Source organism: Anolis carolinensis, chromosome 2 (genome assembly GCF_035594765.1).
Source record: "Anolis carolinensis isolate JA03-04 chromosome 2, rAnoCar3.1.pri, whole genome shotgun sequence".
Taxonomy (NCBI): domain Eukaryota; kingdom Metazoa; phylum Chordata; class Lepidosauria; order Squamata; family Dactyloidae; genus Anolis; species Anolis carolinensis.
The window spans coordinates 5,081,051-5,225,229 of NC_085842.1; the positions used below are offsets into that span (position 1 = coordinate 5,081,051).

The 144,179-nt window shown below is 42.9% G+C and overlaps 4 protein-coding genes and 1 long non-coding RNA gene across 10 annotated transcripts; 4 read left to right on the forward strand and 1 right to left on the reverse strand.

The window, feature by feature from the left end:
* Positions 1 to 12,598: 12,598 nt before the first annotated feature.
* LOC100554194 (uncharacterized) lies at positions 12,599 to 34,263 on the forward strand. Its single transcript, XM_062972886.1, has 9 exons — positions 12,599 to 12,772; positions 16,661 to 16,757; positions 18,827 to 18,971; positions 21,457 to 21,779; positions 23,441 to 23,507; positions 25,299 to 25,532; positions 28,142 to 28,452; positions 30,441 to 31,960; positions 33,712 to 34,263. Exons 2-9 carry the CDS (start codon positions 16,737 to 16,739, stop codon positions 34,100 to 34,102), a joined length of 3,012 nt encoding a protein of 1,003 aa, XP_062828956.1. The 5' UTR covers positions 12,599 to 12,772; positions 16,661 to 16,736; the 3' UTR covers positions 34,103 to 34,263.
* A 6,574-nt stretch (positions 34,264 to 40,837) lies between these two features.
* Positions 40,838 to 63,350, forward strand: LOC107983624 (zinc finger protein ZFP2). 2 transcript variants are annotated; one of them, XM_062972891.1, is made up of 6 exons: positions 40,838 to 40,980; positions 46,296 to 46,893; positions 48,789 to 48,906; positions 50,222 to 50,316; positions 51,069 to 51,213; positions 59,272 to 63,350. In XM_062972891.1, exons 2-6 carry the CDS (start codon positions 46,501 to 46,503, stop codon positions 60,606 to 60,608), a joined length of 2,088 nt encoding a protein of 695 aa, XP_062828961.1. In that variant the 5' UTR covers positions 40,838 to 40,980; positions 46,296 to 46,500; the 3' UTR covers positions 60,609 to 63,350. The 2 variants fall into 2 exon arrangements, with proteins under 2 accessions (XP_062828961.1, XP_062828962.1); XM_062972892.1 differs by having other exon boundaries at positions 40,848 to 40,975.
* Positions 63,351 to 64,599: 1,249 nt separating this feature from the next.
* LOC134296886 (uncharacterized) lies at positions 64,600 to 70,619 on the reverse strand. Its single transcript, XR_010003707.1, has 2 exons — positions 70,425 to 70,619; positions 64,600 to 67,700 (listed from the first exon to the last, which is right to left on the reverse strand). It is a non-coding gene; the product is annotated as an uncharacterized LOC134296886 (long non-coding RNA).
* Positions 67,673 to 84,914, forward strand: LOC100554588 (zinc finger and SCAN domain-containing protein 21). Of its 5 annotated transcripts, none has more exons than XM_016997896.2 (6): positions 67,673 to 67,811; positions 71,099 to 71,708; positions 72,125 to 72,239; positions 74,315 to 74,409; positions 74,630 to 74,813; positions 78,017 to 84,914. In XM_016997896.2, exons 2-6 carry the CDS (start codon positions 71,295 to 71,297, stop codon positions 78,724 to 78,726), a joined length of 1,518 nt encoding a protein of 505 aa, XP_016853385.2. In that variant the 5' UTR covers positions 67,673 to 67,811; positions 71,099 to 71,294; the 3' UTR covers positions 78,727 to 84,914. The 5 variants fall into 5 exon arrangements, with proteins under 5 accessions (XP_016853385.2, XP_016853389.2, XP_016853386.2 ...); XM_016997897.2 differs by having other exon boundaries at positions 67,683 to 67,825; XM_016997899.2 differs by lacking the exon at positions 67,673 to 67,811 and adding an exon at positions 70,713 to 70,782.
* Positions 84,915 to 98,357: 13,443 nt separating this feature from the next.
* Positions 98,358 to 125,246, forward strand: LOC100554781 (class I histocompatibility antigen, F10 alpha chain). The gene is made up of 7 exons (XM_062972910.1): positions 98,358 to 98,497; positions 107,081 to 107,353; positions 111,415 to 111,552; positions 112,151 to 112,360; positions 118,580 to 118,864; positions 121,166 to 121,249; positions 124,695 to 125,246. Exons 1-7 carry the CDS (start codon positions 98,431 to 98,433, stop codon positions 124,748 to 124,750), a joined length of 1,113 nt encoding a protein of 370 aa, XP_062828980.1. The 5' UTR covers positions 98,358 to 98,430; the 3' UTR covers positions 124,751 to 125,246.
* Positions 125,247 to 144,179: the final 18,933 nt, after the last annotated feature.

Sequence of the window (144,179 nt, forward strand, 5' to 3'; positions counted from 1 at the left end):
CTTTTGGGAGGCAATTTACTGGCCTCTTTCTGATTGAAAACATCCACAAAGTCCCTGTATTCAGGTGGTAATAGCTGTGGGTCTATTTCCCCTGCTTCATCTTCCTCGTCCTCCTCTTCTGCAATTTTGCTTATCTCCCATTGCATCTGCTGTTCTTTGAATGCTAGGCTTTTTCCTCTCCAATCTACTTCAGGATTTGCCTGTTCGAGCCATGGTATCCCCCGCTCCTCTCCGCCTTCGTCTGCTAATCCACTGGACCCGATCCCTGGCCCCAGTGGCCTTTCCACCCCGACGCCCATTCGGGGGGTTGGGAGCTCTGTTGGAGATGGCGGCCTCAGAGTTCCCAGGGCTCGCTGACGCTCCACTTCTCGCGCCATTCTGTCCCGGAACTCCAGCTCCCGCCAGTATTCCTCATCTCCCTCGTCCCTTGCCGCCACGGGACTCTGCGTTGACGCTCGCTGGCCCCTCTGGCTCCAATCTCCTTCTTTACTTGGTTCTCTCTCGGCGCCATATCGGCTGGGCTCCTTTTGGAGATTCTCTTCCAATAATGGCACCAATCTCCCCACGGTTTACGACAGCCTGGATAAATTAGTTTCCAGGATGGATAACCGCAGGGCCACGGTCTCCGGCATACTTCCTCCAGATCCCCAACTGGTTTCTGCAGCCGCAGAGACGCCTCTTCCTCCCCTGGGAATTCTCTGGGTCACGCCGTTCGGCCTGGGGTACCCCGTAGAGGAAGCTATGGCTTGCAGCGTTTCTTCTCTCTTCGGCCGGGCCCCTTGCAAAGGCCTCTCTGCCCCATTTGGGCTTTGATCTCCTTCTTCACTCATTATCACTTCACTGCGAATTCCGCAGGAGGGTGAGAAATGGATTCTCGACTTTAATGTCAGGCTCACTTCAAAGGACCAGTCTGAACGCAGATCAAAGATAGCTGCTCTCAAATTCAATCTTTATTGAAGAATACATGACTTTGGAAAAGTCGAGAATGACCTAATGTTTACATACATCTAATTTTATCACTTCTGATGCAACGTAATATCACACGCAAATATCATCATCAAACCCCACCTTCGGAATCACATTTCTACCATGATTTCTATTCCCACACACTACAGCAATTATAATTGTTTATACTTTCAACTCTGAGTTCCCAGGCTCATTTTATCTCCTCCCGCCAGGTGCTTGCAGGGTTGTTTTATGTTATGAAGTCAGATTCAGGGCTTGGAAATTCAGCCCTGGGATCTGGCTCCATGACATCCAACACAGGGTTTCAAAATCATTCTTGGTGGTTGAGATCATAAGTAATTTGAGGCAAATCTCAATTACTTTTTCTGCTTCGTGATTCTTTTACAAGAAATTATTTCCACATTTTCAGAGGGTTTTCACAGGGTAGATTCTGTGAAAGTAATATTGAGTTTTGTATCAACGGGACTCTGGGGCGGCATTCAATTGTAAAAAGTTATGCAAGATGTTTAAGAAAAAAAGGATAACATCCCTAATCCAAATGGTTAGAATTATCATCATACTCACTGTGTCATTTATTGTTAGTATTCTAAGGATAGTCATCTTCAGGGCTTCAGTTCTGGCTGGTCAGAAAGCACCATTTTAGACCCCATCTATACTGTCATATAATCCAGTTTCTGAATCCCGATTATCTGTTTTGAGATGGATTATATGGCAGTGTAGGTTCATATAATCCAGTAAAAAGCAGATTTGGATTCAGAAACTGTATTATATGGCAGTTTAGATCCAGCCTTAGAAAGAGGAAGAAGATTAAGAAAAATAGGAGATTCAGTTAGTCCAATTAGAATGTTCCTGAGAATGTGAGGGGGGAAATACTTGTCTCCTCCCTCCAATCTATCATTACACAACCACTCCATTTCAACCTGTGCTACTCACCAAGGAAGGTGATGCTGAGAGAGAGCCACATGCTGAAAGACCATTCAGCTCTTTGCTCAGGAGTCCAAGTTGCTCCACAAATGGAGCTCTCAGTTGAGGCTGTAGCTTCAGAAATGCAGTGATGCACTCTACTATCCTTTATCAGTTCTCTTTGATCTGACAAAGAACACATCACGGGCTGTCCTATAGACCACATCCTTTTTTAAATCTGGAGCCAAAAAGCAAACTGGATGTCAAAGTCTTCGTCCACTGCATTATATTGATTCAATCTGGAGGACCTCTTCAGTGCTGGATGGAGGATTCATCCTTTATTGTAGTCGGGGAAGGGGTGCACCTACAAAGGGAGGAGAGGGATTTCCAAGACCAAGAAGGGGCCATCAAAGTGTTCCAAGGCAGGAGGAGATGCAGGAAGAGGAGACAGTACTGTTACCATCAAAGGACCCATTTTACAGATTTCTTTTTGCTTCCAGACTTTCTCCTCTGGTAGGTAACTTAGATGTCCATGGTGGCATTCCCCCCCCCCCCCCGTCCCCCAGAATGAAACTGCTGCTGCTAAATGACAGGTCAGTCAATCGTATAATATCTATCATTCAGGAATTGATCCTTGATGAACAAGTTAACCTGGTGTGCATTACCAAGACCTGGCTGGGTGAAGCCAAGGGAGAGTAATTTCCCTCAGTTTTGCCCATCAGGTTTCTCAGTACAGCAGCAGGCTAGGCCTGGGGGCGGGGAGGGGGAGTCACAGTAGTCTATCAGAATTTATCTCCCTGACCAGATGCCTTGTTCCACAGTCAGTTGAGTTTGAGTGTGTCTATTTAAAGGTGGGCAGCTAGGACATAATAGGGATTCTGTTGGTGTACTGCCCACTTCATGGCTCAACAGTCCCTACCTGTGCTAGTTGGGCTGTCCTCTGCTTTGGTGTTGGAGTCCCATTGGCTTATAGTGCTGAGGGACTATAGTGCTGCTGAGACTAGCTTGTCGGGAGTGGCTCAGGACTTCATGGCCACCATGACAACCATGGGGCTGCCCCACCCATGTGGCTGGACACACACTGAACTTGGTTTTCTGTACGGGATGGGATGATGATGGCTGTGGAGTGGAGGAACTATCTATGGTTCCATTGTCATGGACCGACCATTATCTGATCAGGTTTAGACTAACTGCAGCTCTGAACTTCCGCAATGCTGGAGAACCTATTAAAATTGTCCACGCCAGGAGGTTTATGGAGGCTTATCCAGACAGATTCCTGATGGCTCTTGGGGATTTTCCTGCCACCATGGAAGGTGATTCTGTCAAAGTTCTGCCTGACCTCTGCAGTACGGAGGTAGCCAGGGCAGTAGACACTATCTCTCCTTATACAGAGCAGAGCCAAATCAGCTCCATGGTATAACATGGACCTGGAAGCAATGAAGCAAATGTGTAGGAGACAAGAGCAACGTTGGCACCGAACTTGTACTGAATCTGACTCAAAACTGAGTATAGCATATTGAAAGTCCTACTCCACAGCAGTGAAGGCAGTTGAGGAATTAAATAAGTCAGGCCAGAAGACACAACCTAGCTTGGTAAATAAGGTGGCTCTGTTGCTAAGTAGGTGATAAGGAATCACACCTGGTACTGAAATGTGACCAGTTTCAGCTTGTAAGACACTCGGTGTATTGCTCCCTTTAATGGGGCTCAGAGGTTGGCTCCACTTGCAAACCCCAGTTTATAGGCAGACTTACATAGCGAGAGGGTGCTTATATACCACAGTCTCACTGAGGGCTAGAAACATCAATCCAAGCACTTAAAAGTTGTAAACAGTCTTATAAGTGCAACAGGGCTTAGCAATGAAGAGTCACACAATGCCTTAGAGTGGACAATAGTAATATAGGGCTAGGTAGCTTGAGTGATCCAGAGTGTCCTCTTATCAGACCTATCTGTGATGTAATCTGACCCTCTTGGGGATAATTTTCTACCTCTTCTCTTCCTGCCAGTCCTCTCTCAGATTAGGTTAGTTCCCTGAGTAAAATAGAATGCAGTTCCTATAATAAGCCTTTTGTTTGGCTTTTGAGGATTAATCATTGCAGGTTTGATCTATCTGCCCACCCAATAATAGGATGCCTGACCATTATTACGTTGCATTTTATTGACTTTTTAGCTGTGAAACTACCTCTCCCATGTTAAGTTTTCTGCACTTTGGCCAGATCTGTGTTTTAGCCTCCTGTTTTTAACATTTTATGTTGTGTGCTGATTTTTATGATTGTTTTACTGATGTTGATGTTTTATTGTTTTATTGCTGTTATTGTATTGTTGTGTCGGGCATGGCCCCATGTAAGCCACTCCGAGTCCCTCCAGGGAGATGGGGCAGGGTATAAAAATAAAGTTATTATTATTATTGTTGTTGTTGTTGTTGTTGTTGTTGTTTCTCCGAATCATTGGGTTTTTTGCTCCTTAATCTAATAGCTGCACACACTCTCTGTTAGATAGTAATTTCCCCAAGGCAACCAGGGGTCTTAGAAAACAAAAACTGTTCCCAGAACCTGTGCTTGGTTTCATCCAATGCAAAAACCCATGGTGTCACCCTCCATGAACCTGCTAACACACCAGACTATACAAGGATACTGTATTAAAATACATGAGAATTTGACAGAATCAGCAACTAATTAAAAAAAGCCTAGCAGCAATGTAAGCTTGTTCTGCATGCAGACAAAACCACATGATTCTAAACATGACTGTAGTAGGGTGATAAGGACAGCTCTGATAGAAGCACATAGAAATTAGAAGGTGCAAAACAACAGAGTTATAGCCTTGTGGATCTATTGATACAGTACATATAATCCAGGATTATGAAAGATTATTTGTGGTTATGTCTAACTGCAGAGATACAACCCAGAAAAAATAATATATTTTGTTGTGACTGCGCCTTCGGGGACTGTGGATGATGGTGGTGGGATCAGGAGAGGAAGGAAAAACCCTTGTGAGGAGGGCTCGTTGGAGGATTTGTACAGAAAGAGGATTAGGGACCTCAATGGGGAGTCTTCTGAGGAAGATTCAGATGGGGAGTTTGTGGAAGAAATGGATGCTGGTGAACAGGTGGTGGCTGAGGAAGTGGGCACTGACTGGGCACGGGCACCGGAGATGTCTGGGGAATTGGGGCCAATAAATACTGCTGAACCTTGGGTATCTTCAGAAGCAGATCCCACTTGGTCTACTTGGAGGAGGGAGGATGGATCCTCAGGTGTGCATGGTGTTGGGTGTGGGCAGGATGATTGGGATTCTGATGAACTATTAGGCACGCCCGATCCACGAGCTCTAGCTGTGTGAAGCTCTGATTCTGATTAAGGATTTGGGACACCTGCTCTTTGGGAGTTGGTGTTTGGATACCCAGGGGGAATTGGGATAAATTGAGAATGTTTGGTCACTTCACTTTGCGTGTGGTAAGGTGTTTGCTGGGCGCCATTGGGATTCCTGTAAGTGTTTAAGAAGACTGGACTGGGACTATGCTTCAGATCTGCTGTTGCCTCCGTTGTTTTGGCTCTTTGGGCCATTTCGTGGACCTTGAACTGATGACTACAACCTCTGGAACCTGGACTGGAATTTGACCCTGTTTCTGCCTACGCTCTCTGATTAGTCTACCCACAGCTCTTGACTTCTGGCTTGCCTCCGGACCCTGCTGCTGTCTCCTGTCCTGACCCTGGATCAACCTGACGACGTCTCTTCGCTTTGTCCCTGGAGCTTCTGGCATTACCTGCACTCTTGAAGCAGTTTGCTGCTGTTCATGCTAATTGACGTCTTTTTGCACTGCCCCTTTAAATCCCCAAAGCCTGTTGCTGGCAACAGTAAAGGCTTGGAGCCATTCCTTCCCTTTTTGCATCGGCTCCAAGTTTGTTTACAGGCTCTTTTGCCCAGTTTCCGTTTCTGTTTAGAGCTTTGTGTTAAAACTGCTAGTTTGTGACTCTTGGGAGTTTTTTGGAAGTTTCCAAGTCTTTGTTTTGTTTTGGCTACTTTTCCAAGCCAACTTAGTTTGTTTAGAGCTGAATTGAAGCACCTTTTGTTTTATCTGGATTATATGCTTAGATAACCCGGTTTGATTGCTAAAGCATTCTTTTGATATATTTTTGTTTGGACTGCTTTTAAACACTGAAAGTTAAGTGTTTAAAGCCATCTTTTGTGTTTATGTCTATTTTTTGGGCTATCTCTTGAGTAAACTCTCTTTTGCTCTCAAATTGGCGTCTGACTCTTGACACATTTTTGCTAGTCATTTCGGTATCACCACCTCTAATGGCATCACCCGATGTTGTTCACAACCCCTGCACCTCGGTAGCGATACTACTGATTGTTCCAGAAAAATGGGGTGTTAAGGACAAGACAACATTTCTTAAAAGAAGACCAGACAAGGCAACTTACTGAAGGATCCAAGATGAGAGGAATGAGGAGAAGACAGGTGGGTTCAAATGGAAAGGATTCCTGGTAGCTAAGATGCCATTGACAAGGTAGTCTCCTGGCCTGTAATAATTCCAAGCTTTGGCTGAACCCCGTATCATATTTAAGAGGCATTTTTGTCTCCTGCTTCTCATGGGCTACAAGAGGTAGCAGGAGCAGCAGAATGAGCAGAAATATTATTATCGACTACCTGCTTCTTATCCCTCCCTTCTGGCTGCTTCTCTCAGCTCCAAGACCAGCCAAAGAGAGAAGAAGCCAAAACCTCTTGCTGAATGAGGTCTGTGGTGACTTCCAAGGAGATGTGGATAATAAATACAATTTTTATTATTTTCAAAATTTCACCTAGACATAATCATCCCCAACCTCTCTCCAAATTCTAAGATCTCCAAGACATGAGAACTTTTATATGCAGTTTTTCTTAGACATACTGCAAGAAGTTGCGTCAAGTTGCCCTTGATACTCTTCTTGACATTGGTGTTTTCAAAGATTACTCCCAATGTGTAAAACTAAATTTCTCAAGCTTTGTCAAGAAAAAAGATCACTATCATCTTGATAATTCTAACAGGAAGGAACATTACATCTGCAGTGTCTGAGTGTTTTGAAAAACAGCGACAAAGATAAGAGAAAAACATGTTTGTGTTGAAGGGACCATAAGCCAGAAAATAGTAAACTTTTGTCTATGTGGCTTTGCCTCTGCATATGTCCCTCCTTTCTTGTGAGCTGGTGCTTTTCTCCAGAAACTTCCAAGAGCAAAGGTTAGCTTGAAATCAACAAGTGAGGTCACAGGTATCACTTATGCCAAGTGGGTGTGGAAGGTGAGGAAGACCCTCAGCCATTGGTCAACTTTAGATAAACTAAGATATATATTCTTTGTTAACTGCAACACACGGGGCAGCAGCCATTTGCATGGTACGGACCCATTGAAGTGGATGTGTACAGCTGTTCTGCCTTCTCATAGCTATGGTGAAAATAAACTTTGCTTTTTGCATTTCTCACAAGACTGGATTTTCTGCCTGATTTCCCCTCCTGAGCCAGGACCCATTGAAGGTAATTGTCTTACAGAGTGAAAAGCTGAGCCCAACTCTTAATTTAAATTATGGAGAGGAAAGGTTGGGCTCAGCCTTTATTGACAAAATACTTTAATAAGAATTGGGTTCAAAACAGTGTCCCATATATGGAATTCCAATATCCAAAATCTATATATATAAAAGAGTGATGGCATCACGGCGACCCACAAAACAACAAAACTACAAGCCCCCCAACCTCGAAATTTGACAACACAACCCATCATCCACGCCTCTAGGTTGATACAACAAAAAGCAAAGAAAAATAAAGTCCTAATTAGAGGGAGAGAAATAATTGTTTTTATCCAATTGCTGCCACTTAGAAGGCTAAGCTCCGCCCACTTGGTCTCCTAGCAACCCACTCAGCCCAGTGTTAATAAAAGAATTAAAAATAAAATAAATACAAATAATACAATAAAAAATAATAAAAAAACACTAAAAATTAATACAATAAAATACTATTACAAAATAACTAAAATAATACAACAGAATAATAAAATATAATAAGAAAGATAAGTTACAATAAAATTAATTTAAAAAATACAAATAACGTCAAATAAAAATTCCACAACAACTTTTAACCAATACCACCACCACTTTGCCACAGCAACGTGTGGCCGGGCACAGCTAGTACTCCATAAATGTCTACTTGGGTTACTAAGGCAGTGATACCTTTGCTTTCTGGTGGTTCAATATACACAATTTTGTTTCATTCACAAAAATAATTGAAATGTCATATAAAATTACCAGCGGGCAGTGAGTATAAGAGATATGTGAAACATAAATGAATTTTCTGTTTAGATTTCAGTTCCATCTCCCAAATATCTCATCATACCTATATATGCAAATACAAGCATTCCAAAATTGTAAAAATCCAAAACCCCAAACATTTCTAGTCCCAAGTATATTGGATAAGGGATGCTCAATCTGTATTGAATGAGCTCAAACTGCAGCAAAATAGAATCCTAGAGTTGGAAGAGACCTCATGGGCCATCCAGTCCAACCCCCTTCCACAAAGCAGGAAAATATGGTTGCATAGTTCACAAATGTGTGTGTGTGTGTCTTCAATTAGCCCCTGTCTTATGGCAACCTTATGAATTCCATAGTAGCCAAGACAGGATTAGCCTCCTCCTGCTATAAGATACCTCCAAACCAACTGAGCTACAACAGGTACAACATCTGAAATAAGATTTCGGCCTGTGACGCTGACACCATCACTTTTGTTCTCATCTATGCTTTTTAAATATCTTTTGTCTGACGAATAAGCCAGTAGAGCTTCATAAACTTGTCCAATGTATTTTGTACATTTCAGTTGGTCAATAAAAGTATCGCTGTTTTGCAGATTTCGGATGTTTAGAAAGTTTGTGAAATGTTATTGTTGGGTTTTTATCCTGATTTTACTTGTTGTAGCCCAGCCTGCACCTGGCCTGTCAGGTGAGCCTTGTGAGCCTTGGGTTGGGCCTTTTCAGCCTGTGATTGTACCTGCGCCTGACTTGCCAGTAGACTCTGGGTTGAAGGCTAGAATTCCCATGCAGCCAGATGGGTCTGCTGGTTCTGGACAGTTAGAGTTAGAGGAGGTTGCTGCCCCTGAGGATTCTGGGAACAGGCACTCAATGGTTTCAAGCAGGTAGCTTGAACCGCATTCCTTGGGAGAGTCAAGGTCGAACTTTCTTCGGCCAGATTGGCATCTCAGTGGTGATAAGGCTAACAAGGTTGACATGATAAAAGCAACAGAGACAAGAAAGCGAGTTTTTGAGGTGCAACAAAAGGCTATTAATGAGAAAAGATTTTGAACAAACTTCCCACGGAAAAAGGTCTTGATTTCAGCTTTAAGAAGAGCTATCAGAGGTTTTCAGAGGTAGTAACTTTGCTCATTGAGCATGGTTCCTGTTTATGGACTCAAAGAATCCTGCTTCCATGTTCCTGTGGATTTTCATGCCAAGTTCATGTAGCCTTGTATCTTGAGACTAATTTTGATACCTTGTGGAATTTTATTCTTGTGTTTGATTCTCTTGGACCCTTTGCTTCAAGACTCTCAAGTATCTTGTACCTGGTGAACTACAATTTTGTTTCATTGAACTTGAACTTTGATTTGCTATTGTTTACATATATTCTAGAGGAGTCCCAGTGGCGAAGTGTGTTAAAGCACTGAGCTGCTGAACTTGCAGACCGAAAGGTCCCAGGTTCAAATCCCGGGAGCGGAGTGAGCACCCGCTGTTGCTCCAGCTTCTGCCAACCTAGCAGTTTGAAAACATGCCAATGTGAGTAGATCAATAGGTTCCGCTCCGGCGGGAAGGTAATGGCACTCCATGCAGTCATGCCGGCCACATGACCTTGGTGTCTACGGACAACGCTGGCTCTTTGGCTTAGAAATGGAGATGAGCACCAACCCTCAGAGTCGGACATGACTGGGCTTAACATCAGGGAAAACCTTTACCTTTACCTTACATATATCCTTCAATAAACAACTTGCTTTGCTTATAGTCTGGGGCTCCAACATGGGTTTGAGGTGTCTTCCCTCGATCTAGACCAGTGGTTCTCAACCTGGGGTTCCCAGATCTTTTTGGTCTTCAGCTCCAAGAAATCCTAACAGCTGGTAAACTGGATTTCTGGGAGTTGTAGGCCTAAAACATTTGGGGACCCCAGGTTGAGAACCACTGATCTAGACACTAGACTCCTTTAGATGCTGCCCAGAATCCCATTGGCTTTTTGAGCTGCTGCATCACACTCTTGGCTCATGTTCACCTTCCTATCCATGAAGACTTCAAACTCTTTCTCACATGGATTGTTGTCAAGCTAGGCATCATCTATCCTGTATTTAACATTTGTGTCTAACATTTGTCCTTGTTGAAATTTATTTTATTAGTTTTGGCCAAGAAGCTCTCTAATCTGTTAAACTCATTTTGAATTTTGATTCTGAAGATCAAACCCATCCATACTCCAGGAAATAAAGCCCAACTGCTCACTGGAGGGAAGGATATTAGAGGCAAAGATGAAGGACTTTGGCCACATCATGAGAAGACAGGAAAGCTTGGAGAAGATCATGATGCTGGGGAAAATGGAAGGAAAAAGGAAGAGGAGTCGACCAAGGACAAGATGAATGTATGACATCCTTGAAGTGACTGGCTTAGCCTTGAAGGAACTGGGGGTGTGGGGACCATAAGCCAGAAAATAGTAAACTTTTGCCTAACATAGCTTTGCCTCTGCATATATCATATAGCCTTTATATAGACAATATAAGCACTTTGTATGAACCAAAGTAGTATCTGCAACACAGGGCCTGTGCCCCCCCCCCCTTCCTGTGAGCTGGTGCCTTTCTTCAGGAAGATCCAGAGAGAGAAGAAAGCTCAGAGTAAACAAGTTATCAGTAGGTCATTGGTATCACTTGCACCAAAGTAGGTGCGAAAGGTGGGGAAGATCCTCAGCCATTGGTCAATTCTAGATAAGCCAAGAGGTATAAATTCTTTGTTTACTACGTACATGTTGCGACGGCCATTTGCATGGTATGGATCCACAAAATGTGGGTACCTACGGCTGTTTTGCCTTATCATCAGCTGTGATAATAATAAAAGGCTTGTTTTATTGCTCTCCTGGAATTCTCTCCTTTACTTCCCCTCCGGGCTAGTCTCCAACAGGGGTGGACACGGCGAATGGGGAGCTCTGGCCAGGGATGGTCCATGGGGTCACCAAGAGTCGGAAGCAACCGAACAAATAAACAACAAGCTCCATTCTCATTTTGTGTCCTCTGCAAACTTGATCAGCACGCCCTTTAAACCTTCATCCAAGTCATTAATAAGGATATTGAACAGAACTGGACCCAGGACCAAGCCTTCTTTATGGAACCCAAGTAGTCACTTCTTTCCAAGATGAAGAAGAGGAGCCATTGGAGAGAAGGACCCTTTGGGTTCAGTTGTTTGTTTGTTTTTTAAATAGTTTTTATTGAATTTAAATTTTTTCATACATAATTACTTTTTTTACATAGCTGATATTTAATGTATCATACAATACTTGCATCATCCTTTTATATCTACTGTTGATTTATATCTACTACATTGTTAACATTTGTCTATCTATATTTCTTCACCCCTCCCACCCCGAGCCACTTCTTATGCATTGTCTAACCAAAATCTCATTTCTTCCTGAGGCGGAAGCCCTCCATCCCTTTTTTGGAGTCCTTTCTCAATAAATTTCCCCCATACATCCTCAAAATCATTTTTTTTCCCATATCCCTCTTTTAACTTTTAATTTGCATGTTAGCTTATCATTTATTGCCAATTTCCATACTTCCTTATACCATTCTTCAATCTGTACATCTATTACTTTTCTCCAATTTCTTGCTATAAGCAGTCTTGCTATTGTCAATAAATTTGTTATTGCTTCTTTTTCTTTTGTATCCATCTTATTATTATTATATATTGATAATAATGCAATACCAGGGTTTCTTTCCAATTTGATGTTCATTATATCCTCTATCTCTTTAAATATTTTGTGCCAAAATTTCCTTACATATTTACAATGCCGCCACATATGTATATATGTTCCCACTTCCTGACAGCCCCTCCAGCAATTTTTGGGTGGTTTTTATTAATATTTGACATTTTTAATGGCGTTAAATACCATTTCCAAATTATCTTATAATACTTTTCTTTAACTCTTATTGATAATTTTTCAAGTGCCTTTGTTTCCACAATCGCGACCATTCCATTTCATTTATTTTCATCTCTAACTCCTCCTCCCATATTTCCTTAAGAGTGGTATTTTTTCTTTCTCCTTCTTTTATTCCACCCTTTGGGTTCGGTTGTTAACCAGTCACAGATGCACCTAATAGTAGCCTTGCCTAGACCACATTGGACTAGTTTGCTTGCAAGAAGGTCAGGAAGACTTTGTCGAAGTCTTTGCTGAAATCCAGATATGCTCCATCCACAGCATTCCCTGCATCCACCAAGCTTCTTTGGTGGCTGGAGGGCCATCTGTTGGGGGTGCTTTGATTGTGCTTTTCCAGCATGGAAGAAGAAGGGGGTTGTGCTGGATGGCCTTTGGGGGTATCTTCCAACACTGACAGTCTCTCTCAGCTGCTGCCCTTCTTCATTAACCCCTTTTTGCCATCTTGGCCACACTCACACTGAAGCCCAGAAGAAAGAAAAAAGGGAAAAGCCAACCCTGGAGGACCAACAAAAGTTTGGGATACATTGAAGGGTTAAAACCAGCGAGGCCGGTGAGCTAGAACGACGTGGGAAAGCAAGGAAAGAGTTCCCCGGGGCTAGAGAGGCGGCACTTCCGGTCCCCACCTCTACCAAGAGGCCTGGAGGGTTTTCCCCGCCGCCTGGGAGTAGGCGCTGCCTATTTCACACCTTCCCCCCCTCCGCCTTTGCACTTGGACTCGCCTGGTGAGTGTAAGGGCATGGAGGCTTGGAATGGACCAAGTTCTTTGCGGGGGGGAGGGTGAGGGAATTGTTATTAAGAAGCAATAGAAAGGAATGGGGAGCTGGTGGTGGGCCCCAAAATGGCCTACGGATTCCTCTCTCCACCCAAAAGGGAGTGGGGCTCCATTGCTATCACAGCTGCAATGAATTCTTAAAGGGTGTGTGTATGTATACACACACACACACATGCTATGAGTTGTTGGGTGTAAGCTGTCAATTGTATGCATACATATTTCTGAGATTTTCTCTCTACATATACACACGTTTGCTATCAGCTGTTTGAATAGCTAGCACGATAGCTACTATGAGCTGTTAAAAGGTGTGTATGTATATTGTAATATACACACACACACACACACACACACACATATATATATATATATTCTTGGGATTCTCTATGTGTGTGTGTGTGTATATATATATATATATATACACACACACACATATGCACACATAGATATCTGCTATCAGCAGTAAGAAAAGCTAATATGAAAGCTACTGTGAGCTGTTAAAAGGTGTGTGTATATTGTGAGATATATATATATATATATATATATATATATATATATATATACACACACACACATACATACTTGGGAATCTCTATATGTGTGCGTGTGTGTGTGTGTGTGTGTATATATATAGACACACACACAGATATCTGCTATCAGCAGTAAGAATAGCTAATATGAAAGCTACTATGAGCTGTTAAAAGGTGTGTATGTGCATATACCGTAGATAGATTTTGATACATTCACATACATATATATCTGCTATTAGTGTTAGAGTAGATATCATAGCTATTATGAAGAGTGTGTTCAAGAGTGTGTGTGTATGTATACACATATATACCTACTATGAGCTACTATGAGCTCTAAAGGGTGTGAATGTGTGTGTGTGTGTATAGAGAGATGCGCGCACACATTCATTCACATACATATATATCTGCTATTAGTGTTAGAGTAGCTGTCATAACTACTATGAGCTGTTAAAGTGTGTATATATATTTCTGGGACAATCTATCATTACACATACAAGTTATGAGTTGTCAAAGGGTATATCCATATAGTGGGACTATATATGTGTGTGTGTGTGTGTATACACACATACATACATATATACACACACATGCATATGTATTTGGCATGAGCCTTTGGAGTAGCTGATATAACTATTACTACTCAATAGTGTATATACATATTTTGGGGCTATATACACATACAGTTATATATGCTGTTAGCTGTTAGCATAGCTAATATCATGGCTATTATGAGCTATTATAAGGTGTATCTATATAGATCCAACATAGCTATTATGATGTACAGACATACAGTATATGTTTCTGGGACTATACACACACACATACATATATAAACATCTCTAAAATGGTGTGCCTTAGAATCACAGGATATATATGTCAATATATATATATATATATATACACACACACACACACAGTCTTCCACCATATTTACTCAAATATATACTTACCTTTTTGGCTAAATTACTTTTTCAAAATTAAGGTGCACATTAGATTTGCGTAATATGGTAACCTTTGTGCTCATCAAAAGCAAAAGGGAAAACTGCTTCAGGAGATGCACCTAGAGCTCCTATTTGTGGGATATCACCTCTAATTTAATAGCCATGGCTCAATGCTATGCAATCCAGAGATTTGTGGTTTGGTGAGTCATCAGCCTTCTTTGGCAGAGAAGGCTCAAGGCTTTGTAAAACTACAGCCCCCATGATTCCATAGCATTGAACCAGGGCAGTTAAAAGTGCATTCATTCAACAGTACAGATGCACCCCAAGGGTTTTTTTCCCCCACTGTTGAAAGCTTTAGCGTTCTAAAACTTTCGTTTTCAAAGAAGGATTTCACTTCACTTTCTGTCCCTGTGATCATTGGATTTTGGAATAGAGGGCTAACTGTAAGTATATTGATACTGAAGAATAAATATTTGAATCATGATTTAATCAGAGTTACGAATTCTGTCGTAAATATATATGTGCAAAAATTAAAATTGATAACATCAATTGGATAGCTAGAGTTAAAATGTTTTTAAAAAAAGAATAAGAAAACTTTTCTGTAGTAGGTTTCTCCATGGCCAGGATGTTGGACTTAATGACCTTTTGAGATCCCTCCCAAAAGTTGAGGATCTGTTTATTTATTCCATGTTTATCCCACTGTTCTCCCAGGGCTGGAACTAAGGCTGACTCTACACTCTAGAATTAATGCAGTTTGACACCACTTTGTCTGCCATGGACCAATGCTATGGAATCATGGGAGATGTAGTTTGGTGAGGCACCAGCACTCTTTGGCAGAGAAGGCAACACATTTTTTTTTAAAACACACACAGAGGAGCAGGTAAGAACAAAAAGTAACTTAAAGCACCATAGAACAAGTTGTATTGGAATGGCAGGCTACCCTGTATACTCAAGTGTGTGTATGTGTTGTATCAAAATCCGTAATTTTGGCCTCAAGTTATGCCCCTGACTTAGCCATGAGTTCAGCTTATACCTGAGTATATACAGTAATTAAAACCCTCTGAAGAAAATATTAGGAGGAACAATGCACTTTTGACCTGATCGCCCCCATTTTATCTATTGATGGTGATGTTTTTTTATTACCTTCCCTATTTGGTTACAACGGTGTTTTGTATTTTGTGCTTTTAATTTGCTTATTATATCTGAGTGTTAATGTTTTATACTGGTTTTATCTGTCATATTTTGTTTCTGTTTGGGCTTGGCCCATGTTAGCTGCCCTGAGTCCCTTCGGGGAGATGGTGGCGGGATAGTAAATTTAATAATAATAATAATAATAATAATAATAATAATAATAATAATAATAATAATGATAACAATTATTATTATTATTATTATTATTTCCTGTAAGAGACATTTATCAGTGCAACAGACCCTCTCAGCAGTTGGTGGACTGTCCATCTTTGAAGTTCTTTAAGCAGAAATTGGATGGAGTGCTTTAGCTGCATATTCCTGCATGGCAGAGGAATAGACTAGATGGTCCATTTGGTCCTGCCCAGCTATCATGTAACGAATGGTTCAAGGATTTTATACTGTATGGTTTTAAATGTATTTATTGCATTTTGTTAAATTATTCAATTGTTTTAATTGCTTATGTTTTATCTTCTTGTATTGTATATTGGCATTGAATTTTTGCCAGATTGTGAGCCGCCCTGAGTCCCTTCGGGTGAGAAGGGTATTATAGAAATGAGGGAAATAAATAAATAAAAATATCATATTATATGAGTGTGGTTTCAGAAATAAAAGAAGTCAAATCAAAATTTTCTAATTTTTTTGGGAGGGGGGAGATGAACAATAGATATGGAATTCCTTTACTAGGCTCTTTGGATGGACTACAACTCCCATCATCCTCTGTCAACTCTCCACCAAACCACGCCAGTATTTTTAAGTTGGTCATGACGGGTCTCTAAATCTCTAGATGTGGGTTGACTGCAACCCTCATCATCCTCTGTCATCAACTCCCTCAATTATTTTAAGTTGGGTCGTGATGGATATGTGTACTAAGTTTAGTCCAGATCCCTCAAACCATGTTAGGAGCCTTTGTAGCCCAAACATATAAATAAACTTTGGTTTTTATATATAGAGATGAAAGAATGATATTACCCTACTGTATGCATACATTTGTTTTGGAACTCAGCAAAACAGGATTAGCTTTTGCCGGCATTCAAATTCTGGGCTGGAGGAGGAAGCCGTCACAGACTCAGGAATATCTAGGAAAAAGGATTTTGAGAAAAGCTATACATTGTCTTTACTTGTCCCGTTTCTTCTCTGTTCTTTATCCCTCTTTTGCCTTTACTTGCCTGAGCTCCTCAGCCCTATTTCAAGTGCAGTTGCTGTAAAAACTGACTGGATTTCTTCCCTGCATCTGGAAAGGCTCGGTCATAGAGCGATGGAGGCACCACCACACTGGGTAAGGACCAGAGAGGACATGGGGCCTTCCTCTTTCATGTTTCCTTGAAATCCACACAAACTTATTGTATATAGAAGGATACAATGAGGATGCAATACAGCTTGAGGAACAAGTTGGCCACTGCAAAAGGTTTCTGAACCACACGCATTGGCCCAAATCTGTGAGCAACAATGTACAGCATTAGCAGTGGACTCTGCAGGAAGTGCTTCAGCTCTACTCTACAAATAGGAAAATCATTTTGTTTAGTAAGCCTTGCAATTGCTGATTTATTATCTGTAGATGCCTGGTTTTGATACCTATTTTGTATACCTATATATCTGGTGTTGCTTCAAAATTTCTCGGGTGGAAAGGGGTCATGATTGGAAAAAGTTAAAGACTTGCTCTAGAAAAATCCTAGAAAAGATAGATGCTTTGTCATTTCTGAGGTCCTCCAGCATGGCACTATGGTAATTTTTAGGTGAAATTGTTCATTTCAGTATTACCATATGGAAATGTTTCTAATTCTACAGTTACAGTAGAGTCTCACTTATCCAAGACTCGCTTATGCAATGTTCTGGATGATCCAACGCATTTTTGTAGTCAATGTTTTCAATATATCGTGATATTTTGGTGCTAAATTCGTAAATACAGTAATTACTACATAGCATTACTGCGTATTGAACTACTTTTTCTGTCAAATTTGTTGTATAACATGATATTTTGGTGCTTAATTTGTAAAATCATAACCTTATTTGATGTTTAATAGGTATTTCCTTAATCTCTCCTTATTATTCAACATATTCGCTTATCCAACGTTCTGCCAGCCCGTTTACGTTGGATAAGTGAGACTCTACTGTACCTATATATCTGCCGTTGCTTCAAAATTTCTTGGGTGGAAAAGGAGTCATGATTGGAAAATGTTAAAGACTTGCTCTAGAAAAATCCTAGAAAAGATAGATGCTTTGTCATTTCTGAGGTCCTCCAGCATGACACTATGGTGATTTTTAGGCGAAATTGTTCATTTCTGTATTACCATATGGAAACTTTTCTGATTCTAGAAATGTCTGCCCTGAGGAGATAGGAGTCATACTGTATTCTGAATAATGTGATTTATGTCCACTTAATCCACTTTTAAGGCTCTCAGTACATGGCAAGGAGTTTTATTTCTATAGATTCACACTTTGTGTAAGAACTAAACCTGAATCCTGAGAAAGGAAAATAGAAAATACAACTTTATCTCAAGGAATGCTTAGGCCAGGGGTCCTCAAACTTTTTAAGCCGAGGGCCGGTCCACAATCCTTCAGACTGTTGAGGGGCCGGATTATCACTTGAAAAAAATACAAACAAATTCCAATGCACACTGCATATGTCTTATTTGTGGTGCAAAAACAACAACAACAACAACAACGAAAGAACAATACAATATTTAAAAATAAAAACAATTTTAACCAACATACATTTATCAGGATTTCAATGGGAAGTGTGGTCCTGCTTCTGGCCAATGAGATAGTCAAGTTAATTAGGGTTGTTGTTGTTGTTGTTGTTGTTCTTGTGTGCCTTCAAGTCATTTCAGACTTTGGGTGAGCCTAAGTCTAAAATTTATTTATTATTTATTTACTGCATTTATTTACTACATTTGTATCACACCCTTCTCACCCCAAAGGGGACTCAGAGTGGTTTACAAATTATATGTACATACAATATATTATATTATTAGCATAGCACAATATTAGCATTATATATTACTATATTGAACTATACCACTATACTGTAATATTATTAGTAATATTATATGTAATAAAGAATATATAATTAATATTATTATATGGTATTATTATTAGTGTTATATTGTATTACATTATAATATTATTATCAATATTATATGTATATACAATATATTATATTATAAAACTGAGGGTGGGGGCCAGGTAACAGACCTCGGAGGGCCGCATCCGGCCCCCGGGCCTTAGTTTGGGGACCCCTGGCTTAGGCAAACCTCTTTCCTTGAAAGCTGCTCACTGAGAGGAATTTGCACCAAGTCCTGATTGCTGTGTTGTCTGCTACTCTAAAGCATTGACCATTTCCTTCAGGGTATCGAGTCCTTTGAGGAAATGGCCGTACATTTCACCGCGTTCCATGGAGCAGGCCTGGGGGCCATTCGGTCCAGGGCAGAGGGCTCTGCGACAAGGGATTACAGAGGGGAATTGTGGAGCTGTGGGAGCCTCGCTTCTCTGGGTAAGAGACCTGCTGTGCAATATAGAAGAAAGTGTGGCCCATGGGCGGCATGGGGATCCTAGTGCTCTGCAGACTACTGCAATTTTAAAAACATTTTTAATGCTTATTTTGGGATGATCCTGTACCCAAAAAAAATAAGGAAAGATCTCAACAGTTGCTTTAATTATGTCAAGATTGTAGATCTTAAGAGGTGAGCATGACTCTTGTTAGTCCCATATAGACAAGTCCCTAGGCAGGAATTTTTTCATCTATATATATATAAATGAGTGATGGCATCACGGCGACCAACAAAACAACAAAACTACAGGCCCCCCAACCTCGAAATTTGACAACACAACCCATCATCCACGCCTCTAGGTTGATACAACAAAAGGAAAAGAAAAATGAAGTCCTAATTAGAGGGAGAGGAATAATTGTTTTTATCCAATTTCTGCCAGTTAGAAGGCTAAGCTCTGCCCACTTGGTCTCCTAGCAACCCACTCAGCCCAGAGGACAGGCAAAGTTAGGCCTCACTTAGGCCTCTTCCCCACTGCCTATATTAATACAGATTATCTGATTTTAACTGGATTATATGGCAGTGTAGACTCAAGGCCCTTCCACACAGCTATATAACCCATTTATAATCGTATATTATCTGCTTTGAACTGGATTATCTTGACTCCACACTACCATATAATCCACTTCAGTGTGCATTTTATACAGCTGTGTAGAAGGGGCCTCATACTTCGCCACAGCAACGCGTGGCCGGGCACAGCTAGTATTATATAAAAAGGTAAAGGTTTTCCCCTGACGTTAAGTCCAGTCGTGTCTGACTCTGTGGGTTGGTGCTCATCTCCATTTCTAAGCCAAAGAGCCGGCGTTGTCCATAGACACCTCCAAGGTCTTGTGGCCACTGGCATGACTGCATGGAGCGCCGTTACCTTCCCGCCGGAGCGGTACCTATTGATCTACTCACATTTGCATGTTTTTGAACTACTAGGTTGGCAGAAGCTGGGGCTAACAGCGGGAGCTCACCCCGCTCCCCGGTTTCTAAGCGCTGACCTTTTGGTCAGCGAGTTCAGCCACTCAGCAGTTTAACCCACTGCGCCACCAGGGCTCATATTCTATGGTGACACTAAATTAGAAGAGATAGGTACAGTAGAGCCCCGCTTATCCGATACTCCGTATTATCTGACGCCCGGGGCGCCCTCCTTCCCTCGGTCACCCCCTCCCCCCCAGGCCAGCGCAGCAAGGGTGGCAGCAGCCATTTTCCCCTGCTCTCTTGCTCATTCACCAAACCGGGTCCTGAGGCAGAGATGAAGACACAGAGGCAATTTAACATTTTCCAGCTTCTAGGCTTCATGGGGATATGCTCGATTCCGGCCACAGGGGGAGCTGCTGCTTCATCATCCACTGTGACACCAAGTCCTTGATGGATTACTTCCTCATTCCTTTCTGCACACCGCTGGAAGATTTTATGGTGTTGTAAATTGGTTAAATTAGCATCCCCGCATAAGCAGTACCTAAATTTTCCTACTTGACAGATGCAACTATGTTTCAGGCTGCATAAGTTAACAGCAAGCCGGGCTATTTAATGGTCGAGGGCTTAACCCGACCTGGGCTTCGAACTCATGACCTCTCGGTCAGTAGTGATTTATTGCAGCTAGCTACTAACCAGCTATGCCAGAGCCAAGTCTTAAGTGATTTGTTGGTGCTGCCAGTGGTGCAATGGGTTAAACCCTTGTGCCGGCAGGACTCCTGACCAAAAGGTCGGCCATTCGAATACGGAGAGTGGGGTTTTTTTTTTTCTGTGTCAGGAGCAACCGGAGTTGCTTCTGGAGTGAAAGAATTGGCCGTCTGCAAGGATATTGCCCAGGGGACGCCCGGATGTTTTGATGTTTTACCATCCTTGTGGGAGGCTTCTCTCATGTCCCCACATGGAGCTGGAGCTGATAGAGGGAACTCATCCGCACTCTCCCTGGGTGGGATTCGAACCTGCAGCCTTCAGGTCAGCAACCCAACCTTCAAGTCACAAGGCTTTTATCCCCTAGGCCACTGGAGGCTCCATGGAGAGTGGGGTGAGCTCCCGTCAGTCAGCTCCAGCTTCCCTTGTGGGGACATGGGAAGCCACCCACAGGATGGTAACACAACCGGGCGTCCCCTGGGCAATGTCCTTGCAGACGGACAATTCTCTCACACCAGAAGTGATTTGCAGTTTCGCAAGTTGCTCCTGACACAAAAAAGTGATTTGTCGCACTGTTGTTCTGGTATGGTAACATGCTGTACCCTATCAGCAAGTTAGCTTTATGGAACTGTCTTTCAGTTTCCTTCTGGTCCAGGCATGGGCAAACTTTGGTCCTCTCTCCAGGTGTTTTGGACTTCAACTCCCGGTAGGCTGCTAGGAATTGCGGGAGTTGAAGTCCAAAATTTTGGAACTGAAAGACAGTTCCATAAAGCTAACTTGCTGATAGGGTAAATTCTCCTATGGTCCTTTCTCCTATTGTAGACAGTACTACTTCCGCTGCTGCAGCCGAAGCCAGTGCCAGCCACTTGGAGACCAGGACCCCAGCAGTCACCCCCAGCACTGCCTCCCCGGTGGTCCCTGAAGCCCAAGCCCATGAAGACTCCACAGATGAGGAGGACATGGAGCAGGAGTCGGCTGCCCTGGCCGGGCGGCAGCAAGTCCCCTGGGCCGGCTTCGAGAAGGTCTTCACCTTTGTGCGGCAGAAGGGGAAAAACCTGGTGGTGCAATGCAATTGCTGCCTTCCGGCCATCAAGCACTTGAGCTCGGCCATCAACTCTTCGTCCAACCTGAGGAAGCATTTGGAGGTGAGCGCCAGTTGTCATGCTGGTCCTTGGAAAGTTATTTTTAATATTTGCAGCTTTTCCATTTTCATGGTGGCCCTGCCAATAGTGTGAAAGCTGACTATAATACATGTTTCAATAAGCTGTCAGAATGAACTGTTGTGAATAATAATAATAATAATAATAATACCTGCAAAAGTATTGGAAAATGAGCACACAAAGATACTGTGGGACTTCCGAATCCAGACTGACAAAGTTCTGGAACACAACACACCAGACATCACAGTTGTGGAAAAGAAAAAGGTTTGGATCATTGATGTCGCCATCCCAGGTGACAGTCGCATTGATGAAAAACAACAGGAAAAACTCAGCCGCTATCAGGACCTCAAGATTGAACTTCAAAGACTCTGGCAGAAACCAGTGCAGGTGGTCCCGGTGGTGATCGGGGCATTGGGTGCCGTGCCAAAAGATCTCAGCCGGCATTTGGAAACAATAGGCATTGACAAAATTACGATCTGCCAACTGCAAAAGGCCACCCTACTGGGATCTGCACACATCATCCGAAAATACATCACACAGTCCTAGACACTTGGGAAGTGTTCGACTTGTGATTTTGTGATACGAAATCCAGCATATCTATCTTGTTTGCTGTGTCATAATAAAATAATAATAATAATACACTATATTTATATTCTGCCCTTGTCCCCTACGGGACTCAGAGCAGATTACAGCATTTACATACATAGGCAAACATTCAATACCTTTACAGTCATATACAATGAGACACAAACACAAACAAAAGTAGAGGCTTCTTTCATTTCCGGCTTCTCTCTAGCTCTGGGAGATGTTTTTTCTCTCCATTTTCAAGCCGAGGAGCCCGCGTTGTTGCCTGCTGGTTGTGTAGCCGGCAAGATTGCTCGGATTGTCTCTTGCCTTTTCCTGTTGAAGCAATACCTATTTATCTACTCACATTTGCGTGTTTTCGAACTTCTAGGCTGGCAGGAGCTAGGGCTGACAGACGGGAGCTCATCCCCATCTCATGGGTTCGAACTGCCAACCTTCGGGTCAACAGTTCAGCAGCACAAGGGTTTAACTCATTGTGCCATCGTTCGCTGTGGTTTTTTTTATTCTTATGTCTCTCTCACTCCGAGTTTTAACTTAATGTTCATGTGGTCTGCCCTTGTTTTTCATTGTTTCCTTGATTTATTTTGTAATGGATATTATTATTTATTGTATTGCTTATTGTGTTGTGATGTGTTGTTCTTTTATATGCTTTTTATATTGTATTGTTTAGGGCATGGCCCCATGTAAGCCGCCCCGAGTCCCCGTTGGAGAGATGGTGGCGGGGTATAAATAAAGTTTTATTATTATTATTATTATTATTATTATTATTATTATTATTATCGTGGCTCCTAATGGAAACGTTTCAGTCATTTGACACACAAGAAGCTCCTTTTATAAGTCCTTTGAGAATGGGATCTGCCAGGACAATCCCACATAAGATCCCAACCATAGTCTGCCATCATGTGTTTATCCCATCTTCTCTGGAAAGTGATCTAAGTGGCTGCAGATAATGGACTTCTAACACTCATATTACAGCTAAGCATATTGAAATGAATATATAAAAGCAAGATTCCCCTTCTCCCCTTTGCATTAATGGGTTTCTTTTTTTTCCTCTTCCTCAGAGGGCACATCCTGGGATGCTGAGAGTAATCAGAAGTCTAAAAAAGGCGAAGAAACGTGGACTCACAGGTTAAAAATCTGTGCTGTTTGGAGGGATTGGGGGGGGGGGGTAAATAAATAATACCTACATAACTTATTTAAACTGAGTACAGCAGGCATGGGCCAACTTCAGCCCTCCAGGTGTTTTGGACTTCAACTCCCACAATTCCTAACAGCCTACCGGCTGTTAGGAATTGTGGGAGTTGAAGTCCAAAACACCTGGAGGGCTGAAGTTGGCCCATGCCCGCTGTACAGCTACTCATAGAAGCATACAGAAGGAGCGTTTACCCTTCTCTTATTTTCAGCCAGAAAAAAGGTCTGTCAATGAAACCTGGTCATAGAAGTAACATTGGGAACCTCACGCTGGTCTAGGCATGGCCCTTTGTCCATGCTTGGTTGTGTTGGAAATCGCAACCTTCTCAAGCCTCCACTAGTTATTTGTTATGTATATAATTCAGATTGTTTACTGTATTGTATGTCTGTGTATTGGTTTGCAGTTTTCCAACCCTTTTGTTGTTGGAGGGGCAGCAGATGATGTGATCAGGGCTGGGCTTGATCAGGGCTCAGACTCCATTTTCAAAACAGTATGCTTCAGACTTCAATGTAGGAACAGATGTATGGACTGTACAGGCTCCATTGGACTTTCAGACTAGACAGAGACTCTTTTAGACTCTCAGAACAGAGCGATGCTTTAGATTAGTGTGGTCCAACCCGCAGCCCGCGGGCAACATGCGGACCACCAATTCATTTTGTAGGCCCTTGCCCTTCTTACTGGAAAAATACTTTAATTTAACATTTGGAAAAAAATTGTTTACCCTTCTCACTGCTTTAAGTTTTTAAGAAACATTTTCTTTCTGGAATGTCTCTGGACCTCACATTCCTATACTAAAGTTTGATTGCCCCTCAGGTAATTAAAGGTTGGATCACGCTGCTTTAGACTATGGACTGTTGAGTCTAAGAAAGATGTCCTGTGTTATCCACACAGAGAAACTACTTCAAATCCTATTTGTAACTGCATTGATAAGCGAAGTACCTGTATGCTAAATACATGAAGTTTGTGAGTAAACCAACTATGTTACTTTAAAAGAAGTTACTTATTTTTGTCTCTTGAGAGTATGATTTAAAGTTAAATTTATTTTAAGGGAGAGTTTTTGGGCAACTAAAATAACACTTTTGAAACTCTGCTATATACAGTGTTCCCTCACTTATCATAGGGGTTAGGTTCCAGGACCACCTGCAATAAGTGAAGCAAAGTAGGGACACAATATGTACTTTAATATCTATACATTATTTTAGTAGTTATACACTATTTTAAGTCTTTATCAACCAATCGTGTGTTGATAAACCGCCTCCTTCTCCTCCCGTTGCCGCTTGGGCTCCTTTTCTCTCCCTTTGGCTTTTCCTTCCTCCTTTCCTTAGGCTGTAAATTGTAATTTTTTATGATTTATAATATTCTTTTTTAGGGTTTATTGAAAAACCGCAAAACAGTGAATACGTGAAAAGTGAACCACGAAGTAGTGAGGGAACACTGTATGTGTCTTTTGTGCATTGGCAGATCTTTGTCCCTAACCATTCAAAGACATATCTAGATACATTAGTTTAACAGCTGAGAAACCTGATTGCCTTGCAGGAATGCCATTTTCCCAAAAGCTTATGGCATCATTTTGCAAAAGAGTATGACTTCTAACAAGGTCATGCCTTTCCAAAGATCATAAAATCTCCAAAAGGTTATGGAGATTTCCATTTTCCAAAAGTTTGGTATTTTAGGAGATTCCAATGGAAGCAGTGCCAGCAATGTAATTCTGTCTCTTCTTCCCATAGGCCTTGCGGCAGCCGCTGCAGTTGCCGCCGATGTTGCTGCAGAAGGGCTTACCGGTCACACGAAGAGAAGCAGCACTGCAGGAGCCCGGAGCACAGAGTCGCCTAATATGGCCGAAGCCCAGTCCCAGGAGGATTCGACGAACGAGGAGGAGGCGGAACAGCCGCCCACCACCACACCTGCACAGTCGCAAGAAGCATTGCCAGGCGCAGAGACTGAGACAACGCTTTCCTCAGGTTAGAACCTGTGCCCTCTCAAGGCAAGGGCAGGGGAGGTGCTGGGCCTCAGGCAGCAAAGTATCTTGGGCAGAGGTTTAAGAATGGAAGGAAGAGGGTTGGGAGCTGGAGCAATATACTGTCGTGTAGGTTAAAAAAAAAAAAGAACCCTATTGATAGCAAGTATTATTTAGGAGAGCATGAAACAGGAATGTGATGACATGGATATGCAGATGATTCCTTGTTTGACTTAATGTCCAGTTGAAGAGAGGGTGCCTTAGAGTCGTTTTATTCATAGGGCCAACATCAGTTGACATTGGCTTGATGGGACCTTATTATTATTATTATTATTATTATTATTATTATTATTATTATTATTACCCCACCTTTCTCTTTATGGGGACTCAAGGCAGCTAACAATCCCACACTTTAGTCAACTTTAAAGAAGTGCAATACAAAGTTTTTTTTTAAAAAAAAATCATATAGTAAACAGTCTGGTAAAAACAAATTAAAATACTATAAATACACTTAAAAATGGCCTTTAGAACTCACAGGTCCCAGTTATTTCCAGAGACAGTAGTAGTAGTAGTAGTAGTAGTAGTAGTAGTAGTAGTAGTAGTGTCATCCCATTTGTATCTTTGTGATTGAAACCCAAAGCAGCTCATAACAATTAAAAACTGTGCAGGTTAAAATCTCCAACGTATAAATATTAAAATGCAATTCAACATTGAAAGGTAACTAGTCAAAATGTTCTAGAATGGCCTCCAGAGATCAATTTGATTGATACATAGGGTCATTCCATGCCAACTGGTGTAAACCTTTCCATCATCTTGTCTCCAATTTTGTTCAAATTTTAGCTGTAGCGCCAATCAGGTGTTAAACTAGGTTTCCCAAAATGTGAAGACTCTAACCGCAACAGTTGCCGATCTAGACCCCTTATCTGAAGGGTAGTCAATCAGTGTGCACACCACATTTAAGAAAATGCCATTTTTGAGTCTGATAAAATTGGATCTAAATGTATAAGAATGGCTAGTAAATTGAAATCCTGTAGTTTTTTTTCCTGATGATTCCGATGAAATTAATTTTAACATTATGAATGCAAATCCAGTCAAAGCGTGCATTAAAATGTGTCACGACAAATTTTGACCAATATTCCATTCAAACAAAGATAAAGACTTGAAATTTTGACCGAGCATTATGCTTGTGCTGGGACATAATACTGCCAGTTTTGCAACTACCCAGCATCTCTAACCACCCTGCAAGATCTCTTCAAATTTGACACTGTTGGCGCAAATGGTAAAATCTACCAAAGTTCAAAGCCAATTATTTAAAAATAGTCTACCTGAATATGCTTGTGAATAGTATCATCTGAAAGAAAATTTTGCTCTACAAGACTGATATGTTTTTTGTTTTGCAATGCAACCATTAAGAATCCATTTACTCAGATCAAAGTATATTATATTTTGTGCATTTATGCATTATGCTTTATGCATCCTCATGGTCCTGCTATCTCATTTTATTGGCCACTAAGATGCGATACTTGCTGGATTCCAGAACAACTTATCATTGCTGTTATTCCAGCTCCATCACTGACATCATGTGGTTGGCAATATAGTTTCCCTGAAACCATTCTCTTACAGGTCAATGATGGTTTCAGAATGATGAAGTAACTAAAGAAGACAGGCTTGGGAACCTGCAGGAAAGATACCTATCCATGGCTGTTACTACATGGCTATTGGGTGTGACCCCTATGACAGTGAGGATGCTGGTTTCAATGTGATAACCAGTAACAGGTCAGCCATCACAAGCCAACGCAATATCTTGTGCACACAAAATACAATACATCGTGCATTCCCATTGTCTTAGGGGCCAAGCCTGATAGCCATGCAGTAATAGCCATGGATAGGAATCTTTCCTGCAGGTTCCCAAGCCTGTCGTCTTCCGTTACTTCATCATTCTGAAACTATCTTTAGTTATGCTGGCAGCATTGCAGGCCAGCATAGGTAAAGGTAAAGGTTTCACCTGATGTTAAGTCCAGTTGTGACCGACTCTGGGGGTTGGTGCTCATCTCCATTTCTAAGCCAAAGAGCCGGCGTTGTCCATAGACACTTCCAAGGTCATGTGGCCGGCATGACTGCATGGAGCGCTGTTACCTTCCTGCCGGAGCGGTACCTATTGATCTACTCACATTGGCATGTTTTCGAACTGCTAGGTTGGCAGAAGCTGGGGCTAACAGTGGGTGCTCACCCCGCTCTCCGGATTCAAACCTGGAATCTTTCGATCCGCAAGTTCAGCAGCTCAGCGCTTTAACACACTGTGCCACCAGGGGCCCCTGCAGCCCAGCATAACCAAAGGCAAAAAAAACCCTCTGGGAGCTGTAGCTGATTCTCACTCTAATCTCAATAGCTTTCATAAACCAACTTAACTTCCTACATTAAGATTGCTTAGATAGGAAGCCAACTGTATGGGTTTCGAGCCCGTTCTACTCCAATTCCGCACATGCCAGACACGCATCTATAGAATTATTTACCTATTCCTTGGTTTAGCTATTAAAAAGACTGAGATGTCACATGAAGTCACTCTAGCATAGAAATTTTAAAATTGCAGACTTTGTTGTTGTTTTACTGTAGAGAGCAACGTGACTTCCATTGAGACAAGTGTCAACGCAGAGGTGAAGATCCTCCCGATCATCCACAGCGGCGAGTCCCAGATTGTGGAGACTCAGCTGCATGAAGGCTCTGCGCACGAGGAGGAGGCGGAGACGCAGCCGAGCGCCCCGGCTTCGCGCCAGCAGGACCCTTTCGCAGGCTTAGAGAAAGCGTTCACCTTTGTGCGCCAGAAGGGAGGAAGCGTCCTGATGCAATGCAACTACTGCCTGCCGGTCATCAAAAACGTCAGCTCTGCCGTGAACTCAGCCACCAACTTGAGGAAACATTTAGAGGTAAGAGTTGGTCGTACCAGTTCTCGGAAAGCTCCAGAAAAAGCCATGTCTTGAAAGAGGGTTATGTGTGGAGAACATGATGGACCATGCTTCCATATCAGTCTGCCAGGGCAGGGGATTTAGATCTTTAGATCCTTCTCTCTTTATCTGATATCCATAATGGAGAGGTAGTGGTGAACGAGCTGAGGCATGTTCCAGATCAGGGGTCCCCAAACTTTTTAAACAGGGGGCCAGTTCACGATCCTTCGGACCGTTGGAGGGCCGGACTATAGTTGGCCACCGAGCAATAATAATAATGACAACAACAAAAACAATAATAAAAAAGAGGGTTGGAAGAAACCCTTTGGGCTATTGAGTCCAATCCCCTTCTGCCTTTGTGCACCAAAAACACAAGCAAAGCACCCCTGACAGATGGCCACCCAGCCTCAAGGTTAATAATAATAATAATAATAATAATAATAATAATAATAATAATAATAATAATAATAATAATGAAATTACGATCTGCCAACTGCAAAAGGCCACCCTACTGGGATCTGCACACATCATCCAAAAATACATCACACAGTCCTAGACACTTGGGAAGTGTTCGACTTGTGATTTTGTGATACGAAATCCAGAATATCTATCTTGTTTGCTGTGTCATAATAAAATAAAATAATAATAATAATATATCACACAGTCCTAAATGCTTGGGAAGTGTTCGACTTGTGATTTTGTGATATGAAATCCAGCATATCTATCTTGTTTGCTGTGACATAATAAAATAACAATAATAATAATAATAAAAATAATAATAAAAATAATAATAAAGAGGGTTGGAAGAGACCCCTTGGGACATTTAGTCCAATCCCCTTCTGCCTTTGTGCACCAAAAGCACAAGCAAAGCACCCCTGACAGATGGCCACCCAGCCTCAATGTTAATAATAATAATAATAACAACAACAACAATGGTTGGAAGAGAAGAAGAGACCCCTTGGTTCATTTAGCCCAACCCCCTTTTGCCCTTGTACCATGGGGGCCAGATAAATGGCTTTGATGGGCCGCATCCGGCCCCTGGGCCTTAGTTTGGGGACCCCTGTTCCAGATAAAACAAGATGCTCAGACAGAAGGGATTCTGTTTTTGTTGTTGTTGTCCTCCTCCTCCCTCTTCTTCTTTTTGCATTCCTTCAAGTTGTTTCTGATTAACAGTGATCCTATCATGTGGTTTCCTTGGCAAGATTTATTTGATGGGTTGCCTTTACCTCCCTCTGAGGCTGGAAGAGAATGACTTCTCCAAGGTTGTTGAGGGTTGTAGATATAAATAAATAGAAGCTTTACCACCGTTTCTGAACCATAATATACCCTGCAGTATAATAAAGTGTCACTCAGGTTTGTGTAACAAGTCACAGTAACTTTACTTCAGTTCAAAAGATTGAACAGGGACACAATATATACAGCAGTCTCTGAATTCTTACAGAGAACAAAGGGAATAAACAGTACAGTAGAGTCTCACTTACCCAACATAAATGGGCCGGCAGAATGTTGGATAAGCGAATATGTTGGATAATAAAGAGGCATTAAGAAAAAAGCCTATTAAACATAAAATTACATTATGATTTTACAAATTAAGCACCAAAACATCATGTTTTACAAGAAATTGACAGAAAAAGCAGTTCAGTACACAGTAATGTTATGTAGTAATTACTGTATTTATGAATTTAGCACCAAAAATTGCAACATTTACTACAAAAACAATGACTACTAAAAGGCAGACTGCCTTGGATAATACAGAACATTGGATAAGTGAAGCTTGGATAAGTGAGACTCTACGGTATCTTTTCAATTTTTATAAGCATCTTTGAGTTCTGGGGAAAGCATAGAAGATAAATACATTAACGACAAAGAATGATTGATTGTATCATTTATTTGTTTGTTTTCAGTTTGCAACAGCCTGTTTTGCCCCCGTCATTAAGATTAATGCCTTTTTGCTCCTTGGTTTTCCCCAGAAAGCACACCCTGAGAAACTGGGAGCATCTGAAAACGCAGGAAAGGGGAAGAAGCGTGGCTTTTTTGAAGAGCTTCTGGACGAGGACGATGACCCGCCTTCAATCAAAATGTTGAAGCAACAGCAGCAACAGCAGGCCACCCTGGAGAGGTGGGGATCAGGCAAAGAGCAGATCACCCAGAAGATTCTTGACCGGAAAATCATGGATTTCATTGTGGACGAAACCTTGCCTCTCCACACAGTAGACCGGCCATCCTTTGTAGGGTTGGTCCGCCTCGGCCTTCCAAAGTGCCTGACTATCATGTGCTCCAAGACTCTGAGAGACAGCATTGAGAAGAGAGCGGCCAGTATGCGGGAAAGGCTCCTGCGGCGGCTGGGTGCCGTGGAGCACGTGGCAACCACAGCGGACTGCTGGACGTATGGCAAGAGGCGTTTCCTGGGGGTCACAGCCCATTGGATCAACCCAACAACGCTGGAGCGTGAGTTCGGGGCCTTGGCTTGTAAGCGCCTGAAAGGGCGCCCCACTTACGAGGCACTTGCGACAACCCTGTGCAAGGTTTACAAAAAGTACAAGATCCACAGCAAAGTCGTGTGCACCACCACGGACAATGGCTTCAACTTTGTGAAGGCGTTTCGATTTTTTGAGACCAAAGAACCAGCCGATGCTGCAGACAGCAGCACAGATGATAATGTTGATGATGAAAGTGACAGTGACAGTGATGAGGACAATGACCATCGCCACGAGGAGGAGGAGACTGACGACGAGGAGATGGAAGTGGAGTTTGTGCCCATCTCCGAGATGTTGAATGCCGGTAATAAGGCAAAAGATGATACAGAGGATTCTGGGGACTTTGGCTTACCCCCACACCAGCAGTGCGCCAGCCACACCCTCAACCTGGTGGCCACCCAAGAGGTCCAGGCCATGGTGACTGACTCCTCCTCAAATAGTCCTCTGGGTCTTTTCAGAAAACACTTTTGTTCCTTGATGGGAAAGTGCAGCAAGCTGTGGTCCAAGCAGGAGCAGTCGGAGCAAATTGCAGAGTACATCCACAAGCAATACGGGGTGTATCTGATGGTGCCGGACAAGACCAGGTGGCACTCCACGTTTGAGGCCCTGAAGCAGCTCAATGAACTCCTCTCCAGCATGCCTTTGAAACTGGATACCGTAATGGATCAGTGTTCTCTGGCCAGAATCACGACGGCCGAGTCTCTGGTCCTACAGGAATACACAGAGGTCATGGGTCCCCTGGCCCAGGCCCTGGACATCCTGCAGCAGGACAATGGCATGTTCATGGGGTACCTGCTCCCCACTCTGTACAACCTAGACCGCAAGCTCCAGAGCTTGGAGAAGGAACCCAGCAGGTACACATACTGCCTTCCCCTCTTGAAAGGGATCCGCAAGGCCCTCCGGAAACGGTTTGCACATATTTGGGAAGACAAGAAGCTTCTGTTGGCAGCCTGCCTCCATCCTCGCTTCAAAGTCGACTGGTTGGAATCGGCCCAGAACTCCCACACAAACAGGTAAGGAAATGAAGATCATACCTTAGTTAATGAAGTAGATCTGTTTGTGAACATTACTTCTGAAACAGAAATAACAGATCAGTTACTGCCTCATGAAAAAAAAAGAGCATCGTGAAAAAATGAAGAACGACAGGCAGCAGTGAGGTCTGCCTGTACAGTAAAATGCCTATATCATAGATAATAATAGTTAACCTGGTGAATAAACAACATTGGGGTTATGCCCCTCTAAGCATCAATAGGTCCTTCTGCACAACTCTATCTCTGGTAAAATTCCATTGAAGGCATATCATAGAATCATCTTGGAGGCCCTCGTGGCCCCCAGTGGCGCATCTTGGAGCTCCTTTGGGCCGACAGGACTGCTGACTGACATGTCAGTGGTTCGAATCCAGGGATAACAGATGAGTTCCCTCTGTCAGCTCCAACTCCCCATGCGAGAAGCCTCCTACAAGGATGGTAAAACATCAAACATCCAGGCATCCCTTGGGCAACATTCTTTTATAGCATGCACTCAAGAAACAAAAATGAAGTAGACTGGTAAAAATAACATATTTGTTTTACTCACAGCCTTCATGTATTCAGCATAACACAGGTACATAACTTCTCAGTCCAGTTTTAGATATGTTTGAAATCATCTCTGTGCAGATAATGCAGGTCATCTTTCTTACAACCAACAGCAGGCAAGTATTAGTCTGAGCAGTCCCAAAGCCAATGGAGTCTGACGTCAAATGGAGTCTGAGGTCTGAGCAGTCTCAGATCAGATCATATGGTCTGCAGTCCTTCCCACAACCTCTCAGTAAAACATAGAGCAAAGGAAGCTGCATTCCAGAACATATATACAAAACAGTAAGTAAACAGAATCATACCCTGTTTCCCCTAAAATAAGACATCCCCAAAAATAAGACCTAGTAGAGGTTTTGCTGAATTGCTAAATATAAGGCCTCCCCTGAAAGTAAGACCTAACTAAGTTTTTGTTTGGAAGCATGCCCATCGAACAGAACACCAGAGCATGCAGGATCGGTAAAGTTGTACATGGAAATATTGGTAGTAACAAATTCTTGACAGGATTCATAGTTTGTCTAGTTATGCTGGTTATGTTTGTGATGACAACTACTGTACAGTATATAATAAATGTTCATTTTTTTGTTCAACAATAAATGTGAATTCTTCATGGAAAAATAAGACATCCCCTGAAAATAAGGCCTAGCACATCTTTGGGAGCAAAAATTAATATAAAACACTGTTTTTGGGGAAACACGGTAGATTAACAAATTACTAAAGGAGGCTTGAAGAAGGTTGCAATTTCCAACAGTTCTATAATAGTAATAATAATAATAATAATAATAATACTTTATTTATACCCCACCACCATCTCCCCGTGGGGACTCGGGGCGGCTTACAACGTTACAAAAGTAACAGCGCAAATACATTAAACAATATACACAGTTTAAAACACAAGAAGATGATAAAACAGAAGTTAAAACACAGGTTTATATAACAGTAATAATATCAAACAACCACCAATGCAATTCTTTCACAGTGACGACATAGATTCTTAAATGGAAGATGTCCCGACAAGGGTTGACTTGACATTTCGGTATCCAGAACTAGATCAGTATATGCCAGTATGGCTATTGAGGTGAATGGTTTTTACTGCAAGTTGGGAACCATCCATTTCCAAGCACTGCATAGAGAAAGGGGAAAATGGAATTGCCAGTGGTTTCTAATCTGGGTTATTATGTCCCCACCTCCAGGTGCATGATGGAAACTTTGTTGAAAGCTGAAATAAGGGGCACGGTTGAGGAGGCTGGGGACAGATCTTCAGAGAAGGACCCCGAAGGAGCCAGTTTGGAGGACGAGTTCTTCAACATCCCTCCCCGGGAAAAGACCCCGGCCGAGGAGGACTCTGTGGACGAGGAGGTGACGCGGTATCTGCGTTCCCCTAGCAGGGAGGTCTCCTTGCTCCATGCCTTCCCCCGCGTCATGCAGAGCTTCCTGCAATACAACACGGGGATGCCTTCAAGTGCCGCCATCGAACAGCTCTTCAGCACCGGCAGCAAAGTCATGACCGTCAAGAGACATTCCCTGTCCGACGAGCTCTTTGAGCAGCTGGTGCTCCTGAGGCAGAACAGGGCAGTATTTTAAAAGCAGCCTTTTAGGATATTATTAAATTTTTTTTGTTTCTTTTTGAGTTTTATTCTGTGCATTGCTCTGGGCTATTATTACCGGGAGGGCGGGAGTGGGAAGTCTGGGCATAATATTATGCGATAACTATTATTAATCCTATGGATAAACTTGTTACTCAATCCTCTGTGTGTGTCTATTCATTTGTTGTTATCTCGGGCCAGGGTGAGCATAGCATACACTCCTGGCTCGCATTTTCCTGCTCCTGAAGCCCCTGCATCGAGTGTTTAAAAAATGTGATCCAGTTTTCAGTAAATTTCTGGGCCCCAAAATGTATCAAAGCAAACACAAAGTATCCCCACAATCAACATATGATGACATATCCCTCTGTTTATCTTAGATTATGTTGACCAGTTGTTGGTACAATAATTCTTATAACTGATGTATGTATTTATGTAGCACCATCACTGTATTATTATTATTATTATTATTATTATTATTATTATTAAACTTTATTTGTACCCCGCTAGCATCTCCCGAAGGACTCGATGTGGCTTACAAAGGCCAAGGCCTCAACACACAATATAACAATACAAACAAAGGTAAATTAAAAGAATTAAAACAGTATAAATATGGTGCTTTACAAGAAAAAAGCAGTTCCCTGCATCCATGCTTCTAGTCTAATTAAGACAGGATATAAAAGGAAAGGGGAATGTCAGTAGGGGAAGATAGTACATCCAGCAGATACTTCTTGTTTTCTCTGAGCAATGGCAGGTGGAATGGAAGGAGAGCCATTGATTTGATTCTAGGAATAGACATGATGGAATCATAGAATAGTAGAGTTGGAAGAGACCTTATGGGCCATCCAGTCCAACCCCATTCTGCCAAGAAGCAGGGAAATCGCATTCAAAGCACCCCCGACAGATGGCCATCCAGCCTCTGCTTAAAAGCCTCCAAAGAAGGAGCCTCCACCACATTCTGGGGGAGAGAGTTCCACTGCCGAACAGCCCTTCTCACAGTGAGGAAGTTCTTCCTGATGTTCAGGTGGAATCTCCTTTCCTGTAGTTTGAAGCCATTGTTCCATTGTGTCCTAGTCTGCAGGGCAGCAGAAAACAAGCTTGCTCCCTCCTCCCTAGGACTTCCCTTCATGTATTTGTACATGGCTATCATGTCTCCTCTCAGCCTTCTCTTCTGCAGGCTAAACATGCCCAGCTCTTTAAGCCGCTCCTCATAGGGCTTGTTCTCCAGACCCTTGATCATTTTAGTCGCCCTCCTCTGGACGCTTTCCAGCTTGTCAACATCTCCCTTCAACTGCGGTGCCCAGAATTGGACGCAGTATGCCAGGTGTGGCCTGACCAAGGCAGAATAGAGGGGGAGCAGGACTTCCCTGGATCTAGAGCAGGGGTCCCCAAACTAAGGCCCGGGGGCCAGATGCGGCCCTCCAAGGTCATTTACCTGGCCCCCACTCTCAGTTTTATAATACATTTTTATATCAGTTTTAATAATATATTGTATATACATATAATATTGATAAAAATATTATAATGTTATACAGTATAATGGAGCTCCGGTGGCGAAGTGTGTTAAAGCACTGAGCTGGAGACCGAAAGGTCCCAGGTTCAAACCCCGGGAGCGGCGTGAGCGGCCGCTGTTAGCTCCAGCTCCTGCCAACCTAGCAGTTCAAAAACATGCCAATGTGAGTAGATCAATAGGTACCGCTCTGGCGGGAAGGTAACGGCGCTCCATGCAGTCATGCCAGTGGCCACATGACCTAGGAGGTGTCTACGGACAACGCTGGCTCTTCGGCTTGGAAATGGAGATGAGCACCAACCCCCAGAGTCAGACATTGTTGTCGACCGCGTTTCTAGGGGATCGGGCCCCTTAAGGAGAGAGCCGATCCGGTCCTGAGAGAACGGACCTTGGCGGAGCCAATAAGAGAATATGAGCCGCAATACAACCTGGAGCCGAAATGAAGAAGGTCCGCCAAAGATGAAGGAAAATCCGCCAAGGAGTCTTTATTGAGCGATTCAGCTGAAAAGGACACTAGTAGCGATCATTCAGTCTACTAGCGTATCATACATTCAAAATAAAGCCATATTTATACAATGTTTCGGTCTGACAGCCCTTTGAATTTCCCGCCCCGCTCCCCCGCCCATCTGATCGCGGATAGGCTAGAAGGCTGAACAAGGCGGGCTTTCGTTTCCCGCCTTGCTCTGCTGGCCCAATGGGGAGCCGCTTTTTGTCCCCACTCGGGCCAATCAGAGAGGAGGAGGCGGGAGCTATTGAAACAATGAAATGCCAGGGCAGGAAATATCAGATTAACTCCTGCCAGACCGATTTCTAAAGGAATTAATGGCACCCATCAAGGATGTCCGGGTTCCTGTCGCGTTCACAGATTTTAGATATGCCTTGGGGTGTCAGAGGGGAAGTGGTGATGGGTGTTGATGAGCCAAAATTGACAGGCTCCACAGGGCACCTTCCTGAGGTGTCCTGGAATTTCCTGGGATATGACAATGTTTGCTCTGGGAGCTGAATCACCTTTAGGACTATACTCCGAATTTGGTGACTCAAGCCTTATATTGTCCATGCAATCTGAATTAGATTGGGTTAAGCTGTGGCAGATTATCCTTTTGTTTTTTTGGGAAAGGAAGCCTGGGTCATAGGAGCAGGGGTTCATGTTGGGGTCAAAATATTTCCCATTTGATTTCATGATTTGACAATTATATGAAATAGAATGAAAATTAAAATAAAGTTGGAACATAAACCCAGCTGGGAAAAACACATATTTTCCGGGGATCCCAAAGAGTACAAATACATATAGGCAGATAGATAGATTTCAAGGAAGCAAGGGAGAATCCATAAAGGTGGGTTACATTGCATAAAGGGGAATCATGAATGATATAAACAATTGAAAACATTTGATAAGAACGAAGTTCACAACATCTGGGGAACCCAATATGGAAAGTCATAGGAGTGGAGTTCTAGCAGCATGATTTCACAATTCATGAAGTTAGCCCAACGATTAGAAATTCATACAACAGTGAGTCATGAGGGTGTCCAGGTACATAGAATATGAAAATTCACGGATACATGAGGAAAAAGAGTTCATCTGTGATGGAAGGAATCCATAGAGATGGCATGGGGAAGGGGCACATGTGGGTTGCAGTCTTGGGAAGTATAAGATTTCATAAGTCCAGGGATAGGTCTGGGGACGAGTGTTCTTCTCCTTCATAAAATTATTAAGGTATGAATGAAACGTGGAGGGCGCCCGTCCGGGCACCCCCTGGCAGCTGTAGAGAGGGTGAGGGTTCTTGGAGAACTATGTCTCCCCAGCGAGAGAGCGATCCCCCCATCCCCAGTTCACAGAAAGGGGCTAGGGATCTCTTAAAACCATTCCGCGGGTCGCGGGGAGAGGAAAGTCCGGGATAAGGCAGCAGTTTGGCTTGAAAGGAGCAGTCGGTCCCGTTTGACAGTCAGCTGTTGAGGTGCCGAGAACTGGACCGATTTCGGTTCCGCTGGTGGTCCTTGAGTCAGGGGCCTTAAAAAGGGTTAGGACTAAAAGATGAGTGTGCTAGGGGTAATTTTGATAAAGATATGAGCCAATTTGTACCGTCCGCCGTATTAATCTATGGCAGAGAAGCCTCCGCCAGGGTTTTAAAGATCAGACGGGTTAGTGAGAGGGAGAGAGAGAGAGAAATTGCATGCAAAGGAAGAAGTCAGAGAATGACACAAAATAACCAGATAGAGGGTGTTACTGTTAAAATAAATGCTACTTTTATTGGGGGATTTGTTACATAGTTCAGGGAAGGGGAAAGTGAAGAAAAAAGATCTTTTAATAATAGTCTGCTGCGGTCCCGCTCCGTTCCTTTTGGTGAGTGACCTGCGGAACTCTCCGCTGCGAGTTCAAATTAATTTGAAGGCCGGGGTGACGGTCATCAACATGACTGGACTTAACGTCAGGGGAAACCTTTACCTTTACCTTATACGATATAATACTAATAATAATACCGTATAATAATATTAATTATATGATATATATTACATATAGTATTACAGTATAGTGGTATAGTTCAATATAGTAATGTATAATGCTAATATTGTGCTATGCTAATAATATAATATATTGTATGTACATACAGCTGCTCTGAGTCCCCTTCGGGGTAAGAAGGGTGGGATATAAATGTAGTAAAGAAATAATTAATTTTAGACTTAGGCTCACCCAAATTCTGAAATGACTTGAAGGCACACAACAACAAACAACAATCCTAATTGACTTGACTATCTCATTGGCCACTAGCAGGCCCATACTTTCCATTGAAATCCTGATAGGTTTATGTGGGTTAAGATTGTTTTCATTTTTAAACTAGCTTGGGGACCCGGCGATGCCTGGGTCATTTGAGAATGGTATTATTTGTCTTTTAATGTTATGGATTCTGTTTGGAGTGGGTGAACTACAATTCCCAGAATCGTGGCTAACTCCTTCCCAAAACCTGCCAGTATTATAAGTTGGCCATTTAGGGTATGTGTGTACCAGGTGTGGTGCAGTGCTGTCTGGACGGGGGTGAACTACTGGAATTTCTAGATTCCCAGGGCAATTGTCCCGAAATATCTATCAGTATCCACAGCAGGCAATATTCAGTTTGTGTGCCAAGTTTGGTCTAGATTTGTCATTGGCTGGGTTCAGTGGTCTTTGGATGGAGGTGAACTACAACTCTCAAAATCAAGGCCCCTTCCCACAAATACCTGCAGTATGTTCAGTAGGTCATGAGGCTTTTCTGTGTGAAGTGTGGTCCTAGTGCATTGTCGGTGGGGGTCAGTGTTTACCTGGCTGCAGGTGAACTATAACTCCCTTTTTCCCAAACATGTGCAATATGTTGTATTGGTTATGGGGGCTCTGTGTGCCAAGTGTGATGCTCATTCATTGCAGGTGAACTATACATCCCAGTACCTACTACTACTCAAGTTCAAGTCTAGTTTCCCTCCAAACCCACCAGTAGTCAAATGTGGGCATATTGGGTCTGCATGGCAAGTTTGGCCGAGAGCCATCATTATTTGGGTTCATAGCGTTCTGGGTGTAGGTGAACTACAACTCCTCTATATTCCCCAGTAGGAGTGACAGGGCTCTGACTTGAGGCAGGGTGAACTACAACTTCCACCATGTGGAGTCAATCCCCAAACTCCTCCAGTAAGTTTAGTTGCAGCTCAGTTCTGCTGTGTTTGTTATGCAGAGAGATTGGAAAGGGAAGGGCAGTGGGCGGGGCCATGCAAATTCCACAGCAATGGAGAACACTGGGATGCCTGCCTGTGGTAGAAGAAAAAGCAAAGTCTAGGATGAAATGGTGCCCAAAGGAAAGCATTCCTTGGGTGGTGGGCTCTAGTGTTTGGGAAGGACATTGGCAGGGGCTGGGCTGCATGTTTATGGCGCTCGCTGTAACCGCAATGTCAGTGGAAAAGAGTGACTTGCTAGATTCTTAACCCTGGGAAGTATAGCCTGTTTGTGGAGGCTGGAGGCTGTCTGTGTGAGCAGACATCCATGCCACATACACACATACAGGTTTATGCTTTTATTATGGATTTAGATTAGTTTTAGATATTGTATTGTTCTTTCATTGTTGTTGTTGTTTTGCACTACAAATAAGACATGTGCAGTGTGCATAGGAATTTGTTCATTTTTTTTTTTTAAATGATAATTTGGCCCCTCAACAGTCTGAAGGATTGTAGGCCGGCCCTTTGCTTTAAAAGCAGGGGTCCCCAAACTTTTTAAACACGGGGCCAGTTCATGATCATTTGGACTGTTGGAGGGCCAGACTATAGTTGGCCACTGATCAATAATAATAATAATAATTATTATTATTATTATCAATAATAATAAAAAAGAGTGTTGGAAGAGACCCCTTGGGCCATTGAGTCCAACACCCTTCTGCCCTTGTGCACCAAAAGCACAAGCAAAGCATCCCTGACAGATGGCCACCCAGCCTCAATGTTAATAATAATAATAATAATAATAATAATAATAATAATAATAAAGAGAATTACAAGAGACCCCTTGGGCCATTTAGTCCAATCCCCTTCTGCCTTTGTGTACCGAAAGCACAAGCAAAGCATCCCTGACAGATGGTCACCCAGCCTCAATGTTTATTATTATTATTATTATTATTATTATTATTAATAAAGAGGGTTGGAAGAGACCCCTTGGGCCATTTAGTTCAACCCCCTTCTGCCTTTGTGCACCAAAAGCACAAGCAAAGCACCCGTGACGGATGGCCACCCAGCCTCAATGTTGTTAATAATAATAATAATAATAATAATAATAATAATAATAATAATGTGATTTTGTGATACAAAATCCAGCATATCTATCTTATTTGCTGTATCATACAATATAATAATAATAATAATAATAATAATAATAATAATAATAATAATAATAATAATAAGGGTTGTAAGAGAAGAAGGGACCCCTTAGATCATTTAGCCCAACCCCCTTCTGCCCTTTTGCTGTGGGGGCCGGATAAATGGCTTCAATGGGCCGCATCCGGCCCCCGGGCCTTAGTTTGGGAACCCCTGCTTTAAAAGTTTGAGGACCCTTGATCTAGACGCCATACCCCTATTGATGCAGGCCAGACTGTCTCTCTCTTGCCTTTAAATCAGTCCTGCTCCTTTAACGCGAAGCCCCGCCCCTCTTTGGGCGCCCGCCTCAGCCGGCCATGACAGTCCCGGGCGGAAATAGGGCTCCCTTGGAGACAGAGGGCGGGAGAGCCTCCGCGGGCGGAAGTGAGGGCGCTTCCGGTTGGGCCCAGCCAAGGAGAGGGACCAATCCTTCCTCCCACCTCCAGCCAAAGAGGACTGCCATTTCACCCACCCACCCGCTTAGAAAAGCATCTTGCAAAAGAGGTCGGGTGAGTGCAAGGAGAGAATTGGGGGCTTTGGGGAGGGGAACCCCAGGGAAAGGGGGTGAGGAGCCGGAGGGAACAAAAGGGGGGCAGGCAGGCAGGCAGGCAGGCCTAGAGGCAGAGAGGAGACAGGCCTCCTCCCTTCAAAACAGGAATGCCAGATCCCATCCCCATCGCAGGAAATCCTAGCAGCACCCCTTTAAAAGCAGAACCTGCCCATACCCGGTTGATATTGTTATGTATTGTTACAATATTGCTGTTTTTATCCTATTTTTATATTGTGAATTGCTTTCTATGTATTTTTATTGTTATTGTGCTGTCGGGCCTTGCCCCATGTAAGCCGCCCCGAGTCCCCTTAGGGAGATGAGGGTGGGATATAATAATAATAATAATAATGATAATAATGCTAATAATAATAAACTCCGCCGCTATCAGGACCTCAAGATTGAACTTCAAAGACTCTGGCAGAAACCAGTGCAGGTGGTCCCGGTGGTGATGGGCACATTGGGTGCCATGCCAAAAGATCTCAGCCGGCATTTGGAAACAATAGACATTGACAAAATTACGATCTGCCAGCTGCAAAAGGCCACCCTGCTGGGATCTGCGCGCATCATCCAAAAATACATCACACAGTCCTAGACACTTGGGAAGTGTTCAACTTGTGATTTTGTGATACGAAATCCAGCATATCTATCTTGTTTGCTGTGTCATAATAATAATAATAATAATAATAATAATAATAATAATAATAATAATAAGATGATGATGATGATGAAAGGCACTGCAGACTCACTCAACCAAAGAAATCAGCCATAGCAGAGCACTTGATGAACCAACCTGGACACAGTATATTATTTGAGAACACAGACATGCTCGACCACTCCAACAACTATCTTGTCAGGCTACACAGAGAAGCCATTGAAATTCACGTGCATGTGGACAACTTCAACAGAAAGGAGGAAACCATGCAAATAAACAAAATCTGGCTACCAGTATTAAAAAACAGTAAATAAGAAGCAACACTCTGAAAACAGAGGAGTTCCAGACATGAATCAACCAGGGGCAGCTAACGACTCTGAACAAAGGATGCCCCCAGGCAGAAAGAAGCTGGGAGAATAGCTATTCAATGTGTTGTCGAAGGCTTTCATGGCCGGGATCACAGGGTTGTTGTATGTTTTTCAGGCTGTGTGGCCATGTTCCAGAAGTATTCTCTCCTGACGTTTCGCCCACATCTATGGCAGACATCCGCAGAGTGTGAGGTATAAATTAGCTATTCAGTGCTAACTAGGGTGATTAACTACAACATTCACACTGGCCTCCAACTGACAAAGAGTTCTTCTCTCACCCTGGACTTTCCACAGATATATATAAACCTTCCTTGCTTAGTTTCTCCATATACCTCACAACCTCTGAGGATGCCTGCTATAGATGTGGGCAAAACGTCAGGAGAGAATACTTCTGGAACATGGCCATACAGACCGGAAAACACACAACAACCCAATAATAATCTTTATTTCTAGACCGCCCTCTCTCCCCAGAGGGACTCAGGGTGGTTAACATACATATAAAATGGCAAACACTCAATGCCACAACTACATCACTTAATATGAAAGAGTATAAAATAATGATAACATACTTATTGTAGTAAAAACAAATCAAAATTATAAAAAAAACATAAATTTAAACATAACAGTCAGTAAAAACATTACTTCTTCTAATCAACTTCTGAATCATGTTTTGATAGGGATCTCTACAAATGGAGAGCCCCGGTGGCAAAGTGTGTTAAAGCACTGAGCTACTGAACTTGCAGACCGAAAGGTCCCAGGTTCAAATCCTGGGAGCGGAGTGAGCGCCCGCTGTTAGCTCCAGCTTCTGTCAACCTAGCAGTTCGAAAACATGCCAATGTGAGTAGATGCCGGCCACATGACCTTGGAGGTGTCTACGGACAACACCAGCTCTTCGGCTTAGAAATGGAGATGAGCACCCTCCCCCAGAGTTAGACATGACTGGACTTAATGTCAGGGGAAACCTTTACCTTTTACCTCTACAAATGGTGGTGTTTGGAAGTCAAATAAAATATATCTCAGTAAATAGATATGCAAATATACAAACCAGGATTTATTTATCGATTGAAAATAAAGTTGTTATTATTATTATACCCCAAAAGGAACTAGAATTTGCAGATATTAATGGCTTAATGGTTTCAATTGCTCTTTTGTTGATTTTAAACTATAATAATGATAATAATAAAACTTTATTTCTAGACCGCCCTCTCTCCCCAGAGGGACTCAGGGCAGTTAACATACATATAAATGGCAAATATTCCATACACCAATTTCTTCATTAATATCAAAAGTATAAAATGACAATAATATATACATTATAATTAAAATTCCACATTAAACAATAAATTTAAACATGACAATCAGCAAAAACATTATTGCAAAGAACGAGCATATACCTGGACTAATTTAAAAGACCAAGTTGCTGTACTTGGTTTAATTTTTTTATTATTTACTTACTTTTTTATCCCACCTTTTCCCCCCAGCATAGGGACTCAAGGCAGCTCACAGCCAAAGGTAAAGGTAAAGTTTTCCCCTGACATTAAGTCTAGTCGTGTCCGACTCTGGGGGTTGATCCTCATCTTCATGTCTAAGCCAAAGAGCCAACGTTGTCCATAGACACCTCCAAGGTCATATGTCCATTTGCATGACCTCGTGATTGCCTCCCTGCCAGATTGGTACCTATTGATCTACTCACATTTGCATAATTTCGAACTGCTAGGTTGGCAGAAGCTGGGGCTAACAGTGGGAGCTCACCCTGCTCCCCGGATTCGGACCACCAACCTTTTGGTCAGCAAGTTCAGCAGCTTAGCGGTTTAACCCACTGCACCACCGGGGACTCCAGTTCACAGGCAACGTGACACAAATAATGCAATACAGTGTATTATCTGCCTCTTTGCAAGCTGACCTACAAGGGTGGGATATAAGTTAAGGGATGAACAGAAGGATCTGGGGTCTGATCCTTCCTAGTAGTTTTTCCTAGTAATTGTGGGGTTGCTGCGGTGCTGCAGAAGCTCCCTATGTATATAGTCAGTCTTTCACATTTGCAGGTTTGACTTTTGTGGATTTGATTATCCACCAATTCGATTGCTTCTCTATGTCCTCCACTGCAAATCTATGGTCACCATCTGCCAGAGGTTGACCATATACACATGCTGGAGGACTTAAACAAAACAAGATACATGGGCCAAATCTGGCCTGAGATGCCATTGAAATCATGCCCACGATGATTTCAATGACAGAGCAACATGTAGGCATATTTGCAGTCTTATATTTCCAAACTGAAATGGCCCTCAATGAAAATGAGTTTGACCCCCATGACCTAATGGTTCCTAGAGAGGTGTTCTCGCAAGTTAAAAAAATGATTAAATACAATAGAATAACTTTATTGTCATTGTACAGCGAAATTAAATGCTTTCCCCAGCACATGTCACAAAACAACACACCCATCCCTCCCCACTCCCACCCCACCGCCTCCAATGCTACATCAATGTGAAGCAATGGAGTTCAAAATGGTTACTGCCTCTAGGATAAAAGCTGTCTTTCAGTCTGTTTGTCCTTGCCTTTGCCACGCTGTACCATCTGCTAGATGGTAATAATTTTTTTTGAAATGAATATCTTGGGTGGGATGGATCCTTAAAAATTCTCTGAGCTTTCTTAAGACTGCGGGACCTATAAAGTTCTTCCAAAGAGGGGAGAAGACAACCAGTGGTTCCTTGTGCAGAAGTGGCGACCCTTTGGAGCGCCGTCCTATCTACCTCCATGCAGTTACCATGCACAGATGCAGTAGGTTAGGACACTCTATAGCACAATGGTAGAAAGTCACCAGCAGTTTTTCATTCCGTCGTTGGTTCCTTAGGAGTCTCAGATAGTACTGTCTCTGCTTCACCAAAACCGCCGTATGATTGCCCCATGCCAGATCCTCCTTCACAGTGACACCCAGGAACTTGAAACTGACCACCCACTCCACTTGGTCTCCATTCATGACCAAGGGCTGGATTTCTGGTCTGTTCTTTCTGTAGTCCACTATGAGCTCCTTGGTCTTATTGATAAGAACCAGGTTATTGTCTCTGCACCACAGGAGCTGCCAATCCACTTTATCCAGATAGGCATGGTTATTCATGATGTTTCATGTATCTAGGAGTATTGTGCCCCTTGCCCTGGCAAATGTGGTCATACCAGTTTGAAATGGGCTCTTGAGTGGAAGTGTCATCCCTCATCCATCTGGGCTTGCTTGCAATCTCTTGTGTTCCTTTGAGCCTATAACAAAGTGTGATTTTTTATTTACAGATGCCATGTTTAACTGTGTTTTAAAAAGGGTTAATATTTCAGTTACTCAGCACTCAGAGCTGGTTGCCATGGAAAAGGAGGCGGAGCCAACTGGGTTAGCTGAAGAGAGAGCAGAATTTGGAGGGAAACTCAGGCAGTCAGTCAGAGTCTGTGGTCAGAGAACTCCAGGGAAGGTTGATTTTAGTGTGGGCTCTGTTGAAGCTCAGGGAAGGCTGATCCTAAGTTAGGGGATCAGGGATAAAATAAGTTTGGTGACTTATTTTAAGGTAGTCTGTAATTGGAGGAATTGCAGTTAAGACTGATTCTCAGTTGGAGAATCAGGATGGCTCAAAGGTTGGATTTTGAGTCAAGTCCAAAATAAGTTTGGTGACTTATTTTAAGGTAGTCTGTCTCCTGACTAGGAACAGATATTCTGTGATTGAAGTGGAATTTTAAAGTTTGAAACACCTCAATATAACTTTGCAACTGTTCAGTAACGTGCCTCAAACAAAAAGAAAAGTTATTGTAACCATCAAGCTTGTGCCTAAATAAATGTGTTATTATTCCTTCAAACATCTCAGTCTCTGTCATACATACACACATCAAGAATAAACAAGAAGAAGAAAGAAAAATAAAAAGTCTCCTCTCTAAGTAGCCAGTGGCTAAATCTTCCAATAGTGGTGGCAAGAGTTGATAATCCCCTTAACATCTGGTGGCCGCATTATAAACATTTTTACCTCTGGTGGCAGCGTAAATAAGCATTTTAAATAAGTGGTGGCAGCGGATATAAAATATATCTAATAATTAATTAATAAAAAACAACCTCCATCTCCACATCTCTGCAATTGGTGTCAGAGGTGGGATTTTTTGAAAAAGATTTCTCCTCCTGCCTGACATCCTTACAATTTGGTGGCAGCGGTGGGATTTCAAAAGATTCCCCCCGCCTGAGTTCTTTACAGAGCCACTATTTGTTTACTTCTTTCCTTGCAGAAAGAGGCCATGGTCACAGACTGGAATACCTGAGCATTTCTTTTCAAGCCCTCAGCTAGTGTAAGACTTGCACCCAGAAAGACTTCAGACCTTTGGTGTATATAATATCCTTCTCACTCCAAACGGAGCCTATCTTTGTCTCAAGAAAGAAAGTGGGCAGAAAGCAAAGAAATTCGGACCACTTTTGGGACAGCAGAGAACCAAGATGGCAGAGCAAGACTCAGCTGACCCCGAGGCCTGGATGGGAATAAATGAGGATCCCTGTGGCAAAGGAGGACAGACTCTCCTGGGCTCAGACGACCTGTGCTTGGACATACAGCGCCAGCGCTTCAGGGGAGTTTGCTACCGGGACGCCAAAGGGCCTCGAGAAGTTTGCAGGCAACTCTCTGATCTTTGCTGCGAGTGGCTGAAGCCAGAGAAGCACACCAAAGCCCAGATACTGGACCTGGTGATCCTGGAGCAGTTCCTGGACATCCTTCCTGAGGAGATGGAGCGCTGGGTGAGGGAATGTGGGGCAGAGACCAGTTCCCAGGCCGTGGCTTTGGCTGAAGGATTCCTCCTGAGTCAGGAAGGAAACCAGAAGAAAGAAGCTTCACAGGTGAGATGTTTCCTCTGGTACAGGCATGGGCAAACTTCGGCCCTTCCAGGTGTTTTGGACTTCAACTTCCAGAATTCCTAACAGCTAGTAGGGAGAGATCTACTCCCCTGTTTAAGGAGCTCCACTGGCTGCCGTTCATTTTCCGGTCCCAATTCAAGGTGCAGACCATCATTTATAAAGCCCTAAACGGTTTGGGACCCACCTACCTTCGTGACCGTATCTCCTACCATAAACCTGCCCGATCTCTCCGATCATCAGGGGAGGCCCTCCTATCGCCACTGCCTATATCTCAGGCCCGCCTTGTGTGAACAAGGGAGAGGGCCTTTTCTGCTGTGGCCCCCCGTTTGTGGAACTCACTGCCCATTGAAATCAGGCAAGCCCCCACCCTTTTAGCCTTTAGGAAAGATTTAAAAACATGGCTCTTCCGGTGTGCTTTCGGAGAGTAACTGTTATACACTTCATTTGTTACTCCCCCCAACATCTATCCTCTAGACCAGGGGTCCCCAAACTAAGGCCCGGGGGCCAGATGCGGCCCTCCGAGGTCATTTACCTGGCCCCCGCCCTCAGTTTTATAATATAATATATTGTATATACATATAATATTAATAATATTATAATGTAGTACAATATAACACTAATAATAATACCATATAATAATATTAATTATATATTCTATATTACATATAATATTACTAATAATATTACAGTATAGTGGTATAGTTCAATATAGTAATATATAATGCTAATATTGTGCTATGCTAATAATATTATATATTGTATGTACATATAATTTGTAAGCCACTCTGAGTCCCCTTTGGGGTGAGAAGGGTGTGATACAAATGTAGTAAATAAATGCAGTAAATAAATAAATAATAAATAAATACATTTTAGATTTAGGCTCGCCCAAAGTCTGAAATGACTTGAAGGCACACAACAACAACAACCCTAACTTGACTATCTCATTGGCCAGAAGCAGGACTACACTGCCCATTGAAATCCTGATAAATGTATGTTGGTTAAAATTTTTATTTTTAAATATTGTATTGTTCTTTCATTGTTCTTGTTGTTGTTGTTGTTGTTGTTGTTGTTTTTGTACTACAAATAAGACATGTGCAATGTGCATCGGAATTTGTTTGTATTTTTTTTTCAAATGATAATCTGGCCCCTCAACAGTCTGAAGGATTGTGGACCGGCCCTTGGCTTAAAAAGTTTGAGGACCCCTGCTCTAGACTGTTTCACTATCTGATGTCCCTGTTCCCCGAGGTTTTTATTCTTATCCCTTTCTCACCCCGAGTTTTAACTTAGTGTTCATGCGGCCCGCCTTTGTTATATTGCTTTCTTGACTTTGTGTTGTACTGTACATTATTATCTATTGTATTGTTTAATTGTATTATGATATGTTGTTTTTATACTTTGTTATATTGCATTGTCCTGGGCATGGCCCCATGTAAGCCGCCCCGAGTCCCCGTTGGGGAGATGGTGGCGGGGTATAAATAAAGTTTTTATTATTATTATTATTATTATTATTATTATTATTATTATTATTATTATTATATAGTAGGCTTTTAAGAATTGTGGAAGTCCAAAACACCTGGAGGGCCCAAGTTTGCCCATGCTTGCTCTAGTAATTCCTGTTTATGGAACAGTCTCTGGGTGGTCTACCTTTTGCTACCTCTCTCACTAATTGCGAAGGCCTCCACATGTCTCACCCCCATGGTTTCTGGGTCAGACCTTATTTGGACCCCACCCTGCTTGAACCACAGCTGCCACAACAGGCAGTGTGTGTCTGAACTCATCCATATCAATAACACTATTCTCATATGATAACAATTTACTCTTGTGGTCTCTTTGAGCTCTATAGCTCTATGTTTCTGTGATCCTTCTTTCTCTTCCAGGAGCCATCAAAAGTGGTCATGGATTTCTCAGCTGTGGAGGAGTTCCTTAAAGACACTGGGAAGGAGCAGCTATCAAGGGGGACTGAGCAGGAGAGTGATGGAGGTTTTCTCTCAGTGGGTAAGGATGAGATAGAAATATATTTGTACATCCTCTCCTTCCAAAACAATATCTGATTTCTGCAGGCTGCTCTCTTGTTCTCCTTGAGTCTCTTGCCAAGGTGACCATTATTCCAGCTTCTCTGAACATTCGGAAAGAAGCCGTTTCCTCAAAAGATATGTTTCTCAAGTAAATCCAAAGCAACACCTTGAATTGCAGTATGATCCCCTTATTAACAGAGTCACTACCCATGGGTTTCGCTTGCCCATGCTCTAATAAATATTCCCCTTTCCCCTGGAAGTGTTTGTGGACCTCTCTAGGTCTTCCAGTGCAATTCCATGATATGTTTTTGGCCCAAGTATAATCAAAATCGAGAGAGATCTCCATATACACCAATTCAGCATCTATGGATTTAACAATCTATAGTTTGAATATATAATATATTCAAATCCAGAGCCTTGATTTTGCTATGTTAGGTAAAGGTAAAAGTTTCCCCTGACGTTAAGTCCAGTCATGTCTGACTCTGGGGGTTGGTGCTCATCTCCATTTCTAAGCCGAAGAGCTGGCATTGTCCATAGACCTCTCCAAGGTCATGTGGCTGGCATGACTACATGGAGCGCCGTTCCCGCTGGAGCGGTACCTATTGATCTACTCACATTTCATGTTTTCGAACTGCTAGGTTGGCAGGAGCTGGGGCTAATAGCGGGTGCTCATTCTGCTCCCGGTATTTGAACCTGGGACCTTTTGGTCCACAAGTTCAGCAGCTCAGTGCTTTAACACACTGCTCCACCAGGGGCTATGTTATACTATGAATATATACAAGGCTTTTTCATCTACAGATCTTTATATCCTTGGGAGTCCTGGTACCAAACCCCAGCAGATACCACTTTTATTCACGGCTGTAGGTGTAAGTAAAATGTCATGGAACATATCCCACCACAGATTCAGGATTCTTACTGTATGCCCCAAAAGGAATGGAGAGAATATTGATTTCACTCAAGGATGTGATAACTGATGAAGCATAACCCTCCCTACGGTTGCCAGATCAAGATTATTCCTGGGACCTGAATTTCTCATTCAAAATCTGGAATGTAGGGATGGCCTCCTGGTGATGTCCTAGTGATGAAATTACCGTTTTGAGCAACAACCATGGTTGATCACTGCTGCCATTCAGTTTCTCAAGTCCTGTCTTTTTTTCTGTCTCTCTTTCTTCCTTTTTTTCTTGTTGTCTTTTCCATGTTTGCCAATCAAGACAGAAATCCTAGCTAGAGGGACTTGTTCCCCAATCCAAACAAAATGAGAAGATTCTTCATTCTCATTCTTGTCTATCTCATAGGCAACAGAAGGATAGGCCAAGACAGTGCTGCAATCCCATCTAGGTCACCTTCGCCTTGTGGAGATATCGAGACAGTTACTGTGAAATCAGAACAGGTACGGCAGAGATTGTTGGGTATCTTGTATGGAAACAACTTGGGTGCCTCTTTCCCCTTTATGATTCTTTGAGCTGGAAGGAGACTCAAGGTTCTCCTGTTCCTGTCTGACAATGTGGCCAGCTAGGAAGGCTTTCAACTGAATGGCAGGGGGTTGGACTGCATGGCCCATGTGGTGTCTTACGATTCTGTGATTCTAGTTTCTGGAGAACTTCCACTTCACTCTTGTCTTTTGGGGAATTCTTTGATAACCTGGGACCGGGCTGTGGGCCGGGCTGTGGCGCAGCTGTTGAGCAGCTGCCTTAAATCACTCTGACCATGAGGTCATGAGTTCGAGGCCAGCCCGTGGCGGGGTGAGCACCCGTCAATTAAAAATAAAAAATAGCCCCTGCTCGTTGCTGACCTAGCAACCTGAAAGATAGTTGCATCTATCAAGTAGGAGATAAGGTACCACTTATAAAGTGGGGAGGCAAGATTAACTAATTTACGACCTGGAATGAGGAAGTGCCGTCAGTGTGGATGATGAAGCAGCTCCCCCCCTGTGGCCAGAATCGAACATCCCCTCAGAAGAAGGTTAACTTGCCTCTGCGTGTGTCTCTCAGTCTTTGTTTGGTGTGTTTATGGGCATTGAATGTTTGCCCTATGTGTGTTATAATGTGATCCGCCCTGAGTCCCCTTCGGGGTGAGAAGGGCGGAATATAAATACTGTAAATAAATAACCTGCTAACGTAGAACATTTCCTCCATATTTCAGAGCCTAGAGACCTTTGAGGAGATGGCTATGCAATTCCCAGCATTTCACCAAGGAGGACTGGGTGCTGTTAGAGCAAAGCCAGGGGGATCCGGAGAAGGAAATCACAGAGATCAACTGTGGAGCTGTGGAAATCTGCCCTCTCCAGGTTTGTCTTCTTTTCTGGTTTATAATAAAAGATGTCTCAGAGTGCAGTAGAAGCTTCTTCTTTGGAGGCTTTTAAGCAGAGGCTGGATAGTGATTTGTCAGGGGTGCTTTGGTCTTGCTTTTCCTGCATTGCACGGGGTTGAACTGGATGGCCTTTTCCAACTCTGTGATTCTATAATGCTCTGTCCATTCTGGATCAGACGAAAGGTCTATCTAAGGTTCTATCTACACCTTCCAAAGTATTTCAGAGTAAAATGCTCTGGAACTGCCCCAAATATAGCCCAATTTAAGTGCAGAGGGCTGGCCAAGAAAACAATGCACTAGCACCATCATTGCTGTTTTGTCAGTCAAAAGCAGTCTCTGGAACAGCTCGGCTGGAAGATCATAGTAAGGTGCTTAACCAAGTGACATTGCTAGCAAGTCTGTGCCAGGGAGTTGCTTCCAGTCAGCAACACAACGGTGGATTTGTGTGAAATCTAGACACTGGATCACCCCAAACCCTGCCCAATCCAGCTGTCCATATGTCAGAAGCACTGGAGGTCACCAAGCTCTGGAGTAAATACTGTTCTCCTTGTGCCCACTTTTTGGTTGAAAACAATACTTCTGTGAAACCAACCACACATGGGGACCACTAGCAGTGAGTGCTTGCAAACTGAGTCTGTTTTATTTGGTATGGTAGATACAACCTAGGCTAGTGTTTGTTTTTTCCATTGTGGTGAACCAGTTGTCTACAGACTATGTAAACGCATGATGTGAATGCATTGGTGCACTCTCAGTCTAAATGCCTCTGATAAAGTCCTGGAGACCGTGAATCCCTTCTTTAAACTGGGTCTGTTTAGCCTGCAGAAGAGAAAGTTGAGAGGAGACATAAGGGTCATGTATGAATATGTGAAAGGATGCCGTAAGGAAGAGGAAACAGGCTTGTATTTTGCTGCCCTGGAAACTAGAATTAGGAGCAATGAGTTCAAATTACAGGAAAGAATATTCCACCTGAACACTAGGAAGACCATACGAGCTGTTCAATAGTGGAACTCTCTGCCTTGGAGTGTGATGGAAGCTCCTTCCTTGCAAACTTTTAAACAGAGGCTGGATGGAACACTTTGATTGTGCTTTTCCTGCTTGGTAGGGGGTTGTACTAGATAGCCCATGTGATCCAACTCTATTATTTGATGATTCTATAATTCTACTAGCTGTGCCCGGCCACGTGTTGCTGTGGCGAAGTATGGTGGTAAGGGAAATAAAGTATTGAAGAATTGGTGGTAGTTAAGGTAAAGGGTAAAGGTGTGGAGTCCAGATAATCCAGTTAAAGCAGATAATGTAAGATTATAAATGGGTTATATAGCTGTGTGGAAGGGCCTTGAGTCTACACTACTGTCAGGACCCTGGCTGCAGAGCACCAATAACCTTACACAGAGGCCAGTCTCTATCTAATATCTTTATTAAAGAAATATATAAAATCAATAAAAACAAGTGAAGAATATAGTTCAGAAGCAGACCTTTCAGATAAGGTCAAATATAGTCCAGAAATGTATTGTCCAATATAAGATATTAGAGTTCAAAGTTTTAATCCACTTGACCGAAACACACACTTTGCCAAGCAATAGTGTGGGGAAATAACAGAGTCTTTAAAGTCCAATGAAGCTTGACAACAAGGCTGGAAATAAACTTGATTCTTGACTAGATCCGTGACTGGAGGCAAGACGAACATGAAGCATGAAACAGAGTCCGTGGTAAAACCGTGAGACAAGGCAAGGCTTGAAGCTTGATCCGGGAAGCAAGGAACTGGGATTACGAAGTCCACACACGATCTCTCTCCTCAAGCTGATCAATTGACTCCGCAAAGAATCCCTCGCGCCAAACACCTATATTGGGTCTCGTTTTCCCGCCAACAGAACTCTTTCCCTAGAGAACGAGAAGCGAAACCCAACTCTGTCCAGATGCATGACTCCTTAGAATTTCCCAAGGGAAGCAGACCTAATCAGCCATTTGTTTGGCAGCGATTCTCAGGCTTCTCCGATTAGCCTCCCTGACTCCCCTGTCTTCAGAATAATTTTCCCTCCTGGAAAACGGGGGGGGGGGGGGGGAGTTCTGCCCAAGGCCTGTTTGGCTGAATTCTTGAGGGCAAACATCAACATCCTGCAGGTGAAGAGACTCCGGCTCTTGCTGAACCGGCGAAAACCCCATGTTTCCCTCTTCGTCTGCCGTAATAGTACTAGGAACAGGACTACAAGGCCCATGAGTCATCACAACTGCCATCTAATCCAGTTAAAATCTGATAATGTGTATTTTATAGGCAGTGTGGAAGAGGCCTAAGTGAGGCCTAACTCTGCCTGTCCCCTGGGTGAGTGGGTTGCTAGGAAACCAAGTGGGCGGAGCTTAGCCTTCTAACTGGCAGCAATTGGATAAAACACAATTATTTCTCTCCCTCTAATAAGGACTTTATTTTTCTTTTCTTTTTGTTGTATCAATCTAGAGGCGTGGATGATGGGTTGTGTTGTCAATTTTCGAGGTTGTGGGGTGTTTAGTTTTGTTGTTTTGGCGGTCGCCAGGATTCCATCACTCTTTTATATATATAGATAAGTTGAGCCCTCCTTGTCCAGAATTGTGAAATTCAAAATACTCTAAAATCCAGAACTGTCAACTGGCTGAATCACTGACATCTTTGTTTATACACAGTGAATAGGGTAAAGAGAAGGTGGGGTTAGTTACATGCCCAACACCTCCTGTGCCCCCTCCTCAAAAAGGCCCATGTTCCACTTACAGAAACTTGACAGGTTGGAAAGAGAAGCATGGACAGGAGTAGGATTTCCTCTTACATTTGCCTTTTCAGAAAGCAAACATCCCAGATGTTTCCCTGGCTCTTAGCACACTTTCTGCTTTTTAGAAAAGTAGCCAAAAAAGGAAGAGTAATTCTCATTGTAGCCATTCCAAGGAGCTCACCCTTCTGTGTGCCACCATTGTCCAGAGTGAAGGCAAGTGTAAAAACATCTGGGATGCCCACCCTTCACAGGGCCCTGCATGAATGGAGCTAGAGGACCTGGAGTCCTTCCTCCTCCTTCTCCCTGCTGACAGTGATGGAGCAAGATCTTCCTGTGGACTCTGGAAGTGTGACCAGCCCTTCCTCCTCAAAGGTGGAAGTGGGCAGAAAGTTATTCGGTATTTCAGATTTCCAAATGAGAGAGGCTCAGCTTATATTTCTACTAGCTGTGCCCGGCCACGCGTTGCTGTCGCTTATGGGAATCATTTGTTGACCAGATGGAATAGCAGTGAATAACCTTGCAGCCTCAAAGCCTGGCCAATTACGTCTTATGCTTGCTGCTTGGAAAGCTGGGTACTTGCGTTCTAGGGGAATGGTTTTTTGGGCAATTTGAATTGCACTGAATAGCCTTGCTGCTTCAAAACCTGGCCGCTTTCTTTAAAGGGGCATCCTTCCTTGGGCAGGTTGAATGGGACGGAGTAGCCTCGTGGCTTTAAAACCTGGGAGTTTTTTCTCTAGGGGAAATCTTGGTTGGCCAGGTTGAACAGCCCTGAATAGCTTTGCTACTTGCAAGCCTGGCCGCTTTCTGCCTTGTGGAATTCTTGGTTGTCCTGGTTGAATAGCAATGAATAGTTTCAGTGCAGCAAGTTGGAATACTCCAGTTAGTCACCTTGATTAGCATTTAATGGCCTTGCAACTTCAAAGCCTGCCTGCTTCCTGCCTGGGCAAATCCTTTGTTGGGAGGTGTTAGCTGGCCCTGGTTGTTTCCTTTCTGGAATTCCCCTATTTTCAGAGTGTTGCTCTTTATTTACTGTCCTGACTTAAGAGATTATATTGTTCTGTCATATTATACCACAGTAGTTTTAGATATTATATTTATAATATTATATTATCTGCTTAGAAATGGATTATATGAGGTCCCTTCTACACAGCTGTATAAATTCCACACTGAACTGGATTATATGGCAGTGTGGACTCAAGATGATCCAGTTCAAAGCAGATACTGTGGATTAAATGCCTTGGCATTCTGGGTTATATAGGTGTATGGTAGGGCCTTGAGCCTACACTGCCATATAATCCAGTTCAAATAAGATAATCTATTTTATAGGCAGTGTGGAAGAGGCCCTGGGTGCCATTGTGGCTGAGGGGGTTGCTAGGAGACGAAGTGGGCGGGGCCTGTCCTTCTAACTGGCAGCAAGGGGGAAAAAACAGCTTTTCCTGGTCCTCTAATTTGGACTTTATTTTTCTAGGGTTTTTTTGTTTTTGTTTTGTTTGAAAGACATATTTTGAATGACTGTCTTTTGTGGCCAGATTTGGTGTGATTTGGTTCAGTGGTTTTGTTGTTTACTCCACAGTAAAATGCACATTACATTTATATATATACAGTAGAATCTCACTTATCCAACATTCGCTTATCCAACGTTCTGGATTATCCAACGCGTTTTTGTAGTCCATGTTTTCAATACATCATGATATTTTGGTGCTAAATTTGTAAGTACAGTAATTACTATGTAACATTACTGCCTATTGAACTACTTTTTCTGTCAAATTTGTTGTATAACATGAAGTTTTGGTGCTTAATTTGTAAAATCATAACCTAATTTGGTGTTTAATAGGCTTCTCCTTAATCTCTCCTTATTATCCAGCATATTCGCTTATCCAACGTTCTGCCGGCCCATTTATGTTGGATAAGTGAGACTACTGTATATGTATGTATGTGTGTGTGTGTATATATATATATATATATATATATATATATATATATATATATATATATACACACACACACACACATATATATATATACACACTAGCTGAGCCCAGCCACACCTTGCTGTGGCTTAGTCTGGTGGTATTGGTCAGTCTACATTAGGTTGTATTTATGCTGTGACCTCCACCCTTCTTTATACTCACATTAGTAGTAGTATTTGAAGTCTGTTACCTTCTTCAATTTTTGTGTTGATTGATAATTGCTTGAGATCCCTGTTGTCTTTGGTTTATTGTTAATCGTGATGTCTGATTCTCCTGAGTACGGTTTATATTTTATTGCGGTACAATAGTCTTTTTTGTGTGTGTGTGTGAATGTAGGGATTGGGGAGGTGGATGAGTACGGAATGGCCTTGCAGCCTCAGTGCATGGCTGATTCTTGCCTGTGTAGGTGTTTATTATAAGTGGGTAAGTGGGTGGATAGATAGAGTGGGTGCTCTCCTTGTTTCCTTTATTCCTATGCTGTTCTGGTCAGAAAGGAGGATAAATATAACTGGATCAATGGTCTTTCTCTCCCTTTTGCTCTTGGCCTTCCGGGCAGAGAGGGAGGGCACCTGTCCTTGGCGTTCCTTTGCTTCCATTCCCTCCCTCCTTCCTTCGTTCTATCCGTCCCAGCCTTTCCTGCCTGCGGAGCCATGGAACTGGGTCAGTGGGTTGGATGGTAGGGAAAGGGAGAAGGAAGAGGCCTCTAATTGAAATGCATGGACTCCATGCCATGGGGTGCTGGGATTTGTAGTTTGCATCCAGTCCAACCCGTTTCTTTCTTTTTGTCATGGAGGAAGACCCCACCAACACCCCTCAGACAGATAGCCATCCGATTTAGTTGTGTTGCTATAGTCACAATGCGTTGTTGTGAGTTTTGTGGGTCCGGATTGTGGTTTTGTGGTGTGGTTGTGTTGTTACAACCGAGAGGGAAGGCTTTTGCATTGTGTTGCCAAGTTTCGTATTTCTGGGGCGTTTAGTTGTGTTGTTATAGTCACGATGCGTTGTTGTGAGTTTTGTGGGTCCGGATTGTGGTTTTGTGGTGTGGTTGTGTTGTTACAACCGGGAGGGAAGGCTTTTGCGTTGTGTTGCCAAGTTTCGTATTTCTGGGGCGTTTAGTCGTGTTGTTATAGTTACTGTGCAAACAACTTTATCCTTTTATATATATATACTAGCTGTGCCCGGCCACGCGTTGCTGTGGCGAAGTCTGGTGGTCTGGGAAATAAAGTATTGAGAAATTCGTGGTAGTTAAGGTAAAGGGTAAACGTTTTCCCCTGACATTAAGTCCAGTCGTGTCCAACTCTGGGGGTTGGTGCTCATCTCCATTTCTAAGCCGAAGAGCCGGCGTTGTCCGTAGACTCCTCCAAGGTCATGTGGGATGACTGCATGGAGCGGCGTTACCTTCCCGCCGGAGCAGTACCTATTGATGCACTCACATTTGCATGTTTTTGAACTTTTGGGTTGGCAGAAGCTGGGGCTAACAGTGGGGGCTCTCTCCGCTCCCCCAATTCAAACCTGTGGCCTTTCGGTCCAGAAGTTCAGCAGCTCAGCGCTTTAACACGCTGCGCCATCAGGGGATATTATTTCCTAAAGGTTGTGAATATTCAATGTTTCTGATTGGGTTTTTTTTTTTGTTGGAGGCAAGTATGAATGCTGCAATTAGGAAAAATGGTTAGGATGTAATGGCCTTGCAGCTTTAAAGCCTGGCTGTTTCCTCCCTGAGTGAATTTTTTGTTGGGAGGTGTTAGCTGGCCCTGATTCTTTCCTGTTTGGAATTCCCTTGTTTTCAGAGTGGCGTTGTTTGCAATATTTTATGTGCTTCTACTGTCTGTGGCCCTGAGAAAACAGAGGATTTGCCAGACTTTGATGATGGGAATACTTTGTTGGGAGGTGTTAGCTGGCCCTGATTGTTTCCTGTGTGGAATTCCCCTGTTTATCTACTGTCCTGGTTTTAGAGATTATATTGTTCTGCATTATTATATCCCAGTAATTATTTCATATTAAAGTAGAATCTCACTTATCCAACATTCACTTATACAATGTTCTGGATTATCCAACGCAGTCTACCTTTTCATAATCAATGTTTTTGTAGTCAGTGTTTAAAATTCATTGTGATATTTTAGTGGTAAATTTGTAAATACAGTACAGTAGTCTCACTTATCCAACATAAACAGGCTGGCAGAATATTGGATAAGCGAATATGTTGGATAATAAGGAGGCATTAAGGAAAAGCCTATTAAACATCAAATTAGGTTATGATTTTACAAATGAAGCACCAAAATATCATGTTAGACAACAAATTTGGCAGAAAAACTAGTTCAATACACAGTAATGCTATGTAGTAATTACTGTATTTATGAATTTAACACCAAAATATCACGATATATTGAAAACATTGACTACAAAAATGCATTGGATAATCCAGAACATTGGATAAGTGAGTGTTGGATAAGTGAGACTCTACTGTAATTACTACATAGCATTACTGCGCATGGAACTACTTTTTCTGTCAAATTTGTTGTATAATATGATGTTTTGGTGCTTAATTTGTATAACGATTACCTAATTTGATGTTTAATAGGCTTTTCCTTAATCCCTTCTTATTATCCAACATATTCACATATCCTGCCAGCCTGTTTATGTTGGATAAGTGAGAGTCTACTGTTTATTGATAATCTTATATTATCTGCTTAGAACTGGATTATATGAAGCCCCTTCTTCACAGCTGTATAAAATGCAGACTGAAGTGGATTATATTGCAGTGTGAAGATAATCCAGTGCAAAGCAGATAATATAAGATTATAAATGTGTTATATAGCTGTGTGGGCCTTGAGTCTACACTGCCATATAATCCAGTGCAAATTAGATAGCCTAAGTCTGCCTGTCCCCTAACTGAACCCTGGCTGTCCCTTGGCTTGCTAGGAGTTGGTTGCTAGGAGACGAAGTGGGCGGAGATTAGCCCTCTAAACTGGCAGCAATTGGATAAAAAAATTATTGCTCTCCCTCTAATTAGGACTTTGCTTTTCTTTTTGTTGTATCAACCTGAAGGCATGGATGATGGGTTGTGTTGTCAAATTTCGAGGTTGTGGGGCCTGTACTTTTGTTGTTTTGTGAGTCGCCGTGATGCCATCACTCTTTTATATATATAGAATGTTAACTTGGTGGTGGCTTCTTTGCATGCATAAAACCCACAGCTTTACTCTGTGGTAAATATATATATATTCATATAACATTCTTGCCTTTTTTATTCATCAGCCAGAGCATTTGATGAAGTCTGTCCTTTGATTTGAGTATCTGTTTCTCACTGACCAATTTTGTAAAAATGTATTTCAGATGTTGAGACAGAAAATAATACAGAGGCTGAGCAGCTGAAAATAAAAATTGAAGAAGAGGAGGACATTCCTATCGAAAGCATTGATTTCCATGAAACTCCAATACCAGGAGAATATTGTGAAGGAAATGACAAGAATATTCCCAATGGTGAAAAGTTGTTGATATGTTCTGATTGTGGAAAGAGCTTCAGTGAACATGTATACCTTACTGAACATCGAAGAATTCACCCTGGGGGTAAGATGTGTGGAAACCAGTTTACTCACAGCTCAGACCTATCCTTGCCTCCAGGAGTTGATGCAACCAGAAAGCTCTTTGGATGCTCAGACTGTGGAATAAAATTCAGTGATGACAGAAGTCTCAAAAGACATCAAAGGATTCACGCAGGGAAGAAGGTCTATAAATGCCCAGAATGTGGGAAAAGTTTTAGCCGCAGCCCAGAACTCAAAGCGCATCAGAGAGTCCATACGGGAGAGAGGCCCTATAAATGTTCTGAGTGCGGAAAGACGTTCAGTCAGAGCTCAAATCTGAGCAAACATCAAAGAATCCACACAGGGGAGAAGCCCTACACGTGTTCTGAATGTGGGAAGAGTTTCAACCACAGCACACACCTCAAAAGACATCAACGAGTTCACACGGGGGAAAAGCCGTACAGCTGCTCGGATTGCGGCAAGAGCTTCAGTCAAAGCATAATCCTCAAGCAACATAAAAAAATCCACATGGTGGAGAATCCAAACAAATGCGCTGAGTGTGGGAAGAGCTTCAGCAGTAGCGGGAACCTTAAAACACACCAGAAAATTCACCGGCGGGAGAAACCCTTCAAATGCTCGGAGTGTGGGAAGGGTTTCAGTCAAAGTGTCATCCTTAAATTCCATCAAAGAATTCACACGGGCGAGAAGCCCTATAAATGCTCAGAATGTGGAAAGAGTTTCGGCAATAGCAGAAGCCTGAAAATACATCAAAGAACTCACACGCAGGAGAAGCCATACAAGTGCTCGGTGTGCGGAAAGAGTTTCAGTGTGCGGAAAAGCCTTAACGTGCATCAACGGACTCATACCGAGGAGAAGCCCTATAAATGTTCCGAGTGCGAAAAGTGCTTTAGCGATAGCAGAATCCTTAAAGTCCATCAAAGGATGCATACGGGGGAGAAGCCCTATCAATGCTCAGAATGTGGGGAGAGCTTCAATCAGGGCCCACATCTGAAAAGACACCAACGGACCCACACCGAGGAGAAACCGTATAAATGCTCCGAGTGTGGAAAAAGCTTCAACCAGAGCACGCACCTCAACTCACACCTACAAATTCACACCCGCGAGACAGCGTACGAGTGCTCCGAGTGAGGAAGACGTTTCCATCAGAGCAGACACCTTAATTCACATCAAAGAATTCACCAGAGGGGTGGGGCTTGTAACAGTTCTCAATGACCGGAATGTGGATTGTTTAAAGTATTTGGTTTTTAAGCTAATCTTTTCAAGTATGTGATTAAGAAGAGTAGTGTGTATTTCATAGAAACGTAGAGTTTGGAAGAGATCCCAATGTAAGTTTTTCCTTCTGGATCACCATGCATTGAATGTAGAGACTGTGCATGTACACTACCTTTACTTATTTGAAATGTTTTAAGTTTTTGTCAAATATGTTGTGTCGTTGTTTCGGGCTTGTCCCTGTTATAAGCCGCCCCGAGTCCCTTCGGGGAGATGGGGCAGGATATAAAAATAAAGATTATTATTATTATTATTATTAAGACAATTACCTTCAAAGGTTCCAGCCCAGGAGGCAATCAGGCAGAAAACCCAGTCTCGTGAGAGTACAAAAACCAACGTTTATTTTCATCATAGCTATGAGAAGGCTAAACAGCCGTACACACCCACAAAGGTCTGTACCATGCAAATAGCCGCTGCAAAACATGTCGCAGTTAGCAAAGAATATATATCTTGGCTTATCTAAAATCGACCAATTGCTGATGGTTTTCCTCACCTTCCACACACCTATTTTGGCACAAGTAGTATCTGTGATCTCACTTGTTTACTCTTCTCTCCCCAGAACATTTTGGAGAAAAGCACCAGCCCCCAAAAGGGAGGGGCACAGGCCCTGTGTTACACATACTATAGTTCATACAAAGAGCTTACATTGTCTATATAAAAGGCTAATATGATATATGCATAGGCAAAGCTATATATGCAAATGTTTTCTATTTTCTGGCTTATGGTCCCTTCAACAAGAGCCTCCAGTCCAACCTCAATCTGCCATGCAGCAATACCCAACTAAAGCACTCCCAACATATGGTCATCTAGCCCAGCGGTGTGCAACCTTTGGTCCTCCAGGTGTTTGGGATTCCAACTCCAAGAAGCCGTGGCCAACTTGTTCAGTAGTCAGGAATTCTGGGAGTAGAAGTCCAAAACACCACTGATGTAGCCCTATTTAAAAATCTCCAGAGGAGGAGATTCCACCATACTCCCAGACAGCATATTCCACTGTCAAACTGCTCTTACTATCAGGACGGGTTAATGCCAAGACATTCACAGCCAGAATCACTGAGGTGTTATATGGTTTCTAGGCTGTATGGCTGTATTTTAGCAGCATTTTCTCCAGATTTTTCACTCCACTTGCTTCACTGCCAACAGACTTCTGAAGATGCCAGCTACTGATGCAGGTGAAATGTCAGGAGAGAATGTAGCTGGGACATGGCCATACAACCTGAAAACTCACAGAAACTAGACTTGACAGTATGCTGGGACCAGAAGTCAGGAAACTAAATAGCATTCAGTTGATCCATAGTTTCAGATAGCCATAGTACAGTTGGGACCATATCCCCCATGGATATAAGGATCTTACCGTACCAAAATGTATGAGGTCAGAAGTCAGGCTCATGACATCATAACTACTGCACACTTTGCTTCTCTCCTATCCTCTTGGACAGGTCCAGGCATTGTCTGGCCTTCCAGATGATGTGCAACTGCAGTCTCTGATTGCTTCTGCATTGTAGAATTAAAGCCGTTTGATACCACTTTTAACAGCTATGGTTCGATGATATGAAATTATGGGAATTGTAGTTTTTTTGTCCCGAGAACCAAAAGGCCAACGCTCCAATGTTTCAGATTGAAGGCACACATAGATGGGTACCAAATCAGAGATTTTTATTCTTCAGTGATCAGAGAAGGTTCCCAAATCTGTCAGGTCCTTATGGCGGAACCCACCCATGTTTTATGATGTCACAAAAACAATGTGCTTTGCTCTTATTTGGCTAGGTGTATACAATTTGTTTTCCATTGGTTTAATGTAGTAGTTTCCATTTCCATTGGGAGACATTGAAAAAGCCTTGCAACTGGGTCACACTTTAAGCCTTGCAATTCAGTTGCAATTGGGGTGGGGGGGGGGGCATTGAATAAAAATACAGGGGTGGTAGAAGTATAAAGAAAGAAGAAAATTGAAAAAAAAATTATTTGGACATCTGTTATGTCACGTAGAGTTAGAATTGTAGCAATTATTTTCCAGATAAACACACAAAATGCAAGTTATAACCTACCAGTGTTGGCAGTCGAATGTGTCATGCATTGTCGGGAAGTCCAGCTTGCATCAACAGAAATGTATGCGTGTAATGACTTGTTTACAGTACTCAGTTTTAAAGGATTTTAATGTTTAATATTCTTAATATTTAATTCTATTTTAATGTTCATATATTTTTGAGTTTGCATGTATTCTGTGTATTGAGTTTGCATGTATTGCATCAGTTTTACAGTAGACATTTTGGAGACAAAAAGTGGGGTGTAAATAGTAATAATAGCATCAAAAACAACAACAAATGGGTGACATGTATTAAATCTACTTTAGACTGTTTCTCAATTGTTTGACAATTAATAATAGTACAAATGCAGTAAGTATTTTAATAAATTAATCCATGCTGCTGACAAAAGTAGTTCTGAACATTAATAAATTATTAGCACTGCACCAGGTTAATTCTTCCCATTTAGGATCATTTTTAATTTTAGTCATATTTTTTAAATTTAATGTTATCCTTTCTTAATGTGCTGTGTGTAATGCGAAGATTGCTAAGGTCTATTTAATAAAAAATTTCATAATTTCAAGGAGTCTTATTTACAACAATTCTCTGTACCTCCTTGCAAGATGTAGGTAGATATATAGATACACGCATGCACACACACACACACACACACACACATATATATATACCGTGTTTCCCCAAAAATAAGACCGTGTCTTATATTAATTTTTGCTCCCAAAGATGTGCTAGGTCTTATTTTCAGGGGAGTCTTATTTTTTCATGAAGAAGAGCTCACATTTATTGTTGAAACAAAAAAATGAACATTTATTATATACTGTACAGTAGTTATCACAAACCAGCATAACCAGACAAACTGTGAATCCTATCAAGAATTTCTTGTTACTACCAATATTTCCATGTACAACACTCTATGGTACATACATTTACCAATCCTGCATGCTCTGGTGTTCTGTTCGTTGGGCATACTTCCAAACAAAAGCTTTGCTAGGTCTTACTTTTGGGGGAGGCCTTATATTTAGCAATTCAGCAAAAGCTCTACTAGGTCTTATTTTCTGGGGATGTCTTATTTTAGGGGAAACAGGGTATATATATATATATAGAGAGAGAGAGATACATACATATAGATATGGCTGTCTCTCTCTAAAGGGTGTTTGAAAAAGAACTCCCTAGTTTCCATTTACTTTTAATGGAAACTAGGGAGTTCTTTTTCAAACACCCTGTACACACACACACACACACACACACAGAAATAGAAAGATAGACATACATATATAGAGATATAGATAAAGATATATATGATATATGTAGTAAAGCAATGCTTTTGGGTTGGAAATATTAGCTGTTTACAAGAAACATGCCTAAGGGGCGCCCAATTGTATTTACTCATGCTTCAGGGAGGCTCTTTCTGTGTCCCCCTGTGAAAACTTACTGGCAGCGCATGAGGTGCAGACCCACAATTAATAAGAACATTAGCCCTGGCCTTGTCTTACTCAACCGCTGAGTACGCCTGTCCTGTCTGGCACAAGTCTGCCCATGTGAAGCAGGTGGACATAGCACTGAATGAAACATGCAGAATCATCACGGGATGCCTTAAACCTACACCTGTGAATAAACTCTACAAGTTAGCTGGCATTGCCCCCCCCCCCTCTGATGTGCAATGAGAAGTTGCTGCTAGTTGTGAGAGAAATAAGTGTGCCGTTGCGCCTGGGGCTATATCGCTTAGCGAAAGAGGCATGGACGTGACATCTTTCCCCAGGGGATTGCTTCTTGCCCTCCTTTAGGGAAACTGAAACTCCCAAGGACCAAAACACTGTAGATAACTCAAAAACTGGTTTTATTGTTCACAAAAGGTTATCCCAATAAGCTGGAAGTTTCAAAGGGGTAAAGGAAAATATACATTACAGTCTTTGGTTGTTTTAAGTCCAAGGAGCTCTGTAGCTGAGAAGCCTTTCCAGGTCCCTCTTTCTCAATGGCTGAGAATGTCGGAGCAAACCTCAGCCTCAGTCTAAATGGCCTATGTTTGAAGACACAGTCTTCCTCTGTTGCCAAAAGAATGATTTGAAGGCGCTTGAGACTCCACGTCATTCAGGTTGGCCCTGAACATGAAGCATAAGTCTCAAGGGTAAGAACCTCAGAATTGGTGCTGAGTGGTAACTTAATCAAGGGCTTTTAGAGCCAAGTCTCTCTCTCTCACGTCCATCTGATAGAGAGCTTGATGGTGGAATGAAAAACACTGACCCACTCCAGAAAAGGATGGAGTCAAACAATTGAGCTGAGTAAGCAATATAACAGGTGCAAACAACATTGATTGACAGCTACAAATAACCAATCAATCCAATTATATTTACAGGGTAAAGGCAAAATCAGGAATGATACAACTCAAATCTTGCAACTTACAGTTCGACATACAGATGGCGCCACTCGCACCGTCACAATAAGGTTGAACACCGTGAAAGCCACCCACTGCATGACTATCAGCCTCCCAGTAGCCGCAAATCAAGGAAAAGTTTCATGAGAACCACCACTCCTCTTAATGTTTCCCCAGCAACAGCAAGAGTATCCCTCTGGGCAGCTAAACCGGGCAATCCCAACTGGATGGCCGCCCACGACCCATGAGGGTCTTCCTCCAGGGGCAAACCAAGAATGGCAACATGGAAGTCCCTGAACAGAAGCAGAGTTGGGAGATCGAAAGACAACCTGGCAAAACGGCACAACCCAGAAGAATCCTCCACTTTGTGCAACTGTGGAGCAGATAAGACAACTCCGCATCTGTATGCTTGCCCACAATGCCCTGCCTCATGCACAGAGGAAGAATTGTTGAAAACTGCAGACAATGCAGTCACTGTTGCCTGTTTCTGGTCTAAAACCATTTAGCTGCTTGTGTTTTTTTTTTTTTATCGGTTTTATATTTATTTATTCAATGCTTTGGACATGAGGTACACACACACACAGGTACATATAGATACCCATATAGATATATAGGCACATATAGATATATATACAGGGGCCCTGGTGGTGCAGCATGTTAAAGCATTGAGCTGCTGAACTTGTGGACCAGAAAGTCGAAGGTTCAGATCTAGGGAGCGGAATGAGCCAACCTAGCAGTTCGAAAACATGCAAATGTGAGTAGATCAATAGGTGCCACTCCAGCGGGAAGGTAACAGCGCTCCATGCAGCCATGCCTATGGCCACATGACCTTGGAGGTGTCTACGGACAACGGCGGCTCTTCGGCTTAGAAATGGAGATGAGCACCAGCCCCCAGAGTCGGATACGACTGGACTTAATGTCAGGGGAAAACCTTTACCTTTACTTTTACCTTATAGATATATACAGGTACATATACACACGTACACACAGATATATATAGATAGATATATAGACAGATAGGGCCGCTTTGAGTCTACTTATGGAGGGAAACAATGGGATATAAATAAGTGTAATAAATAAAATAAAATAAATAGATACATAAAATAATGCAGATTTGTTACTGTCTCTTTCTGTTGTTGTTTACTTCTCTTCAAGAAGGTAGATTTTCAGGGGAGCAACGAGTATATCATCATCATCATCATCATCATTAGTAGTAGTAATAACAACTGCTCCTGTACCTTGGGAAGTCAGGTTCATGCTCTGGTTATATCTCGTATAGACACACTCTATGTGGGGTTGCCTTTGAAGATTGTCCGGAAGCTCCAACTGGCTGCGAATTTGCATCCAAGCACAATTCAAAGTACTGACTTTAGCCTATAAAGCCCTAAACGACTCCTGCCCAGCTTACCTTTCTGAACGGATCTCCCCCTATGAACCACCTCAGAGATTAAGATCATCTGGGGAGGCCCTGCTCTCGATCCCACCTTCTTCACAAGCGCGAATGGCGAGGACAAGACAGGGCCTTCTCAGTGGTGGCCCCTCGACTGTGGAACTCCCTCCCTAGCGATATCAAGCAGGCCCCTTATGCTTAATTTGTGTGTTTTGTGGCACTGTATAAGTGCCATTTGTAAGCCGCCTTGAGTCCCCCTCTGGTGTGGAGAAATGCGGGGTATAAATAAGGTAAATAAATAAATACTGTATTCTGAAAGGTAGTAAACTATCTACGTTTGGGTACCTCTAACACTTTCCTATCTCTAGACTTTCAAGTTAGGTGGACTCCATTACCCAGAATCCCTGATCATGGGCCAAGGTAACTGAGGCTTCTGGGAAATTGAGTCCAGTAACTTAGGCTAGCGCTTGGGAAATCCCAACCAATATCTATCTATCATCTATCTACCTACCTAACACTTTCCTATCTCTAGACTTTCAAGTTAAGTGGACTCCATTACCCAGAATCCCTGATCATGGGCCAAGGTAGCTGAGGCTTCTGGGAAATGGAGTCCAGTAACTTAGGCTAGAGCTTGGGAAATCCCAACCAATATCTATCTATCTATCTATCTATCTATCTATCTATCTATCTATCTATCTATCTATCTATCTATCTATCTATCTATCTATCTATCTATCTATCTATCTATCTATCTATCTGTATCACCCATAGATTAATCAGATTTGTAACAATATTTGTTTGAAAAAATGATGCCCCCCTCGTTTTGCAGAATAGTTGGATCCTTCCTTCCTTTTCTCGCACTAGGCGGACTGTTCCATTCCTTGCCACAGGGGAGGGAGAAAAAAAAACCAAATGCCACCTCAACGGTTAAGATCAGAGAAAACTTGCAACGCCTAGAGCGGCCCCAGGGAAGCTGGCTTCCGGTTCCGTCACTAGATTGGCTGTTGCTAGGCGAACTGGGCCTTGTGTGGTGATGTCACTGCATTGCCTGTTGCTAGGCGAATAGGCCCTCTGCGATGACGTCACTGCATTGCCTGGCGACAGGTTGAAGGATCGGCTGTTGCTAGGCGGAGTGGCCCTCTGTGATGATGTCACTGGGAAAGAAAGGTGACATGTTTGAAGGGAAAGAGCCACAAAGAGAGCCGGCTCACTGTTGCCATGGAGTCTTTGTGAGGCAGAGCTGGTCCAGAGAAGGGAAACAGGAGGTAAGCAACGGCAGGTACATATATCTATTTTGTTTCATTTATTTTGCTTCAAGTCAAGTATGGCGAACTTTGGCCCTCCCTCCAGGTGTTTTGGACTTCAACTCCCACATCCGCCTTAGTATTATATAATACTAATATTGAGCTATGCTATTCATATAATATATTGTATATACCTATAATATTGATAATATTATAATGTAATAAAAGGTAAAGGTTTCCCCTGACATAAACTCTGGGGGTTGGTGCTCATCTCCATTTCTAAGCCGAAGAGCCGGCGTTGTCCGTAGACACCTCCAAAATCATGTGGCCACTGGCATGACTGCATGGAGCGCCGTTACCTTCCTGCCGGAGCGATACCTATTGATCTACTCACATTGGCATGTTTTCGAACTGCTAGGTTGGCAGGAGCTGGGGCTAACAGCGGGTGCTCATTCTGCTCCCGGGATTTGAACCTGGGACCTTTTGGTCCTCAAATTCAGCAGCTCAGCGCTTTAACACACTGTGCCACCAGGGGCCCCTATAATGTAATACAATATAATAATAATACAATATAAAATTATAATAATTGTATTACATATGTAATAGGTAAAGGTAAAGGTTTTCCCTGATGTTAAGTCCAGTCGTGACCGACTCTGGGGGTTGGTGCTAATCTCCATTTCTAAGCCGAAGAGCCGGCTTTGTCCGTAGACACCTCCAAGGTCATGTGGCCACTGGCATGACTGCATGGAGCGCCGTTACCTTCCTGCCGGAGCGATACCTATTGATCTACTCACATTGGCATGTTTTCGAACTGCTAGGTTGGCAGGAGCTGGGGCTAACAGCGGGTGCTCATTCTGCTCCCGGGATTTGAACCTGGGACCTTTTGGTCCTCAAATTCAGCAGCTCAGCGCTTTAACACACTGTGCCACCAGGGGCCCCTATAATGTAATACAATATAATAATAATACAATATAAAATTATAATAATTGTATTACATATGTAATAGGTAAAGGTAAAGGTTTCCCCTGATGTTAAGTCCAGTCGTGACCGACTCTGGGGGTTGGTGCTAATCTCCATTTCTAAGCCGAAGAGCCGGCATTGTACGTAGACACCTCCAAGGTCATGTGGCCACTGGCATGACTGCATGGAGCGCTGTTACCTTCCCTCCGGAGCGGTACCTATAGATCTACTCACATTTGCATGTTTTCGAACTGCTAGGTTGGCAGAAGCTGGGGCTAACAGCGGGCGCTCATTCCGCTCCCGGGATTTGAACCTGGGACCTTTTGTTCCTCAAGTTCAGCAGCTCAGCGCTTTAACACACTGTGCCACTAGGGGCCCCTATAATGTAATACAATATAATAATAATACAATATAAAATTTTAATAATTGTGTTACATATGTAATACGATATAATATATATATTTCAGAGTTCACCGTTAACTCCCCTTAGAAATCCAAGCAAAGGATCATACATTTGTTCTCCTTTACAACTATATTATATATTATTATATATATTAAAATATAATTACACATAATGTAATACACTTTAATACTAATAATATTAGGTATAGACACATAATGTAATACAATATAATATATATTATATTATATTTATTTATTTACATAATTTCTACCCTGCCTTTCTCACCCGAGGGGATTCAAGGCGGCTTACAATAATAGGCAAAAATTTAATGCCTGACACAATACATTCAAACCACAGTTCAGATAAATTAATACCATAACATAGTAAAATACATGATACAAAAGTTAAAAAACATATTCAAGTTAAAATCCATTCATCTAAAATCCTCATATGTAAATCTTACTCCAGACCATGTGACATAGATGTTCTCATTCATTGAACGCTTGCGTACACAACCATGTCTTTAAGGCTTTCCTGAAGCCCAGGAGCATTGGAATCTGCCGTTAATGGGGAGGAGCCACCACCGAGAATGCCCTGTCCCTCGTTCCCACCAGCCGTGCCTGTGAGGCTGGCGGGACCGAGAGCAGGGCCTCCCCAGACAATCTATTACATATAATGTAATACAATATAATACTAATAATACAATATAATAATATTAATTATATATTATATATTATGTGTAATATTAATAATATTACAGTAAAGTGGTATAGTACAAGATAGTAATATATCATGCTAATATTGTGCAATGCTAATAATATAATATATTGCGCAGGAGAGGGCGGCTTACATGGGCAAGGCCCGACAACACAATAAAAACATACATAAAAAGCTATTCACAATATAAAAATAGAATAAAAACAGCAGTATTGTTAAAATAAATAATAATATCAACTGGCAACCAGACACAGTTTCTGTCATCTTCATGGGTGGGTAGACTGAAAGCAGCAGTACAGAATAGATTGATAACTAAAGTGCACGATCATGTGACAAAAGATAAGGACCGAATAAAGTGCAGGATAGATTATTAGTCCCATTTGGAGCTGGTTATCAAATGACTGTCTATTCAAAAGCACGACGGAACATCCAGGTCTTTAATTCTTTTCGGAAGGGGGATAAGGAAGGTTCTAGCCTAATCTTCCTAGGAGGGAGTTCCAGAGTCAGGGGGCCATGGCTGAGAAGGCTCTCTTTCTCGTTCGCACCAGCCATACCTGTAAGGAAGATGGAAGCGAGAGGAGAGCCTCCCCAGAAGATCTTAGAGATCGCATAGGTTCATAGGGGAACACGCGGTCACGAAGATAGGCAGGTCCCGAACCATTTAGAGCTTTATAAGTAATGATCTGCACCTTGAATTGGCCCCGGAATGTTATCAGCAGCTAGTGGAGTTGCTTAAACAGGGGTGTTGACCGTTCCCTGTAAGCAGCTCCGGTTAGTAACCTGACCGCCGACCTTTGTACCAACTGCATATCACCCAGCATATTCTTTTTTTAATTATTACCATTTGGCCGATGGGACAGGGTGACAAAGACAAGAGCAAGCAGACTGAGGGATAGCTTTTATCCTAGAGCTGTAACTATATTGAACTCCTTAGCTTCACATTGGTGACTATGTGGTGGTGGTGGGAGTGTGGAGGGATGAGGGCATTGTTTTGTGGTGTGTGCTGGGGAAAGCAGTTAATTTCATTGTACAGTCTACAGTGACAATAAAGCTATTATATTCTATTCTCAGCTTTAAAAATAGGATTTTTTTATGTTTACTTTTTTACCGGGAGCAGTGTCCTGTGTCTCTAACCACAGCAAATGTGGTTTTACTCATTTGGTACTGGGTCTTTAGCACTGCTTGTGTTCCTTTGTGTGACAATGCATTTATCTTTCTTTCCTTACAGGAAAAGGCCATTGCCACAAGCTGGAATACCTGAGCATTTCTTCTCAAGGGCTCAGCTAGTGTAATACTTGCACCAAGAAGGGCTTCAGACCTTTGGGAGATGTGATCTCCTTCTCACCCCAAAGAAAGAAAGGGGGCACAAAGCAAAGAAATCCTCTAAGTCGTTTTGGGAAGCAGAGCTGCAGCAGAGAGACAAGATGGCAGAGCAAGACTCAGTGGATCCTGAGGCAGAGAAAGATTCCCATCAGATCTGGATGCGAAGAAGTGAGGATCCCTGTGGAAAAGAAGGACAGACTCTCCTGGGTGAGGACAACCTGGGCTCGGATGTACGGCGCCAGCGCTTCCGGGGGGTTTGCTACCGGCAGGCTGAAGGGCCTCGAGAAGTTTGTAGCCAACTCTGTGATCTTTGCTATGAGTGGCTGAAGCCAGAGAAGCATACAAAAGCTCAGATATTGGACTTGCTGATACTGGAGCAGTTCCTGGCTGTCCTGCCCGTGGAGATAAAGAACTGGGTCAAGCAGTTTGGGCCAGAGACTAGTTCCCAGGCAGTGTCCCTGGCTGAAAGTTTCCTCCTAGATCAGGCAGAAGACAAGAAGAAGGCGAGTTCTCAGGTGAGACTGTTTCCATTTTATTGGATGGTGTGTGTGAGGACTGTCCACCTTATTCTATCCCCACATGTCTCTTGATTTATGGGTCAGACTTTGTGTAAACTCATTATTGGACACTGCCACCAACAGGCAATGTGTGTCAGAATTCATCCACGCTAATAACACTAGTGTAGCATTCTCACACATTTGACACAATTTAAGTCAGGCATGAGCAAACTTCAACCCTGCAGGTGTTTTGGACTTAAGTTCCCACAATTCCTAACAGCCTGTAAATTGTGGGAGCTGAAGTCCAAAACACCTTGAGGGCCAAAGTTTGTCCATACCTGAGTTAAGTCTATTGAGAAACGTTGCTAGGTTGTTCTGTTTCTTTCCTTTCCTGGTTCTTCTTCTTCTTCCTGAGATCTTTCACTCTCTTCCAGGAGCCATCAGACATGGCCATGGACTTCTCAGGTACAGATTCCCCAAATGATACTGAGAAGAAGGTGCTGTCATGGGAGACTGGGGAGGAGCATGATGGAGGTTCTCCCTCAATGGGTAAGGGTGATATTTGCATGTCCTCTCCTTCCACAAATGTCCAAAATCCACAAGCTGCTCTCTTGTTCTCCTTGAGCTTCTTTCCAAGGTAGCCATTCTGTCCAGTTTCTCTGAAGATTTAGAAAGGAATTGTTTCCTTAACAGATGTGTTCCTCAAGTAAATCCAAAGTAACTACTTGGATTACAGTAAGACACCTCCCTTTTCCACCTGTAGTTTTCAATTGCTCCAGAATATATTTCCCTTACCCCTGGAAGTGTTTGTGGGCTTCTCTAGGTCCTTCGGTACATTTTTGTGGTATGCTTCAGGATCAGTCAAAATACAGTAGATTTTATTTATTTATTAAATTTATACTTATTTAGAGAATGTTTACTTCTGTCCTCAGCCACAATGATATTCAAAGCAGCTACGTTTGCCAGATCAGGAAGGTTCCCGGGACTTAAATGTTTGAGAAGTAGGGATGGCCCCTTGGTGATATCTGGAATTAGCCTTTTAGCAACAACCGTAGGTGATCACAGATGCCATTCAATTTTTAATATCTAATCTGACTTTTGTCTATCTTTCTGTCTTTTTCTCTCTCACTGTCTTTCCCCTGTTTTGGAAGCAAGACAGTAGTCTTAGCTGAAGGTCCTGTTCCTAGATCAGATTGAAATGAAAAGATTATTCCTCCCTAGTCCCAATATAACCCCTCTGTTCTAAAATGTTTGGGAATATTTGAAACTATGAAAAACAGCAAATCCTATACAGTGTTCCCTCACTTATCCCGGGGGTTACGTTCCAAGACCACCCGCAAAAAGTGAAAATCCGCAAAATAGGGACGCTATATTTGTGTTGTTTACAAACTCACTGATGCTGTTCAACTGTTTTGTTTACAAGCTGCTTCAGCCTCCTTTTCTCTCCCTTCAGATTCTCCTTCCTTCCTTTCTTAGGCTTCTCCTTAGGAAGGAAGGAGAAAGAGAGAGGAAGTAAGGAAAAATCATAATTTTTCATGGCTTATTAAATTAGTATTTATTGAAAAACTGCAAAATAGCAAATCCGCGAAAAGCAAATCGCAAAGTAGCGAGGGAACACTGTATTTTGACTCTACTTAAGCTGGAGAGATACTCTAGAATTGCACAGGAAGACCTAGAGGTCCACAAACCCATCCAAGGGGTGGAGATTTTTATTTTTTTGGTGTGTGAGCCCGTCAATAGTGACTCCGTGGATAAGGGGGTCATGCAGTACCTAGACTGAGTGACAAACATTCATTTTAATAGTAAAAGGAAATAGCACTAAATCAGGGCTGACATTTAGGAAGGTAAATTAATTCCAAGTTGAAAATAGGAAACTAAAAAAGGCTGGCACATTTTCTGTGGCAGAGCAGAGAAAAGAACGACAGACGGACGGACACACACTGATAAGCAATTGGCAGATAGCTATCCAGAGATAGCAATATTTATTTATTTATTTATTTGCAGCTTTTATATTCTGCCCTTCCCACCCCGAAGGGGACTCAGGGCGGATTACAATGCACATACACATGGCAAACATTCAGTGCCATTAGACATACGACGTATAGACAGACACAGAGGCAATTTAACATTTTCCAGCTTCTGGCTTCATGAGGGTATGCTCAGTTCTGGTCACGGGGAGCTGCCGCTTCTCCGTCCACTTGTGAGACTGAGTCCTTGATGGTAGTACCTTTTCATTCCTTTCCGCACACTGCTGGCAGGTTTTATGGTGTCGTAAATTAGTTAAATTAGCCTCCCTTCATAAAGTGGTATCTAGATTTTCTACTTGACAGATGCAATTGTCTTTTGAGCTTCTTAGATTAACTGCAAGATACGCTATTAAATGGTTGGGAGCTCAATCCGACCCAGGCTTCGATCCCATGACCTCCCGGTCAGTAGTGATTTATTGCAGCTGGCTACTAACCAGTTGCCCCACAGCCCGGCCCTAATATATCTTTGTTGACTATACAAACTGTGGTGATTGAACCTGACTCCTGCCTGGAGTTGACCAGTGAAAGCTAGAGATTCAGGGTCATTGTCCTGAGGCCTGGCATCGCTGTTTCCCACCTTCTTTGTCTTTGTTTTAGAAAACAGAAGGACAGTTTCAGATGGTGCGGGGATCCCATCTAGGTCACCTTCGCTTTGTGGAGATATTGAGACAGTTACTGTGAAATCAGAACAGGTACGGCAGGGATTGTTGGGTATCTTGTACGGAAACAACTTGGGTGCCTCTTTCCCTTTCATAATTCCTTGAACTGGAAGGAAACTCAGCGTTTTCCTGTTCCTGTCTGTGAATGAGGCGGCCTGCTAGGAAGGCTTTCAACTGCCACAGAGGATGTTCTGTCTTTTGGGGAAATTCTTCCATAGTTTATTAACAGTTGAATGCTATCTTCCTATTTCAGAGTCCAGAGACCTTTGAGGAGATGCATTTTGCTACATCCCACCAAGGAGATCTGGCTGATGTCAATGCCAGGCCAGGCGGATCCAGCGAAGACAATCACAGAGGAGAGCTGTGGAGCTGCGGAAACCTGTCCTCTCCAGGCGTGGCTTCTTCTCTGCCGCTGCTGGATCAGACCAAAGCTCTGTGTAAGGTGACATCTACACCTGCTGAAATTTTCCAGAGTAAACTGCTCCAGAGATGACCCAAAATATAAAATGGATATTCCTCAAGCATTAGAGCCCAAAGCAACTCCCTGACAGAGCCTTGCTGGCAGTGTCACTTTTGGAGAAATCACGACTGGTTTCCCAGCCATGCAATCACCAGAAATGATGTCGCCAGCAAAGTTCTACCAGGGAGTTGCTTTTGGCAGTGTCACAGCAATGGATCTTTTTGAAACATGAATGCTGGATCGGGCCAATCCAACTGTCTACACCTCAAAAATGTCAGTGTCATTAATACTTTTTTAAAAAGTTCTTTTTATTGCAATTTCCAGTGTGAGTGGGTATATCAGAACTTTTACAAAACTTTTACACAAAGAATGACATTAGACATACAGATTCTATGTAACAACATTGGATTTACAAACTACAGTTACATTGGCTAACAAACAAACAAGGGGGGTTACATTTTTACTCAACATTCACACACATGTCATGCATTCATCTTCATGCATACATCGCCATTTCTCAGTTCTGCTGTCATCTGGAAAAGAACATCTCTTAGGCCAGACTGTTTCCTTGCAAATCTGCCAACTCTTAAACTTCAGAATGCCAAAATGCATCCTCTTTTCCTAAGAACAAGCCAAGGATCAGACCCCTCTTTCTATACTGCAGAACTTGATTCCCTGCAACTCATATCATGACTCCAAAATCCACCCCTTCCTCTTCCCTTGAAAAAAGGAGCCCAAAGTGACCAGACTCCGCATTCCATTGCAGATCTGCCACTTCCAAGGTACACCATCTCTCTCCTTCCCAATGGAGCAGAGCATAGCGGGTGAACAGCTCGCTGTCTGTCACACTTTTTGGATTGTAATAAGGTCACTTACATAGCAATATTTCGCTGATGTTGTCCCAAAGTTGTAAATTCCTGACAGGTTGTTTGGCTAGCCAGAAACATTACACACTAATGCTATGTAGTAATTACTGTATTTACGAATTTAGCACCAAAATATCACGATATATTGAAAACATTGACTACAAAAATGCGTTGGATAATCCAGAACATTGGATAAGTGAGACTGTACTGTACATCAGAGAGCATCAGGACTAAACAGTGTGGCTATTACGAAGTTACAGGGAAGGCAGGCGTGTGCAAAAACACAAGGCAATGAGATTCAGGAATAGGGTAAAGTGCTGAGAGTTAGCGCAGTAAATAGTTAAGACTGGATGGTGATAAAAACAGACCTACTGTTCAAAAGCATATTGGAACATCCAAGTCTTCAAATTTTTGCGGAATGTGGCCAGGGTAGGTGCTAATCTAATCTCCCTAGGGACATAAGGAATGTTGTAAACATTTCTTTAACTTAAAAGAGCCATTGCCTCCGATTAATGTAAACACATTGTTTTTCCCCAAAAATGCATCAAGTCAGCAAATGTTGACAGATGTAAATATTTCTCTTATCACTGTCACATTTCTTATCACAGTTCAGCAACTTTTAATTGCAGTTCAGCAAGAAGGTTGTTAATGATTTAGCCATTGCAGGCCTTAATCTTTTAGAATGGTATCTTCAGCCAGATTAGGCCCCATCCATGCACCTTCCTTACAGTTCATTCAAACCATATATCGCATTTCTGTGACAGTGGGGTCACTCCAGAGCAGACCTGCACAACCTGTAGCCCTCCAGGTATTTTGGACTTCAACTCTCCGAATTCCTGTCCATTGGACAAGCTGGCTCGGACTTCTGGGAATGGAAGCCCAAACACCTAGAGGGCCACAGGTTGTGCAGGCCTGTTTCTAGAGCTTCCTGGAAACTCTGAAGTAGGTTGTGGTTATCCTTGTGTTGAATTATCAAAGATGATCGTAGATGGTGGGAGAAGGAAGAGGAGGAGGAGGAGAAGGAGGTGGAGGAAGAAGAAGAAATAATAATGCTATTTGTTACCAGCCTTTCGTCAGGGGAGCCCTCCTCGCTTCCACCCCTGTCACAAGCACGGTTGGTGAGGATGAGAGAGAGGGCCTTCTCTGTTGTGGCCCCCACCCTTAAAAGCTTGGCTCTTCCAACATGCTTTTGGAGAATGAATTTCTCACCCCCATGATAAACCTGTATCGCTGACCATTCCCTTATTTGTTGCACTTTACCTGTTCTATCAGTTTGATATATCTACAGGGTCCACCCCATCCCAAGTTGCTCTCTCATTGATTGTAGACCTTTAGCCAGTTACCTCATCCCCTGTGTTTACAAAAGTCACTCGGTGCACTTTGCCCAGTTCGTTTTTAAGACTTTTACCTTGATGCCCAAATCATGTTTTACTACAATCACCTTTTAAATTTTATTATGTTAATGTGCAAATTTTTATATTTGTGTCTGTATTTTTTTTCTTTTTTGTGTGTGTTTTATTCTGTTTATTGTAATCATCCGGGCTTGGCCCCATAGAAGCCGCCCCGAGTCCCTTCGGGGAGATGGAGGCGGAGTACAAAAATAATGTTATTATTATTATTATTATCATGGCTAGGACTGTATATTGTGTGAACAACTATGCACACTGCACATACAGTAGAGTCTCACTTATCCAACATCCATTTATCCAACATTCTGGATTATCCAACGCAGTCTTCCTTTTAGTAGTCAATGTTTTTGTAGTCAATGTTTTCAATACATTGTGACATTTTGGTGCTAAATTCGTAAATACAGTAATTAATACATAGCATTACTGTGTATTGAACTACTTTTTCTGTCATGTTTGTTGTATAACATGATGTTTTGGTGCTTAATTTGTAAAATCATAACCTAATTTGACATTTAATAGGCTTTTCCTTAATCCCGCCTTATTATCCAACATATTCGCTTTTCCAACATTCTGCTGGCCCGTTTATGTTGGATAAGTGAGACTCTACTGTATCTTATTTGTAGTGCAAATAAGATTTCAGGTTTCTGAAAAAGAGAGAGTCATCCTGTACATCTATTTAGAGTTACCGGGGATTTCAACCTTCCAGATAAGGAAAACTTAACCTGTACATCTGTTTAAAGTTGCCAGGGATTGAATCTGTGGATTTTTTGCATGAAATGAAGCCAATGTTTAGTTACCACCTTCTTGTCTGTTTTATTCATCACCAGAAAGATTGATTGATTAGGTCTGTTCTTTGATTTGAGGATCTGTTCTTCACTGACCAATTTTGTAAAAACCTGTTTCAGGTGTGGAGAGTGAAAACGATCGAGAAGTGGAGCATCAGAAAATCAAAATTGAAGAAGAAAACATTGCTCTGGAAGGCATTGATTTCCATGAAATTATAGTGCCAGGGGAATTTTGTGACGGAAACAACAAGAATATTCAAGATGGAGAAAAACTCTTGATATGTTCTGATTGTGGAGAGAGCTTCACTCAGGACATATTCCTAACTGAACATCGAAAAATTCACCCTCAGGAGAAAATGCGTACATTCTTGGAGTGCGGAAACCAGTTTAGTCATATCCCAGTCCTCACCTTTCCGCCACGATTTGATGCCGTCAGAAAGCCCTTTGGATGCTCAGACTGCGGGAAACATTTCAGCGAAAGCCAGGGCCTTAAAAGACACCAAAGGATTCACATGGAGGAGAAGCCCTTCAAGTGCCCGGAATGTGGGAAAGGCTTCATTCGTGGACCAGAACTCAAAGCCCACCAGAGAGTCCACACCGGGGAGAAGCCCTACAAATGCTCCGTGTGCGGGAAGATGTTCACCCAGAGTTCAAACCTTAGCAAACATCAAAGAATTCACACCGGGGAGAAGCCCTACACGTGTCCCGAATGTGGAAAGAGTTTCAACCACAGCACACACCTCAAGAGACACCAACGAATTCACACGGGGGCAAAGCTGTTCCAGTGCTTGGAAGTCCGGCAAGAGCTTCAGTCCAAGGATCATCCTTAAACTACACAAAATAAATTTACAGAGGGGAGAGGCCAAATAAATGCCCAGAGTGTGGGGAGAGCTTCGGCAGTAGCAGAATGTGGAAAGGGTTTCGATGATAGCAGAATCATAGGAGTTGTGTGGAGGAGAAGCCATATAAGTGTTTAGAATGTGAAAAGAGCTTCAATCAGAGCCCACACCTGAAACAACATCCACAAATTCTCCGAGGAGAAGCCCTAGAAATGCTCCAAGTGCAGAAAGAGTTTCAACCAGAGCGCACACGTCACACCTGTGAAACCATACAGGTGCTTTGAGTGTGGAAGGAGTTTACATCAAACTACATAGAGTGGGCACCTTGGTTCACATCAAAGAATACGCAAGGAAGAGGAATCCTGTAACATTATCTCTGTGACTGGGATGTGAACAGATTAAAGTCTTATGTTGAAAACAAAACCCTTCATTACAAAACCCTTGTGAAAGTATGTGAATAATGAGTGTCTGTCATAGGATCATAGAATTGGGTTCCCAGGGGCCATCCAGTCCAACCCCCTGCTATGCAGGAAAAGCACAATCAAAACCTTCCCAGCAGACAGCCTTGGTTTAAAAACTTCTAGAGAAGGAGGCTAAACCACACGCCCAGGCATTGCTGATCAGGTCTTATTGTTGATATTCTAGTGGGATCTCTTTTCCACTATGATGTCGAAGGCTTTCATGGCCAGAATCACAGGGTTGTTGTGTGTTTTCTGGGCTGCATGGCCATGTTCCAGAAGTATTCTCTCCTGACGTTTCACCCACCTCTATGGCAGGCTTCCTCAGAGGTTGTGAGCTATGGAGAAACTCAGCAAGGAAGGTTTATATATATCTGTGGAAAGTCCAGGGTGAGAGAAGAACTCTTGTCAGTTGGAGGCTAGTGTGAATGTTGTAGTTAATCAACTTAATTAGCATTGAATAGCTTTGTCTCCTGGCTTCTTCCTGCCTGGGGGCATCCTTTGTTCAGAGTCGTTAGCTGCCCCTGGTTGATTCATGTCTGGAACTCCTCTGTTTTCAGAGTGTTGCTTCTTATTTACTGTTCTGATTTTTAAGTTTTTTTAAAATACTGGTAGCCAGATTTTGTTCATTTTCATGGTTTCCTTGCTTAGTTTCTCCATACCTCACAACATACCTCACACATCTGAGGATGCCTGCCATAGATGTGGGCGAAACATCAGGAGAGAATACTTCTGGAACATAGCCATGCAGCCTGGAAAACACACAACAAACCTCTTTTCCAGTAGTTTGAATCCGTTGCTGTGTGTTCAGTTAATGCATTGTGATTCCACTACTTGTCAAACTTTTCACAGCTCAATGTGGTGAAATCTTGGATGTTGTAGTTTGTTTTTTAATCATGTCAGAGGCAAATTGAGGCAAGTCGCTTCTGGTGTGAGAGAATCGGCCGCCTTCAAAGACGTTGCTAGGGCTGACAGGTGGGAGCTCACCCCATTTCGTAGATTCGAGCTGCCAACCTTCAAGTCAGCAGTTCAGCCGGCACAAGGTTTTAACTTATTTTGCCACCTCTTTGGCAGAGAAAGGCTAAAGGCCTTGCAAAGCTGCAGCTTCCATGGTTCCTTAGCACTGAGCCATAGTTGATAAAGTCATGTCCAACTGAATTAATTCTATAGTGTAGATGTGTCTCTAGTATCTGGAGCAGCAGAAAACAAGTTTGTTGCCTTGTCAATATGACACCCTTTCAGATATTTAAAGATGCGGTGATTCAATGGGTTAAACCCTTGTGCCGGCAGAAGTGATCACCGATAGGTCAGTGGTTCGAATCTGGTGAGAGTGGGTGAGCTCCCTCTGTCAGCTCCAGCTCCCCATGCGGGGACATGAGAGAAGCCTCCCAGAAGGATGGTAAAACATCTGGGCGTCCACTAGGCAATGTTCTTGCAAATGGCTAATTCTGTTATACCAGAAGCGACACGGGGGGGAAAATCAGGAGCAATGAACTGGGTGCTCTGTGAATGTGTGCATCATCTCAGGAGGGTGTGGTGAATTGAAGATTATGGTATTTTAGGTACAACATTGTGGTACAGAAATGGGCCTTTGGGGGTGACACCATGAGCTATCATGGGGACACCAACACTAGTGACACTTTAAAATCAGATTAAAAACTGCTTTTAAAATAAAATCACACACAAGGTCTCTGTAATAGCTATTTTGTACTACAACTGTTACTGTCAGATATGTAGTTGCTGTGTTGTCGAAGGCTTTCATGGCTGGAATCACAGGGTTGTTGTGTGTTTTCCGGGCTATATGGCCATGTTCCAGAAGTATTCCCTCCTGACGTTTCGCCCACATCTATGGCAGGCATCCTCAGAGGTTGTGAGGTATATGAAAGGGAAAGAGGCACCCAAGTTGCACCCATATACCTCACAACCTCTGAGGATGCCTGCCATAGATGTGGGAGAAACATCAGGAGGAAATGCTTCTGGAACATGGCCATACAGCCCAGAAAACACACAACCACCCTATGTAGTTGCTGCCTTCACATTTCAACATTTTATGTATTTACCATCTGAACAAGAGTGATCTATACCTATGATGATTGTTCATGTGGATTCCACATTTCATTTTTGGATTTTTTTTCCTTTCTTGTACAGTTTTTGAGATGAAAGACCTTTGGGATATTCTTCATGAAAGATTAAGATTAAAATTTACTCCCAAACTAGACGTTATATGGGGAATTGGGGAATGTATTTGAATTAGTATATAAGGGTCGATAATATCTATTTTGATTCAACAAATCAAAGATAAGAGTCCAGGTTCAACAGAAAATATCAGGAATCTAGACATAGACATAAGCAAGTTACTAACAGGATGCCAACTCAGTTTGTTCCAACTAGAATACAGGTGGAGCATGTCTTATCCCAATGATTCTCAACCTGGGGTCCCCAGATGTTTTGGCCTTCAATTCCCAGAAATCCTAACAAGCTGGTAAACTGGATGGGATTTCTGGGAGTTGTAGGCCAAAACACCTGGGGACCCATAGGTTGAGAACCATTGTGACTTATCCTAAAACAGAAATGCTCCAAAATTGTCAACATGGGTGGCTTGAGATAGATGGTTCAGTATACACAAATTGTGTTTCTGGCACAACATTTTTACAAATGTGGTGTATAAAATTACCTTCAAAATATGTGTGTAAGATGTATATGAAACATAAACGAATGTCAGGTGTAGACATGGGTCCCATCACAACTCCAAGGTTCATTATGTACAATATGCAAGTATTCTAAAATCCAAAAATTTGAACACTTTTAGTTGCAAGCATTTTAGATAAGGGATGGTCAACTGTGTACCCACCAAGCCAATGGTGGAATAATGTGGTGGCATGTAAGTAAATCCAATTGAGTAAATATGAGGGTTGAAAGAAAAGTAATGCCTCCACCTTCATAACTCAACAGATGGCAGTCCTGGTCTGCGGCAGGTACTGGCTTGTTCAGTAGACTCTCCTCTACAGTTCCATATGGCGGGAAGCCTTAGCATTGAACGGTTGTGTTGTTACAGTGTGAAGTATGGAACCCTGCGCAGACGGGGAAGCCTTAGCACTGAACAGTTGTGTTGTTAAAGTGCAAAGTATGGAACCCTGGGCAGACAGGGAAGCCTTAGCATTGAACGGTTGTGTTGTTACAGTGCGAAGTATGGAACCCTACGCAGACGGGGAAGCCTTAGCACTGAACAGTTGTGTTGTTAAAGTGCAAAGTATGGAACCCTGGGCAGACAGGGAAGCCTTAGCATTGAACGGTTGTGTTGTTAAAGTGTGAAGTATGGAACCCTGCGCAGACAGGGAAGCCTTAGCATTGAACGGTTGTGTTGTTAAAGTGAGAAATATGGAACCCTGCGCAGACGGGGAAGCCTTAGCACTGAACAGTTGTGTTGTTAAAGTGCAAAGTATGGAACCCTGGGCAGACAGGGAAGCCTTAGCATTGAACGGTTGTGTTGTTAAAGTGCGAAGTATGGAACCCTGCGCAGACAGGGAAGCCTTAGCATTGAACTGTTGTGTTGTTAAAGTGCGAAGTATGGAACCCTGCGCAGACAGGGAAGCCTTAGCATTGAACGGTTGTGTTGTTAAAGTGAGAAATATGGAACCCTGCGCAGACGGGGAAGCCTTAGCACTGAACAGTTGTGTTGTTAAAGTGCGAAGTATGGAACCCTGAGCAGACGGTTGGTCAATGCGACTTAAGCAACGTTCAGTCATTGAATTCTTGACAGCAGAAGGTGTCACCCCAAAGGAGAAAGATGTCACCTTCATTCTTGTAACATGAGAGGAGTGCCTGGCAAATTTCAAGTCTGCCACATACCAGTACTGCCATCTGTTGAGGAGTTATGAAGGTGGAGGCATTACTTTTCATTCAACCCTCGTTGCTTTACTTTATTGAGGGAAAACAGGAGAAACATGCCAAGAGGAGGGCGTGGACCCAGAATAGGTCCCAGTGCCAAAACTCATACTTCTCAAAGACAATTGTACTTGGCCGCAAGCGATCGCGTATGACCATGATATGACTAGTTAGATCTAAAATAGGATTTTAGACCCATGTGTTTTACGTAGCACAGACTTTGATCCAAATATCCATGCACCAAGCTAATGATTTCCCAATTGGAAAGTAAACTTTGCCAAGCAAGAGTTGGCAACTTTCAACTGACAGGAAGAACCTATGTCTTCTACTTGATGTGCAGAAGCGTTTTTGCAAACACTTCCAATGTTTATTAATGTTTAAATTTAAAAAGATTCCTCGTAAACAATGCATCTACTTTTGGACCAGGAAAGGCTTTATCTCCAAATGGGAAATTTGTACTTTGAGAAGGGAGGTTCTTCAAATCAACAAAAATGTGAACATGTTTCCTTCCACAGACCTTAGAAAGCACACGAGATGAAGGTTTTTAACCTCAATGTTCCTTTCCAGTTTTTTTTTCCTGTTTACGCTCTAGGAGCCTTGTGTGACTTATGCTCAAGTTCAGTGATCAAACTGTCTATCACCCCAGTTATTTATTAATCTGATGTCCTGCTAGTGCAACATTTCATGCTACCGCAGTAGTATAAAGTTTCTTAAAAGTGACTTAAGGTACATCTACACTGTTGAATGCATGGACTTTGATGCCAGTTTAACTGCTGTGGCTCAATGCTATGTAATACTGAAAGTCGATGTTTAGAGGCACCAGCCTTTCCTTTGACTTGCGAAAAACGACAACTCCTATGATTCCATAACATTAAGACACAGCATTAAGACACCACTTTACGTGACATCAAACTGCATTATGTTGACAGTGTACATCAATATACATACGAGGGTTGAATGAAAAGTAATGCCAACTTGTGGACTTTGTTTTTGATGGGGTTTTCCTTGCAAACATGTTTTCCTGAGAGTCCAGGAGGTTCACAGAAGTGACATAGCTTGGCCTTATAATTAAAACCGTGTTTGAATTATTGCTGCCATTCTTGTCTCAAAAGAGCCAGAGATTTCCCCAGGAGAAAAGGAAATAAACAGCCATCCTTCTGTGCCTCCGAGGGTTTGGCTTGGGACTTCGGACCTGTGGGAAAAGGTGGAAAGTTTTACTGTTGTTTTGCGTCTGGAATATAATTTCACCCGGCCCTTCTGTGGCCCAGCTGTTGACTTATTCTGACTCATGCTGTGGCATAATGAAAACCAGAACTTGGGGAAAGTTCCTCTTTTGAATTTTGTAGCTCTTTAAGTAAACCACAGCTGTGTTGTTGTGTGTCTTTCGGGCTGTGTGACCATGTTCCAGCAGTATTCTCTCCTGATGTTTTGCCCACATCTATGGCAGGCATCCTCAGAGGATGCTAATTAATGCTAATTAAGTTTATTAACTACAACATTCACACTAGCTTCCAACTGACAAGAGTTCTTCTCTCACCCTGGACTTTCCACAGTTATATATAAACCTTCCTTGCTTAGTTTCTCCATGCCTCACAACCTCTGAGGATGCCTGCCATAGATGTGGGCGAAACGTCAGGAGAGAATACTTCTGGAACATGGCCACACAGCCTGAAAGACATACAACAATCCTGTGATCCCGGCCATGAAAGCCTTCGACAACACATTAAACCACAGCTGCCTATATCTGGGTGTGGTGGTGTGTTGTGGTGAGTGGCTTTGAGTATCCTTGTGGAGAGAAAAGCAGGGTATGAATAAACATAATTATTATTATTGTTATTTCAGGGTTTTTTTATTGTAACTTTCTGGCGAAAACCAATGTGAATCTACACTGAAATTAACACTAGGAGCCCCTGATGGTGCAGTGGGTTAAACCCTTGTGCCGGCAGGACTGATGACTTGAAGGTTGGGTTGCTGACCTGAAGGTTGCTGGTTCAAATCCAACCCAGGGAGAGCGCGGATGAGCTCTCTCTGTCAGCTCCAGCTCCATGCATGGACATGAGAGAAGTCTCCCACAAGGATGGTAAAATATTAAAAAAACATTTGGGCATACCCTAGGCAACGTCCTTGCAGATGGCCAATTCTCTCATACCAGAAACAATGCAGTTTCTCAAGTTGCTCCTGACATGGGAAAAAGAAAATCTCGACACTGCTTTAACTACCATGGCTCAAGGCTATCAAATTGTGGGACAGTAGAGTCTCACTTATCCAAGCTAAATGGGCCGGCAGAAGCTTGGTTAATAAGGAGGGATTAAGGAAAAGCCTATTAAACATCAAATTAGGTTATGATTTTACAAATTAAGCACCAAAACATCATGTTAGACAACAAATTTGACAGAAAAAGCAGTTCAATACGCAGGAATGTTATGTTGTAATTACTTATTTATGAATTTAGCCCCAAAATATCACAATATATCAAAAACATTGACTACAAAAATGGCTTGGATAATCCAGAAACTTGGATAAGCGAAGCTTGGATAAGTGAGACTCTACTGTAACTGTAGTTTGGTGAGGCACCAGAAAACATTGGCAGAGAAGATGAAAGACCTTGTCAAACTTCAAATCCATTATTCCACAGCATTGAGCTATGGCAATTAAAGTGATGTCGAGCTGCATTAATCCTACAGTGTAGTTGCACCCAAGCAGCAATCCTTCCTAGAATAGATCCAATGAATCAACTGTTGGAGAATCAACACTTATGTAAATCTACAAATTGAAGAGATTTACTTTAGTCAGGGATGACTGTAGGATTTGGACTGAACTTACTGAAGGTGAAAGTTTTCTCACTCAAATGATCTACCTTAGTCAGGGATGACGGTAGGATTTGGACTGAATTTAACTGAAGGTGAACAGAGTTATCTCTCACTCTGTGAGACAGGTAGCATATAAATTAAATTAATTTATTAAAAAATAAGATCTCTTCTCAGACCAACTTTAATTCTTTAGCAATCCATAAAATAATTGTATCAATAGATCTCTCTCCCAGCACTACATCTCAGAAGAGATGATCCTGGTTGCAGAATTAATGAAGTTTGACACCATTTGAACCACCATGGTTGAATGCTGTAGATGTCTGGGATCTGTAGTTTGGTGAGGCTCCAGTACTTTCTGGTAGAGATGATAAACATGTTGTGAAACTGCAATTCCTAGGACTCCAAAACACTAAGCCATGACAGTTAAAAGTGGTGTCAAACTGCATTAATCCTACAGCGAAGATGCACCCCAAACGATGCATTCTATGACTCAGAGCAAATTTTGCCAGCTCAGTTGACCTCCAGATGAACTAATCAGGCCATAGAAATACATGAAGGGTTACTAACAGCCAGACAGAAATCTGGGCCAGACTGGAAGGCAAGGAGGAAGAAACATGTGAGAGGGGAGCATTTGTACCGTCCAAAAATAAAGAACCATCTCCTGCTAATGCAAGGGACGTGTGGCACTTTGGAGGCAGAAGCAGAAGTTGACTTTTGCAAAAGAAGCTAGATTCACAATGTCTGACCAGAATAAAAGAAGTATGTCCTCCTTCCCAAAAAGCACATTTTCTGTCCAAATATCATCCAGGTATAAAAAGCACTGAAGTTCCCATAACGATTCCAGGGCTCTGATCCATGCAATTCGCAGGCCAACATAAGCATGATTTCTTAGGATCGAAACATGACAGTTAAACGATATCCAACTGCTTTAATTCTGCCATCTAAGTGCACACAAAGGCTCAAAAACATGTTGAAAATAATAAGAACAAACTAAGATTTAAAAAGATGAAGTAAACTTCCGTTTTATAAAGTGTCCCCGCTTATACATTATAAGCCTGCAGAAATAACCATGATGTTTAATAACTCTCTTTTCCCCTTTCTGATAAGAACCAACAAAAGGAGAAATGGCCCCATCCTAACAAAAGAGCCTTCTTTGAGAGAGAAATATTCTTATCTCTGTTGACAGCATGAGCTGGCCTTGCATGACCAGATAGAGAAACTGTAGCTAATGGAAGATACATTATTATTTTTATGAGATACAGGCTTACTTGATTAACTAGTAAATGCCATGTTACTATATCACTGATGTAGTTGTTCCCGTCAAGGCATTTTAAGCCTATGATCACTCTAAAGCAGGGGTCCCCAAACTAAGGCCCAGGGACCGGATGCGGCCCTCCGAGGTCATTTACCTGGCCCCCGCCCTCAGTTTTATAATATAATATATTGTATATACATATAATATTGCTAATAATATTATAATGTAATACAATATAACACTAATAATAATACCATATAATAATATTAATTATATATTCTATATTACATATAATATTATTAATAATATTACAGTATAGTGGTATATTTCAATATAGTAATATATAATGCTAATATTGTGCTATGCTAATAATATAATATATTGTATGTACATATAATTTGTATGCCACTCTGAGTCCCCTTTGGGGTGAGAAGGGTGTGATACAAATGTAGTAAATAAATGCAGTAAATAAATAATAAATACATTTTAGACTTAGGCTCACCCAAAGTCTGAAATGACTTGAAGGCACACAACAACAACAACAACCCTAATTAACTTGACTATCTCATTGGCCAGAAGCAGGACCACACTTCCCATTGAAATCCTGATAAATTTATGTTGGTTAAAATTGTTTTTATTTTTAAATATTGTATTGTTCTTTCATTGTTCTTCTTGTTGTTGTTGTTTTTGTACTACAAATAAGTCATACATCAGAATTTGTTTGTATTTTTTTTCAAATGATAATCCGGCCCCTTAACAGTCTGAAGGATTGTGGACCGGCCCTCGGCTTAAAAAGTTTGAGGACCCCTGCTCTAAAGCAAACCTATTACAGGGTTTTCTTGGCAAGATTTGTTCACGTCAGGTTTGCCTTCATGTGAGGCTGAGAGAGTGTGACTCACCCAGGTCACCTAATGGGGTTAATGGCTGAGAAGGGATTTGAACTCTGTGTCAGAGTAATTCGCAGCGCAGCAGTAGTTGGAGTCAGTGGAATGGAGAACGAAGAGACATCAGAGACGATGGTAAAACTATATACAAAGTTTTACTGTACAAGACAAACAGACTTGCAGACAATGGACACAGGACTTGACTTCTCAGCAGACAGCAGAACAGAACAGAACTGATGTAATCAGTAAAGCATATACACTTGTGTCTGGACACTCCCCAGTTCCAGCCACACATCAAGGTTTTATTTATTTTGTGTCAAAAGCATTGGTACAGCAAATACATTTCAAATAATGGAAATAAAATAGAAAAGAAAAGAAATCACAAGCAACTAAATAGTTTTGGACCAAAAGCGGGCAACAGCAACCGCATTGTCTGTAGCTTTAAACAACTCCTCCTCCATACATGAGGCAGGGCATTGTGGGCAAGCATACATATGCGGAGTTATTTGTTCTGCTCCACAGTCACACAAGGTGGAGGATTCCTCCAGGTAGTGCCACCTTGCCAAGTTGTCTTTTGATCTGCCCACTCCACTTCTGAGTCTGTTCAGGGACTTCCAAGTTGCCCATTCTTGGTTTGCCCCGGGAGGAAGGAAGACCCTCGTGGGGGGCCATCCAGTTGGAATTGCCAGGTTTAGCTGCCCAGAGGGACACCCTTGCTGCTGCTGGAGGAACATCAAGAGGAGTGGTGGTTCTCATGAAGCCCTTCCTTGATTTGAGTCTGGTGGGAAGAGGCTGACAGTCATGCAGTGGGTGGCTTTCACAATATTCGACCTTTTTTCTCTCACCGTTAGCAGCAACTTCCCGTCGCACGTCAGGAGGGGCAATGCCAGCTAACTCGTAGAGTTTATCAACAGGTGTAGGTTTAAGGCATCCTGTGATGATTCTGCATGTTTCGTTCAGTGCTATGTCCACCTGCTTTGCATGGGCAGACTTGTGCCAAACAGGACAGGCATACTCTGCAGTTGAGAAAGACAAGGCCAGGGCTGATGTTCTTATTACTTGTGGGTCTGCTCCCCATGCGCTGCCAGTCAGTTTCCGGAGGATGTTGTTACGTGCAGCTACTTTGTGCTTGGTGTTCGTGCAGTGTTTCCTATGTGTTAGTGTTCGGTCTAAGGTGACACCAAGGTATTTAGGATGGAAACAGTGTTCGAGCTCTTGGCCTTCCCAAGTAACCTTCAGTTTCCTGTTGGCTTCGCGGTTACGTAGGTGGAAAGCACACACCTGTGTCTTGGCAGGGTTAGGCTTCAGGTGGTTCTCTTTGAAGTAGCTGGAGAGATCTTTCAAGGCATTGGTGAGTTGCCTTTCAACTGTTTCAAAATCTTTTGCTTGTGTTGTGAGGCCAAGGTCATCAGCATATATAAAGCTCTTTGTGAGTTGTGGCTGGTCGTTTGTGAAGATGTTAAATAAGGTCGGTGCAAGGACGCTGCCTTGGGGTAAACCATTCTTTTGCCTCCTCCATCTGCTTTTCTGGCCCTGAAACTCCACATAGAAGCTGCGGTTTTCTAAGAGGGTCTGGACAGTTTTTGTAAAGTCAAAGTCCCGGGTGATATGGTAGACTTTATGCAGCATTTTTCTATGTTGCACCGTGTCATAGGCTGCCGTAAGGTCCACAAAGACTGTTCCCATGATGCAGCCTTTCTCGTAGCCTTCCTCGATGTGCTCAGTCAGATGAAGAATTTGACCTGTACAGTTTTTCCCTGGTCTGAAACCTGCTTGTTGTGCAGTAAGCTTGGGTTCGATAACAAGTCCTAGTCGATTTAATAGCATCCTCTCATAGACTTTATATAGATGACATAAGAGGGAGATTGGTCGGTAGTTCCTGGCATTGGAGGCATCTTTACCAGGTTTTAAGATCAAGGTCACATCAAGGTCAACACATCAAGGTCAACACAGCTTCTCAGCAATAAACTCTTTCCAGACTATAGTACACTCTGGATGATGCAATCAGTATGCAATACAAACCAAGACACAAATTGCATTTAAACACTATCAATATACAAATCCCACATTAACACCCTGGTCCCCAAATGTGCAAATCGCTACACTATGCTAGCTCTCATAAGGTTATCCAGAAATTCTCCTTCCACCCTACAATCTCATAACCCTATAATATCTATGAGGGTTGAATGAAAAGTAATGCCTCCACCTTCGCTACTTCGGTTTGGATGGGAATATTTTAATAAATCAAACGCAGAAATAATCCTTAGGATGTGCTCTTTAACGACCACTATTCACTTTTCCACATAATCACCAGACAATTGGATACATTTCTGCCAACAATGAACAAGTTTTCTGAAGCCATCATGGAAGAAGTCGACACTCTGTTTCCGCAACTAGCATCTCACAGTACCACCATCTGTTGGGGAGTTATGAAGGTGGAGGCATTACTTTTCATTCAACCCTCGTAATTCTGAACAAGTGTGTTGAAGTCTGTGTTGTTGAAGGTTTTCATGGCCAGAATCACTGGGTTGCTGTGAGTTTTCCGGGCTGTCTGGCCATGTTCCAGAAGCATTCTCTCCTGACGTTTCGCCCACATCTATGGCAGGCATCCTCAGAGGATGTGAGGTCTGCTGGAAACTAGGCAAGTGGGGTTTATATATCTGTGGGATGATGTCCAGGGTGGGAGAAAGAACTCTTTGCCTGCCTGAGGCAAGCATGAATGTTGCAATTGGCCAAATCGATTAGCATTGAATAGCTTGGCAGCTTTCCCTGCCTGGGGGAATCCTTTGTTGGGAGGTGCTATTAAATGCTAATCAAGGGATCGGGTTGTTATTTTGTAGATACCCTTCTATTAAATTGTTTCTTAGTCTCTTGACATTATGGGTTTGCTAGGAAATACATGGCTGTTGTAAACAAGTCAAGATAAAGACGTTATCTCTGTTCTTAGACATATATGTAAACGCCATCTAACTTTACTTGTAAACTTGATTATCTGTGGAAGGGATTACGAAGAATGTTTATGATTTCACTTCTCAACATGGAAGCCACTTTCAAAGCTGTGGGTGGGTTTTGATTTCCTCTGGCATTAATGTCAGATATATTGTAATGTATGAAAGTTCAATATTTTGATTGGCACATTTTTGAAAGCAGAGTGAGTTATGTGGGGGAGAGGAACAAAGAGACAACTAAGTTTGATTACACTATGTTCTGTAACATTATTTTTGTTTCTGGGTTAGAAATGTCATTTCCTATTTGTTCTCTCATTAAGACATGGAAAAAGTTTATTAAGCTGCAAAAATGTTGTTATTGCAGGACATCCTGCAGCACATTTTGCTAGTTTTTCAATGAGTATCTCATCAACTCTCAAGAGTTTGTAGCAGCCACAAAAATGAAGTTACTGGAGTAGAACTACTTTCAAAGTAAGTAAAGTTGAGTCTCAGTTATCCAACATAAACGGGCCAGCAGAACATTGGATAAGCAAAAATGTTGGGTAATAAGGAGGGATTAAGGAAAAGCCTATTAAACGTCAAATTATATTATGATTTTACAAATTAAACACCAAAACGTCATGTTTTACAACAAATCTACAGAAAACGCAGTTCAGTACACGGTAACGATATGTAGTAATTACTGTATTTACGAATTTAGCACCAAAACATTGCTATTTATTGAAAACATTGACTACAAAAACATTGGCTACTAAAAGGCAAACTTTTTGTGTGTGTCAGGAGCGACTTGAGAAACTGCAAGTCGCTTCTGGTGTGAGAGAATTGGCCGTCTGCAAGGACGTTGCTCAGGGGATGCCCGGATGTTTTGATGTTTTCACCATCCTTGTGGGAGGCTTCTTTCATGTCCCCACATGGAGCTGGAGCTGACAGAGGGAGCTCATCCATGCTCTCCCCGGGTTGGATTCAAACCTGGAAGCCTTCAGCTCAGCAACCCAACCTTCAAGTCGCAAGGCTTAATCCACTATGCCATCGGGGGCTCCAAAAGCAAACTGTGTTGGATAATAAGGAACATAAGTGAAGATTGGATAAGTGAGACTCTACTGTATTACTATTCACACTTGACTCCAACAGACAAGAGTTCTTTCTCCCACCCTGGACATTATTCCACAGATATATAAACCCCACTTGCCTCGTTTCCAACAGACCTCACAACCTCTGAGGATGCCTGCCATAGATGTGGGTGTAACGTCAGGAGAGAATGCTTCTGGAACATGGCCATACAGCCTGGAAAACACACAGCAACCCTATGTTGAAGTAGTTGGGAAAGTAGAAGTGTACCTCAATTCATAAAAGATTCCTTATTTAACTGAAAATCGGCTTCCAAGGGAATATTATGGAAAGAAAAAATAAATAAGAGGAACTCAAAGTTTTCTTATATCAGACTTTGTCTGCAATCAACACAGAGCAGAAATGGAACCACCAGATCGCCTAAGCCTTGCATCAATAGAACCATTCTGAACCTGAAAGATTTGCCAGAAAGCTTCTTACAAAAATCCATCCTGGAATCTAGGAATGACCATGATTTCACTCGCCTCGGCTTTCCTTATGATTTCCACTTTGGCAGACAGATACATGCTTTTTAAAAATATGCTGGTTTGTTTTTGTATTTTAGTGGTGTTTTTATACCCTGCTGTTTTAATTGTTGAATCAGATTTGTGATTGGCAAACTCTGTTGTTTCCTGCATGTAAACCGCCCAGAGTCCCTTCGGGGAGATGGTGGCAGTGTATAAAAAAGTTATTATTAATAAATAAAGTTTGTTGTCGAAGGCTTTCATGGCCAGGATCACAGGGTTGTTGTATGTCTTTCGGGCTGTGTGGCCATGTTCCAGAAGCATTCTCTCCTGACGTTTCGCCCACATCTATGGCAGGCATCCTCAGAGGTTGTGAGGTATGGAGAAAACTAAGCAAAGAGGTTAATATATATCTGTGGAAAGTCTAGGGTGAGAGAGGTCAGTGTGAATGTTGTGTAGTTAATCACTTTAATTAGCATTGAAAAGCTTATCTGCTGTCTTCTTCCTGCCTCTGGGGCATCCTTTGTTTAGAGTCGTTAACTGCCCTAGGTTGATTCATGTCTGGAAATCCTCTGTTTTCAGAGTGTTGCTTTTTATTTACTGTTCTGATTTTTGAGTTTTGTAATACTGGTAGCCAGATTTTGTTCATTTTCATGGTTTCTTCCTTTCTGTTGAAGTTGTCCACATGCTTGTGGATTTCAATGGCTTCTCTGTGTAGTCTGACATGATAGTTGTTAGAATGGTCCAGCATTTTTGTGTTCTCAAATAGTATTCTGTGTCCAGGCTGGTTCATCAAATGCTCTGCTATGGCAATGGTGAAACAGGGCTGTGATGTCTTCTGGGAAGTTTTGTTTGATTAGTGTGAGGGTGTCAGCTACTGGGACTTTGGTAAAAAGGGACACCACATCAAAGCTGATCAAGATGTCCTTGGTGCTTAGATTGAGAACAAGCCATGAGAGTCAAGACAAAGATCCACCCAGAGGAAAGGTGTTCTTACCATACATCAAGGGAACTACTGACCGCATAGGGAAGCTGATGAAGAAGCACAACCTACAAACTATCTACAGACCCACGAAGAAAATCCAACAAATGCTACGGTCAGCGAAGGACAAGAGGGATCCTCTCTCTTCTGCAGGAGTCTACCGGATACCATGCAGCTGTGGACAAGTCTACATAGGGACCACCAAACGCAGCATTGCCCAAACAAGAGTCAAAGAACATGAAAGGCACTGCAGACTAATTCAACCAGAGAAATCAGCCATAGCAGAGCATTTGATGAACCAGCCTGGACACAGAATACTATTTGAGAACACAAAAATGCTGGACCATTCCAACAACTATCATGTCAGACTACACAGAGAAGCCATTGAAATCCACAAGCATGTGGACAACTTCAACAGAAAGGAAGAAACCATGAAAATGAACAAAATCTGGCTACCAGTATTAAAAAACTCAAAAATCAGAACAGTAAATAAAAAGCAATACTCTGAAAACAGAGGATTTCCAGACATGAATCAACCTAGGGCAGTTAACGACTCTAAACAAAGGATGCCCCAGAGGCAGGAAGAAGACAGCAGATAAGCTTTTCAATGCTAATTAAAGTGATTAACTACACAACATTCACACTGACCTCTCTCACCCTAGACTTTCCAAAGATATGTATTAACCTCTTTGCTTAGTTTTCTCCATACCTCACAACCTCTGAGAATGCCTGCCATAGATGTGGGCGAAACGTCAGGAGAGAATGCTTCTGGAACATGGCCACACAGCCCGAAAGACATACAACAACCCAATAAATAAAGTTATTAGTAATAATAAAGTTATTATTATTATTAAATAAGGTTACTGTTTATTATTAATAATAAAGTTGTTATTAGGGTTATTATTGACACAATGACATTGTATGACACAGCAAACAAGATAGACGTGCTGGATTTCGTATCACAAAATCACAAGTTGAACACTTCCCAAGTGTTTAGGACTGTGTGATGTATTTTCGGATGATGCGCACAGATTTTTGGATTATTATTATTATTATTATTATTAATAATAAAGTTGTTATTATTATTGTTGTTGTTATTATTATTACTTCCCTTAGGTAGAAAAAAAATGAAAAGCACCAATACAGCATGGGTAACACTTGGCTTGAAAACAATCTATGTCAAAGGGATCCAGGAGTCTTAGGAAACAATATTGATTTTTGCCATTGTATATATGGGATGCCATTTCTTTATTATGTTGTTGTATAAAGTATTATTTATTTATTTACAGTATTTATATTCCTCCCTTCTCACCCTGAAGGGGACTCCGGGCGGATCACAATGTACATAAACAAGGCAAACATTCAATGCTATTAGACATACAGACAGAGACCGAGATGAAGACACAGAGGCAATTTAATATTTTTCCAGCTTCCAGGCTTCATGAGGGTGTGCTTGACTCCAGCCACAGGAGGAGCTGCTGCTTCATCATCCACTGTGACACCGAGTCCTTGATGGACTACTTCCTCATTCCTTTCTGCACAATGCTGGATGATTTTTGTGGTGTCGTAAATTAGTTAAATTAGCCTCCCCATATAAGCAGTACCTAAATTTTCCTACTTGATAGATGCAACTATCTTTCAGGTTGCTTAGGTCAACAAACGAGGTGGGCTACTCAATCTGATGTTGGTTGGTTTCGAACTCATGGTCTCTTGGTCAGTAGTGATTTATTGCAGCTGGCTACTAACCAGCTGCGCCACAGCTTGGCCCTTAAAATAGGTTTAAAATTTTGGTATCCATTGGGGTGGGGGGTGTCCTGGAACAAAACTGCAGCAGATACCAAAGACCCAATTCATATGGATTTCTAACTCTGCAAGTTTTATTAAAACTCAAAAGGCTTCTATTTTACAATGATATGGGGGGTCTCTATATCCATTGGAGTGGCCTATAGCTTATTGTAGGGTATAGGTAAAGGTAAAGGTTTTCCCCTGGCATGAAGTCTAGTTGTGTCCGACTCTGGGGGTTGGTGCCCATCTCCATTTCTAAGCTGAAGAGCCAGCATTGTCCTTAGACACCTCCAAAGTCATGTGGCCATTGGCATGACTGCATGGAGCTCCATTACCTTCCCGCCGGAGCGGTACCTATTGATCTACTCACATTTGCATGTTTTCAAACTGCTAGGTTGGCAGAAGCTGGGGCTAACAGCAGGAGCTCACCCCCGCTCCCTGGATTTGAACCTCCAACCTTTTGGTCAACAAGTTTAGCAGCTCAGTAATGATATATTGTAGGGTATAGCAGCCCCATTTCTATTTAATTTGAATTCTTTAGGTTCAATTGCAAGGGCTGGATTTAAAAAAAAGACAACATCCAGAATGTCTCTAAGCAGTGCTGCAATGGATAATCTGGAGATTCAGGGAGTAATAGTCCAATAAGCGTGACTTCTCTGAGTTCTGGGTATTTCTGAGCTCAAGTTGGCCGTGCCAAACCCTAAGACCTTTATTCCAACAAGAGACTGAACCTTGTTTGGAAACTGTTCAGAAAGAGGAACTGGAAAGTTGGGATTAGCAACTTCCTCAGCAACCAAGGGCATGCGTTCAGAGGCTCGTTTTCCCAGCTTTTCCAGAACTGAAACTTGGCTTTCAAAAGAATGAGAGGAGAAGCAGCTTCTATTTTAAGGCCAAGAGCCCTTTTCGGGTGGTTTCTCTCTGGAGCTTCTCTTTGCCCTTCATTTTGCAATTGCACTTTGAACCGATGTGCTGATCCATCTTCAGCCATTCATACAAGTACATTGATATGTGTTGTCAAAGGTTTTCATGGTCGGAATCACTGGGTTGCTGTGAGTTTTCTGGGCTGTATGGCCATGTTTCAGAAGCATTTTTCCTGACATTTTGCCAGTAGGGTTGTTGTATGTTTTCTGGGCTGTATGGCCATGTTCTAGAAGTATTCTCTCCTGACGTATAGCCCACACCTGTGGCAGGCATCCTCAGAGGTTGTGATGTATGGAGAACTAAGCAAGGAAGGTTTATATATACCTACTAGCTGTGCCCGGCCACGCGTTGCTGTGGCGAAGTCTGGTGGTATGGAAAATAAAGTATTGATGAATTGGTGGTAGTTAAGGTAAAGGGTAAAGGTTTTCCCCAGACATTAAGTGCAGTCATGTCTGACTCTGGGGGTTGGTGCTCATCTCCATTTCTAAGCCGAAGAGCCGGCATTGTCCGTAGACTCCTCCAAGGTCATGTGGGATGACTGCATGGAGTGGCATTTCCTTCCTGCCAGAGCAGTATCGATGCACTCACATTTGTATGTTTTTGAACTTCTGGGTTGGCAGAAGCTGGGGCTAACAGTGGGGGCTCACTCTGGTCACCCAATTCAAACCTGCAGCCTTTCAGTCCGGAAGTTCAGCAGCTCAGCGCTTTAACACGCTGCGCCATCAGGGGATATTATTTCCTAAAGGTTGTGAATATACAAAGTTTCTGATTGTTATTTTTTTTGTCTGTTGGAGGCAAGTATGAATGCTGCAATTAGGGAAAATGATTAGGATGTAATGGCCTTGCAGATTTAAAGCCTGGCTGTTTCCTCCCTGAGTGAATGTTTTGTTGGGAGGTGTTAGCTGGCCCTGATTGTTTCCTGTCTGGAATTCCCTTGTTTTTAGAGTGGTGTTGTTTGCGATATTTTATGTGCTTCTACTGTCTGTGGCCCTGAGAAAACAGAGGATTTGCCAGACTTTGATGATGGGAATACTTTGTTGGGAGGTGTTAGCTGGCCCTGATTGTTTCCTGTGTGGAATTCCCCTGTTTTCAGACTGTTGTTCTTTATTTAGTGTTCTGATTTTAGAGATTGTATTGTTCTGATTTATTATACCACATTAATTTTTATATATTCAGATTTTAGTGTTTTTGAATACTTGGAGCCAGATTGTATTCATTTTCACGGTTGACTGCAACACAATAATAATAATAATAATAATAATAATAATGATAGTAATAATGATGACTTTGGTAATACACAATGCTTCACTCCCTTCTCAGCTTCCTTTCTGGAAGAATTTCTTGGGAGATGTTAGGTGGCCCTGTTTGTTTCCTTTGTGGAATTCCCAATTTCCCTGCTTTCAGAGTGTTGCTCTTTATTTACTGTCCTGGTTTTAGAGATTATATTGTTCTGCATTATTCTATCCCAGTAATTATTTCATGTTAAAGTAGAATCTCACTTATCCAACATTCGCTTATACAATGTTCTGGATTATCCAACACAGTCTGCCTTTTCGTAATCAATGTTTTTGTAGTCAGTGTTTTAAATTCATTGTGATATTTTAGTGGTAAATTTGTAAATACAGTACAGTAGAGTCTCACTTATCCAACATAAACGGGCCGGCAGAACGTTCTGCTGGCCTGTTTATGTTGGATAAGTGAGACTCTACTGTATTAAAATACTTTTAAACCAGTGGTCTCCCATCCAAGTTTTGTCCAGGGTTGACCCTGCTTAGCTTCAAAGCACAGCAACTGATGACGTCAGATAGAACGCTAGTCTTCCCTGCTTATTCCTATTGGTCGAACGCACTTTCCCAGCCGGGCTCCAATTTGGCTTCTAAATATTATTATTTTTTTCTGTTTCATGGATTTTATTAATCTTTTAAAGGTGGGTTTACTGGTTAACTAACCCACCCAAGTAGTAACCAGATTAGGCAAGAGTTTCACAAAGTCGCTGTTTCTTTCAAGCCTAACCGCTCCTCCCGACAATCTGCCCGACAACCGATGACGCGCACTGGTCAAGCGGCGTTTCCTTTACTCCTATTGGTCGGACGCTCCCCCGCCTTTCCCAACGCTCGCTCCAGTTTGGGATCCGTTTCCAGTCGGCGGAGGAGGCTGGGAGGAGTGGGAGCCTCACCTTCGGGTCTTCCCTTTCAGATGGGTCTCCTTTTGCCGCGACTTTTGCTCCTGGGAGCGACCGCCTTCCTCCTGGTGGGACCCTCGGGTGAGTCTTGGGTCTTTATATTGGAAAAAAGGGTTCCCTAGAGGTCATCTAGTCCAACCCCATATGGGCTCTGTGATGGGGAGATCCATGGCAGACCCATCCTTATGCAAAGGAAGGTGTATTTCTATACATTTCAATTTATTTTGACCAGGTATGAGCCAACTTGGGCCCTCCAGGTGTTTTGGACTACAACTCCCACCATTCCTAACAGCCGGTAGGCTGTTAGGAATGGTGGGAGTTGTAGTCCAAAACACCTGGAGGGCCCAAGTTGGCTCATGCCTGCTTTGGACCATGGCATTCATCAATGCCAGACCTGATTTTGGATATTATTATTATTATTATTATTATTATTATTATTATTATTATTATTATTATTATTATTATTATTATTATGTTCCAATGAATCATTTAGGCCACATAGTTGTGCCTCTGTTTGTAGTCTGTCTGTGCGATTTTCTTACAGCAGCTGAGGATATGATCAATGGTTTTGTCGGTTTACTTGCACAGTCTGCATTTTGGGTCATCAGCTGATTTTTCAATCTTGGCCTTAATTGCCTTTGTCCCGATGTCTTGCTCCTGGGCTGCAAGGATCAGGCCTTCTGTCTCCTTCTTCAGGGTCCCATTCGTGAGCCAGAGCCAGGTCTTCTCCTTATCAGCTTTTCCTTCAATTTTGTCAAGGAACTTTCCATGCAATGTTTTGTTGTGCCAGCTGTCAGCTCTAGTTTGTAGTGCGGTTTTTTTGTACTGGTTTTGCCAGCTGTCAGCTCTAGTTTGTAGTGCGGTTTTCTTGTACTGTTTTTTTTTTGTCTGCTGTGCTTTGAGGAGTTTCTCAAATTATTGTTATTATTATTGAGTTGGAACAGGTACCAAGGGCCATCTAGTCCAACCCTGTTTCTCCCAGGCAGGAAAGCACAATAAAAGCCCTCCCGACAGATGGCCGTCCATGTTGTTGAAAACCCTCCACGTTGCTTCTCAGCTTTCTTAGGAAATAGAGATTTCAGTCCCTTATTTAGAAATGCAGGGCTTGAGGGAAAAGCCTCAGAATTCTCATCTTGGCAAAGCTTTCATTGCTCTGATCGAAGGGAGAAAAAAATTATAGGAATCTCGGTGGCTTACGTTAAAGCCCCATTTATTTATTTTTTTGCACAAATAAAGAATTCGTTCCCCACCCAGAGAACTCTGACACATCCAGTAAATAGACTCAATAAAACTTCCAGCAGCCGTTTGCAATTAAGGACTGGCTGTTCTCTCCTATCTACTCTCTCCCTCCAAGCCTGGGACAGATGTTTCCTTGGCTTCAGGAGAAGGCCAGTTCATCCCAGTTCAAAATTAGATATCTTCTGATTCCATCCCTTCTTTCTCTTTCCCTCCACTTTTAACTTTTCCTTCCTTCCTTCCTTCCTTCCTTCCTTCCTTCCTTCCTTCCTTCCTTCCTTCCTTCCTCCCCTCCCTCCTTCCCTTCCTACACACGTCCCCTTTCTTTCCCAGTGACACCAGAGAGGGCCACTTCACCCAGTAACAGCCAATCCAGTGACAACACAGAGGGCCACCTTATTTGCAACATTCAATCCAGTGACAACACAGAGGGCCACTTCACCCAGCAATAGCCAAATCCAGTGACACAGTAAAGGGACACTTCACCTAGCAGCAGCCAATTCAGAGACACCATACAGGGCCACTTCACCCAGCAACAGCCACATCCAGTGACAACACAGAGGACCACTTCACCTAGCAACATGCATTCCAGTTGCACCGCAAAGGGCCACTCCACCCAGCAACAGCCAAAACCAGTATCACCACAAAAGACCACTTCACCCAGCAACAGCTAAATCCAGTGACACAACAAAGGACCACTTCACCTAGCTAGAGCCAATTAAGTGACACCACACAGGACCACTTCACTCAACAACAGCCACATCCAGTGACAACACAAGCGACACCGAGAGGAGAAGGAGGCGATTTATCAACACACAATTGGTTGATAAAGACTTAAAATAGTGTATAACTACTAAAATAATGTATAGATATTAAAGTACATATTGTGTCCCTACTTTGCTTCACTTATTGCAGGTGGTCCTGGAACCTAACCCCTATGATAAGTGATGGGCCGTAGTGCTTGGGGAGGACATTGGCAGGGTTTGACCTACATGTTCATGGTGCTCGCTGTAACCGCAATGTCAGTGCAAAGGAGTGACTTCATGGTTTTTCCGGAGTGAGAAGTGTAGCCTGTTTGTGGAGGCTGGAGGCTGTCTGTGTGAGCGGACACCTGTGCCACATATACACATACGGGTTTTTGCTTTTATTATGGATTTAGATTAGATTAGATAGATTAGATAGATAGATGTCAGAACCCTGCTACTAGAGCCTGGATGTGGCTCTGAGTTTCAGGGTCACTGACATTGATAAGACACCTGCGGCTCAGGACTCGGAGAAGAAACGGCTGCTGGACTTGGCGGGGAATTTGCGCGGGGTTTTGCTGAGCGGGAAGAGACTTTTCAAATGAGGGGGAGGGTATATAAAGGATGGTTGGCCGGAGCCTCCCATTCTTGGCTTTTTTGATGTTCATGTTTCCTACAGTAAAAGTTTCTGGTGATATCACAGAGAGTCTCGTGTGTTCATTCAGGAGCGGCTGTGGTGAGCTGACACTAAGCCAAGAATACGGACACCATCCCGCTGTAGCGGTGAGGTGTAACATGCAAGTGGAGGATGAAGAGCTCTTGGGCGCAGGAGGAGGAAGGTCGGAAAGGGCCACTCCCGAGCCGGACGCTGAGTTCCACCAGCTGGCGGCCCTGGCGTCATCCACCGCTTATGCCCAGCCAAATGGGGTAACCCAGAGGCGTGGAGTGGTGCGGGGAGACAGCACCGGAGGAGAGGAAGGTTCACCTTCCCCAGGCCCACAAAGGATGGTGTTTCTGGAGGAGAGGATGTCGGCGATGGAGACCACCCTGGCAGTGATGTCGAGGGCGATGGAGCGCCTGGCGTTTTTGGCGGAGCCAGAGAGAGGAAGGGAACTTCGGGCTGGCTCAATGTGGGACGTGAGCGTGGGAAGCAGCCAGGGCTTTGCAGACCTCCCAGCACCGAAGGGAAGGGAAATGCGAAAGGAGCCCGGCGCCCGGCCCAAGACCCAAACAAGCCTGACGCGGGTGGAGGAGAGTGACGACGAAGGGGAAAAACCTCCGAGAATCCCAGCTACGCTCCCAGCTGAGACCCTGGTGCCCCTGGCGAATGCCGGGCGTGGCACAGGGCCAAGAGAAGCAGCAGCGGGGCCCACTGGTCCGCAAGGGGGCTTGCGACGGGCGGAGAATTGGGGATTGCCACCACAGGGACCCCTACCGAGACGAGAGGAACTAAGGATCGAGTTTGGGGGAGAGTCCTCTGAACTGGATTTTTTCCTGACCACGGTGAGGGGCTATATGGAGGACAATGCTCACACTTTTAGAACGGAATCCAGCCGGATACGGGCCATTGGTGCAGTGTTGAAGAGGGGAGCGGCCAGCTGGTACGTTCAGCTGCACGCGCGGCGCGACCCATGTCTGGGGTCACTCCGACGCTTTATGGGGGCCCTGGAGACCCGTTTCCGAGATCCACTGGAGCAGATCCGGGCGAGGGAGAAGTTGAAGACCGTCTCCCAGGGGCAGAGGTCGGTATCTGAGTATGCGGAGGAGTTCCAATGCCTCGCCGAAAAGGTGCCGGAATGGTCTGCAGTAACAAAGATAGAACTCTTCAAAGAGGGTCTCAGGCGGGAGATCCTCTCCTGGGCGGTGCATCGTGATGAGCCTGACACACTGCGCGGATGGATTCAGCTGGCGGGGCGCGTCGAGACATCGCTGGCCCAGGCGAGGAGGCACCGAGGAGGGCTACAGCAGCGGCCGCAGATGAAAGAGGGGAGCCGGAAGGAGGGATCAGCCCCAGCCGGGAGGAGAGCGGAGCCGACAGGGAACGTGAGCGCCAGCAGGAGTGGCTGCTTCGTGTGCGGCCGGTTGGGCCACAGGGCTGCCGAGTGCTGGCAGAGAAAAGGGGAAGGCGGAGGCCAGCCCAAACCCAGAGCCGTGGCAGGAAAACGCGCCGAGGAAGAACCACCGATGAGGCACCACTCGGGGGGGTTGGTAAGTCAGGACAAAGCTATGATAGTGGTCCCCATTCAGCTTGAAAATGGCAGCAAACAAGCAACCTGCAAAGCATTTGTGGATTGTGGATGTTCCAGGAACATCATCTCCCCTGAATTAGCCGAGGGATTGGGATGCGAAAGAACGAACCTAGAATCCCCAATAGCTTTTTCGCAGTTGGACGGATCCACAGCATCGGGATCGTTAGCTAAGTACAGTGCCGAAGATGTAAAGTGTAAGATAGGGAGTTGGGAAGGAAAGGTGTCATTTGTGATATCACAAATAGCCAGCTATAATGTTATACTAGGCATGCCGTGGCTGGGGCAGGCCAACCCGCAAATCAACTGGGAGGATAAGAGCATGATCTTCAGGATGAATTTGGAAGAAGGGAGCCAGGAAGTTGAGAGGGAGCCAGGGAAAAGGGGGGAGGAAGACTCTATCAGAATAGCAGAACTGGCAGATAAATTACCCCCAGAGTATCGGGATTTTGTGGACGTGTTTGATGAGAAGGAAGCAGACAATTTCCCACCGAAGCGGAGAGTTGAAGTGAAAATAGAGCTAGTCCCAGGAGCAGAGCTTCCCAAGGCAAAAATATACCCGATGTCAGCTAGGGAAAAGGAGGAACTGAGAAAATACATTGATAAAAACCTAGCGAGGGGTTTCATAGAGCCTTCAAATTCCCCTCTAGGGGCGCCTGTGTTGTTCAGGCGGAAAAAGGACCAAACGCTGAGGCTCTGCATTGACTACAGGGGCCTAAATGCAATCAGTACTGTAAATAAATACCCCCTACCCTTAGTGAAGGACTTGATCGCCCAGTTATCGGAAGGACAGATATTCACTAAATTGGACTTAATTGAGGCCTACCATAAATTGCAGATCAAACCAGAGGACAGGTGGAAGACGGCCTTCTCCTGCGCATTCGGATTATTCAATTATCGTGTGCTCCCCTTCGGTTTGTGCGGGGGAGGGGCCGCGTTCATGCAATTAATCAACGAAGTATTGCATCCATTGTTGTACAAGGGAGTCTTTATTTTTTTAGATGACATATTGATAATATCTCGAACTAAGGAGCAACACGTAGAACTAGTCAGGGAAGTCCTACAAAAGTTGAGGGAAGCGAAACTGTATGCGAAGCTTGCCAAGTGCGAGTTCAATAAAGACCAGATAGACTTTCTGGGGTATAGGATTTCCTCCCAGGGAGTGGCGATGGACCCTGCGAAGGTGGAAGACGTGAGGGGGTGGGAAGCCCCCAAAACACGGAAGCAGCTGCAATCCTTCCTAGGGTTCGCAAACTTCTATAGAACATTTATCAAGGACTTTGCGCGCCTCACTTTGCCATTAACGGATTTGTTAAAAACTAAAGGCAGGGGAGAAACAGCCAAAGTGAAGGCCCCAGGGGCCAAACTGACATGGACAATAGAATGCCAGGAAGCTTTCGAAGCCCTTAAAAAGCGTTTTACTGAGGAACCTGTCCTACAGCACCCTGATATGTCTAAGGCCTTTGTACTACATTGCGATGCGTCAGACCGGGCATATGGGGCAGTTCTGCTGCAGAAAGACGAGGGGGGGAACCTGAAGCCATGTGGCTATCTGTCAAAAAAGTTTAGCGATACAGAAAAAAACTGGCCGATTTGGGAGAGAGAAGCCTTAGCGATTCTAAAAGCACTAGAGTGCTGGAGACACTTTCTGGAAGGAAGTGGAACACCGTTTGAGGTGTGGACTGATCATAGAAATTTACAGTATCTAAGATCCCCTCGTAAACTATCAGCGAAGCAAATTAGATGGGCCCAATATTTCAGCCGTTTTGATTTCAGACTCAGATTCTTCCAGGGGAAACATAACATACTCGCTGACGCTCTCTCTCGGATGCCTCAGCACGGGGGAGGAATTCAGGAATCTGAAGGGAGCCTGTTCCTAGATAAGCAGTGGGGCCTGGCAGTACTAACTCGAGCACAAGCGGCCAAAGAAAACAAACGTACTGCCATTTCCACGGGGGGAGGAGAAATATGGGAGGAAGAGTTGAAGCGAGCGTATGGAATGGACAAATGGTTACAAACTAACAAAGAAAAGGGAGAATTGTGTGGGGATTTGGTGTTTGTAAATAAGAAATTGTATATTCCTGAATGTTTAAGACGAGAAATGTTAAGGAAGTGCCACGATAACAAGGGTGCGGGTCATCTAGGCCCCACCAGGACTATTAAACTGTTGGCCAAACAATGCTGGTGGCCCGGAATGAGGAAAGACGCCAGGGGGTACGTCACGCAGTGTGAATTATGTGCAGAGGGAAAAACACCACCGGGGAAGCCCCAGGGGCTATTGCAGAAGGTGGTGGAGCCCATGAGGCCATGGGAATGCGTGGCCATGGATTTTGTAGGCGAACTACCCCCCAGCAGAGGCCACAGATACATTTGGACAATATTGGACCTATTCTCAAAACAGGCACACTTTGTGGCCCTGCCAAAACTCCCCTCAGCTGAAAAACTTGCTGATTTGTATGTGAAGCATGTATATCGCCTGCATGGGTGTCCCGACAAAATAATTAGCGACCGGGGAGTCCAATTTACTGCAAAATTTTGGGGAAAATTCTTACAGCTGTTAGGAGCAGAAAGGAACCTGAGCTCGGCTTTTCATCCCGCAACCAACGGGGGAGTCGAACGCACCCAACAAACACTGTGCCAATTCTTGAGGATGTACACCAATTATAGACAGGATGATTGGGCGGACCTTCTACCGTTTGCTGAGATGGCGTTTAACGGGGCCGTACATTCGGCCACAGGTCGTGCCCCATTCGAAATAGTATACGGACAGGAGGTGGCACCTTTCCCCAGGCTACCCGAGTGGAAGGAAGGAGAGGGCCAGACCGACAAGGAATGGCCGGCCAAAATTAAGCAAGGGTGGCAGACCGTGGTGGAGGCATTGCGGGAAACACAAAAGAAGTACAAGCTCTTTGCAGATCGTAGGCGCCGAGAGGGGGACAAATTGGGCGAAGGGGATCTGGTTTGGCTGAGCACAAAAAACCTGAAATTGGGGTTCCCATCTAAAAAATTGGCTCCACGCTATATAGGGCCGTTCAGGGTAGCAAAAAGAATAAACGAAGTGACCTATGAGCTGAGGCTACCCAAGGACCTAGGAAAGGTACACACGGTATTCCATTGCAGCCTGTTAAAAAAGTATAAAGGAACTCTGGACAGCGGAGAACAATAGTTGTGTTTAATCTTTTCCTTCCAGGACGAAGGGGAGGAGGACGCCATGTCAGAACCCTGCTACTAGAGCCTGGATGTGGCTCTGAGTTTCAGGGTCACTGACATTGATAAGACACCTGCGGCTCAGGACTCGGAGAAGAAACGGCTGCTGGACTTGGCGGGGAATTTGCGCGGGGTTTTGCTGAGCGGGAAGAGACTTTTCAAATGAGGGGGAGGGTATATAAAGGATGGTTGGCCGGAGCCTCCCATTCTTGGCTTTTTTGATGTTCATGTTTCCTACAGTAAAAGTTTCTGGTGATATCACAGAGAGTCTCGTGTGTTCATTCAGGAGCGGCTGTGGTGAGCTGACAGATAGATAGATAGATATTTAGATATATATAAAGGAGTAATGGTGTCCGTTCCTACCACTAAACAACAAAAGTACAAGCCCCAGAACCTAGAAATTTGGCAACACAACCCACCATCCTTGCCCCTAGGTTCCGACAACAAAAAGAAAAGAAAAATAAAGTCCTAATTAGAGGGAGAGAAATAATTGTTTTTATCTAATTGCTGCCAGTTAGAAGGCTAAGCTCCGCCCACTTGGTCTCCTAGCAACCCACTCAGCCCAGTGTTAATAAAAGAATAAAAATTAAAATAAATACAAATAATACAATAAAAATAATAAAAAACACTAAAAATTAATACAATAAAATACTATAATAACAAAATAACTAAAAATAATACAACAAAATAACAAAACAAAATAAATAAAAAAGATAAGTTACATAAAATTAATTAAAAATACAAATAAAGTCAAATAAAAATTCCACAACAATTTTTAACCAATACCACCACCACTTTGCCACAGCAACGCGTGGCCGGGCACAGCTAGTTCTTCAATAAACTGCTTGTTGACAATACCCAACTAGTATGACGTTTTATGGTCAGGGGGGTTCCAGCTCTGGGATGCAACACATGGATTCAAATTGCAGGAAAAGAGAGAACACCTAAATGTTAGGAGGAACTTTCTGATGTTTAGAGCTATTTGGCAGTGGAATATGCTCCTACCTCGGAGTGTGATGGAGCCTCCTTCCTTGCAGACTTTAAAGCAGAGGCGGGATGGATACCTGTCAGGGGTTCTCTGATTGTGTTCTACTGCATGGCAGAAAGCGGTTGGACTGGATGATCCTTTGGCGGGATCTCTTCCAACTCTTGGATTCTATGATTCTAATCCACTTTGAAAGGGGGTCCTCGCTCTGATCCAAATGTGATTCTTCCTCCCCCTTCCCTTGCAGCCTCCTCGCACTCCCTCTACTATTTCCGCACGTACATGTCGGAGGCCATCCCAGGGGCGCCCCGCTACGTGGAGATAGGCTACCTGGACGGCCAGCCCATCGAGCGCTACGACAGCAAATCAGGAAAGATGCACCCCCTGACCCCCTGGATAAGCCACAGCGTGAGCCTGATGGAGAACTACTGGGAGGTGCAGTCCTCCCTCGCCCAACTCAACGAGGAGGGCTTCGAGCATTTCACGGTGATTTTGGAGAGGTACTACAATGGCTATGACGGTGAGTTGGAATGGGAAGTCTCGCCCATGCTTTCCTTGTCAACAAATCTGTCCTGGATTCTAGGCTAAACTTTAGAGGAATTATCCAAAGTTCTGAATCTTTTGGAAGGGATAGAAGGTTCGGTACTTTGGATAACTTTGACCAAAAGCGAGGGCCAACCACACAATACGGGCCCTATTCATGAACTACAGTAGTGATCAGTTATCCACCTGCTTTCATGCAATAACTGATACAACAATTTATTTGCTGCTGTGTGCCTTTAGATACTTTCTGACATATGCTGAATCTATGGTTCATCAACTACAGGAATGTCTTATTGTTTTATTATGACACAGCAAACAAGATAGATATGCTGGATTTCATATCACAAAATCACAAGTCGAACACTTCCCAAGTGTCTAGGACTGTGTGATGTATTTTCGGATGATGTGCGCAGATCCCAGCAGGGTGGCCTCTTGCAGTTGGCAGATCGTGATTTTGTCAATGTCTATTGTTTCCAAATGCCAGCTGAGATCTTTTGGCACGGCATCCAGTGTGCCCATCACCACTGGGACCACCTGCACTGGTTTCTGCCAGAGTCTTTGAAGTTCAGTCTTGAGGTCCTGATAGCGGCTGAGTTTTTCCTGTTGTTTTTCATCAATGTGACTGTCACCTGGGATGGCAACATCAATGATCCAAACCTTTTTCTTTTCCACAACTGTGATGTCTGGTGTGTTGTGTTCCAGAACTTTGTCAGTCTGGATTCGGAAGTCCCATAGTATCTTTGCGTGCTCATTTTCCAATACTTTTGCAGGTTTGTGATCCCACCAGTTCTTTGCTGCTGGCAGGTGGTACTTGAGGCATAAGTTCCAATGAATCATTTGGGCCACATAGTTGTGTCTCTGATTGTAGTCTGTCTGCGCGATTTTCTTACAGCAGCTGAGGAGATAATCAATGATTTCATCGGTTTCCTTGCACAGTCTGCATTTTGGGTTATCAGCTGATTTTTCGATCTTGGCCTGAATTGCCTTTGTTCTGATGTCTTGCTCCTGGGCTGCAAGGATCAGGCCTTCTGTCTCCTTCTTCAGGGTCCCATTTGTGAGCCAGAGCCAGGTCTTCTCCTTATCAGCTTTGCCTTCAATTTTGTCAAGGAACTTTCCATGCAATGTTTTGTTGTGCCAGCTGTCAGATCTAGTTTGTAGTTTTTTATTATTATTATTATTATTATTATTATTATTATTATTATTATTATACCCTGCTTTTTCTCAACCAAACGAGACTCAGGCCTTGTTGTATGTTTTCCGGACTGTATGTCCATTTTCCAGAAATATTCTCTCCTGACGTTTCGCCTACATCTATGGCAGGCATCCTCAGAGGTTGTGAGGACTCAGGCCCCTTCTTCACTGTCCTATATCCCAGGATCTGATCCCAGATTATTTGCTTTGAACTGGATTATATGAGTCCAGACTGTCATATAACCCAGTTCAAAGCAGATAATCTCAATTTTACATGGCAGTGTAAAGGGGGCCTTGGAAAACACTAAAAACGAAAAAGGCTTGCTGTTGCCTTCCTTTGAAGCTGAGAGAATGCCACTTTTCTGATTTTGATGTACTATGATTGGTGTGGGTGTCATTGGAGGATCTTCTGTTCTGAGTGTCTTTTGATTGGTTTGATGCACCTTGAAGAGGTATTGTTGTTGTTCTATAATTGGTTACTAACATGAACATTTGCAGTTTAATTAATTAATTTGGAGTATTTCTGTTCCTTACCCTTCAGACAAAAAGTCCACCATAGTGACTTAGAAATGTTAATTTGACATTTCTCCAGCCTCATCTAAAATTACAGGAAAGCTAATAGGAAATATGGACTCCGGGGGGTAATCTGGCTGCTCTTTTCTCCTTCATTGGCCAGTACAGGGGTGGTTGGGATGAAGGCAAGGATCATGCAGATGAAAGAGATCCAGCCTCTGATTAACAAGAAGAGGAGGCTCCACCAGAGTCCAAGACAGCAGCAAAGTCCACTGCCAAACAACTCTTGCATCAGGAAGTCCTTTCTTATACAAATCTCTTTTCATAGAGTTTGTTCCCTCTTCAATGCGACCTCCTTTTAGAGATGTAAACCTGGCTCTCATGTTTCCTTCTAAACCTGGCCAGCTCTCTCAGCTACTCCTCATAGAGCTTGGCTTCCAGACCTTTGGCCATTTTGGTCACCCCTCTCTGGATACTTTCCAGCTTGTTCATCTCTTTCTGGAATGTGTCCAGAAAAAGGCAATGGTCAAAGTTCTGGAAGGCAGGCTCTATGCCAGTGGTTCTCAACCTGTGGGTCCCCAGGTGTTTTGGCCTACAACTCCCAGAAATCCCAGCCAGTTTACCAGCTGTTAGGATTTCTGGGAGTTGAAGGCCAAAATATCTGGGGACCCACAGGTTGAGAACCACTTTTCTATGACGAGTGACTTTGGAAGCTGTCTACCTGGAAGGCCAGCCTAAAAGCGCTTCAATGGCTGCTGGGATCAAGTTGCAGTGGCCACAGCCCTTGGGATGGGAGGAGCACATATTTTGGATAACCCTCTTTGGACAAAAAGCCAGGGGAGAGTCACCACCCTATTGCCACTAATGCTACTGAGTTCAATCCCACCCAAAATAGGCCAACCATCCAATAGAGAGAGATGGGAACCTTTGCACTCCCAAACCCAGGTTGCTCTGTGTCTTCCAAATCTCAGATTCATAATGTGAGGTAGTTATGCAGGAAACACTTGGCAAATAAGACAAATGATACTTCTAACCAGGTTCTAGCACTTTTTTCATTAAGGAAGACCTTTTGACTCTACTTGGAAATAACACCTAGAGCTGACAAAAGTTCAGTAGTCACGGATATCATTCTGGGTTTTGGTCTAGTGTTTATAGGACATAAGAGCTATATTTAAATATTTGAAAACAGGTCACATTGAGGAAGTTCCCTACTGCTCTGGACACACATTGGAGCGATGGGTTTAAATTGCAGAGAAAGAGATTCCACCTGAATGTTAGGAAGACCTTCCTGGTGATACCAGCTGCTCAATTCTGCTGCCTCGGAGTCCAGTAGGGTCTCTTCTCTGGAGGTTTCTAAAGCAGAGGCTGGATGGCCATCTATCAGGGTGCTTTGATTGTGCTTTTCCTGCATGGCAGAAGGGGTTAGACTGGATAGTCCTTGGAGATCTCTTTCAGTGACATGATTCTGTGACTCTGCATTAAAACACTTGAGCTCTCCGTGTTGTAGTTCAGCCTGGGTTAGTGCCTGATGTCAATGAGGATTCTGGGCTTGGGCTTGTGTCCGATTCAGGGCCTGTGTCTGATTGCAATGGGGATGATGGTCTTGTTGGCAGAACAGAGGCCAGAGCCTCAAGGTCAAATTCCTGTAAGGGGACACTTTTTTGAAGGGGATTCTTCTTCAGACACAGATGCAGCTGTAGAGCTTAATGAGCTCGCAGATAGGAAGCAAGACTTTGGTAAACAAAGAGAAAATTCCCAGGTCTTTTGCCAGTCAGTTCGTCTCCGAGAAAAAAGAGCAGATAAATTATCTGCTGAGAAAGTGAAACAAAATGAATTTTTCTCACTGCAGGAGGCTTTTTAAGAGAAAGGTTTTCAGCCTGTTGCTTATTAGGGTCACCTTTGGTGTTTCAAGTCAGTCATGCTCTCTCATGCTCTTAAGTTTCTTATGCAGATCTTGTTTCATGGATTCCTGTCATGTCAAGTTATGCTTTTTGAATTCAAGTCTATTTTTTCCTAGTTTCTGTTACCAAGTTTATGCCTTGTCTTTGGGGATTTAAACTGCCTTGTGCTTTTGGAACAATGTCTTGTTTCCTGTGTTATATTCCTGTACCTTGGAAGTGATGGACTATTGCTCATTTGCAGAAGTTACCTTTTTGGACTTTACTTTTTAATTCTTTTTATTGCTTGGCTTTTTTATATATATATTCTTCAATAAACTGCTTGCTGATAATACACAGCTGGTGGGTGTTTTATGGTCAAGCGGTGTAGCTCTGGCATACAGTATTCTGACTGATATACTAATCCTGATATAATGCCTTTTCTGCTTCCTTGCAGAAATGGGGACCGGCACTTGCTTTGTCAACGAGTTCTCTTGCAAAGACGGGAGCTGCATTTTGTGGGGCTACATCTGTGACATGAACGAGGACTGCAGGGACGGCAGCGATGAGACCCCCGGTCTCTGCAACATTGGGGGTGAGGAGGTGGAGGGGCTGGCAATATACGTTTTCATTTAGGAGGCATTAGCAGCAGGGCGGTTGAATTGATGAATGAAAGGAGGAGACCGAAAAGGAGACGAGCTGTCCATGCCCTGTATGTTTCCATCTATCATTATAATTTAGAGCAGGCATGGGTAAACTTGAGACCTCCAGGTGTTTTGGACTTCAACTCCTACCGGCTGTTAGGAATTGTGGGAGTTGAAGTCCAAAACACCTGGAGGTCTCAAGTTTACCCATAACCTGATCTAGATGCACCCTGGGTCTCAAGGTGCTTCACAAAAGATGGAAGATTCCAATAAAAATGCACATAGAGTTAAAGCACACCTAATGAAGATTAAAACAGTATTGAATGACAGGCTTAGAACAATCTTATTCACAGCTCTGTGAAAAGACCTTCTCTTCTTTAAAAGAGAAATCAGTCCCCAAAGGACAGCTGAAAAAGAAAGGAGCCATTGGGGAGACTCCAAGGGGCTTTGTCTGATGTTCCTGCCCACCATCATCCAGGCTCATGTAAGGAATATGGCTCTTCACAGGTTCTGGTTCTGCTTCCTTCACTCTGTCTGTCTCTTCTGTAGGGCTTCATACCTTGCAGTGCGTTGACGGCTGTGAGCTGAGTGACGACGGGACCGAGAAGCTGTATCACCGAGAGGCGTACGACGGAAAAGAGCTGACCGACTGGGACATCGTCTGGGACATTTACCGGCACCGGAAGGGCTTCTGGGGACAGACCTGCATCGGGTGGCTGAGGAGGCACCTTGAGTTCCAGAAGAAGAATTTGCCCACAGGTGAGTGAAGATGCGGAGGCTGGAGCACAACTCCCATGTTTCAGCTCAAGGTGCAGGGAACGAGAGTCTGAGCCCTTAATAGTATGACGCATAGGACACATGTGGCACAGGATACAGTCCGGTCCCACAAAGTGTATCTAATCAATGTGAGGGGGTGTTTTCACCTTATTTTTTTCCCAAAGTCACCTAGGGAGCATCTACTCTATAGAATGAATGCAGCTTGTGCTGGTACGGCTGTACCAGAAGCTCCGACTTTATTTTCTTTCTGCTAATGTTTCCTGTCATAGGGCAGGCTGCCTGTCCATCATCATTAAGTTTGGTTCCGCCCCTTGTTCAGGGCTCTGGGAGAGAAGGAGCCACTTTTAAGTCAGTCTCACTTAAGGAAGCTAAGCTATAGGACGTAGACCAGCTCGTCCCGTAGAAAAGCTTCATATCTCAATAACATCCGGGGATATAAAACATCCGAGAAAACAGAGACAGAAATTCCAGGGGAAAAGTCCCACAAGCTCTGGCTGAGAGCTCACAGCCTCTCAACCTCACAGCTCCTAAAGTTTCCAAAGAAACCTTGGAGAGAGAACAGCACCACAGATCCATGGAACCCCAGCTGAAACATCTGCAAGCCTTGGTTGGTAGGTCTACTCGATGCCCAGACGCATTTGGAATCGGTAGTAGGTCCCACATCAGCTAGGCCCATTTGATAGACATCCTGGGAGAGGTTATAAGGGGATTTTCTTCTTACAGAGAAAATATAGTTATCCCAAGCCAATTGCCCGTCCCCTGAGGACAAGATTGAAAAGCCAACAGTTTATTAAGGAAACCTTGAAGATTTATTATTTGTTCATCAATAAAGACTTTGTTATCTCATTAAAGACTCAAAAGGCCATCCTTTTCAGGGAAATCCTCAAGAACCTCTCTTTAGACACCTTGGCTTCCCGCTGGGCATAAAGTATAGACCTATACAAAGACAATAGTTACAGGCCCAGCGTGTGACAGAACACAGCTTGACACCAAGTCAGCAGCCATGGTATTGTGGGAGTTGTGGCTTTACAGGGTCCTTAGCTTTTTCTATCAAAGAGTACTGATGTTTCACCCAAACCCCCAGTTAACCGAAGAATCACACTGGATTTACTATGCCCTCTATCCCAGGATCTGATCCCACATTATCTGCCTTAAATCAGATTATGTGAATCTATGCTGCCAGATAATCTAGGATAACCAGGTAATCTGGGATTGGATTGATGGGATATAGGGCAGTGTAGATCCAGCCCTAGAGAGAACACTTCTCTGTAGACATTGCTAGGGCCTCCAACACAATTCTTTGATAAACTTACTCCAGAAGTTCTACTGGAAGTTGACCATAGAATTGCAATGGAGCCCTAGAGAGAAATTTCTCTAGGAATCAATGTGTTGTCGAAGGCTTTCATGGCCAGAATCACTGGCTTGCGATGAGTTTTTTTGGGCTGTTTGGCCATGTTCCAGAAGCATTCTCTGTTGATGTTTTGCCCACACCTATGGCAGGCATCCTCAGAGATTGTGAGGTCTGTTGGAAACTAGGCAAGTGGGGTTTATATATCTGTGGAAAGTCCAGGATGGGAGAAAATACATTCAGATGTGCCTTCAACAGACAAGAGTTCTTTCTTCCAACCTGGACCTTCCACAGATATATAAACCTCCCTTGCCTAGTCTCCAACATATCTTATAGATGTGGGTGAAATGTCAGGAGAGAATGCTTCTGGAACATGGCCATACAGCTTGAAAAACTCACCGCAATCTCTAGGAATCACTAGCTCTTCCTAGTACAATTCTATGATCAACTTCTTCTAGAAGTTCCATTGAAAGTTGATCTATAGAGAACACACACTGCTAGGTCTTTCTATGCAGTTTGTTCTCCCTCCCCTTTATATATATATATATATATATAGGTACACAATACAATACAATGCAAGATAATAATAATTTTATTTCTTACCAGCCTCTCTTCTTGGCTTGAGGAGGGTTACAGCATAATTAAAACACTTAAAACCCATTGCAAAAATTCTATAAATATACCTATTTCAATAAAAGATATATATCATAGAATCCTAGAGTTGGGAGAGACCTCGTGGGCCATCCAGTCCAACCCCATTCTGTCAAGAAGCAGGAAAATCGCATTCAAAGCACCCCTGACAGATGGCCATCCAGCTTCTGCCTCAAAGCCTCCAAAGAAGGAGCCTCCACCACACTCTGGGGCAGAGAGTTCCACTGATGAACAGCCCTCACAGTGAGGAAGTTCTTCCTGATGTTCAGGTGGAATCTCCTTTCCTGTAGTTTGAAGCCGTTGTTCCATGTCCTAGTCTGCAGGGCAGCAGAAAACAAGCTTGCTCCCTCCTCCCTATGACTTTCCCTGACATCTCGATACATGGCCCTCATCATGTCTCCTCTCAGCCTTCTCTTCTGCAGGCTAAACATGCCCAGCTCTTTAAGCCTCTCCTCATAGGGCTTGTTCTCCAGACCCTTGATCCTTTGAATCACCCTCCTTTGGACACATTCCAGCTTGTCCAGCTTGGTAGGAGGTTGGACTGGATGGCCCGTGTGGTCTCTTCCAACTTTATGATTCTATGATTTGTCAACATCTTCTTTCAATTACGGTGCCCAGAATTGGACACAGTAATCCACAGTATATTAAAAGGTATTTCTATAAAACATAGATTACAATACACAGAACAGAGGCTAAATATACAATTTAAACCCTAAACACTATAAAACATTAAAGCAGAATTAATCCTAATATTATTTAAAACCGAACACCATACGACACAACGATACGACACATACGATACAACAGATCACCATACGACACCCCCTGACTCAGTCTGGATAAATTTCCTTCCTTAAAAGCCTTTGTAGGAGAGTTGAGTTGGGTGTCATCTGCATATACGTGGCACCACATTCCAAAAACTCTTTGTGTTTATCTGAAACTGCATTCAGGGAACTCCATAAATAAACAGGCTTCTCTTTCTGTGTGGTTTCAGTTGACAGATGGAGATTTAAGATTGAGAAGAAGTGGAGGAAAGGAACAGGGACTGGAGGGGAATGCTGTCGTAGATAAGAAAAAATGGTCTTATTCAAAGAATTATATAGCAGTGTAGATGGGGCCATACTGAAAGAACAATGGGATACAAAAGCAATGGGTCCCATAGAAGAGTAAAGGATATCAATTAAGTAATTAAATATAACCCGAGTAGTTTATTAATATCTGGACTATACCAAAAGCAAGTGGGCACGGTAAAAAGAAATTGCAGCATGGAATAAATAGTAGAGGTGTGCACAATTTTTTTTATTTGTCTCCTTCATGCTATCGTTTCATGCTATCGTTCGTAGGAAACGAGAGGCGACACGAAAATAAAAGCCGCACAATCATTGTGCTTGCTTTCGTTTCCTTTTGTTTCGGCCCCGTAACAATAAGCAGGTCCTGACAGAGAGCTGCTTTCCCATTACAGCTGATGTGTACCAATGAATGTTAGTAATAAAATTAATATAAATAACAATAGTTACTCTAGTTCCCTAAGCTGAGCCTGGGAGAGGAGTGCCACCCAATTATATCCAGTCTTGATAATAATATGTATATTAATATTAAGAACAGCAGTTATTCTGGCACCCTTAGCTGAGTCTAGGAGAGCAGTGCCTCTCAATTACATCTGACGTGGATCAATGGGTCTTGATAATAATATTTATATTAATATTAAGAACAGCAGTTATTCTGGCACCCTTAGCTGAGTCTGGGAGAGCAGTGCCTCCCAATTACATCCAGTATGGATCAATGGGTCTTGATAATAATATTTATATTAATATTAAGAACAGCAGTTATTCTGGCACCCTTAGCTGAGTCTGGGAGAGCAGTGCCTCCCAATTACATCCGATGTGGATCAATGGGTCTTGATGATCTTATTTACATTAATATTAAGAACAGCAGTTATTCTGGCACCCTCAGTTGAGTCTGGGAGAGGAGTGCCTCCCAATTACATCCAATGTGGATCAATGGGTCTTGTAATAATATTTATATTAATATTAAGAACAGCGGTTATTCTGGCACCCTCAGCTGAGTCTGGGAGAGCAGTGCCTCCCAATCACATCCGATGTTGAAATGCCCTCCACGTGTGGCAATTTTCACCTCTCTAGCCCCAAAACCAAGCAGAAGGTGGGGGGAGGGGGAGATGAGCCTTGGAAGCCTTCCCATTGCAGCCAATGGTCTGAAAATTTTAGATTTTTTCGTAAGCCAGATGAAAATTCATGTCTTATAGGCAGTCCATTTTCGTTAGCGGGACACGAATACGAAAATGAGACAACACAAATGAAACTTTGCAAAATCAACAGCAATTCTATACAAATGCACACCTCTAATAACTAGCATTTAGGTCCCACTGCAATGCTACGATTAGATAATAGCATGCCCAGAACAGTCAACTGCAACATCAGCAGTAAATCGTGCCTGAATGTTCCTGCATGCCAGAAAGAGAAACCTTTGTGAATTATAGGAGACATTAAATATATATATTGTTCTGGAACAGCCTTAGAGTGTGGGCAAGGCAAATTAGATCTTAAAAATCTAGTTCTTTGTTCAGAAGAGAAGGAGAAAGTATAAGGAGATCCTCGTTTTTCTGGAGGCCCACAAATATTCAGACAAAAGGCCAAAGAAATAGGATAATATCTGCTATTGACTAGTTATCAGCAGGGTTTGAAAGTGAAGGACTGTAAACTTTGCTAAAGTTTGGGAGATATAAGATATGCCAAGTAAACATCCTATTTTTGGTCCATTGTATAGTATTCTCTTTTTCAATTCAGGATGGAAAATTAAATAAATTCTTACTCCTATTATTTCAATTCACTTATATCTCACAATTTTTCCAATAATGGAACTCAAGAAGGCTAACTGTATATTTAAAACTATACAAATAACACTATATAAAAGCATGAGTGCAAATGATAAGATTCAAAAAGCAATTGGGAAAATTTTAAAGTTATAAGACTTTATTTAAAGATATCAATATTCATTAAAACACTCTAGTTATGACCCTGTTTTCCATGTGGGGTGTGTGTGTGTTCATTCTCAGCAGAACTTCATTTATCTGAAACTGCAGATTTGTGTTTTTCATATGCAAATAATAACAAAAATAACACAAAATTAGAAAAAAAGACAGAAAATTTTTAAAAAACCTACAAGTCAATATAGTGCTGCATTCTGCATCAAGTCACATGTCATTACCATTGATAATGTAAGGTTTGTGGAGTTCATAGTGCTCCCTGGATAGGGGTGGACTACAGCTCCCATCATCCTGGATCAATCCCCCTGAAACCCCGCCAGTATGTAAAGTTGGATATTATGTGTATGTGTGGTCCAGAGCCATTGATGATGCAATTCACAGTGCTCTCTGGATGTGGGTGTACTATGTTTCCCATCATCCTATGTCACTGACCCATCCCCAAAACAGACAGGTATTTTAAGACGGTTGTGTGGCAAGTGTGGTCCAGATTCATCATTGTTTGGATTCACAGTGCTTTTTGGATGTAGGTGGACTACTACTCCCATCATCCTTGGTCAATCTGCCCCAAACCCCACCAGTACTTGAAGCTGGTAATGATGAGTATGTGTGGCAAGTTTGGTCTAGATCCATTGTCAGTGGGGCTCACAGTATTCTCTGGATGTGGGTGAACTACAACACCCATCATCCTGAGTCAATCCCCCTGAAACCCTGCCAGTATTTAAAGTTGGTCATGATGGGTATGTGTGTCAAGCTTGGTCCAGATCCATTGTTGATGGAGATTACAGATCTCTGGATGTGTGGACTACAACTCCCATCATCCCATTGCCATTGATCCCCAAATCCCACAAGTATTTTAAGAGGTTTGTGATGGGTATGTGTGGCAAATATGGTCCGGAGCCATTGTCCTTTGTATTCACATGGGTCTCTGGATGTGGCTGTACTACAACTCACATCATCCTTGTTCAATCTGCCCCAAACCCAACCAGTACTTAAAGATGGTAATGATGGGTAGTGTCAGATCGGGATCCCAGCGCTTTCCGGATGCAGGTAAGACGCATGTACATCCGAAACCTCTTAAAGCTAATTGATTACTTTGCCTCTATCAGCCTAATCAATGTGTTCATTGTATTAGTAGCACATAAATGAGCCTGATAAGGGTTCTGCTGTTCCATCCCGTCCCACCTCCCTTTTGATGCAGAGGCCCCTGATGTGAAATTGATTCACCGTCCCATCAACGGGAGCCTGGAGACCCTCATCTGCAAAGTGAACGGCTTCTTTCCCAAGGATATCAACGCGTTCTGGCTGAAGGATGGGAAAATAGTGGACGACGAGAACATCCACGTGAAGGTGGTCCCCAACGCGGACGGGACCTACCAGGCCCGGCTGACCATCCAGGTGGACCCCACTGAGGCCCAGCACTACGAGTGCCACATCGACCACGCCTCCTTGAACGAGCCCCTTCACAAGGGATGGAGATGGTCCGGTGAGAGCCTCGGGAGGGAACGGGGGGATAGGGACGGGACGGGGCTTCTCTCATTGAATCTCCCGCTTAGCCCAAGAGATGGGAGATGGATAGTCCTTCGACAGCCTCGGTCCTATCCTATAACAGATCCATTAAGAGACAGAGTCACAAGATGCCCATCTGAAGAACAGGGTTAGTATGGAGGTATGAAGAGACACCACATTGGGAGGGTTAGCTTGGCTTGAACGAGCCCCTTCATAAGGGGTGGAGATGGTCTGGTGAGAACTTCGGGAGGAGAACGGGGGGACAGGGACGGGACAGGGCTTCTCTCATTGAATCTTCCACTTAGCCCAAGAGATGGGAGATGGATAGTCCTTCGACAGCCTCAGTCCTATCCTATAACAGATCCTTTAAGAGACAGAGTCACAAGAGGCCCATCTGAAGAACAGGGTTAGTATGGAGGTACTGTATGAAGAGACACCACATTGGGAGGGTTAGCTTGGCTTGAACGAGCCCCTTCACAAAGGGTGGAGATGGTCCGGTGAGAACCTCGGGAGGGGAACGGGGGATGGGGACGGAACGGGGCCTCTCTCATTGAATCTCCCGCTTAGCCCAAGAGATGGGAGATGGATAGTCCTTCGACAGCCTCGGTCCTATCCTATAACAGATCCATTAAGAGACAGAGAGTCACAAGAGGCCCATCTGAAGAACAGGGTTAGTATTGAGGTATGAAGAGACACCACATTGGGAGGGTTAGCTTGGCTTGAACGAGCCCCTTCACAAGGGGTGGAGATGGTCCGGTGATAACCTCGGGAGGGGAACGGGGGGACAGGGACGGGACGGGGCTTCTCTCATTGAATCTCCCGCTTAGTCCAAGAGATGGGAGATGGATAGTCCTTTGACAGCCTCAGTCCTATCCTATAACAGATCCATTAAGAGACAGAGTCACAAAAAGGCCCATCTGAAGAACAGGGTTAGTATGGAGATATGAAGAGACACCACATTGGGAGGGTTAGCTTGGCTTGAACGAGCCCCTTCACAAGGGGTGGAGATGGTCCAATGAGAACCTCGGGAGGGGAACACAGGATGGGGATGGAATGGGGCCTCTCTCATTGAATCTCCCGCTTAGCCCAAGAGATGGGAGATGGATAGTCCTTCGACAGCCTCGGTCCTATCCTATAACAGATCCATTAAGAGACAGAGAGTCACAAGAGGCCCATCTGAAGGACAGGGTTAGTATGGAGGTATGAAGAGACACCACATTGGGAGGGTTAGCTAATACCAATGGCTATTAAAGCAGTATTAAACTGCCGTAATTGTGTAGTGCAGATATGTCCTCCATTTATTGACTTGCCTTTGAGGTTGGAAGCATCTCTGGAAATTTCCCTATGCATTTTCAGCTCCATGTCAACTCTATAAACATGTGCAAACCCAAGCTATAAAGGGTTGTTGTGTGTTTCCTGGGCTGTATAGCCATGTTCCAGAAGTATTCTCTCCTGACGTTTCACCCACATCTGTGGCAGGCATCCTCAGAGGTTGTGGGGTATGGAGAAACTAAGCAAGGAAGGTTTATATATATATCTGTGGAAAGTCCAGGGTGAGAGAAGAACTCTTGTCAGTTAGAGGCCAGTGTGAATGTTGTAGTTAATCACCTAAATTAGCATTGAATAGCTTCATCTCCTGGCTTCTTCCTGCCTGGGGGCATCCTTTGTTCAGAGTTGTTAGCTGCCCCTGGTTGACAAGATAAACTTAATGTAACATTTCCTCAAAATTATTTTATTTTTTAATTTAAAGTATTATTTTTTCAATGTTGTTACCAGTTGCTTGAGAGTTACAGTTGCTTGAGTTACGGTTAACTGGGACTCCTTCTACACTGCCATATAATTCAGTTCAAAGGAGATAATCTGGATTTTATTTGGCAGTGTAGAAGGAGCCAAACAGTCTGTTGTATTTATGTATTTTAAAAGTGTTATGTTTGTGGAAGCAGGAAGAAGCAGCCCAAAGTGAGTTTCCAGTTTGGACTGCATGATGCTGGTATTATTCTTCAATGACCTTCCATCCAAAGATTCACTAGGTCTGACCTTGCTCAGCTTCCGAAATCAGACAAGACAAGTGTCCATAGGATGGTTCACTTTCTTAGCTGATCTAAGTATAAGCCCAAGAGGAGCATCAATAGAATCACCTTTGCCTCTTCCTTTTTTTAGTCCCAATGATAAATCAGTACTAGCTGCTCCTCCTTCAGACAGAGACCTGCCAACTCTTGTAACTGGAGATGACTGGGTTAGTTTTGATTCTCCCTTCATCCATTTTATCTCATTTCAGACTCGGCGTGGCCTATTGTCGGAAGTGTTGCTGCCGCTGTCGCTGTGGGCCTCGTGGTAGTATCTGGGCTCATCTTCTACACCAGTAAGTGAAATGTCTGGATGCATTTTGTGGGCCGGGTTTGGAGAGGGGCTGGGGCCTCGAGGAGCCTCTCCATGGGAAGAATTCAAAGAAAACATCTGGATTTTTGTGCTGCCCATAAATGCCGCCCTATGATCTCAGGCATAAGCCTCCTTCATTCCAAAAGGGAGAAAAGAATTAAAATATTTTGTCAGATTAGAGAGTTTGGGCATGTTGGATGCCTTTTTGTCATAGCTCCAACCCCTTTCCCTTAGACATATTAGGTCCGTTGACAGGAAGCTTCCCACCAGTGTGGAAATCACACATCAGACAAATGCCAAAGTCTTTTTTATCCCAGCAGGCTGAAAGCCAACAGTAAGGTCACAACAACTTCTGTGACAGAACTCCAATATGATGATGATATTGTAGTCTGTTCTCACTCAGAATAAGGTCTACAGCCACTTTACACACCTTTGCAGAAGCATACAAAAAGCTTGGCTTCTCATTGAAAATCAAGAAAACCAAAGTGTTCTTCCAGCAGTCATCAGCCAATCCCTCTGCAATGCCAATAATAATAATAATAATAATAATAATAATAATAATAATAATAATAATAATAATAACTTTATTTTTATACCCCGCCCCATCTCCCCGGAGGGACTCGGGGCGGCTTATATAGGGCCTTGCCTGATACAATAAACAAATATCAATAACAAAGCAAAAGACAATTAACCCAATAAAAACATCAACATCAGTAGTTGATGTTTTTATTGGGTTAATTGTCCGTTAAGCTCCAAAAATACAGCTTAACGGTGTAAAGCTAGAAAATATTGAGCATTTCTGCTACCTTGACAGCCATCTCTCCACAAAAGTCAACTTCGACACCGAAATACAACACTGTTTGAGCTCTGCAAATGCAGCATTTTCTGGAATGAAGCAGAGAGTGTTTGAGGATTGGAACATACGTAGGGAGACCAAGATGCTTGTTTATAAAATTATCATTTTCCCAACTCTGTTCTATGCCTGTCAAATATGGCCCTTCTACAGACATCACACTTAACTTCTGGAATGATTACATCAGGATCATCTCAAAAAATCCTGCAAATTTCTTGGGAAGATGAGTGGACAAAAGTGATGGAAGAAGCAAAGAACACCAGCATTGAAGCCATGGTCTTCTGCCATCTACTTTGCTGGACTAGCCACATTGTCTGAATGCTTGATCACCATCTCCCAAAGCAGTTACTTTACTCCCAACTCAAGAACGGAAAACGGAATGTTAGTGGACAGGAAAAGAGATTTAAAGATTGGCTTAATCCAACCTTAAAAACTGTGGCATGGACACGGAGAACTGGGAAGCCCTGGCCCTTGAAGACTCTAACTCAGGGGTCCCCAAACTTTTTAAACAGGGGGCCGGTTCACGATCCTTCAGACCATTGGAGGGCCGGACTATAGTTGGCCACCGAGCAATAACAACAACAACATTTCTATCTGTGGTGGAGGCTCCTTCTTTAGAGGCCTTTAAGCAGAGGCTGGATGGCCATCTGTCGGGGGTGCTTTGAATGCGATTTCCTGCTTCTTGGCAGGGGGTTGGACTGGATGGCCCATGAGGTCTCTTCCAACTCTACTATTCTATGATTCTATGATTCTAACAACAACAACAACAACAACAAAGAGTGTTGGAAGAAACCCTTTGGGCAAAGCACCCCTGACAGATGGCCACCCAGCCTCAATGTTTATTATTATTATTATTATTATTATTAATAATAATAATAATAATAATAATAATAATAATAATAATGAGGTTTGAAGAGACCCCTTGGGCTATCAAGTCCAACCCCCTTTTGCCTTTGTGCACCAAAAGCACTAGCAAAGGCCACCCAGCCTCAATGTTAATAGTAATAATAATGTGATTTTGTGATACGAAATCCAGCATATTTATCTTGTTTGCTGTGTCATACAATATAACAACAACAACAACAACAACAACAACAATAATAATAATAATAATAATAAGGGTTGTAAGAGAAGAAGAGACCCCTTGGGTCATTAAGTCCAACCCCCTTCTGCCCTTGTGCCGTGGGGGCCGGATAAATAGCTTCAATGGGCCCCCGGGCCTTAGTTTGGGGACCCCTGCTCTAACTGGAGGTTAGCTGTGATGGACAGCTCTATAGATTTTGAAGAGGCACAAATTGAAGGCAAAAGGGAGAAACATATCAAGAGGAAGAAGGCATCTCAAACAAACTCTTGTCAGAACCTCCTTCCATCTGGAAATCTATGCCCTCATTGTGGAAAAAAGACCATCCAGATCTAGAACAGGTCATTTATGGACTCACTGTCAAGACTCTGCCCTTGGAAGACAATAAGACTTGGCCATGAGTGATTACTTATGAGCAGTTCTCAACCTGTGGGTCTCCAGGTGTTTTGGCCTACGCTCCCAGAAATCCCAGCCAGTTTACCAGCTGTTAGGATTCTGGGAATTCTGGGAACTGAAGACCAAAGAATCTGGAGACCCACAGGTTGAGAACCACTGGCTAATAGTAATAGTAGTAATTAGCTCAATTTTCTTTTCAAAATAAGAAGTGATCCGAATAAAGACCATTCTTGAGCCTGAAATGTCCTGGGAGGGGGAAAATTGAGAAAATGTTCCCCATTCCCTAAAGCAGTGGTTCCCAACCTTTTTTTGACCAGGGACCACTTTGACCAGGGATCATTAGACCAGGGACCATTTTGACCAGGGATCATTAGACCAGGGACCATTTTGACCAGGGATCATTAGACCAGGGACCATTTTGACCATGGACCACTCTCCAACAGTAGTACCAAAAGGGTTACACAGCAGTTTTTGATCAATTTTAGATTTGGTTTGGTTATTTGGGGTGCTGATTCAGAATATGGCATTGGATAGACCACATCAGTTCTAGTTTCTGATACAGAACATATGCCATCCAGTAGTCGCTATCTCCTCACCCACAGAAAACCATATGTAATCATCTAGAGCTGATGTGGTCTATCCAATGCAATTTTCTGAATCAGCACCCCAAATAACCTCAGGAACAGGCCTAAAAATGAAGATACCAAGGTGGCCCTGCTTCCAGGCGTCACATGGAATGGCTCCACTCAGGGGGAGGGAGGAGGAGAAGCAGCAGCCAGGAGACTTGTTGTCTCGCCTTTCACAGGCCTCTCCCTTCCCGACATCCCTGTTGCCTTGGCACTATAAGAGGGTTTCGTGAGTCCAGTCACTCTTGTTGTAATGATGTAGTAACAGTGAAGCTGTGGACCATATTTTACTTCTCAGGGACCACCAGTGGTCCACGGACCACAGGTCCACGGACCACTACCCTAGAGGGTGTTCGGGGTCATTTTTGTCACCCTTGATTTAGGGGTTGGTTCCCCTTCCTTGGTTCAAAGGATAGGAACAGTATGTTTCTGAAGAGGCCCATTTCACATCTGACTTTGCTTCTCTTTCCAGACAAACCCAGTGTGGCGCCTTCTGAGCAGCCTGCAGATGAAACGGCAATGGAGTGACAGAGATCTGATTTCAGCCAAAGAAACATGGAAGGAAAGGAGGAAATCCAGGGATTTGGATCAAGAACTGGAAGGAGGGAAAGAAGAGAAATATTTGCCTTGTTCTTGCAACAGAGGGACATTTGCAGCAGACTCCTTTTAGGACCTGCGTTGGGACTTGGCCTTCAATTCTCGAGGTGGTTCGAAATTTGGGTGACACCCAATATTTTGGATGCTTAAAACAAACAGAAAAAGAACAATGGATAAGCTCCATGGAAGGATCTTGTCCAAATTGGGCGAATGGACATTAAAATGACCAGTGAGATAGATTATAAATGAGGATTGAAATGATGCACACTGGGAATTCCACCTTCTTTCTACCATGTTGGGGAATGGGGATGACTGGAAGAAGGAGGAAAAGGTCCACCCAGTTTGCAGACTCCAGTGAAAATAGGCAAAGCCCACTCACCCCTTGTACATAATAAGAAAAGGATTGTAAATAAAACTTGGACTATTACAGTGGCCTTTTGCAAATCTATGGGATGGCTATATGTGGAAATCCCGGGTGTTGTTCCTGCCAGGAAAGAGCAAGGCAGGAAATGGTGCAAAACAAGGCAAGCAAAAGGATTGATTCCCATGTGAGGAAAGGTTGCAGTGTTGTTGGTTGTTTTGCAAACAATACAGGATGGGCAAATTTCAGCCCTCCAGGTGTTTTGGACTTTAACTCCCACAATTCCTAACAGCTGGTAGGCTGTTAGGAATTGTGTGAGTTGAAGTCCAAAAGAGCTGGAAGGCTGAAGTTTGCCCATGCCTGCTATAGACTAATTTATTTATTTATTTATTTATTTATTTAATTTATATACCGCTCTTCTCCCCCAGGGGGACCCAAAGCGGTCTTACATAATGGCAAGATTAATGCCCCATATAATACAAAATATAGTAAAACAAACGATCGTAAAAACACACTTAAAAACCAATATTATACCCCATTTAAAACAGTAAAGCACTGTGTGACTAATGGATAAGTCTAGACATTTCAGTCAAAAAAATCCATCCAAAAAAACTGGGTCGTCTTCTCTATGAGTCAGTTTGTGTATAGCCATGTTTCATTGCACAATAGCCCACTAACATAATAGTCAACTCCCATTTTGGGGGCCCCAAACTCCCCACCCCCTTCCTCATGCCGTCATACGTTGTGTTACAAACTAAAACAACTCTCCTCCTTTTCCTCTTTAAAGACAGTTAGGACAAATGGGGAGTCCTCTGTGTTATCGAAGGCTTTCATGGCTGGAATCACAGGGTTGTTGTGTGGTTTCCGGGCTGTATGGCCATGTCCCAGATGCATTCTCTCCTGACGTTTCGCCCACATCTATGGCAGGCATCCTCAGTGGTTGTGCAGTCTGTTGGAAAACTATGCAAGTGGAGTTTATATCTGTGGAATGATGTCCAGGGTGGGAGAAAGAACTCTTGTCTGTTGGAGGCAAGCGTGAATGTTGCAATTAATCACTTTGATTAGCTTTTATGGCCTTGCCGGCTACATGTCCTGGTTTTCTTCCTGCCTGGAGAAATCCTTTGTTAGGAGGTGTTAGCTCCCCCTGATTGATTCATGTCTGGAATTCCTCTGTTTTCAGAGTGTTGTTCTTTATTTACTGTCATGATTTTAGAGTTTTTTAAATACTGGTAGCTAGATTTTGTTCATTTTCATGATTTCCTCTTTTCTGTTGAAATTGCTTGTGGATTTCAATGGCTTCTCTGTGTAGCCTGACATGATAGTTGTGAGAGTGGTCCAGCATTTCTGTGTTCTCAAATAATATACTCTTTCCAGGTTGGTTCCTTAGGTGCTCTGCTATGGCTGACTTCTCTGGTTTAGTGAGTCTGCAGTGCCTTTCATGTCTTCTCTTCCTCCTCTTCAACTCTGGGTAAAGTCAGCTCAAAAAAACAAACAAACTGGAAACTGGGAAACACAAGGCACTGGATTTATTTAATCATATAATGGCAAGGTTTAATTTGAGAGGTGATTTATTTTCACCAGTATATTTGGTGACCGATAAATGGCTAGCCAAGAAGACCTCCATCTGCAGGCTACATAAACATCTTCATAGTTGTATTGTCAAAGGATATGAGAGGCAAAGATGGACTTTGGCCACATCATGAGGAGACAGGACAGCTTGGAGAAGAGAACGATGCTGGGGAAAATGGAAGGAAAAAGGAAGAGGGGCCGACCAAGGGCAAGATGGATGCAATGTATCCTTGAAGGGACTGGCTTGACCTTGGAGGAGATGCAGGTGGCCACGTCTGACAGGGAGCTCTGGCCTGGGCTGGTCCAGGGGGTCATGAAGACTGAACAAATAAACAAGAAATTGTGAAAGGCTTTCATGGTTTTAATCCCTGGATTATTGTGTGGTTTCCATATGGCATTTTCATCTAACATTTCACCTGCATCTGTGGCTGACATCTTCAGAGGAAATTCATCTTCATAGTTATGAATGTATTTGGTCCAAAATTCAAGGCTCATGTTTTTTTTCAGGAATTTAGAGAGGAATGGGATGACCACCGTCTAGTGACCTCGTCTAGTACTGCAGCCTATAAGTGTAGGTACACAAATGACAACACATTTTGAAAGCATTTTTGAAACATTTTTCTTTTACTTTGCACAATGTTGCCAGGCTTCTGTGATTTTAGTGATAGGACAGATACAGGCAACATCAATGTCATATCTATAGACAGGTAGCCTATCAAGGCAATTGCATCATTTGGCTGCACTTTCATGTTGGAAAGCACATTAAAACAGCTTTAGGGATTCTTTATAACTTGTACTTTTTTCTCTGTAAAATTCATGAAAGTCTTAATTATCTTTGTTGCATCAATCTCATTGCCTTCACATATCTCTGCTCTGTAGAATGGGTGCCTCTGAAAGGATCTGAGCAAGATTGACATTAGGGATGTGATTCGTTTCTGAGCCATATAACCCAGAATATCAAGGCACAAAATCCCACAATATCTGCTCTGAATTGGGTTATTTGAGGGCCCTTCCACACAGCCATATAACCCAGAATATCAAGGCACAAAATCCCATATACTCCAGACAATCAGTCCAGCTGTAAATGTCACGGTTGCAGTGCCTGCAGAGAGAAAGCAAAAGGTAGCATCATACTCAGGGTGCATCTTCACTGGCTCTTTATGCCAAAGAGAGGATCAAATCAGTTCTGTGGCTGTTGCATGATGCACAGAGCTATTTTGGCATAAAGTGGCCTTGAACTGCATTATGTGATTTCAGCTTGTGCCAGAACCATGGGTTCGGAGACCGGCATGTCTAGTGTTCCAGATGGCTAAATAAAACAGATGGACTGAAGGCAAAATCAGAGGTTTTATTCTCAGTTGCCAAAAATGATGTCAACAGAAACAGCATTCCAAAGAGATGACATCCATCATTGCAAACATTCTGAAATATTTCTAGCACTTAGACAGCATTTGAAATGAAGGACTTCTGTTGCCCTGACTGCCCAAACTGTAGTTTGAAAGAGGTCCGATATGGTTCCCGTCTATTCAATCCTGGGATTTGTAGTTTGGAGAACCCCTAGAACACCCTGGCAAATATGAATAAATATCTCATGAAAAATCCAAGGATTTTTGAGGTTTGAGGTGTTATAACTGTGTGGGACTGACTGTGCACGGAACACACCTATTGGCCAGGGAGGAAGGGAAATGATGGCGAGATAGTTGCCAGGCAACCAGATAACAAAGTTTGTAGTATAAACACAGACCAAAGAAATAAAACAGAAACCACATTCAATACTCAATGGCTTTCCTGTTGGCTAGCAGTCAACGCATTACTTCACCTTGCCATCCCTTTCACTGCTATGACTCATTGCTATGGAACAGTGGGAGTTGCAGTTTGATGAGGCACCACCACCATTTGGAAAAGCAGACCTTGGGAAACTACAACTCGTATAATTCATAGAATTTGGGCCATGTCAGATAATGCGTTGAACTTCATTAATTCTACAGTGTGGATTGTTTGTTCTTATATTCTTCATTAAGAACTGGATTAAAAGCATTGGACGTTAGAAATCTCCTTCCTGCAATATTTTCCCTTCTGTCTCCTAAGGAGACCTAGATTTTCTTTCGAGGAGACTTGGTGTAATGAAGTATGAATTTTGGTTTACAAATGTTATATTAAATTATAGTTATATGTTTGGAATGGGTAAGTATTAGAGTTACCAGTGCATGGGGGATGGTAGCCAGCTCAGCATTCTGAGGCAGGTTGCCATAAAAACGTAGCTGCTCCTGTAGAAATGTAACTATTTCGAAGCTAGCAAGAAAGGGGCGGAGCTAGCTGGATGAAAAAGGAGGGCATGTTTTAAAAAGAGTTCAGTCTGTGTTCAGGAGAAATCACAGGGAAAGACTGGTTCTGAGGTGGTTAGAACCAGGGAAGTTTAAATCGCAATCTGTGCTCTGATGAGACACAGGGAAGATTGATTCCAGGTTGATGGGATCAAGGAAACTCAATTGTTCATTTTGAGTCGGTTTTAAATAAGTTTGGTGACTTATTTAATGTAGTCTGTGTCCTGGAAAGGCACAGAGAATCTGTGATAGTATATCACAGGGGTGACTGTGGTTTGAAGTCACTGGATAGTCCAAGTTTCAGACTTTGGGAACCAATCCCAGCTGGACTCACAGAGATCCATTGAAGTAACAGTTAGAAAGGAGCAGAGGAATAGTTTTTAACTACTTTAAGTAAAAGAAGTGATACTTTAGAGAGTTTGATTCATCTCATTCTAGTATTGTAACTGTTAATAAGAATACCTCTAAGTGAAACATCTTTTGTAACCACCAAGCTTGTGCCCGAATAAACTTGTTATTGTTCTTTTAACATCCAAGCCTCTGTCGCGTATATTCTAAACCAAGTTACGCTATCCTTTAAAGTAAAAGTAAACATCTCCCTGAGTCTTTGGTGGTCGCGCATTGCTGAAATAGGAGGCACCTCCTTTCCAATTGGTGGTTGCATCTTTACAAACTGGTGGCAGTCGTTAATAGTTCTTTACAAATTGGTGGCAGTGGTGGGATAAAAAGATACCCCCTGCCTGAAAGAGCCTTAGTCATTATTAGTCTTTTACACTTGGGTTTAAGGGAAGGTCTTAAGAAACCCCCCTTCCTGGGTTCCTTTCCTTTCTGTGTTTCAAGGAGACCTAGATTTAAAGATTTAACAAACCACCCTTCTTGAGATCCTGTCCTTTCTTTCTTTCAAGGAGACTTGGGTTTGAGGGAAGGTTTTAAGGGCCAGCTGTGGCGCAGCTGGCTAGTAACCAGCTGCAATAAATCACTACTGACCGAGAGGTCATGAGTTCGAAGCCTGGGTCAGGTTAAGTCTCTAACCATTAAATAGCTCAGCTTGCTGTTGACCTATGCAGTCCAAAAGACAGTTGCATCTGTTAAGTAGGAAATTTAGGTACGCTTTATGCTCCATGCAGTCATGCCGGCCACATGACCTTGGAGGTGTGGGAGTTACAGTCCAAACAACTGAAGGGCCGAAGTTTGCCCCATGCCTGCCATAGATAGTTGAGCAAATAGTTTTCATGGTTGCCCCTCACTGTTAGGAATTGTGGGAGTTGAAGTCCAAAACAACCGGAGGGCAGAAGTTTGCCTATGCCTGCTGTAAAGTAAACAAATGCAACTTGGCAGCACTTTTAACTGCCATGTCTCAATGCTATAAAATCCTGGGAGGTTCAGAAAGTCTTTGGGCCGGTGACTCCCTTCCTCAAACCCAGGTATCGGAAGCAACCAATCAGGAGGCAATACCTCAGCCCTCTTCAGGAGCACTCGAAGAGCTCCTTCAACCCCCTTCCGAACCCCCTGCCTGCCCCGAGTCCCGGCTTATGGTGCTGAGGAGTCAGGCGAGGACTTGGGGCTGCTGCAGGAAGTGCCACAGGTTGAAGGGGCTGCCCGCCTTGGCCGCTCCATAGGCGCCCCCATCACCCTGGCGCCTGCTTTCTACGCTGCCACCCTCAATTCCTCACCAGTGCTGGGAGCAAGCTGCGGCCGCCACGCCCAAACTCCTCCTCCTCAGGCCATGCCCCCAGGGAGGAGACTTCAACTCCCAACAGCCTCACTGCTTTGGCTGATGATTGGGGTTGGTGGGAACTGGAGTCCAAAACACCTGGGTCATCACCAAAGCTTGGGAAGCAGTTGAAGGAAGTGACTCTGTGCCTCTGCTTTAAAGTGAAGGCACCTCGGCCGCGGAGACAGGAAGGCCACACCTCGGTGGAGGTGCCTCAATGGCGCCCCCTAGGCGCCCCCCTAGAGGATGGCACCTTAAGCAACCTCATACTTCGCCTAATGGTTGAACCACCCCTGATTCTACAGTATCAGTGCAGCCTCAGTCTACAAAACCCTATGCTACCAACTGTGATCTTCCAGGATGACCCATTGCTGTCAATGGGTTGGATTGAAAACAAATCTTTCGGCTTTCTGGATCCAAAATGGATTTCTGTCCTCTCGAATTCGGGTGGCTCCCGAAAAACAGATAGGGGTCCCCACTGAAATCTGGGACACCCAAATTGGTTGCAGTTTACCCTAGATACTACCCCTTCATTATATATGACTCATCTGCTGCCTGTGCTTTTTGGAGATTGAACCAGGATGAAGAGTCCAGCTCAACCTTTTCCAAGAAATTAGGCATGAAAGAATAGGAAGCCCTTTCCATCCGGGTCAAAGTATTATTTGTGTTACGTTAACCGTTGGCATTAATGATGAGTTGGTTATGATAATAAGCTATAAAAGAATGCTACCATAAATGTAATGACTGGCATCTTGTTAAAACATTTACAAGATCGTAAAACAGACTTATGACCTCTTAACTATTGGAATTGATATTTGTGTTATTTATGTTTATGACATTTGCTATCTGTGACTTACAGTAAATGTAATAAAAGTATAATAACGTTGAAGCTATAAAGGGGGCTGCGGAGAGACACGCAGCGCAGTCTTCGAACTTTCCTTCAGGGTGGATGGATAGTTGTGCAGCTGGAGAGATGAGGATGGAGGTGCTGGAGGAGCGCTACTCGGCCTCGGAGCTGCATCGCCTGCGGGCAGAGGCGGAGGGGCTGCGGGAGAGGCTGGCGGAGATCCAGGGCCAGTGGGAGGACGCGGCCAGAGAAGGCGAAGAGGAAGGGGGGGGCTGGCAAGGCGAGGAGGCCCAGATGACACTCCTGGAGAAGGGCCTGGCACTGATGGAGAGGGTCCAGGCCCTGTGGGAGAGGAGGAGAGCAAGGGGAGGAGAGCCTCCAGGCCCGGCTCCTGAGGAGACCTCTCCCGGCGAAGAAGGAAGGATGGAGCAGGCAGGAGGAGAGCTGGAGGCGGAGGAAGAGGAGGAAGACCATGGGGACCAAGAGAGCGACAGTGAGGGAGGTGACACCCAGGAAGAGGATGGAGACAGTGGTGTAAACAGTGGAGGTGGGCATCATGATGGAGATGAGGATCAGGAGGACGTTGAAGATGAAGACAAAAGTGCCATCTGTGATGTTTTGTTGGAAAGGTTAGACAGTCTGGAACAAGAGGTGGACACAGTGCAGGATCCCTCGCAGGAGAAGACGGACGCCTTGAGGAAGGAGGCAGAAATTTTGAGGAGTGACTACCAAGATAGAAGTCTAGACATGGAAAAGGTCCTAAAGGAGAAGGTGATGGACGTGTGGTCAGTCCTATGGCTTAACTCATTACAGGCCGTGAGTGCCCTTCAGGAAGTCTTGAGTCAATTCTCAGCAGTGGACATGACTGCATTGAAAGCGGAATCTGACTCCTTAGAGGGCTTCCTGAAGGCTGCCCAGAGCAAAGAAACATTGGTAAAGCTGTCCAATTTTTATTGCTCACTGGATGCTCTCTGGAAGTCCCCTCTGCTGAAGACAGACCCTACATGTAATGGCCCACTGAGGGAAAGGGGTGCCATTAAAGGAGAAATGGACTCCTGGTGCTCTGGTCTGCTGCGTGTCCTACTGAAGGAGGGTCAGGAGATGACAAATGCCCTGCAGGAGAAGGTGGACACTGTGCAGGGTATCTCTCCAGAGCAGAAAGGTGAATTGAGGGCAAAGATGGACGCTCTCCAGAAACAAATGGGTCTCCTGTGGAAAGTCCCCCTCAAGAAGATAACAATCTTGCTGGCAATGGCATATAAGCTGGCCTGTAAATTGCGGTCAGGCCCCACAAAGGAAGAGACCACCATCTGGAAGAAAGCATGTGGTCTTGCAGTCACTCTAAAGGTTGACCTGAAGGATGTCCAGCAGGAAGACGGGAATCTTCTGTGGGGGAAAGCGAATGCCTTGCAGGCCACCCTTTATGATATCCCTGTGGAGAAACTGGTGGTGCTGAAGAAGAAAGTGAAGGTGTGTATCAGGAAGATGGATGAGTTGCAGGATACAATATGGGAGCCCTTGGAGGAAGAGCTGAAATTCCTGAAGGAGAAATTGCATTCCCTGAAGGATTCCTCACAGAAGGAGCTGGACGAGCAACAAAAAGAGCTGGATGATTTACAAGACAACCTGGATGTACTGCAGCTATTTCAAATTTACCCACTAAAGGGAACAGTGAAAGCCCTGCAAAAGAGGACAAATGTCCTGCGGAAGAAGATGAATGCCCCCCAGAATGCGGGTGCCCCCCTTGAAGAAGGTGATGAAGCCATGCAAGGGGACAAAACAGGATTCCCAGAGACGTTGAACGCTCAAGATACAGGTATGTTTCCCTAGAAGACTTTCCCATTCCCTGGTTCTTATTAGAGTTGGAAGTGCGTGGAGCCTAAATATTTTTTTGCAGAAGCCTAAATAGACAAGGTTGTCGGTCTGTAAGAAGAAATCCAAAGTCTGCAGCTGGATGATATTTTAAGTTTGGGGACCAGCATTCTTTTCAAACATTTCAGGAAGTGGTGGGGAAATGGATTTTTGGTAATGATCTGGATGTATGGCCTATTCTCTAATGTGATGGCGCCTGTATCCTCTAATGTTTTGCTCCCAAATTTAAAATGAAACATTTCCCCAATTTGTGCAAGGGCAGATTGTGGGAGGAGCCAAAAGTACCCTTGTTAGGGAAAGCAATAATACTACTACAGTAGAGTCTCACTTATCCAAGCTAAACGGGCCGGCAGAAGCTTGGATAAGCGAATATCTTGGATAATAAAGAGGGATTAAGGAAAAGCCTATTAAACATCAAATTAGGTCATGATTTTACAAATTAAGCACCAAAACATCATGTTATACAACACATTTGACAGAAAAAGTAGTTCAATACGCAGTAATGTTATGTTGTAATTACTGTATTTACGAATTTAGCACCAAAATATCATGATATATTGAAAACATTTGACTACAAAAATGGCTTGGATTATCCAGAAGCTTGGATAAGCGAGGCTTGGATAAGTGAGACTCTACTGTACTACTACTACTACTACTACTAATAATAATAATAATAATAATAATAATAATTTTTTATACCCCCCTCCATCTCCCTGAAGGGACTCGGGGCGGCTTACATGGGGCCAAGCCCGTATAAAACAGCAAATGAAAATAAAATAACATCAAAAAATACAAACACATAGTAAAAGCATAAAATGATAATCATAGTAAAACTGTGGATTTGGCGCCCAAGTAGAGGGGGTAAAACAGACTGGGCAAAGTGCAACGAGTGAATATTGTAACACGAGGAGGTAGTTGATTAAGTGCTACCGTCAATGGGAGAGCAACTTGGGGTGGGTGAAACAGGCTTAAGGTCTTAACTTCTTCTTCATTAACTTTGGCTCGCAAAGTTTTTACTTTGCCAGAACAATTTCTTTTTTAAAAATAGCCTTTCCGGGTCCTTCCCTTCCTTCTATGATACGTCTGTGCCTTGTGTTGCATGGGAAAGCCAGAAGAGAAGGATTATTATTATTATTAACATTATCATTATGCCATATCTCAATGCTGTGCAGTCCTGGGAGTTATAGTTTCCCAAGGTCCATACCCTTCTCTGGATGCATCTGCACTGTAGAATAAATGCAGCCAGGACCCATATTATTATTATTATTATTATTATTATTATTATTATTATTATTATTATTATTATCATCAACAAAACGACGTTGTATGGCACAGCAAACAAGATAGATATGCTGGATTTCGTTTCGCAAAACCACAAGTCGAACACTTCCCATTATTATTATTATTATTATTATTATTATTATTATTATTATTATTTTTATTATTATGACATGTCTCTATACTATGGGGTCCTGAGAGCTATAGTTTCCCAAGGTCCATACCCTTATCTGGATGCATCTGCACTGGAAAATAAATGCAGTTAGAAACCATTTTAAATGCCATTATCATCATCTTCTTATTCTTATTCTTATTATTACATGTCTCTATACTAAGGTGTCCTGAGAGCTATAGTTTCCCAAGGTCCATACCCTTATCTGGATGCATCTGCACTGGAAAATAAATGCAGTTGGAAACCATTTTAAATGCCTTCTTCTTCTTCTTCTTCTTCTTCTTCTTCTTCTTCTTATTATTATTATTATTATTATTTATTATTACATGTCTCTATACTAAGGTGTTCTGAGAGCTATAGTTTCCCAAGGTTCATACCCTTATCTGGATGCATCTGAACGGGAAAATAAATGCAGTTGGAAACCATTTTAAATGCCATTATCATCATCATCATCTCCTCCTCCTCCTCCTCCTCCTCCTCCTCCTCCTCCTCCTCCTCCTCCTCCTCCTCCTCCTCCTCCTCCTCCTCCTCCTTCTTCTTCTTCTGCCATATCTCCATGGAAAACATCCATTTCATTAAAAAAGGAGTAAGACTGAGCTCTTTTCTGCTGCACACTTCCCTGCCTAATGTGATGAAGTGGTTGGTTGATTTTCCAGACTGCTTTCCTCCTTTGTTCATTACCCGTTGTTTTCTAATCCCGGTTCTAGATCTTACTGATAGATTAAAATCAACAGAGCTGCAGGAGGGGAGGACAGAGGGAGGGAGTAAAGCATCCCCAGGTGTTTTGGCCTACAACTCCCAGAAATCCCAGCCAGTTTACCAGCTGTTAGGATTTCTAGGAGTTGAAGGCCAAAACATCTGGGGACCCACAGGTTGAGGACCACTGCCTTTAAAGCAAGTCACTCCTCTGTAAGTCCCTAAACTTCTGAATAGTTTTCACCCCAATACTCCTGAAATGCCCACCAGTTAAATGAGAGTTACTTAGCTTTGAAAACACCTAAATTCTGCAATCATTTATTAAAGATTAGCTGTAGGGAAAATAAATATGAATTAATCACTTGAAAGTACAGTACAACCTCCGTAGTATATGTTCTTGAATTTACCATGGAAACAGAAGACCATAGAAAATAGTGAAACCTACTGAAATAAATTACCATGGAAGACCTAGACCTTTGAGGTTTTCTCTCTAGGAATGTGGTAGGTCAGCGTTTCTCAACCTGGGGGTTGGGACCCCTGGGGGAGTCATGAGGGGGGTGCCAGAGGGGTCACCAAGTTTGCAGGTAGTGTGCCAAGTTTGGTGCAGATCCATTGCAGGCTAGGTTCAGAGTGCTCTTTGATTGTAGGTGAACTATAAATCCCAGCTACTACAACTTCCAAATGTCTAGGTCTATTTTCCCCAAACTCCACCAGTGTTCACATTTGGGCATATTGAGTATTTACGCCAAGTTTGGTCCAGATCCATCATTGTTTGAGTCCACAGAGCTCTCTGGATGTAGGTGAACTACAACTCTAAAATGGAAGGTCAATGCCCACCAAACGCTTCCAGTATTTTCTGTTGGTCATGGGAGTTTGTGTGCCAAGACTGGTTCAGATCCATCGTTGGTGGAGTTCAGAATGCTCTTTGATTGTAGGCTAACTATAAATCCCAGCAACTACAACTCCCAAATGACAAAATCAACCCTGCCCCCAACCCCACTAGTATTCAGATTTGGGCATATTTGGTATTTGTTCCAAATTTGGTCCTGCGGAGATGTTGAGATGTTTTTATTAAATAAACATTATTATGTTATAATCGCTGCCACCAAATTATAAAGATGTTTTTATTTAAACTCTGCCACCAGTTATTAAAGATGTTTATAATGTGGCCACCAGATGTAAAGGGGATTATCAACGCTTGCCACCACTATGGGAAGATGTAGACACTAGCTACTCAGAGAGGAGACCTTTTAAATTTTGTTTTTCTTCTTTCTTCTTGTTTGCTTTTGATGGTAATATATGTGACAGAAGCTGAGATATTTAAAAGAACAATAACACGTTTATTCAGGCACAAAGCTTAATGGTTACAGTAACTTTCTCGTTAGAGGCACTTTAGTTAACAGTTGGAAAGCTAGAATGAGGTGTTTCAAATTCCTTAAAATGTCACTTCTTTCTCTACTGCTCTAAACTGCAGTCACCCTGTGAATTACAATCACAGATTATCTGTTCCTTAACAGGAGACAGACTACTTTAAAATAAGTCACCAAACCTATTTTAAACTGACTCAAAAATAAGCAATTGAGCCTCCCCGATTCCTTCAACTGAGGATCAGTCTTCCCTGTACCTCATCAGGACACAGACTAACTGCTACTTTTTCAAACCTGCACTTCTCCACCAAAATGGCAGTTGGCTCTGCCCACTTCTCCATGGTAACCAACTCATGAGTGCAGAGATGTAATAACTGAAATATTGACCCTTTTAAAACACGATTAAACATGACATCTGTAAACTAAAAAAAAATCACACTTCATTACAGGTCCAGAGAATGAAAATACATCCTGCATATCAGATATTTACATTATGATTCATAACAGTAGCAAAATTACAGTTATGAAGTAGCAACAAAAATAATTTTATGGTGGGGGGGGGGTCAACTCAACATGAGGAACTGTATTAAGGATTCGCGGCATTAGGAAGGTTGAGAACCACTGTGCTAGGTCCTCCATAACATCTCTGTGAAAACTCCTGAAGAAGCAACTCATAGAATCACCTGGAAGACCAAGGACATGCCTAGAGTGGACATATTGTGTTGGATGTTGGTAGATGAAGCCCAAATACCAGCCACATGGGTATAGGGTTTATCCTGTACTGTTAACAAGCCAGTTTTTCCTTTATCCCTCAAGACTGAATGCCTAAGATAGTGCTATGGGATATCTTTTGCCTCCTTTGACACCTTGTGTACTTGTGAGGAACTCTACTCAGTGAGAGCAATGGATCTGGGGAAGTCTTTTGGCCAGATGATATTTAGTTATCAAACCACTGTGTTTGCTAGTTGTTCTGCTGCCTAATACCTTTAAGAATTTAAAAGGGCTTGTGGGCTCTTTTGTGGAAGTCTCATGTGTTGTGTTTTCCTCCAAATCAGGCTGTGCTCCCCATTCTGCATCTCAGAAGAGACCTCCTTGTGAACTTCAGGCGGCAGATGATCCAAGCAAAGCTCTTCAAGAGACAACGTGTGTGGAAGGTTCTGGGGAGAGTCTTGCTGGCTGTGAACCGGCTCTGACGGAAGGAGCGGGTTCAGAACCTCCCCATAAAAAACAGAGAATGAATCCCACCGGTGGGACCCAATAGCCATCTTTGACCCAGGAACTGTTTGCTGTTCTCCAAAAGCACGTTTTCCTTACTATAAACCAAAGTATGGAGAAACTGAGCAACATGGTGAGCGGATTGCATGGCAATGCCTTAAAGGATACAGAAGAAGCAAAAGCCCTGACTGCTGCTTTGGAAAAAGCTCTGGCACTTTTGAGGTTCCTCCTTGAGAATGCCTGATATGAATCTGGGGTGAATAATAATAATAGTAATACAGTAGAGTCTCACTTATCCAACCTTCACTTATCCAACATTCTCTATTATCCAACACAGTCTGCCTTTTAGTAGTCAATGTTTTTGTAGTCAATGTTTTCAATACATTGCGATGTTTTGGTGCTAATTTCATCAATACAGTAATTACTACATAACGTTACCAAATATTGAACTGCTTTTTCTGTCGATTTGTTGTAAAACGTGATGTTTTCGTGCTTAATTTGTAAAAACATAACATAATTTGACCTTTAATAGGCTTGTCCTTAATCCCTCCTTATTATCTAACGTTCTGCCACCCCGTTTATGTTGGATACGCGAGACTCTACCGTAATAATAATAATAATAATAATAATAATAATAATAATAATAATAATAATCAACTTTATTTCTACCCCGCCACGACCTCCCATAAGGCAGCTTACAAAATAGCACACAAAGGTTCCATACATAAAATACATCATACAGTAAAGTCTCGCTTATCCAACATTCGCTTATCCAACATTCTATATTATCCAACGCAGTTTGCCTTTTAGTAGTCAATGTTTTTGCAGTCAATTTTTCAATACATTATGAAGTTTTGGTGCTAAATTTGTAAATACAGTACTTACTACATCATGTTTTACAACAAATGGACAGAAAAGGCAGTTCAATACACAGTAATTACTACATAGTAATTACTGTGTATTGAACTGCCTTTTCGGTCTATTTGTTGTAAAACATGATGTTTTGGTGCTTAATTTGTAAAATCATAATATAATTTGATGTTTAATAGGCTTTTCCTTAATCCCTCCTTATTATCCAACATTTTAGCTTATCCAACATTCTGCCAGCCCGTTTATGTTGGATAAGTGAGATTCTACTGTACATAAAATAAAATACATCAACATGAAAACAGTAATAACATTACATAAACCAGGTATATAAATTGGATAAAACAACCTCTATTAAAATAGAATCAATCAAAAGATCAATGCAATCAATATATCAATATAAATGGGTTTGGAGATAGGGTTGTGTACCTAACAAAGAAATCTAGAGACACGAAATTAGGAAAGGAATTTGTCTCTACTAATACTGCACAGCATGAGCCTTGTATGCACTAGTGATATGTTCAAAAATGCCAGTGTAGAAAAAATAAACCTTATTTCTTTTGGCCATGAACATACCATAGAACTGCACAAAGAGGCCCTAGAGAAGCCCACAAACCCTTTTGCATATACAGTTCTGTTTATAAATTCTGACTATATTAAATGATATCAGGGATGCCATTCTTAGCAAAAGAATCCTGCCTGGAGCTCAGGAGAGAATGGTTGCTGGTCAGAAATTAGAGCACTGGGCTACGTGGACCAAACATTGTAGAGTCCATTCAGCTACATAGCTTAGCCCTGTGGTTTATTTATTTATTTACAGTATTTATATTCCGCCCTTCTTTCTCACCCTGAAGGGGACTCAGGGCGGATTACAATGCACATAGATATGGCAAACATTCAATGCCATCAGACAAACAACATAAATTGTTGTGTTGTAAATTAGTTAAATTAGTCTCCCGCATAAAGTGTATCTAAATTTCCTAGTTGACAGATACAACTGTCTTTCGGGCTGCTTAGGTAAACAGCAAGCAGAGCTATTCAATGGTCAGGGCTTAACCTTTAAACCATTAAACTTATGACCTCTCTGTCAGTAGTGATTTATTGCAGCTGGTTACTAGCCAGCTGTGCCACAGCCCGGCCCACAGTGGTTCTCAACCTGTGGGTCCCCAGATGTTTTGGCCTTCAACTTCCAAAAATACTAACAGTTGGTAAACTGGCTGGGATTTCTGGGAGTTGCAGGCCAAAACACCTGGTGACCCACAGGTTAGAACCACTGGCTTAGCCTTTTGCTTATTCATTTGCAAAAACAGTTTTCTGTCTTTTCACCAGTTGAATATAATCACTCCTTTTTAAATATTTGTATCTTCCAATCCATTATTTCTTAATTGAATCATATCAATGATATTTCATAAAAAAGAAAGCTTTTCTTGCTCTGACCAAGTCATTAATGGATTCAGGGTTTATTTCTCAAGTGGAAAGCCCCAGGTAATGGCATGCACCCATCTTTTTGGGGGTGAGGGCATTTCACTCATAGACTCACAAAGACAATCCTATTCCTTTGTTATTGTTTTTGAGTCTGTATTTTGTTCATTCAGGTTGTCTCTCACCAGGAAACAGTTTGTTGAAATTAACCTGAAATTGCTCATTTTAAAATATTCTCATATCGGAGTTCAATTACTAGATCTTTATAGAAGGTACTCAAGCAATTACAGTAGAGTCTCACTAATCCAAGCTAAACGGGCCGGCAGAAGCTTGGATAAGCGAATATCTTGGATTATAAGGACTGATCAAGGAAAAGCCTATTAAACATCAAATTAGGTTATGATATTACAAATTAAGCACAAAAACTTCATGTTATACAACAAATTTGACAGAAAAAGTAGTTCAATATGCAGTAATGTTATGTTGTAATTACTGTATTTACGAATTTAGCACCAAAATATCACGATATATTGGAAACATTGACTACAAAAATGGCTTGGATTATCCAGAGGCTTGGATAAGCGAGGCTTGGATTAGTGAGACTCTACTGTACCTTTATGCTACTTTTGTATATATTTTTAGAGAAAATTTGAACAGAACTTTATAGGGTATCATCTATTTTTAGCACTCTGAATGAATAGCAGAAGTTAATTCCTTTTTTAAATGGTCTACTTCATATTTCTATCTTCTTATTTTGTTGGAAAATGCAAGTCTTCTCCATCAGGTGCTTTAGTTGGGATATGAAATGAAATGCTAACAATGCTGTGAATCTTGGGGTTGTTGTGTGTTTTCACCCTGTTGTTCCATAATTTTAGAAGCCTTATGCCCCAGCCAAGCAGAATAGAAGAATACTATTGTTTCAGGTTGGGTTCGTTCAACTTTTGGTAGAAAAAAAAAACTCTGTAAGGAAATCTGTGGCTCCATTGTTCTATATTAATTATAAAATAAATGTATGATTGCAAATATCCATATATATGTCTCTGTATGTGCTTTTCAACTTACAAGCTGTTGCTCATCTGATTTTTTGATTCAACATGTGAGCCAGATCCAAGTTATGAACCCATTCCAAAAAGGTGGCTGTGTTGGGAGACTCAAACAGGGCCAAGCTTTCAGGGAGGGATTTAGGACTGGCTAAAGCCCCTGTACTCTGTGGGGTCTTGGCAAATGGGTTTAATTTGTTCTGTGTGTGCTGGTACAGCTGTACCAGAAGCTCCGGCTTTATTTTCTTGCTGCAAATGTTTGCAATCATAGGACAGGCCACCTGTCAATCATCATTAAGTTTGGTTCCGCCCCTTCTTCAGGGCTCTGGGAGGGAAGGAGCCATTTTTTAAGTCTGTCTCTCTTAAGGAAGCTAAGCTATAGGGCGTAGACCAGCTCGTCCCATAGAAAAGCTTCATATCTCAATAACATCTGGGGACACAGAACATCAGAGAAATCAGAAACAGGAATTCCAGGGGAAAAGGTCCCAAAAGCTCTGGCTGAGAGCTTACAGCCTCTCAGCCTCACAGCTCCTGAGAGAAACAGCCCTAAGCTTCCAAAGAAACCTCAGAGAGAGAACAGCATCACAGATCCACGGAACCCCAGCTGAAACATCTGCAAGCCTTGGTTGGTAGGTCCACTCAATACCCAGACGAATTTGGAATCGGTAGTGGGTCCCACATCAACTAGGCCCATTTAATAGACAGCCTGGGAGAGGTTATAAGAGGGTTTTCAGTTATCCAAACCAATCGCCTGTCCCCTGGGGACAAGACTGAAAGGGCCAACAGTTTATTAAGGAAACCTTGAAGTGTTATTTGACTCCTTGAAGATTTATTATTTGTTCATCAATAAAGACTTTGTTATCTCATTAAAGACTCAAAGGATCATCCTTTTCAGGAAAATCTTCAACAACCTCTCTTTCGAGGCACCCTGGCTTCCCGCTGGGCATAAAGTATACGTCCTATACAAAGACAATAGTTACAGGCCCAGCGCATGACAGAACACTGTGACCAAGCTCCGAAAGAGATTAATAGCATTTCAATGCTATTTGCTCTGGCATACGAGCAAACTGAGTTACGAGCTTGGTTATAGAATAAATTAAACTCGTATGTCAAGGTATCACTGTACATAGAAAAGAAAAACATGCCAATTGTTTCTCAATTATGGTATTTCACAAGGCAATTTCTATCTCTTTTTTATTGTGCAGTGAAAAAACCATGTCCCCTTTCAGCTACATGGTCTACCTTGCCCGTGTGCCCACCTGCTCGCCTCCTTCTTGCTATGGCACTTCACTCAGCTGAGTCCAAAAGCACTGGGTTGAAGAGAGCCAGCATTGTCACTCTTTTCAATGCCTCACTTTCAGACTCAGTGGAGTGAAGTCCTGTAACTGAAAGGGGAGTGGACAGGTGTGGGTGGGTGACGTGACTCAGTTGCATTAAATGCCCTTGCTGAAAGAGGGTGGATGGGTGAGCAAGCGAAGCAGGGACAAACTTTGGTGGTGAGATGCATCATATGCATCATAGACAAAAGCAAAAATACTGATTTGGGGACCCAGAAAGAGGGGTACGACTATTACGCAGTGGCACCTATTATGCAGTGGAATATGGTTACTTTTAATTTAAAGACATTTGAATTCCATTTTGGAGAGAATGGTGGGATATAAGTGAGATAAATAAATGAAATAACTTTTGTGTTTATACTTTTAATGTTATATAAATGCAGTAAAGAAATAAAAAATGCAAATAAAAAAGCAAAACATAACTTACAACAAAGATCGATCTATCGATTGCATTTGTATGCTGCCTTTCTCCAAGATTGGGACTTGGCGAGGCTTCCAAAACAAAACAAATGAGTGTTATGTTTGGTCTTGCATCAAATCTCCAAGATTCCTCATGATGCATGTAGTACATGCAAACACAAGTATTCCAACTTGTGAAAATATCCCTTGCAGCAAGGGGCAAACCAAGAATGGGCAACTTGGAAGTCCCTAAATAGACTGAGAAGCGGAGTGGGCAGATCAAAAGACAACCTGGCAAGATGGCACTACCTGGAGGAATCTTCCACCTTGTGTGACTGTGGAGCTGAACAAACAACTCCTCATATGTATGCTTGCCCACAATGTCCTGCCTCTTGTACAGAGGAGGAGTTGTTTAAAGCTATGGACAATGCGGTTGCTGTTGCCCGCTTTTGGTCCAAAACAATTTAGCTGTTTGTGATTCCTTTATTTTATCACTTTTAAACTTGTTTATTATGCAATGCTTTTGACACGAAATAAATAAACCCACATCTATGGCAGGCATCCTCAGAGGTTGTGAGGTGACTGCCATCTAGAGACCTCATGTAATACTGCAACATATAGGCGCATTTACACACACGACAACACATTTTGAAAGCATATTTGAAATGGTTCCTTTACTATGCACAGTACGTAGCCAGGCTTCTGTGATTTTACTGGCAGGACAGATGCAGACACACAAAAATGTCATATCTATATATCAAAGACAGGCAGCCAATCAAGGCAATTGCATGAGTTGACTGCACTTCCATGTTGGGAAGCACATTAAAGCAGCTTTTGAAATTCTTTATAACTTGTACTTTTTTTTCTTTCTCTGCAAAAT

What these genes read in the sequence shown, in the direction of transcription:
- LOC100554194 (XM_062972886.1), top strand. Translation starts at nt 16,737, where the DNA reads ATGGAGGCACCACCACACTGG. An exon ending in ACCTGAGGAAGCATTTGGAG is followed by an intron (nt 21,780 to 23,440) that starts GTGAGCGCCAGT and finishes CCTCTTCCTCAG; the next exon opens with AGGGCACATCCTGGGATGCT. An exon ending in ACTTGAGGAAACATTTAGAG is followed by an intron (nt 28,453 to 30,440) that starts GTAAGAGTTGGT and finishes GGTTTTCCCCAG; the next exon opens with AAAGCACACCCTGAGAAACT.
- LOC100554588 (XM_016997896.2), top strand. Translation starts at nt 71,295, where the DNA reads ATGGCAGAGCAAGACTCAGTGGATCCTGAGGCAGAGAAAGATTCCCAT. An exon ending in TGGAGGTTCTCCCTCAATGG is followed by an intron (nt 72,240 to 74,314) that starts GTAAGGGTGATA and finishes TCTTTGTTTTAG; the next exon opens with AAAACAGAAGGACAGTTTCA. An exon ending in GGATCAGACCAAAGCTCTGT is followed by an intron (nt 74,814 to 78,016) that starts GTAAGGTGACAT and finishes AACCTGTTTCAG; the next exon opens with GTGTGGAGAGTGAAAACGAT.
- LOC100554781 (XM_062972910.1), top strand. Translation starts at nt 98,431, where the DNA reads ATGGGTCTCCTTTTGCCGCGACTTTTGCTCCTGGGAGCGACCGCCTTC. An exon ending in GTACTACAATGGCTATGACG is followed by an intron (nt 107,354 to 111,414) that starts GTGAGTTGGAAT and finishes GCTTCCTTGCAG; the next exon opens with AAATGGGGACCGGCACTTGC. An exon ending in CGGTCTCTGCAACATTGGGG is followed by an intron (nt 111,553 to 112,150) that starts GTGAGGAGGTGG and finishes TCTCTTCTGTAG; the next exon opens with GGCTTCATACCTTGCAGTGC.
- LOC107983624 (XM_062972891.1), top strand. Translation starts at nt 46,501, where the DNA reads ATGGCAGAGCAAGACTCAGCTGACCCCGAGGCCTGGATGGGAATAAAT. An exon ending in AGAAGAAAGAAGCTTCACAG is followed by an intron (nt 46,894 to 48,788) that starts GTGAGATGTTTC and finishes TTTCTCTTCCAG; the next exon opens with GAGCCATCAAAAGTGGTCAT. An exon ending in TTACTGTGAAATCAGAACAG is followed by an intron (nt 50,317 to 51,068) that starts GTACGGCAGAGA and finishes TCCATATTTCAG; the next exon opens with AGCCTAGAGACCTTTGAGGA.